This window comes from Protomyctophum parallelum (assembly GCF_964188405.1).
Source record: "Protomyctophum parallelum genome assembly, chromosome: 20".
NCBI classification, from domain to species: Eukaryota; Metazoa; Chordata; class Actinopteri; order Myctophiformes; family Myctophidae; genus Protomyctophum; species Protomyctophum parallelum.
Window position 1 is genome coordinate 15,268,188 of NC_139718.1, and position 144,179 is coordinate 15,412,366.

Below are 144,179 nucleotides of genomic sequence, written 5' to 3' on the forward strand. Positions count from 1 at the left end.
TGGCCATTTGAAAATAGCTGATCTACAAGCTCACAATATGTCACATTGCGACGCATTGTGAGCTTGTAGATCAGCTATATTCAAAAGCTTTTTATACATATGAAAACTTGGAAGTGTGACATTCTGCACAATGAGTGCTTTTACTTTTGGTACTTTAAGTACATTTTATTTTGATGCCAATACTTTTGTATTTCTATTTTGCAGTATTGATACTTTTACGTAATTAAGCAAAACATTTTAGTACTTTTTCCACCACTGAATTGAAACTAATGACGACATCGACAGAGAACACATTAAGGCTGTGTGTGTGAAATTGTGAATGAAGGCATAAAAAAGAAAAAGATTTCCGACCATGGCTAACTGCAGGAACGGTGAACTCCACGTTGGATGGAGTTAATGCAGAGAGGCTTGTTATCAAAGAACATTCCCCCATAAAGTCCAGTAGGAACGAACAGCTCTGCAGCCTCTACCAAACAGCGTTTCGCCGCCAAATGAATATCACCCCAAGTCCACACATATCTGCCTGTGTTGTTGAGATGATGGAAGTAACAGCATGCTGCCGTCCGCTGTAGGAGCCAAGTCTGGATGAGTGATGGGACGACGGCTATTAGCAAGAGTATCGCAGAGACAGAATTACAATCGGCGTGTTTCCTTTCCGAGTTGCTGTGGTCTCGTCGGTTAAGGAGAAGAATTTCTGAATGGAATGACTTTCGGGTCGTGTGAAGGTAACTGTAATGCAGCAGTTCTGGAAGCTTGTCCCTTCCTGCGTTTGACCCGGTGGGGAGGGGTTGGGTTTAGACTGGCGTTTAAATTATAAAATAAAAAATAAAGTTTCAATACGGCCACCATGGAGACATCCATAACAAGAGATGTCCAAGAACAACACTACATCTATTACGAATACTGTAGAAATATACAAAAAAAAATAGAAATAAGCTAAGATGGAAACCACACATTATAAAGGCAGGGATTTGGGTCTGTGAAGTCTGCTGGCTCTTCTGAAGATAAATGTTAGTTTGGCTATAATGCCTTCTGTCCAACTCTAGTCACTCAGGACTGGAAAACCAATTCAACTGGCCTTCTTTTCCCCCAACAATTATAAATCCACAATGCACTGCCTCATTCACCGGTCCAGCAGCCACTACAACCATTTAAGCTAAACGACCCCCGAACCCTCAAATTCTAAAGCTTTTTTAAATTATTATTCCTATTGATCAGTTCCAGTTTCCAAGAAGGCGATAATAAGCGATGATGATGATATAACGTTCACAGTCAAAACAACGCTCGTCTCTGGCAGAGTGGAGCCGTCGCTGTCCATCCGTCTGCCAGAGCACAACCTCAAGAGGCCATGTCCTTTCTCCGTCCGTCCGTTTGTCCATCCGTCATTCACATCCCACCCAGCATCTCCACACTCCACTGGCCATGGTAAAGGTCCAAACACAGACTAATGTAGACATGTAGTAAAAAGGAACAGAGGTCGCTTGCCCTTCTCCCTCATTTTGACTGTCACACAAGAGACGGGTGGGTAGGTACTAGGAGGTACAGTGCATTGTTTAATAGATCTCCTAAGATATGTCAACGAGAGATGGAGTAGGTGCTGGGTGTGTCGGTCCGTTCCACAGGGGTTTTTTCTTGGGGGGGAGGGGGGTTTGGGTACACCGGGCAGTTAGCGCGGTACCCTGCCGTTACCGTTGGCCAGGTTGAGCTTGGCTCTGGGGATGGTCATCCTCTCCCCGCAGGGAGGAGAGCTCATGTCTGGGGAAAAGTTAATGATGCCACAGTCGTTCTTCACGCTCTTGAACTTGTTCTCTTTGGACGGCTCCATGTAGACAACCGAGTTCTTGTTCACATGCTTCTTCAGGATCACCGTCTGATGGGGAAAAACAAACAAACACGCGTTTCAGACTCAAAGGCCTTTCATAACTGGACACTGGACAACCTATGGCTTCATTCATGTTTAGTTTGCGGTGTTGCGTAGTTAGGGAGTTGACTGCTCTTACAAAATACTTGACTGCCTAGTTGGGGAGTTGACTGTCCATAAGAAATACGTGACAAAGTAGCATTTTCACAGCCGCTTTGGTGTCATTTCATGGGGGAATGGTAAAACGTTCAGATTTTATGAGACCTCACACATTTTGATCCAGTTCAAAGAGCATTTGGAGGAACTGTACCGCCTACTTAACGACTACTTGAGGACCAGGCTACATTCTCACAGTGGCCATTTCGTTAATCCTCACTCGGGGTGAGGAAACCGCACCCCACCGGCACCGTGAGAAGTTGGTCAAGTAGAACTCATTCTGATTGTGTTTGTGTGTGATTAAACGGGACAGGGACACGGGAGACTCGTCGTGTGTTTGTTATATAATATTTTGGGTGGCATACGAACACAATCTCACCTTTTTGGGGGCGCTGTAGCAGGACATCTGCACCCACTTTTTCTTCTTGTTGATGAGCAGCGCGACGACCAGGAAGATGACGATGGCCAGGAGAAGACCGGCCAGGATCCAAGCCGCCGACTGATAGATGAGGGCCATTTCCGTCTGGCTCGGGTAGTTCTCACCCAAGCCTGGAGCGTCTACAGCAAAACAATCTCAACGTGTCAATATCACAGCAGGGAGGGTTCCCATCCCTCCCTCATAACAAGCCCCACATAAATTAAACACCCTCTCCCTATCCAATATTTCCATTACTCCACCCCTCCGCCCCCATCTGATCAATCTACTGTAGATGAAAAGCAGCAGTTTGTCTTTCCCTGTGTTTCTGGCAGGCGGCCCAGCACAAACGCGTCACACACAGAGAATAATTAAAGCCTGGGAATCCCCCCTATATAACCGGTATTGTTTAGGGCCACCGCCACATTAATCATCATTATTAATTTAGTTTAGCATGTGTGTCACTGCACTTTCAGCTCATTTATCAAACTGTCCACATATTAAGCCCCCCCCCACCAATGTAAACACGTTGGGTTCACGGCGGTTTTGGCACGGACAGTATGAAGCGTGACGCCAAGCAACGCGGATTACAGCGTTATATTACCACACTCAGTAGAGTAGAGGGAGGGGTACGCGGAGGAGGATTACAGCGTTATATTACCACACTCAGTAGAGTAGAGGGAGGGGTACGCGGAGGAGGATTACAGCGTTATATTACCACACTCAGTAGAGTAGAGGGAGGGGTACATTATATTACCACACTCAGTAGAGTAGAGGGAGGGGTACATTATATTACCACACTCAGTAGAGTAGAGGGAGGGGTACGCGGAGGAGGATTACAGCGTTATATTACCACACTCAGTAGAGTAGAGGGAGGGGTACATTATATTACCACACTCAGTAGAGTAGAGGGAGGGGTACATTATATTACCACACTCAGTAGAGTAGAGGGAGGGGTACGCGGAGGAGGATTACAGCGTTATATTACCACACTCAGTAGAGTAGAGGGAGGGGTACATTATATTACCACACTCAGTAGAGTAGAGGGAGGGGTACATTATATTACCACACTCAGTAGAGTAGAGGGAGGGGTACGCGGAGGAGGATTACAGCGTTATATTACCACACTCAGTAGAGTAGAGGGAGGGGTACGCGGAGGAGTGGGTCGAGTGAGGGAGTGTTTGCAGAGTCTATCGGTGTTCCCATTTTGACATCCCACTTAGAAATACTCAACATCCCTACTTTGCTATTCCCAGAAGAATATTCTCTGAATCCGGACGCAGGTCATTCCATTACAAAGCTCCATTTGACTGGAACAACCTTCCTCTTTCTCTCAGATCTGTGACCTCTCCTGACCGCTTCAGGACTTCCCTGTATTCACACCTCAAAACAACCTGTTCAACCTGTTCATTCTACTAACACTGCCCGTACTGCTGTTTACTTCTGACCCCTGTTTCAAGTCACTGTACTAGTCTCAGATTTTCTGGATTTTCTCACAACGTGGTGCGAAGCGTCACTTTTTTTTTGGCATTTTTGGGGGATGTTTTTTTTTAATATTTTTTAAATAATAAAATGTAGAGGGACCCATAAAATAAATTCCACAACCCACAAATGGGTCCCCCGACCCACTGTTTGGGAACCAGCATGCTGTAACAGGCTTCATCATGGCGGTTGTCATCACCTGTGGCAGCGATGACGGGCGGCACGGTGACGGTAGTGACCCACGCCACGCTCTCCACCGTGGTGACGGTGGTGACGCTGGTCTTCTTGGCCGCTTGAGTGGACACCATGATGGGGACCGACGTCGTCATTTCTGGACAACAAACAGAAACGTCACACGTCAGCCATACAGAACCATGTGATGAACTGTAAGCCGTACTACAGATGAAGTAGTGTCTTCCACTTCAAGTCCTTTTTTAACCCATTGAGACCTGAGACCAGATTCTACAAAAATCTCTTCTAAATCGTAACAGTTTTCTGAATCAGCGGATTCGACCGTTATCTCTGTATTGGATAGGAGAAATCATCCGTTATCAGCACCTTCGAATAGGGCCAATATGGCCATACTGGCATACTACTGGCTGAACGTGTCATTTCCAAATCTATTGTTGGCGCATGGAAACTAGGGGCTACTATTCACTGCCTATCGGGACGTAACTCGGACGGCACTGAGTCGGGTCTGGTTGCCGTCGCAACGCTCGGCACGGCAACTCGCTCGGCTGTGCCTCACGTGGCTCAAGGCCACCAGACACGGCATGCCTCCGTCATTGACATCAGTGACACAAAACACATTTTAGATTTTCTTCTGTTTACACACCATTATAATGTTCTTATTTTGATCATGACACCCAGTTACTGAACGGCAAGTAACTGGTTTTCTTCAGAGTAATGTTTGACACAGATTTTCTATGACGGCACATTATGAGTCATCTAGTTCTAGTGCTTCTCAAATGTATTAAATGGACCTGTAAGGTTTAGGGGTCTGAGCAGGAGAGCGCTGCTTTCTTTGTCAATGTAGTATGTACGCAGTGGAGGATATCGCTGACCAATGCGACCATCAGCAGTGATGTGGCAGTCATGTCCACAGAATAAGCAAAAAAATACTTCTTTAACTGACGTGTACCTCTTTGTAAAGGCAAAAAAAAGCTGTTTTCCACCAGGGTGAAAAAGAAATGAACAAAACAAAAGACCCCAGTTGCAACCGCTACAAATCAGGCTGAACAATGGCGGCCTATACGCCGAGGTTTTCCTCCTAAAGGAAAAGCTGACATGGGAGCTTTGCCTTTCCTGTGTCGCCCGCCCGCCGTTCAGAGAGAGAGAGAGAGCGCGCAGCGTGGCCAGGCCGATTCAGCCGGAGACAGGAAACACGTGTTGAATGTGCGGATGCACGAGGAATGTTTTCACTCTGTGTGTGTGTGTGTGTGTGTGTGTGTGTTTGTGTGTGTGTGTGTGTGTGTGTGGACTGTGTACATGTCACATGGAATGTTGCACTGAATGACGAGTGTTTGCCCATGTAGCGCCACTGTGGCTGGCTCTGGTGGGCCTTCACCCCCCCACACACACACACACACACACACACACACACAGTGGTGGGGAAAAGTACTCAAATGTTTTACTTAAGTAGAAGTATCAATACTGCAATGTACTGCGTACAGTACATTAAAGTACAAATGTATTGGTATCAAAATGTATTTAAAGTATAAAAAGTAGAAGGTAGTGCGGAATGTGCCATTTCAAGTTTGTATACAATGTATACAAATATTTTGAAAATATATCTACAAGCGCCCAATATGTCGCATAGTCGCATAGTGAGCTTGTAGATCTGCTATTTTCAAATGGCCGAAATGTACAGTATATAGGGCTGAAGTGTTTAATGTATGTTTTGTAATCTACGTAACTAGTAACTAAAGTTCTCAAATAAATGTAGTGGAGTGAAAGTACACTATTTGGATCTGAGATGTAGTGGAGTTTGGAAATACTGAAGTTAAGCGTGTGTAAGCGTGTGTGTGTGTACACACACACACACACACACATACACACGTACAGTTACTCATTCAGACCAATAACCCCAGAATATCATCCCCCCCCTCACACCCCCCTTTTTCTTCGCAACATTCAAATACAGTATTTTCCCCTCAACAGACTGTGCCTTGTTGAAAGTAGAGAAACGTCTTTTAAAGTTTCACTCCGTAAGGTTCACAACACAGGTTCACCACCACCGCGTCCCACGCCTCTCTCTTACATTAGATTTGACAATGTGGCTATTGTTTGACCAGCTGTCATAGCATTGTTGCATTGTTTGTTGATCACATTTTGAAGCAGTAATGATGGGTTTTTTTCTCGTAAAAGTCCTTACATTGTCACTTTAACACAATTGGATGCTAACGACGACAAGTATACTTGTCTTAAAACCATTTGTTTACATGAATGCCATGTTGGATACAGCACAAAATCCAAGCAGGGCAGCAGGTGCTCTGAGGCTTTGATTAGACAGCGGCCTGTTATAGAGCGGAGCGGTCATTATCAACAAATAACACACTGCTGAATTCAGCCATTGACACCAAGCCGTATAATAAACTGTATTAACATAACTCTTCTATGCAGATGGGTTAAAATAACATTTAATTCATTAAAATAGATGCCGGATTGAAGCTTTAATTTATAATAAATAAATAAATAAATATGGGGAGTTTTGCAACGCTTTCATCGTTCTTCATATTAGCATATGCAGCTGTTATATAAAACCACAAAGTTGGGGGGAGGGGGATTCGGGGGAAGCTACAGTTTGTAATGCATAATATGCATCTCTTAAATAAGTAAAAACACACACACACACAGAGCTAAGAGGAATGTGACAATGTATGCCTTATGGTGCTTTTTTTTGCAAAGGTGAAATTTCCAGTAAGGCGGCTTGCTTTAACCAAAACACACCCACCCACTGAATTCAATTACCAAAACACACAAACACACACAGTGGCGTGCACAGACATTTTGAGGGGCAGGTGCTCAAGTGAAAAAAGGCACCTTGTGTGGCATGTGGAACCACTGGCTGCCTTAATAGTGTGTGGGATTTATAGATTTTGGGGCATGAATAATAATAATTGCCAGCTTTTAATCCAGAATTGATCCATGTCACCATGGGCCACATACTGTACAGTGTACAAAACTAAACTTAAAATTAACAAACTGACCAAAATAAAAACTTTCAAAAGGGCATATTTGCTGTCCAGGTGCTCTAACACCACCTAATGTCTATCTGTGCACGTCCCTGCACACACACACACACACACACACTTACCAAGACAGTGTGGACAGCACTGGCCCTTGCGCAGAACGGGCACGCGGCAGCGTGCGGCGGGGCATCGCTGGGAGAAGCACTGCACGGTGCCGTTGTTGCAGGTGCAGCTGGTGCACGCGTTGGCACGCCACGAGTCTCCCGCCAGCAGCACGTCTCCGTCGCTCGTGATGCAGTACTCCTGTTGGCCTGCGGGGCTCACTGGCAGCAAGGGGTCCAGATGCTCCTCTGCTTCCATGACACAAACGCACACAACAATGCACTCAGCAAGGGGTGTAGAGCAGTGGCTTTGGACCCTTTTCATATCAAGGCCCATTATTTATTCTGCATTTGCACCACGGACCACCATTTGATGACATTTAGACTCTCAGAGCCAAAACTAAAGAATATTTTGCCATCGTTGGATAGGATTTTGTCCACAATTCCATGTTGTCTTGATGTTGGTACCATGTAAATTAAGTAATGCAGTGTTTAACAATAAATTAACTCTTGAGAGCGTAAAATTAAACCAAATGGACCCGTACGACTTGGTACATTTGGTTTCATTTCACGGTCTCGAGAGTTAAAGATCTAATAAGGGTACATTCAGTTACCAACTCCATCATTTAGCTGGGGACCACCTGGAAAGCCCTCAAGGACCACTGGTGGTCCCCGGACCACTGGTTGAAAACCACTGGTGTAGAGTAACTAAAGACGTACATTTACTCAAGTACTGTAGTTAAAGGAACTACAACATGCATTTTAAAACTGTTTTTAATATTTAATGTTGTTTATGTCCCTCAAATGTACTTCTAATGGTTTGAGCCTAAATCACCACTCCAATATAACCAGTCCATGTCATTTATGTCTGTCTGTTTTAGCTGCAGTAGACTACAATGTCCTGATGTGGTGGGGGCACTGTGTATGAATTTTTTCACATTTTGTCAATTGTCTAGTGTAATCCTCTGCGCCACGCTCCTTCTGCTAACCTGGGGAGAGCAATGGACTGACCTCATGTTACCTTCTATGTATGAGGAGTCCAAGCCGCTTCTTTTCACCTGACAGGGGGGGAGTTTCCCCGGTTGGACGTAGCGCGTGGAAGGAACACGTTATTCCAACCAGTTCCTTTCCCCTCCATCAGGCCAGGGGGAGGCAGTATAGAGACCAGGATTACCGCATGTTTTTTTGTGAGGGGACCTACCCTAGGGGACACGGGGAGAACATGTGAGGGGACCTACCCTAGGGGACACGGGAGAACATGTGAGGGGACCTACCCTAGGGGACACGGGGAGAACATGTGAGGGGACCTACCCTAGGGGACACGGGGAGAACATGTGAGGGGACCTACCCTAGGGGACACGGGGAGAACATGTGAGGGGACCTACCCTAGGGGACACGGGGAGAACATGTGAGGGGACCTACCCTAGGGGACACGGGGAGAACATGTGAGGGGACCTACCCTAGGGGACACGGGGAGAACATGTGAGGGGACCTGAACATGTGAGGGGACCTACCCTAGGGGACACGGGGAGAACATGTGAGGGGACCTACCCTAGGGGACACGGGGAGAACATGTGAGGGGACCTGAACATGTGAGGGGACCTACCCTAGGGGACACGGGGAGAACATGTGAGGGGACCTACCCTAGGGGACACGGGGAGAACATGTGAGGGGACCTACCCTAGGGGACACGGGGAGAACATGTGAGGGGACCTGAACATGTGAGGGGACCTACCCTAGGGGACACGGGGAGAACATGTGAGGGGACCTACCCTAGGGGACACGGGGAGAACATGTGAGGGGACCTACCCTAGGGGACACGGGGAGAACATGTGAGGGGACCTGAACATGTGAGGGGACCTACCCTAGGGGACACGGGGAGAACATGTGAGGGGACCTGAACATGTGAGGGGACCTACCCTAGGGGACACGGGGAGAACATGTGAGGGGACCTGAACATGTGAGGGGACCTACCCTAGGGGACACGGGAGAACATGTGAGGGGACCTGAACATGTGAGGGGACCTACCCTAGGGGACACGGGGAGAACATGTGAGGGGACCTACCCTAGGGGACACGGGGAGAACATGTGAGGGGACCTGAACATGTGAGGGGACCTACCCTAGGGGACACGGGGAGAACATGTGAGGGGACCTGAACATGTGAGGGGACCTACCCTAGGGGACATGGGGAGAACATGTGAGGGGACCTACCCTAGGGGACACGGGGAGAACATGTGAGGGGACCTACCCTAGGGGACACGGGGAGAACATGTGAGGGGACCTGAACATGTGAGGGGACCTACCCTAGGGGACATGGGGAGAACATGTGAGGGGACCTACCCTAGGGGACACGGGGAGAACATGTGAGGGGACCTACCCTAGGGGACACGGGGAGAACATGTGAGGGGACCTACCCTAGGGGACACGGGGAGAACATGTGAGGGGACCTACCCTAGGGGACACGGGGAGAACATGCAAACCCTTTCTGTGCTTTCCCTTTTGTCTGAGAGGAACAAACATGGCTTCCCCTCTTCCTCCCACGGTGTAACATCTTAATCCGCAGCGGTTATTGGTGCTTCAGGGCTGCGTTTCCCAGATAAGACGCTGTACTGTTACATTAAACACAAACAGAAGTTCCACGGTGGCTGGAACAGTTCTGATGGCTGTCGGCTTCAGACGTGAGCCTTATCGCTCCGTCTCATCATCAGACCCCCCCCCCCCCCCCCCCCCCCAGGGGCCTAAAGATCAGTGCCCTTCCGTGACCAAGCCTTGGCACGCATGCGCGTGCACACACACACACACACACATGACTGTACACATACATCATAGGGCCTGTCACCGAGATGTGTGTTATTCCCACATTCCTGGCGACCGAGCCCAGGCATATATCAAAGGCTGACCTCTGACAGTGTGTGTGTGTGTGTGTGTGTGTGTGTGTGATGGGGGAACTGCAATGATAAGGCAGGCTGACATTCCCAAGCAGCAGCTCTTGGGAGCAGTCATGCATTTCTGATTTGTGGGGCTCATGCTTGGGAGTCTTTTTTTGTTTGTTTCTTTGTTTGTTTAGTGCATTTCAGTGCACTTGCAGTGGTGGAAGAAGTACTACGTTTTTGAGGGGTGTTAGACCCTCCTATTTCCAGCTTTGAGGGTTTGCGTGAATAGTACACATTGTCCTAATACAAACATTGAATGCCATTGATAATGAATTGCCAACTTTGAGTGTTTGTGTAAACACAAACATTGAAAACAAATGTGAGGACGCAAATTGTGATTTGCCGGAATGAGATGATGTATGATAAGAGCGCCCCTTAAATCCCATAAATAAGCTTTAGTCTGGCCCCCCGTCAAACCTGTAAATAAATTCTATCACGTAAACGCCAAAATGTATGGCTGATAAGTGATCAGTACTGTATGTTTTGTATTAATCAAAATCTACAAACTAACTGGTAACTAAAGTTTTCAAATAATTGTAGTGGAGCAAAAGTACAATATTTGTAGTGCGGTATTAAAAAAAGTATTGGAAACACTCAAGTAAAGTACAAGTACCTAAAGATTTTACTAAATTGCAGTACTTAAGTAAATGTACTTGGTTACTTTCCACCACTGTGCACTTGTGAATCAAACCCCAGGCGTGGCCATAGATTTACGCATGACAACAAGACTCAGACTGCAATGAGGAGAAACTATTTGAGTTCTGACTTTGGTTCTAGAACTGGTTCCGTTCTAGATTCTTGGAACCATGGTGCTTTCACTGAACCGGCTGCCATTTTTTGGTTCCAGTTCTGAACCAACTTTAGGGTTCTGAACCAATTCATTTTCAGTGGAAACACTCTGAACTGGTTCAATATTAGGCGGGGAAAAAAAGGGGCGCTCCACATGTTCTGCTACAGAGAAGGATCCCTTATAGTACAGTATGTTGTGTGAACCCAACCGGTCTGGGCCGGTTGCTTTATGAGGCCAGACACAGTGTGTGTAACACGCAAAGACCCTGCAAAACCCACATGCTGATAAACGGGGGGTCCAAGGCAGGCATGTATACCTCACTACGCCCTGGCTACTCTGATGGCCATGCAGCCCAACCCCTGGCTGACACAACAGGACTTACTCATGGTGCTAAAACACAGTGTTTCTCAGGCTTTGCTTTCTTTTTTGAGGGGTGCCTATTGCCTAACCGCTCCAATGAACAGCTATGGGTGTCCCTATGTATGTATACCCCTATCTAGGTAGGCCTGTGTCTCTGTGTATGTTTGTAATAACGCTGGGTGACCTAAAGTGGCACTGTTGAGCAACGTGGACGTGTGTGTCTCTATGTCTCTTATGTATGTGCCTATGTTACGTACTGTATGTCTGTTTAGGCAGCACACACTGCACTGCAGTTCAGACTGGTCTGATTTTTAATTACAGGGACCCACAGTCTTACTTTAACTCCCCTCAGGGGCCCCCCCGGGGGTCCCCGGACACCACATTGAGAACCACAGCCCCCAAATGCTTTGGATAGGATCTGGACATCAACCGTGTCAAGTACAATTGTTAGATATTTGCAATTTACTTGAGTATTTCCAAGTTAATACTTTTTACTTCGACTCCACTACTACATCTCGGATCCAAATATTGTACTTTTACTCCACCGCCTGATGTGAAAACTTTAGTTACTAGTTACTTTGTAGATTTATTTCCCACCACTATCTATCTTTTATGAACCAAAAAGGAGTTTTTTGTTTTGTTTACCTGGGCAGACATGGCAACATGTGTCCTTGTTCCTGATGGGTGCGTGGCAGAGGGCAGGGGGACACACTTCAGTGTCGCACAGGACGCGGCCCCTCCGGCAGGTGCAGCGCGTACACTCGTCCAGGTTCCACGTCTCCCCCTCCACGTAGAGTTCCCCCCCGGGCGCCCGACAGACCACCAGGTCCATCCCCTCTGGTTGACCGCTGCCGGACTCATCTAGACAAGATGACCACAACAGAATAGCATTGTTTTTATTATAACCCATTTAGACCTGAGGCCGATTCTACAAAATGAGTAGTTATCACACTTTGAAGATTTTTCTAAAGAAATAATAATAATAATTATTTCCCGGTATTAATAGGTTAATAATAATAATCACAATAAATAATCACAATAATACATACGTACAGTTTATTTATAAGCACCTTTCAAGTCACCCTAATCTTGTAGATATTTTGTAAAAAAGAAAAAAAATATATATAGAGAGAGAGACATCTAGACTTTGGGCAGAGTGGTGAGTGGCCTACACATCATGGACCCAGTCACTCATCATCACACTCTCAGCAAAGTCCTTCTGAAAATAATACTGAATAGGTTCAAACCTCAAGCTGAACTGATCATAGCAGAACAGAACAGATATTCAACGTGAGGATTATCTGCAGCATCAACAACACCTTTACCACGTGTTCGTAGTCTTCAAGAAAGCCTATGGCATGCTGCGCTGTGGGCGACAATGAGGAAATATAACAGCAACCCAAACCTCGTCGGTGTCATTCAACATCTGTACAACAATGCTACCAGTGCAGTTCTCCACAACAGAGCTATCAGAGACTGGTTCAGGACAACAATTGGCGTGCGCCGAGGATGCCTTCTCTCACCCATGCTCTTTAACATTTTTCGGAAACGTATCATGACGGATGCCCTGGCAGACCATGAAGGAACGGTCAGTATAGGAGGCAGACCAATCACCAACCTCCGTTTTGCGGATGACATTGATGGGTTAGCTGGAGAAGAAAAGACTTGCCAGCCTAGTGGAAAGACTTGACATCACTTCCCGAGCCCATGGAATGGAAATCCATGCAGAAAAACCCAGAATGATGACCAACAACAACAGTGGCATGATCCGCTCAAACATCAAAGTCAATGGACAGGCACTGGAGTGTGTCTAGCTTCAAATACCTTGGAGCAATCATGTCCGATGATGGATCCAAACGGGAAGTCCTTTCCAGAATTGCTCAAACTGCTGCCCTGGCAAAACTCACGTCCATACGGAAAGACAAAAACATCTGTCTGACATCAAAGGTGAGACTACTGCGACCACTTGTCATGACTCATGTCTTGTCAATCCTTCTTTATGCTTGTGAAACTGTGACTCTTACAGCTGAGCTGCAGAAGAGAATACAGAGCATGGAGATGAGATGCTACAGAGGACTCATGGGTATCTCCTACACCCAACCATGTCACAAACGAGGAAGTACGGCAAAAGATCAGTCAAGCCAACGGCCCACATGATGACCTTCTTACCACTGTCATGAAGCGTAAACTGAATCCTCAGGCCTTGCAAAGACCATCCTGCAAGGCACCGTAAGGTGGCAGGAGAAGAGGGAAACAAAAGAAAAGATAGGAAGGTAACATCGGAGAATGGAGTCACTTGAAACTCAGTGAGGCAGTGAGAGCTGCCAAGGACAGAGAGGGATGGAGAGAGCTGGTCAACAGCCCCTCCGGGGTTATGGCATAGCTATGCTAGCTACCAGACTTTGGGCTGCTAAGTGCATTTTTATATAGGATAATGACATGCCCCCAAAAAGGGAAGCCAGGGTTAACGTGGATAATAAATGGTTTCCATAAGAAAAACAAAACACTGTAAAAAGAATAAACATATTAAAGTAAAGTGTGTGTATATCAAAATTCCTATCGTGGTCAGCTTTCGACCCCAAGCAATATTCACAGACACCGCAGAGACCATAATGGTTAAGTTTCGCAAGAGCAGTCGTACAGACAAACAACAAGCGACAGGACAGGAGGCTGTCTGTTGTTGGAGGGAAGTGTAAAAAAAGGCAGAGGGGTTACTGGAACAAGGATGCGTGACAAGCCTCCGTCCATTAAACATTAAGGCCTACAGGAGTTTAGAGGGGTGTCGGAGCACGCCGCGTTGGGACACCATCAACGCCGCTGAAAACACGCCTCTGTTGCTCTCTTACGCAGCAGAGCCGCTGTACGGCCATGACATCTGTAAACAATTACCCTGTTGTCCCACCCCCCCCCCCCCCGACTATTCAAACTGTAGTGTAGCTTCTGTGATGAAGCTGCAAGTTAGACATTCTTTCACTGCTAGATGTTTGAACGGCCAACTGAGTCACTCCTCCGTAAATACTCTGCGTTGAGTCAGAGAGGTGCGGACGAAAAAGGTGTGGGAGTGTGGATCAGTGCACAGCCGCTTTCGGAGAAACAGACCCTGTGTGTATGTGTGTGTGTGTGTGAATCCTGTTACAGCTGCAGTCTGTAATGTCACACCTGGGATTTGAACCTGGGTCTGCATTCTTTTTACTGTGTCCGAGACTGTGTCTGCTGCCGTCACTGATGTGTGTGTGGGTGGGTGCGTGTGAGTGTGTGCGCCTTGTCCCAGGTAAAGACATACCTTCACCAGTGGTGGAAAATAACATAGTAGATTTACTTAAGTACCGTACTTAAAATGTGGAGTTATTTGTACTTTACTTGACTACAGTATATCCAATTTCCAATACTTTGACTTATACTCCACTTCATCTCGGATCCAAATATTGTACTTTTTCCTTCCTTTGTAGATTTTGATTATTAATACAAAACTTACATTACCCACTTCAGCGCTACATACATTTCGGCAGTGTCGGTGCTTTCACTAGAGTAAAACACGCGAGTATAAGTACTTTTATCCCCCAACCCACTGACCTTCGCAGGTGGGGCAGCACTGGTAGTATAAGTACTTTTATCCCCCAACCCACTGACCTTCGCAGGTGGGGCAGCACTGGTCCGGCCTGACGACGGGGTGTGAGCAGCTGGGCGCCGGGCAGGATATGAGCACGCACATCTCGCGCCCGCCGTGGCAGTAGCAGTCGCGGCAGCCGTCGTGCCAGCTCTCGCCCTCCTCGTGGCGGCGGCCGTTGGCGGTGAGGCAGTAGCTGGGCGTCGGCGGGGCGGCCGGGACGACGGCGGTGCTGCTGGGGAGAGGGCCGCTGTCTGGAGACGACCGCCGAGGAGAGAGGACGCAGTCGTTAACCACAGGGGTTAAAGGAGCTACACCAGGCAATTTAATTTGGAAACTGTAGGGAGATACCCACGACATCACGAGTAGCACCAAATCAGTTGGCCTGTTGTGAGACAATTGTACATATGATGAATTGTAAATATGATGAGAAAGCCTGACTGTTCAAAATTGGGTATTTGTGGCCTACAAAGCCCTCAAACAGCCAGCTCCCCCCACGGCTATACCTTTCTGAAAAGGACCCCCTCTTTCGTTGGTATGTCGCCCCGCCACCTTACCCTTTAACATCACAAAAACCTATAACCTCAACCCCTAACCTCACGAAACAATATGCCTAACCCTAAACGTAACCCTAACCTCACTGACTGAAATCATGCCTAAACATAAACTCAAAACCGTGTCAACCTGGGCAAAACACCAGGAGAGGAGAGTCTCCCCTTTCTGAACTCCTCCGACGCCTATAGCAATATCATGATTGAGCTGATATTGACATCAGTGTGCGAATAAGAAAATAATTAAAAAAACACAATAAGTCAGTCCAGGAACCGTGAAAGTTGAATGTGGAAAGTTCATTTAGAACAGCCATTTACAATTTTCAGTAAAAAAAAAAGGGCCCAAAGTTGTTTGTCTTGAGTCCAATTTCATTATTAGCTCTAAACCGCAGTTTCTGCTAAAGAGGTTCTGGTGGTTCTGCTGTGTATGGGGAACATTCTCCAGACAGGAATATAAGATGCACTGACTTTATGCTCCAATAATGAATTTACGGCCCGGCTACAAACACATTACGTTTCATCGTTTCCCTCTGATTCTGGTCACCTGACCCCAGAACCCCATAAGCACTGTGTGTTTTGGGTGGAGGGATGCAGTGACTTTAAGAGGCCCATGCTGCCAATAAGTCGGCCCCAGCATGTGTTAAAAAGCAGCGTGTGCTTCTTTAAAGCCTGCAGGGATCCACGCAGTGGTGGAAAGTAACTAAGTAAGTACAAGCTTGTAGATCGGCTATTTTCAAAAGATTGTTATACATTTGAAAACTTGAAACAGGATAATCTACACAATGAGTGCTTTTGGTACTTTAAGTACATTTTGATGGTGGCCGATACTTTTGGACTTTTACTCGAGTACATTTTGAATTCCAGACTATTACTTCTAACAAGAGTAGTTCTATAATTGCAATATACTTTTACTTAAAGTAAAACCCTTGAGTACTTTTTTTCCACTACTGTATATACATATACACACGTACACTATGCAGTATGTGGAACAAAAGCACGGCGCTGTCAGTGAACCTCGGTGTTTATGTACAGCCCTCTCTTTCATTTTCACATCTATACACCAAAAGGAAAGGCATGCTTCCAAAGGCCGTAAATGTTTTAACAGTCCACTGGGTATCTGATCCAACAGTGTCACAATCAGGTAAACATGGCTACTTTGGAGTAGGTATACGTATTGTAGTCTACGACTCTACGGTTTGTGCGTGCATGCGTGCGTGCGTGCGTGCGTGCCCATCTGCCCACAGAGACTAAAATAGCCAGTTGTGTGCTGTCCATGTGTGAAAACACAAAGTGTCCCTTTAAGCCTAAAAATATTTATAGTTACGATAAAAACCGGAAAAATAAACAGTTCAAATAGAATGTGGCAGAGTATATAAATATGCCTACTTTCTCGCAAAATACTTCAGCCGCTATTTGGGAAATCTAATTATGAGTCGCGCACACAAAACAGTGCCAGGATGGCGCTACATAAAAAAACAAGAATGAAAACAAAGACTGCGCTCATGAAGGGTCTCTCTTCGCCGCAGAGCAGCGAAAGGTCAGATCCGCCGCAAAGTGGCAGAACGTCAACTCTGCTAACGCTTCGCAGACACACAGCTCCTCATATTATGCCCTTAGTGTACATGAACACACACACACACACACACACACACATGCTACTTTAGCCTGTATAGCTGTCATGGGACCTAGCTGGATGGTGAATAAAGTCTGATTTACCTGTATACTTAATTGAGCGACAGTCGAGAATCGGGGGAATAATTCTCTTGAATGTATTTTATTCTCTCCTTGCTCTCTTTTGCACTCTCTTCCTTTCTTTAATGTTTTTTTATCATTATTCTACTGTTGCTATTATCTTGTCTGAAGGAAGCCAAAGCAAAATAACGTATACTCTTATGTACCTGGGGGCGCAATGGCGCATATGTTGGTCCGACCGTCCGACGTACTAACAGTCTGACGTGCAGCAGACCAGCACATGCGTGGCTGGTTAAGGCTGGTTAAGACTCACCCGTCCCAACATGCGTTGCCGGTTAAGACACACGCGTGGCCGGTTAAAACCCACCCGTGGCTTCCCGGTGAGGTTAGGGTTAGGGTTTGGGGTAGGATGTCGGACTAGTGCCTGTCGGACTGTTGGTACGTCGGACCCAACACATGCACCCATGTACCTGTACACAAGATAAACAATAAAGCACGACCTTGAACCTTGAGACCAGGTTACTGTACCTTTGCACATGCACACGGAGCAGCCCTTCCGGTTCTGCCGGTAGCCGCTGTCACAGTGCTTGTCGCAGGTGAAGGGTGGACACTTGACGCAGCGGCACATCTCACAGCCGTGTTTGTTCCTCCTGTGGGACGGGGGCAGAAAATATCCTCGTGTTACAGCATGTGAAACATACACGCCGTAGCAAATCGTTTGTTTCGTTTGTTTTGGTAATGTGGCCCTATCTTGCGTCAGAGACACTAAATCCGTAATTTGGGGATTTAGTGTTGCGTAAGAGGTGTTACCTCGTAGCCTAACACTTGCTGTCTTGTACCCCAGCCTAAATACCCGAAACTAATACATTATGCATAGGTGTGGTTTGGATGTTACAATAATGAAACCACATTTAACCAATCACCGTGCCACATGACATTGCCTTTAAGAGAGGACGCAATCCATTATCCATTACCCCAGTGATATCGTGCCTTACACTATGGCCCATGGAAGAGCCACACGTGTCACTGCCTTGGAATAAATGTATTAAATAAATTTGATACAGAGTGTCTATCATCCACGATTCCACTCTGCCACCACTTGGCTGTGTGCCAAAAAGACGAAATCAACACCGCGAGGCACGTCCACAGTACGGACGGCGAACCGGTCCAAGGTTAGAGATTGCGTACGTCGGGTCAAATGACCCGGAGGTTCCATCGCCGGGCAGCGCGCAGCACTGGAGAACCAGATGGTCAGAGTGGTACAATCAACATCTGGTCCTGCTTTCCTCTCCTCCGCTATATTAGCTTGCCTTTGAAGGAGGCCAAATAGCAGGCCAACACGTGAACTCCCTGTGGTGCAGTGCACATCATACCAACCCAGAGACTCTGGAGGGAGCAATCTAGAGCCAATTCAGATGCTTCCAATCCATCTCACCCCCAGTCTTATCCCGTCCTTTATGTTGTTTCCTAGAGCCTTTGGCTGACGATGTGAAGTGCACCCAAGAGTCAGGGCCTGAAGAGGCCCAAAGCAGGCAGGTTTGACTTGGAGGACTGTATGGAGTGCAAGAGCAGCCCTGTTGCTGATTAAGTACAAGGTATGAGCTCATGGTTGATTTGTAAATACAGTGATCTGTGAACACAGCATCTGCTGGGACAAAGAGGGGCTGGTTGAGGTTCGTTCAAATGGGGAGCAGACCTGAGGATGAGTGAGTGCGTCACTACGAGGACAAGCCTGTTAAGAAGAGCCTAGACGCAATGACTGCAAAATGAAACTCTAACTCCACCGGGGAGTTTGGTGACTCTCTGCTTCTCTCTCTGTGCATGACACACACACACACACACACACACACAGAGAAAGAGAGAGGGGGGGGAAAGAAGAATGAATTACAGAATCTACAGAGGCTGCAAATAGTACTGGGTATCCGGTTGGATCCAAAAAAGTGTCTCATAAAACATGGATGAGCAGTGTGCGATAAATCCAGATGGCAGAATCATGGCCAGTATAAGAACCTCTGTCTTTCTCATACTGCCTCCTCTTACTCCTCCGCCCAGGGTTAAGGGTTAAGTGATGGGGGTGACACCTATTTCTATTTATCAGTCATTCAGAATTATAGCTGAAATAATTACTCTATTAACCCATTAAAACTTGAGGCTTTAAAAATATATATATATTGTGTTAAAAAATGTGCACAAATTGTCACAATATTTCAAAAATAGCAGCTCTAGAAGCTCATAGTGAGCTTGTATATCTGCTATTTTTGAATACCCAAAGTATAAAGGTAAGGTGGTTATACACAGATGTTTTCCTAGTTTTAATGGGTTAATCCAGGGGTTCCCAAACTGGGGTGCGTCCCCCACAAGGGGTGCACGCACTTGAGGGGGTTCGTGACATGAAAAGGGTAATGGCGGTGTTATGGTGTTATTTAACACAAACAGCAAAATCCGGTGAAACACAGTTTCATGTAGCTCTACAACAGAGGCACAGCCATGACAGAAATGGTTGGAAACCATTACATTTATTTTTAATATAAAATCAGACCCGTCTGAAGTGAGTGGTGCTGTACTGTACTTGTGCTGTACATACTGTACAAGCCCTCATCCCTGGCCTGTGTGTGTGTGTGTGTGTGTGTGTGTGTGTGTGTGTGTGTGTGTGTGTGTGTGTGTGTGTGTGTTAGACTGTGCAGCAACAGTGACTTGGTGGTGAACAAATGCTATAACGCTATTTTCGTGCTCGGACAGACCCAGCCACCCATGCAGCCAGGGACCCAGGGACACACATAGCTGTCTATAGGAGTGGTTGCACCACTCAAAAATATATCATTTTTGGCCAAACACAACAAGACTGGGCGTTGGGGGGTGCGTTAGCTAGGTCAGGAGGTAACAGGGGATGCAAGGCCGAAACGTTTGGGAACCGCTTAATCCAATATACTGCTGGTGCTTACGTTATGTGTCTGTGCTTTCTGTTTCACATGACTTGTAATATTGACATAAATAACTGGTACGACAATGCAGCAAATATGTTAGGAGTTCGAGTTCGCATCACTTACAAGCCCATAAAACAAATTAATACATTATTAATAGTGGGCGCTAGCCGTGCTCGACTCGCACACACTTAAACTGGTTGACGTCAACAATGGCTGTGCACAGGCAGCTGATTGTTTTGTTTTGTTTTTCACGCAGAGCCGATCTTGTTAAAAGTCCACATAAAGATGGCAGGTGGTTAGTTTGGGCATCTGTAGCCAAATTAAATCAAACGTTGAAATCACTCTGATAGCCCACACAGGCACTTTAAAAAAACTAAATTATAATAAAGTACGCCAACATTCAGGATTCTCTGAAAACAATCGTAGAGAAACTAACCAGGTATCTGATATCTGATCTGTTTTTTTGTTTATGTTTTCTTTCTTTCACTTCAGTTGAGTTAAATTGAGATTATGCAAGCTCATTATACAAAGAACTGAAAAATATGCGGTGTTGTTTCTGTACTACATTGTATTCTCCAGCATCTTGAGACGGTAGACCTGTGTAATGTGATTGATTTGCTGAAATGGAGTATGGAGTGGTGCAAAACATACTACAGTAGTAACTAAAGTTTTCAAATAATTGTAGTGGATTGTAGTACAATATTTGCCTCTGAGCATTCGGTATTAGAAGATGTCTGTCTGTCTGTCTGTCTGTCTGTCTGTCTGTCTGTCTGTCTCTTGCATCTTGAGGTAATTTGGGGTGTAGCACCTTATGAGGAATGTCTTTGATCAAGTAATCAGAGGGTGTGGCTTGTTACACCTGTGTGCAATTTGATAGTTAACTCACTGCTGTCCACAATTCCAAGCTCTGAGGAAGTCCTTTGGCCATGAAATGCATATATTATACTACCGTAGTCAAATATTGTTTAGTTTGAGTGATGCCTTTTCTCACTGTTGGAATTTAATTGTCATAAAACACTTTCCGTGAATAATCCATCCTCAAGAACTACAGCTGCTGATGATCTCCAAACTTGTGTGATTTTCTGGAGATGTGGTTCAGTTTAGAGATTTCATGAGCAGCAGCGATATTACGTCTGCAAGAGACCTGTTGGAGTCTCTGAGGAGAATAATTCTACTGACAATTTTCCCAAATGTGGATAATCCTTGATCCTTAAATCCTTGATGCAAGTGGGTTTCTCTGACCCGATCAAAGACTTTCCTGCACAGAAGTCAAGAAGAAAACGGCAATAAAAAATAAGTAAAAAAGGTAGGCCATTAAGCTGTTTTCCATCTGTCAGTGTCTGCGCTATGCTGTGTGTACTAATTTGGTTTGGGATTGATCTATTGCTGTTCTATCGAGGCCCAAAGCCTGGGTGGCAATGACTCATGTTCACTACATCAAGGTTTTGTTTATGGAATTGAAAGCTGATGTGATACTATGTATTTTGTGTTGTGGCTGCTGTAGAAAGTGACAAGATGATCGCTGCATTGAGTCATTAGTGTGTGTGTGAGTGTGTTTCTGAGTGTATTCCCCAAGGTCAGACTAAATACTCTCTCACTCCCCCGCTCTCTCTCTCTCTCTCTCTCTCTCTCTCTCTCTCTCTCTCTCTCAATTGAAGGCTAGTGTTTCTTTTTACAATGTTGTGTAAGCTGTTGCGGCTAGAGGTTTTGATCTCTGACATAACATCCTGTGTGTGCTGGACATCCAGTGCTCTTCTTTGTAGTCCGGTTGGTGATGACATGTTGTCTCTGACTGACACAGTTCACCACAGCAGTGGTTCTCATGTCTTTGGCTCAGGCCACCCCTGCAAATAACCCTTTTCATGCATCACAACGTGACTCGTTGTGAGCTTGTAGACTTGGTGTACTGTACGTAGGTTGAAAAAGATGTGTACGCGGTTGGCCAATCAGCGGCAGTAACATCCTAGTTACTGCCTCTGATTGGCCAACCACGTACATGCTGGATGTTTTTAATGGTGTTGTGTTGTGGGTCTATTTAAAACTCCTGTTATGGCCCGATCTTAGCTTTGGTTAATTTCAAAATAAGAAGAGGACATGACTTGTTTCCTCTTTAAAACTGTGTTTCTAAAATGTCTGAGCCAGGATACAGCAATCTGCAGCTAGCCAATCGTGGTGCGGGAAGCGGGGCGTGAGGAAGAGAGAAGGGAAGCCAAAACTTCAAAAATTGATTAAAAATATGCACACATTTCCGGTCTCCTGTTGCTACTCTATGCATCTTTGAAACATCTCATCAACACTCAAGCGAATCTGCAGGTCCCCGTGACCAGACAGTGGTACAGCTATATCCTATGGAGAGTGGATTAACTTTTAAGGGACCCTAGGGTACCGCCGTCCAAAATACAGAAACGGTAACCGAGGGTCCCGAAAGGGGCTAGGACTGCCCCCTGGACTGGCCCCTGGACTGGTCCCTGGAATGGCGTCACGTATAGTCACAGATTAATAGACATTATTTCAGCCCTTCAGGTGTTTACTTTATATACACTGTTGCCACGCTCTGTGCTACTGTATATATACATACTTAGCAGGGCTTCTCAAAGTGGGTGACATAGAATGGCCCTCTAAGCCAGTGGTTCTCAACCTGTGGGTTGGGACCCCCAGGGGGCTTCCACCCCCAACTATTATCTACAAGCTTGTAGATCAGCTATTTTGTGCGGAACCGAGTCAAACTAAATGTAATGCCTCAACTCCTACAAGTGCTTGTCAGGGTGGGCAGGGGCCTGGGGGGGCCACAGTTCAAGTTCAGTTCATGATTATTTTGGGGGGTTGCTCTAAGCCCATACCCCGTGTCCAGTCCCAACAGGCCCGGGACATGGGTCAAGCAAACACAGGCACTCGGCATCGGCACTGAAACAGCAACGAGGGCCATTGAGAGCTCAGAGCACTGATACTATAGAGCACGGTTGGCCAGCACCACCTTAGTGTAACAAACACAGAGACAGGGGGGGGGAGGCCCCTGGCGACCTGGGACCGGGGCTTTTGTTTAAAGGTGGCATGTGGAATGCCAAGCAGTGCTCTGCGTGGGGGTGGGCTCACTGGGCTGGGGTGCAGTGCAGTGCTCTGCATGGGGGTGGGGTGGGGTGCAGTGCTCTGCATGGGGGTGGGGTGCAGTGCAGTGCTCTGCATGGGGGTGGGCTGGGGTGCAGTGCTCTGCATGGGGGGGTGCGATCGGGGAGGCACTGGGGGCAGTGGTGGGAAGTAACTCGGTGCATTTAATTAAGTACTGTACTGTACTAAGTGCAATTTTGAGGTATTTTTACGTTGCTTGAGTATTTCCAATTTTCTGTATACTTTTACTCCTACGCCACTACATCTCGGATCCAAATATTGTACTTTTGCTACACTACATTTATTTGAAAACTTTAGTTACTTTGTAGATTTAGATTATTATTACAAAACGTATAGTAACCACTTCAGCGCTATATACATCTTTGCCATTTGAAAATGGCACAAGCTCACAATGCGTCGCATTCGCGATGCATTGTGAGCTTGATGTCAAGCTTGATTCATTTTGAATTCCGGACTCCTACTTAGTTAACAGACCGGGGGAGGGGGAGGGCACCGGGCTCAGGCCGGGCGGGCCCTGGGACTGCTGGCTCGGCACAAATTCTGGCGTGCCGATCCGGCACGGCCAGGAGAATGCCGTGCGCGTCCTGTGACTCCTGTCAGGTCGGATGATGGTGATTTAGAGTCATTGAGGAGGGGAAACGCGCTAAGTCCCACATTGTCTTCCGCTCTGGCCACTCGACTGTGCCAAATGTCAATATAAACAGCACCTCCCGTGCCCCCTGACCCATTCCGCTGGTTGCCCCTCGCGCCGGCCTCTCTCCCCTCCAACGCTCTTAACGCCAGACAGCGAGGAGTGTGCTTTAACCCTGTGTAAGTCTTTCTGCATACATACTGTAGTGCATGTGACATACCGCGGTGGTTCTCCACCTTTTTAAGGCCGTGACCCCCTCCCGCTTACTTACTTTTGATGCGGTAATGGGTCTTAAATAGTCACTTCAGTGTCAAACCTGCTGCCGAGCCAATCAAGCGTAGCCGTGCGAAAATAAACCGGATACAGTAAGCGCCGGTTACACACCGACGTCTGTAAACCTGGGACTACAGTTATACGCACAGAGACTACTGGAGGGCTGACCCGTGACTTTGGTTTTGGATGTGTGTACAGTACAGTACAGTACTACAGTGGCGAGAGGAGTCTCGTGCTAGAGGACAGGCTTGCATTGTGCAGCGGGTTGAAGGATTTCACGAAAATTTTTCGTCGACTACCTTTCTTTTCACTGACAAAAACTAAATAAAAACTAAGCCATTATGACTAAAACTAAGACTAAGACAAATAAAAACTAGACTAAAATGTTAAGGAAGGGAGCCTGGAGCCTGGGGGGCATACCATTTCCCGGGTTTCTGATCTGGTCGGGTGCGGAAAGAACTTACGTCATGTCACTGGTTTGTAGTCATCAGGCCGGAACCACCAAAACGGAACCAGTAGTACCAAAAAATAATTACTGGTACGTACATCATAATTTAGGGCCTACCCATTAAAACCCTTGAAAATAAAACCCCCGTAGTTTAACTTGTAGGAATAGTTTGTTTGGTATATCCATCTTCTACATATTCCAACCCGTAGCGACTGGCGACTAAACGAGTAGTTATACTCGATTCGGCATTTAAATGGGGATTTGGGGAACCAAAACAAAGCGCCAACTGGAACCAACATGCTTATTTCTATTTGTATATGCGTATAGGCGGAAAGTCTGGTGACGCGAGGTTAAGGAGGGACTAGTGGAGGTTTTTGTACTTTACTTGAGTATTTCCAATTAGCAGTACTTTTACTTCCACTCCACTACATTTGTTTGAAAAATGTAGTTAATAGTTACTTAGTAGATTTGGATTATTATTACAAAACATACAGTAACAACTAAAAATAGTCGATCTACAAGCTCACAATGCGTTGCACCGCGACGTATTGTAGATCTGCTATTTTCAAAAGATTATTTGAAAACTTGAAATGAGACATTCTGCACAATGAGTACTTTAAGTACATTTCGATGTCAACCCCCCCCCCCCCCCCCCCCCCCCTGGTATCCTGTGCAGACATATCAGGCTCTATCTCCAGACCCGCGGCTCCGGCGGAGGGAGAGGGAGAGAGAGAGAGCGAGCATGGTTGAGATACCAGGAAGAATCCCGACCGTATCCGAGCGGCTTTCATAAAGGCCGCTTTTGTTGCAGATGTGCTGCTCTGTGATCGCTGTTTTGAGACGGAAAGATGATTTATGAAAATGAAAGTGGTGCCGGCCGGGGGGAGGGGGGGGGGGGGGTGCGCAGAGCACTTCCAGATGTTTGATTAATTTAAATGGGATTAGGAGGAGGAGAGGAGGTGCAGGAGGTGCTTAGGGGGGGCCGCGGCGGACCGCACACACACAGACATGCATCTGAAAACATGCACGTGTACACCACACACAGACACACACACACACACACACACACGGAGAGATTAGGAGCCTTGATTGGCCACCAAGGCAGATCCTTTGATCTGTGCTGTCAAGTCATTGTCATAACAGCCTTCTATTTCCTCGCTGTCACTCACTGCCCCTCCCCCCCAGCAGCCAATCACCTGCAGTCATTATCTCCAAACATCATTACCTCCAGCGTTTGACTGGAGGGGAGATATGAGACAGCACGGCGTCCATGATGCTACTGCAATAAGTATGACAAGTATAAGTCCTTCTTTAAAGGTGAATCCTATTGTTATTTCGCTTTGTTAGTGTTACTTATATTATTAATAGATGCATAAAGTGGGTGGCAAAGTGAGTGACAAAGTGAGTTTAATGTCGTTTAATGCAATCAGATAGGACTTTTCTGTTTTGATGTATGGGCTGTCAAGGACAGAAAGTAGTTTTTTTGCCACTCAGTATAACTTATACAGTTATACTTATACAGTGATGATGATGTCACGCGCATACCCTCTATTTGTGACCACAGGTCGCATTTACTATGAAAACGTGCGTCACCCCACGCCTCCATATATGGTCATGCTTCTTGTGACATCACGTGGCAACATCATGGATCTCCATGTATGGGCATACTGTATATGTAATCGCGACGTAGATGACCAGGGGCCCGGTGGCATATATGGGAATGTCAATTTGGCCATATCACGCCTCCATATATGGTCATGGCTCGTAACATCACGTCTCCATATATGGTCACGCCTTGTGACATCACGTGACATCATGGAGACCCTTAGATCTTGTGCATTTTTTGGTCAAAGACACTGACCTCATCTAACCCTGGATAAGCATACATGGAGAAGACTGGATCATCACCTATCTGCATATATGGAGCCGGCCAGCAACTCTACATCTGACCTCAATCATCATCATCATTTCCAGTTCCTGCTTACTGATGCATGTGTCCCTAGCGATCAGGGAACGACAGTTTTCTACCTCTGGCCTGCTTTGAGGCAAAGATATAACCTCATTTTCAGCTCTGTAGCAGTGGCCGCCAAACTGTATTCTTCTGGATCGGACTAGTGAAGAAACACGGGGAAGGTTGCCGTATATTAGATTAGTCGATGGGTGGCTCTTCCAAGAGAGATTTTGCGCTGTCATTAGAAGGCGGGTGTAAGTGCCATCCAACCGTTTCTCTAAGTGTCCATGTCTCGGAGCCATAGAGTAGAATTGGCTCGACGGTCGTCCTAACATTCTTTACTTTGAACATCTTAGTTAAGCTGGGATGACCATCTTATGCATGTCATTGCAGGCTGACCAGGCCATACCCTTCCTAGTTTGAAAGTCCTTTTGGGAAGAAGATATATGAACCCAAATACTTGTAGTCATCAACCTATTTCAGAGGAGTGATTTTATAATGTGGTTATTGTTGGACTTGCATTATATTTATGTACCTCAAACTCTTATATTTCCATATATGGAGCTGACCTGTTCTGACATTCCATATGTTGATCTAACCTCATCAAACCCTGTACACTCAAGACACACTCCATATATGGCCAGTACAGAATTAATTCCATATGTTGATCTGACCCCCCCCCCCATGCCAAAGCGCCAGTGCTCGCCCAGCAGTCTGCCGTCTGCCGTCACCCAGGCGAATACGTGTACGCGACATCGCCCTTCTTCTCGTCCTCAGGGAGTCTTACTGGTAATAACTGTCATTGATTTTATAACGTCCAACCTCTGCTGCCTGCTGGACAGCTCTGCCATACGTAGTTTTGTAAATGAAGACATAACGCCTCCAGTAAAATCGACAGTCACTTTCTGTTTTCACAAGCTTCATGGCAACCACGACTGCTGCAGTTTCCTCCCATTTGTCGGCGTGGAATACCAGGTGACAGCCTGGCGGAAGCCGCCTTTGATCAGGGCTAAAAGCTCGTTTGACTGATGACACCGTGGGATCGGGGAGACCCCGCTAGGTCAGTGGTTTCCGAAACGTTTCAGCCCGTGACCCAAAACCAGGAATTCGATTTTCGCCCCGGGACCCAAACTCGTGAAAATAGCCGATCTACAAGTTCTATCTAAAATCATTTTAAAAACCAAATGTAGTAAACATTAACAATGACCCATACGACCGGTAACAATGTGTCCGCGACCCACAAATAGGTCCCCGACCCACCGCTTGGTGGGGGGGGGTTACACATTACACAACACACTCACACATATCCGTAGGGGCAGGTCTTGGTGCAGGTCAGGGGTCGGCACTTGGGCGCCGCGGGGACGCTGCACTCGCACACCTCGCAGCCAAGGTCGTCCCTCTCGTATCCCGCGGGGCACTCCAGGGAGCAGTATCTTCCCAGGTCGGGGCAGGAGTCGTCTGAAAAAAATAAAAGAGTTGAGCGAGGGGTCAGTCTGTAGACGACGCGGGCACCACGGCCATCCATCAACAACGACGCATGAGTCACCGGAGCTGCCTGTTGCTCTCTATTGGAAACATTCCTATGACGGAATGGCTTGCGAGAAAAGGCCGTAGCCGCGGATAACAAACGAGCTGTGATAAATAGGGGTGGGGGGGGGCTATAGCTGTGTGCAGGCTCCTGTCGCAACCGACTTGCCACAGTGGCTTCTTCTTCTACGACACTGTTTCCCAAACTGTGGGTCGGGATCCATGTGTGGGTCGCCGACACATTGTTATGGGTCCCCTTATTTTTTAGTTTTCCTAAATTTGGTTTTTAATTATTATTTCAAATTAATTCCCCAAAAAGCAAAGATTTTCATGAATTAAGGACTATTTTTCTTTTTTCAATTCAATTCAATTTCATGAAAATTTGCGGTGCGAAGCAGCGCGTTGTGACCTTGTAGATCTGCTATTTTCACTAGTTTGGGTCCCGGTCAAAACGTCTCTTTTGAGTGACAGGCTAAAAAGGTTAGGAACCATTCACTGTTCTACGGCCCCGAACGGACATTGTGGTTGTACGACAACCGGGGCAATGCGGAGCTGCAAGAAACGGCATGCCAGAGAGGACATTCATCACGTCAAAGAATGCTACACGACTCGTGCTTTTCTGCATGTTTTGTTCTGTGAAAAACGAACTACTTCAGCCCCTGCCTGGCCTGTATACTTTGCCGTGCGATAAATATGCGGAAATGGCTGATGTACAGGATTACGTCGTCACAGGTTCAACGATGACGCAAGCTTGTAGATCTGCTATTTTGCAGAGTTAGCTGAATTGTTGTGATATATTATTTCTGAAAGGTTTTCGCCTAACATGCTCAAGTAGAGAAGCCAGGTTGTGACATTTTAGATTTTAGTGTTGGCTATTCAAAAATAGCAGATCTACAAGCTTGTACATCTGCTGTTTTTGTGTGTGAGAACTACTGATTTAGAAAGCATTTTGTAGAATTGGCATCAGGTCTTAAATGAGTAGGTCACCCCACACATTTTCTATCAATTACACACAACCATGAAGCCTCAAATTGATTGTATTGATGGAGATTCAATAAGAGACTCAACAGAGAGTCTTTGAGACTCTGCCGGTCATCAAATTACTGGCTTAGGAATGCGACAAAAACAGAAAAAAAACATCGTCATGAATTCAAGGTTTCGAAGGGTCTGTACTTTATAGAGAAGAAGTAATTTTTGGGGTGAAAAGAGTGCTGAGATTTAGTTTTTGTTTGTTTGTTTCTTCCTGAAAGGTGAAAGCCTTTGAGTCAAAAGGCCCAATCGAAAATACACATTTTTTGTGACACCATAACCCTAACCCCTCCCCTATTATCATACAACAAAAGCTGTGGGTGCGGCTTCAGTTCAGGTGGATCACCACCCACCAGGAAAACTAGGTATACTTAATGAACTGGTGGGTGTGGCCACATAAAAACATCATTTTAACACTTTCCACTTCTAGTTCCACCTCCTAGTTATTATAATCATAGTAGGCTACTTGATGATCATGATTTAGGGGAGGGGGGGGGGAAATCACGGCACTCCATCGTTAAGAGGTTAACCCTTTGTGTGGCACGTGTTCCACTCACTGTTGAGGCAGTGGCAGAGCAGACAGCCGTTGTTGTCTCGGTGGAAGCCGTAGGGACAGTCCTTCCCTGACAGGGTGCAGTTCTCCAGAGGAGGACACAGCAGAGGACTCACTGTCTCATAGGACGGCTCTGGAGACGGAGGACAGACAGGGAGACAGCCATACATTCAGTGGTGTAAAGTAATTTACTCAAGTAATGTAACCCCCCCCCCCCTTAGTGAAAATAGCTGATCTACAAGCACACAACATGTCAGATTTGCCAAGCGTTGTGAGCTTGTAGATTGGCTATTTTCACAATTGAATAGGGCTGAATTTGTTTCGTTTCGTGGACAGGAGCTGCGGCAGACAATCAGAGCACTTTCTGAAGGAGCTGAAAGAGGCAGCCAGTCGATCTGGATTAAACGGAAGGACATGATGGACTGGACTAACGTATCCGCATATCATCTCTGTTGGGTGGAAACCATTATGTTTAAAATCAAATCCAAAAAGCTCAAAACTTTTGATACTTTTGTGTGCTGTTTCTGCCTGACGGCAACGATATGTTTTATACTTTTTGAGTGGGTCTTTGGAAACGTCTGACTCCAAATCTGTAGTCATTCTGTACATCATAGATAAATCATAGATGACTGATGTCACAGACGATCCAAATTGGAGCCATGCCGTTCCTATGTGGGTTTTTGAGCGATGCCAACCGCTCCAACGACTGGCCGCGTGTGTCTCTGTGTCTATGTCTTGTCTGTTTGGGATACGAACAGCTGCAATACCGCTGTGTGACCTAAAGTGGCACTGTTGAGCAGCCTAAAGGGCCTCTCACACTGACCACTATAACAATAAAAGTATAACTAACAATATCACTGTACCGTACAGTACAGTCAGTACAGTAACTATAACAACAAAAGTATATAGCTGCACCGCACACTTCACACAGGTGTGATTTATTTGGAATAAAATGGAAAAACAATGGCGTAATTGTTAAAAAACTTGTGGTTTCTGATACAAATTATATGTAAATCCTGGCCCCCACTAGGGCTTTGTAATAGGCAACACACACCACATCTATTGTAGCCGTGCCAGCCATAATGGTTACCTATTCACACTGCTCTTATTTGAGCGTAAACTGTGATTACAGATAAATGTGGGGCAATTACAGCGGGGTGGTTCCCACCGCTGTTCCAGGGATTATCCCCTCCTGTCTCAGCGTCTCCCATTGTCTCCCGTTAATGAGCTGGATCTACGTAAAGAGCACGTTGTGGAAATAGCGGCGAGAGATAACAGGGCGTCCCTTGTGGACTGAAGTCAGACATTTGGCCTTGCCTGGTCGCGTCTGAAGTGGGCCTTCTCTGTGGAACAACGGCGTTGTTTGAGTGTGGCTTGAATTGACACGCGCGTGCCTCCGACACACACACACACACACACACTTACACACACACAACCTTTCCTTGGTCAACATCTCATGCCACGTTCTGGGGGGGGGGGGGGGGGTGGAAGCCCAATGAGCTGTAACTAATTAGACCCGCCCCCCCCCCCCCCAAAAAGCGATCCAGTCCAATTAAGCGGCCTCTCGTGCTAAAGGCGCAGCGCAGCCTCGCGCCCAGGTGGGTCTAGTTTTGGCGGGCAAGGGTAATAAAAGGAACACAAAGAACCCCGCGGCTCCGAGAATGCTCTGTGGCCTCCCCTTTAATGAGCCCGTGGCTTCCAACGCTGATGTATAGGGGCCCTCTCTCTCTCTCTGTCTCTCTGTGTCTCTCTCTCTCTGTGCACGGTGGTATGCAAGTTGATGCATAGTAGGGCTGTCACGATTACACATTTAAGTTTTAAGTTGACCATTATCACACATAACTGCCATTATACCATTTAACAGTGTTTTTGACGTCGAATAATGTAACATTATGCATAGAAATGTTTTAGGCTTCGTAATAAAGACGTGCACAGGGCAGATATGACAAATAACTGAAATATACAAAAAAAGTAAAAATTGTACTACTTCTGCTTTTCGGCGATTTGACGATTATGTAATAATTGTGACAACCCTAATGCATAGCTAAGTGTAACAGGGCTTTTTAATTTAAATGACTCCCATGTAACTCGGTGTACAAAATGAACCAAAATGGACCCATCCGCGTCCATTTGCTTCCGTTTGTACACTAAGAGTTAAAGACCTGTGAGGGTCCATTTGGAACCCCCTCAAGGAACCATGACAGTCCCACTGTCTTAGATCTTTAATTATTTTCATTACACACCGCTATCGGATCGGTACTCGGTATCGACCGATGCAAAAGTTCTGGGTATCTGAATCGATATCGGGAAGAAAGTCATGGTATCGCTCAGAGGTGCTCCGATCGAATCGATTCGATTTTCACTCCAAATTACTCGATCGGTGATCTGCAAATTTACCCGATTTGGAGATATCAATCTTTTATAACATTTAAGTGGTATAAAAGTCAATCAGATATACAGTATAATATTGTTTTGCGACAGGCCTAAACATTCTCTCCTTCCTCCCCACACACACACACAGGAACAGTTTTGACGTGGGTTTTGACATATAATAATTAATAATGGAAATATTCAAATTGTCCCCTTACGCACACAACATCGGTATCGGCCGATCGTGAGGAAAAACAATGGGTGTTCGGGATCGCTATCGCTACATCTCTTAAGTATATACCTTCGCAGAAGGGGCAGCACTCCCCGGGGATCTTGACGGGGTTCTGGCAGCTCTGCTTGCAGGCCATGGCGGTGCAGTGGGGCTCGCCGTCCACACACTGGCAGAAGGTGCAGTCATCCTCCTTCCACTGCTCCTCGTGGCCGCGCAGCTTGTTGTCCACCCAGCAGCTGGCCTCCGTGCTGTCCATGGACAGCAGCTCCACGTCTGGGGAGGGAGGGAGAGAGGGAGGGACAGACATTTAACATTCGGCTTGTTGTCCACCCAGCAGCTTGTTGTCCACCCAGCAGCTTGTTGTCCACCCAGCTATCTGTGCACAGCACGCCCCATAAGCAACCAGGTCTATGAAAATGAGCCCAAAAGAAGCGCCTAGACCAGTGGTTTGCAACCGGGAGTCTTGAAACCCTCGGCTGTAATCGTCAGCTGAATCGGCTGTATTCATCAGCCTAGCTTCCTATTCCCCATTCACAGCTCTGCTGGTCATTACGTCACACTTTCTTACTCCAGTCAGAGCTCACGCTCTTAACAGAGAGGCTCCTTCAAACGGCGTTGCATTCACTAGATCTCTGCTCGTCTTGCTGCCTGCTTTGCACCCATCCGCTGCTGCTTACAGCTGCCTCCTCCACCCCAGTCTCCACACACACAACTGGTGTTGGGGACAGGGTTAGGATGCTATCAATCATTGCACTGTGAAATCTTAAAACAAAAATGAATAATAACTTGAGGATGGAGTTATCGTCTGCTGGCAAGACATTTGACATGCATAAATGCCATGAGGAAATGTTTAAATGATGTTCGGTAGAACCTCAGGTTGTATAGCTCGCAGGGCATGATATAAATCCAAATCGATCTGTCGTCTTTGTCTGTTGTTCCTCTGCTCTGCGAGCGAGAAACCAGAAGGTTCCATTCACTTTAGCTCGTAAACGCGAATAAAAACATACTCTGCCATAAGTCTCTATAATTCTAAGCTGGATATGATGTGAATGTTAGGGACAGAGGAGAGCATAGTAATATAAATCATCTAACATTTAATCTAACATAAACTCTCTCTCAAAATATAATGGAGCGATCTCTGTACCCTAAAAGATATAAGATGAGAGCTTTATTTGTCACTGTATGAGACATACAACAAAACGTTGTTTAGTGCATCCATACAAACAAACAAACAAACAGTAGTATCAACAAAGAGGAAAGATGGAGCATAAACTGTTAGTCCGTCATACGTCATATTCATCTGACTCTACAATCTGCACACATGCCTTTCATTCTCATCAGGGCCATGTTTATAGTTTGCCCTGATTTAACATGTCAAGCATTTTATTGAAGCCTGTACATGATGTACGTCAATGTTTTGTCATAATAATGAAAATCTACAAACTAGTAACTAATGTTTTCAAATAAATGTAGTGAAGTGAAAGTACAATATTTGCCTCTGAGATGTAGTGGGGTAGATACTAAGTACATGTACTTAGTTACTTTACACCACTTATCCCATGTCTGCCCTGTGAATGGAGTTAACAGGAGAGGGAGAGAGACCAGGATAGGAGGACGGGGCAGCCCAGGAGCGACCCAGCATGCTTTGGAAACTGGCCCGCCACCAATAAGCACTAAAGCAAGAACATTCTGGATTTTAGATGACTAATCTCCAGTAACGAGTAGGGAGGAGGTCTTCATGCGATAACGTACAGCGAAGCATATATATATATATATAGAGGGCTTTAAGTTATGAAAGATGCAGGACACAGCTGTGTCCTTCAGATAAAGGATTTGATTATTGGGAGCAGAGCGAGGGAGATGACATCTCTCTCAGCGGCCAGTGAGGTCTGGGAGGGAGGGGAGTTGTTACGTCCCATGTCCAGTGAGGTCTGGGAGGGAGGGGAGTTGTTACGTCCCGTGTCCAGTGAGGTCTGGGAGGGAGGGGAGTTGTTGTGTCCGTCCAGTGTCCAGTGAGGTCTGGGAGGGAGGGGAGTTGTTACGTCCATCCCGTGTCCAGTGAGGTCTGGGAGGGAGGGGAGTTGTTGTGTCCGTCCCGTGTCCAGTGCGTCACGCCGATCTAGTTTCGGTCGACCCTTGCGGGTCAGAGTTTAACGTCATAAATTTTACTCAAAGGAAAGGCGAGCCCATTTACGAACATTACACGTGTGTATATAAGGAGAGTTGGCAGTCATTCGTTTTGAAGTCCCGAGTGGGGAAACTGAATGGCTAAGACAGTTTAAGAGAGCCAGTCTGGGGAGCCATTCTGCTCCATTTGAGGTGATGGACGATGCCCTGTGTGTCCGATTTCGGGGACCCTGTTTTCACGTCATGATAACCATAAACAACTTTAATTTGTTACACTGTTTACTGGTAACAGAGGCAGGAGTCTGCAAATGAGGCAATGCGATGAGGGGGAGCTGGAAGGTGAACCGTGTGTGTGTGTGTGTGTGTGTGTGTGTGTGTGTGTGTGTGTGTGTGTGTGTGTGTGTGTGTGTGTGTGTGTGTGTGTGTGTGTGTGTGTGTGTGAGCGTGCGTGCGTGCGTGCATGAGTGCGTGTGTGTGTATGTGCATGTGCACGCTTGTTTGAATGTGTCAGCAAAATAAGAGTTCTGTATAGTAATCTCCCAGAAGACCAAGGAGTGCTGGTTGGCTTATCTGATGTCAGAACAGCCTGGGCAGCTGAGGTTATGATCCATCTGGCTGTGATTACTTAGACTGGATGAGCCTTCTTATCTTTCTCTCTCTCTCTCTCTCTCTCTCTCTCTCTCTCTCTCTCTCTCTCTCTCTCTGGACTGCATAGTTTCTCCAAAGCGCTTTACAATGTATTCACCCACTCACACACTGATGGTGCACCAACCTGCTCATCGGTAGCAGTTAGGGGTTCAGTGTCTTGCTCAAGGACACTTCGACACGTAGCCAGGAGGAGGATCGAACCTGGAACCGTCGGATTCCAAGACGGCCACTCTACCTCTTGATCCACTGTCGTCTGTCTCTCTTGCTCTCCCTGTCAGTCGGTCTGTACTGTACAAGTCTGTCTGTCTGTCTCTCTCTCTCTCTCTCTCTCTCTCTCTCTGTGTACGCTGCCGTGGCCTATTCCCAAAAGGATGAGGTTCCGTCTGTCTACCCCATCTCCTTAATCAAGTCTGAATCCTGTTCGACCCTATCCCATCCCCACCTTTTTTAGCTGAGGGTATTATCACTGATGGAATCATCGTTAGAGTTACGCAGCTTCCCATAGGAAGAACATCAAAAACATTCCCTTCTAAACTCCTGGCCATTCCAGGTGTATACCTCCAACACTGACCTACAGTAACCTCCCACAGTATAGATACAGTATACATGTACCATTCAAAGGAGCTTTATTGGCGTGAGAAAACGTACGTTTACATTGTGCAACACTATGTATTTACAAAACAATATTGGATATAAATAGGAATTAAATAAAGGTGTAAACAGAGCTGTTACATTAACACTTTGGGTAATACTATCTTGTGAAACTATAAAAAATATTGCATTTTCTGTCAGAGATTAGTTATACATCCATATAGGAGATTTTAGCTTTATACTTTTGAAAGTTGACAGCAGTATTTCAATGTTTTTGCATTTCTCTCTCTCTCTCTCTCTCTCTCTCTCTCTCTCTCTCTTTCCTTGCCCAGTTTTCTCATGTGTCGATCAATTATAGTATTGATTCAATCAACACTATAACGTCATCATGGTTCATTTAGTGTAGGAATGGAAGCCAACTGACCCATGTTCCTTCCGTGCACTCTCAGAGTTACAGAACCATGAGCGTCCATTTGGCCCCCTTGTGGTCCCCGCACCTGGCATTGAGAAACGGTGAATTATAAGCCACGCAGGCAGGCTGGAGCTGACTACCACCAAAGCCTTTACCTTTGGCAGACTGTAATGTGTTCGCCACATGCAGCCCCTTTTTTCCTTTTCCTTTTACAATCTCAACTGCAGTGCAGGTATCGGACGTGTGTGTGTGTGTGTGTGTGTGTGTGTGTGTGTGTGTGTGTGTGTGTGTGTGTGTGTGTGTGTGTATGTGTGTGTGTTCGTTCGTGAGGGGCTCATGCACAAGAGTGTTCCCCCTCATGCAGGCTCTGAAAGAGACCCTTTTATGTTCTCAGAAGTTTTCCCCAGTGGAAATGCATCGCTGGCTGCTTTCTTTACTATGTCTACTCTCCTGAATGCCCGGCATGTTAATGACCACAGAATCCAGCTGGATCTACGCGGAAGCTATTAAAGTCAGGGCCATCGGAGGTTAGTGTCAGGACCCTGAGGGAGTGGGGGGGTACTGTCCATTTTACCACCTGGTTAACATGGGTCTGTACCATGTCATCCAACCCCTTTGCACCGTAATGGCACTTCTGTGCAAAGGGCTCCTGCATTGCAGTAGCAATGGGCTTACATTTAAGCCCTTAAGGCTTAAGACCTGAGGCCGATTCTACAAATGTCTTCTAAATCATTTTACTGAAAAACCTATGTTGCTGTATGAGTGGTGCTCAAAACCTTTTCATGTCAAGGACCCCAAAATGATATGTATTTGGCCACGGACCCCCATCTCAAAATATGTTGTGCCAGGGACCCCCCAGAAGCAGAGATTTGAGTTAAAAATGTTTGCTTTAAAATATATATTCAAAGCTGCGCCAATTTTCACGATTGTTGAATATCCAACCTATATAGCCAAAATCTAAAATGATTGACACAGATGCTTTCCCGGTTTTCATGCGTTAATAGCTGTCATGTTTTCTCAAACCCTGCACATCTTAAAACAAAAATGAAGAATAACTTGAGGATGGAGTTGTCGTCTGCTGGCAAAATATTTGAAATGCATAAATAGCATAAGCAAACGGTAAGTTTGGTAGAACAGGTTGTTCTACCAAACAGCAGGGCATCCAAATCCATCGGCCATCTTTATCTGTTGTTTCTGTGCTCTGTGAGCGAGAAACCAGAAGGTTCCATTCACTTTAGCTAAAAAACACAAATTTAAAAGCATACTCTGCCAATGTAAGCAAAGTGTCTATAATGTGATAGCTGGATGTGATATGAATATGTTCACCTCGCATTCTGATACAACTACAGCACAGATGTCTTAAGTGGCAAATTAGTTTGTTTTTGACCTGCATGTCGGCCTGGCGGACACGAAGACATGAGAGAAAGGGAGGATGAAATGACGTTATGAACTGAGTTTTGTAACTTTAGAAATTATCTTTTGAGTGGGTTACACCAGTGGTTCCTAAAAGGACCCCCAAATTGACAGTAATGAGCCCGCAGACCCCCTTTTGAAAAGATATGCCAGGGACCCCCATAAGAGAAGGTTTTTACGGCTCTAGGCTAGTGATTCTCAACCTGTTAAATTTCAAGGACCCCCCAGTTTGACATGCATTAGTCTACGGACTCCAATTTAATGGCATTTTTATCTCTGGGACTCCCAATTTATATTGTAAAATCAAAGTGAATTTTACTCAGAGCATACAAATGGAACTTGTACACTCAAGTTCCATTTGAGTGTACAAGTTAGTTGATGTTAGTTTTCATTGTACACTCTCAGTCAGTACACTCTCAGTACTCTGAGTTACAGACCCATAACGGTCCATTTGGTAAGGGTTCCTAACTATCATTTAGCTGGGGACCCCCTGGAACTCCCTCAAGTACCCCTGGGGGTCCCCGGACCCCACTTTTGGAACCACTGGGTTACACAACTTTAGCATGTTCTTTTAATTTGGAAACATTGGCCATTCTGTTTCCCGTATTGAATAGCCTACTTGTCAAACATAATTTTAGTAGCTCTGAATCAGAATGCCGTCTTGTTTCCGCCTCATAAAATTGTCTCTTTGCTAATCACGGTTTGCTGAGCATAACGGGATTGAAATTGGAAACTTTGCAGAAAGGGACTCAATATCGCCAGCACTGATCTCCCGCTCAGGACCCAAAACCCCAATGTGGACCACCTGCACTGGCACAAGTATACTGTAGCGTTCAAGTGTCGAGTTTCTCTCATTGACTGAGGTTCCAAATTGTAACATGGCTGACTCCAGAAGGACGTACGTCACTCTCCATGAAAAGATTCATGCAAACAGTCCTCTTGCATCTTATGAGAGTAGGTGTAGGTCTTAATGGCAGCGTGGAGATCTGATGACTGTTAAAGCTGAAGATCTACTGGTTGGTGTCCTTAATCAGTTACATTCTATATTAGCTTTATATTCACTTTGTAAATATGTTAACGCTGTTTTTAATTGCTCGATTTTAATTGTGAAGAAATGTAAAGAAATCACCTGTTAACCCCATTCAACAATTTGGAAATACATGTTTATGCTACAGATACAGTATATGATTCATTGTCGATGTTGGCCTTTACACATTTGTCTTAAAGAGAGTTTTGATTTACATAAATTACATTTTACGCGAGGCGTTGAGTGCTTGCAGATCAGCTATTACAATATCTATGTGCGGAACCAAGTCAAACTGAATATAATGCCTCAACTCCTACAATTCCAAGTACTTATCAGGGTGTGGGGGGGGGGGGGGTCCCTCCCCAAGTGCTTATCAGGGGTAAATTGTAAGGTTCTGAACCAATTAATTTTCAGTGGAACTGGTTTCAGTCTGAACTGGTTCAACATTAAGCGGGGGAAAATAACAGAACCGGTTCAACCCTGGTGGAAAAGGTGCCTGCAGAGAGACAGAAACAGAGAATGAGCGTAACGTTACCGATGCAGACAGGACAGCACTCCCCCTCCGGGATGTAGAAGTTCTCGCAGTCCAGTTCGGCGCACTCTGCCTTGGAGCAGAAGGAGATGCCCCCCCGACACTGGCACAGCCAGCAGGGGTCCATGCGGTACACCTCACCCTCGGAGAACTCCTTCCCGTTGTGGACGCACTTGGGAGAGACTGTGTGGGTGGGAGAGGGATAGAGCAGTGAGACTGGGAGAGACTGTGTGGGTGGGAGAGGGATAGAGCAGTGAGACTGGGAGAGACTGTGTGGGTGGGAGAGGGATAGAGCAGTGAGACTGGGAGAGACTGTGTGGGTGGGAGAGGGAGAGAGCAGTGAGACTGGGAGAGACTGTGTGGGTGGGAGAGGGATAGAGCAGTGAGACTGGGAGAGACTGTGTGGGTGGGAGAGGGAGAGAGCAGTGAGACTGGGAGAGACTGTGTGGGTGGGAGAGGGAGAGAGCAGTGAGACTGGGAGAGACTGTGTGGGTGTTAGAGGGAGAGAGCAGTGAGACTGGGAGAGACTGTGTGGGTGGGAGAGGGAGAGAGCAGTGAGACTGGGAGAGACTGTGTGGGTGGGAGAGGGAGAGAGCAGTGAGACTGGGAGAGACTGTGTGGGTGGGAGAGGGAGAGAGCAGTGAGACTGGGAGAGACTGTGTGGGTGGGAGAGGGAGAGACCAGTGAGACTGGGAGAGACTGTGTGGGTGGGAGAGGGATAGAGCAGTGAGACTGGGAGAGACTGTGTCGGTAGTGGTTTCGGATGTTATCAGATGATTTAATCTCCGTCATTAGCCCTTATCAAGACCATGCAATGGAGCAATAAGTAAACATAAAGCAAAGTTGTTGTATAGCGCAGTTTCACTATGTTTTTGCTTTGCGTTTTCCTATAGTATGTGGAAATGTCCATAATTATTGCCTCCATTGCATGGTCGGGTGGGAGAGGGACAGGAGAGGGAGAGGGCAGTGAGCCATCACTTGATGCCATCAAGCAAGAGGCCAGACGCCGTATCGTTGCAGCAAAGCTCGTAGTGGCTTCGTATGTGGCTGATTCTACAAATGCCTTCTGAATCAGTATAGTTCTCAAACGTCTTTGTGCCAAGGAGTAACACAAAAAAAAAACAATGAAAAATAAGATGCTATTAATATAACATTTAAGGAATGAGAGGAAGATAAAGGGCCCATGAGGAATTCCTTTGGCGGGGTATGTGGGTGTTGGTGGGAGGGGGTATATAGCTTAATGTCTGGATTTATATAATGCGCAATAAGGCATTGCCATATATGGGTATATGGGGTTAAACAACGCTCTCAGTCCTGATGAATGAAGGCACTGTTCTCTGTCAGGTGTCCATCACATTTGGTAGGGATTAACAGTACCCCCCCCCGCGCCAATCCTAACCACTAACCACCACATGATATGAGCAACAAAAACACGCCAGAGTTTTCATTAAATAATTATCTGGAGTGCCCAGACCCGTATACGCATCTGGGAATTCATCAACAGCCCATTCGTTATCTGTTCTTGATATAGACTGAGTGGGTTTATTTTTTATTTGTTATCAGAGTGTGCTACAGTAGTGCTGAGGTAGATGCTGAGCGTTGAGAGGGCTTAACCCTTTAAAACCGGGAGAGCAGTATGTGTCATTTCAGATTTTAACCACTTTTAACCATTATTTTATACTTTTGGCTATTCAAAAATAGCAGATCTACAAGCTCACTTTGTGCTATGAGCTTGTCGATCTGCAAAAACAAAAACAAAAACTCTAATCTCTTTTTGTTTTTCGGGGGGTCCCTGGAACACAACATTTTGAGATGTTGGTCAGCAAAATACGTTCTGGGGATCCTTGACATGAAATCGTTTGCAAACCACTCGTACTGTATAGCGACATAAGGTTTTTTCAGACGACTGTTTTAGAAGTAATTTTGTTCAATCGGCCTCATAGGTCTTAATGGCATAACCCATTTTGGGCGGGAACCCCTTTTGGTGCAGACCTACAAGTTCCTACAAGTGCAGACCTACAAGTTCATAGCGCGCCACTCAGTGGCGCGCTATGAACTTGTAGGTCTGCTATTTTTGAAAAATCGTGAAAATGTGCCTGAAATCTTTGAATATACTGTATGTTCTTTTAACTCAAATCTTTGCTACTGAGAGGGTCCCTGGAACTACACATTTTCAGATGGGGGTCGGCGGCCAATGTCATATATATTTGGGGTTCCTTGACATGAATATGTTTGAGAACAACTGACATTTTTTCAGAAAATACATTTTTTAAATTTCGATGTCAGGCCTAAATGGCTTAAGCCTCGTGGGGGGAATGGAATCCATCAGACAATGGAAGCCAGCTCCCTGAGGTGGAATTTCACAGGGATCTGTCAAGCCTTGAAGAGGCGGCGGGGTCTTAGCAAGCACAGAGCAAAAGAAAAACAGCGGTGGGTCTGCGGCCGCGGCCGGGACAGGATCCGTGCCCGCTGGGCGGATCACCCGCCGCACGGCAGGATTCTTTGCTCTTTTTCAGTGGTGGAAAGAAAGTAGTCAAATGCTTTACTTGAGTGAAAGTATATCAATACTGCAACATAGAAAAGGGAAAAGTCTGGGATTCAAAATGTATTTGAGTAAAAGTATTGGTATCAAGTACTCTTTATGCAGAATGGCTCTTTTGAGCTTGTAAAATGGCCGAAATGTATTTGTGGCTGAACTGGTTAATGCACGTTTTGTAATAATAATCAAAAGCTACAAAGTCACTAGTAACTTAAGTTTTCAAATAAATGTAATGGAGTATTGGAAATTGGAAATACTCAAGTAAACTACAAATACCTCCCTGTCAATCATGTACTACGAACCGAAGCTGAGCTTACAGTGGCCGCTGCCTTGGGGGGGAAACTGGAGGCTTGCTTGCGTGTCGTTCGGTCGGTCAGTCCAAAGAGAAAAGTACCGGAAAACCCTGGGCTTTCTGTCTGCAAAATGCAAGACGCTCCTGAACAATGGCTTCTATATGGATTGTTGCAGAACAATAACAGGCCCGTAGTGGTGGCTTTAACAGGCAGTAGACCCTCTGATCACTGTAGACCAAGGGGGGGGGGCGTGTGTGTGTGTGTGTGTGTGTGTGTGTGTGTGTGTGTGTGTGTGTGTGTGTGTGTGTGTGTGTGTGTGTGTGTGTGTGTGTGTGTGTGTGTGTGTGTGTGTGTGTGTGTGTGTGTACACATATCTTTGTGTACTGTAGACATGTGTGCAATGTGTCTCTGCGAGCGTGAGAAATAACAGAGAGACTGGCAGAGAGCAGAGGACGACTGACGGAGAGAATAAAACCTTTGTTCTTTTTCCAGAGGAGTTCTGTGATTTCAGTGACCTGAGAATTCATCTGAACTTTGAGTTACTTGTTTGATTACAGCGTGCCATCGACACTCACAGAGAGAGTAGTATACTGCGAGGATACTCGCACTGGTGGAAAGTATGGTACATTTACTTAGTTTTGAGGATTTTGTACTTGAGTATTGTTCAATGTATCGCGACACATTGTGAGCTTGTAGATTTGTTTGCTTGTGGACATTTGAAAACTTCTGCATAATGAGTACTTTTGTACTTTTACGAGTATTTCTACATTGTAGTATTGATACTTTTACTGAAGTAAAACATTTTAGTACTTTATCCACCACTGATAACAGCGTGTCATCGACGCGCCGGAGAGAGTAGGATACACCACGATGACCCGCATCGTATCCTTTTAATCAGACAGCCGGACCCAGCTGGGAGATAACGCCATTGGTATCATCGCCGTTGGGTGGAAACCTTGCATGTCCAAAAGTGTTACTTTTCAGTAAATGGACAAAAGAACCTGTGTGTTCCAATCTCCACTGTAGTTACATTTTAAAAAACATGAATGTAAAAATGTCCCATACGGTTGTGTGGGCCGTTCATAATCATATGAACACTTTGGACACCCATAATCGCTGGCTAATCGGAGGGGAGAATAAGAGTTATTGCACGATTTAAACGTTTTTTTCAAGGCAACCACACTAGTTACAAAAAGTTGAAACGCAGAGATACAAGGTTTTTAGGACTACATAGCGGTCTCTATAGCGGAGAGCATCTGTACGCCATACCTCCTCGCTGCTCGCACCGCTGACCCCCGCGCCTTCCTGCAACTACCGCCGCACTGTAACACAAAGCATGTGGTGCCAACCGAGTTGAAAGTAAAGCGGGGAGGGGAGATTTAACTTCTTTTTTTTTCTCTTCTCCTTCTCTTATTCGCTCTCACTTTCTTCCTGTTCCATTCTCTTTCTCTGTTCCCCTCTGTGTCGCTGCCATCCAGCCAGCCTAGCGTGCGGCGGCATAGCCAAGCAGAGAAAATGCAATAAGCAGTTTAGGCCAGTTTTAGGCTGAAATCAAAAGGGCACGGCAGCCTTTTTCTAACGCTCGCGCAAGAAACAATAGGAAGTCACGTGACGGGACGCTCACATGTGATTTCCTGCTGTGTTTGCCGATGGTAATTCCTAAAACAAACTTTGCGGCAACAGCCTCTGAATTCCGTGCATGCTTTGGTGATGCTCGCTCCTTCTCCAAAGCGGGGCGAGACTTGGGCTGTGAATCCGGTTGGGGTCGTAAAAAAGCCCTGACCTTAAGAAGGGTTCAGTCTTGCTTCAGTCTCATTGGTGCAGCTTGTGGTCAACTAGGCCGGCAATGAGAACCGCAGCAGAAAACGAGGGTTCCACGTGGGAAAGCTTTCTTGTAGGAGAGTAGAGGTGGGATTTAGCATATTCAACACGTCACTGTTAACCACTTAAACGTCTCGTGACATATTTTTTTGTTTACCTCAAACCTGAACTTTAAAGATTCAGTTGAATTAGCCTCAAAAGGTGCTCTGATATGCCGGTGGACGGTGATGTCACCGCCCTCTCTCCTCTGTGTATGTCCAAAACCATTCGTTTTCAGGAAATGGGAATTAAACTGTATTCTTGTGACTATAATTTACTCACAAGCTCTTCTTAATACTTTTGCAAGTGCTTCTGGCGTAATGTTCGTCTGATAAGCTTTATTATTGATATCAAACCGGATCGCTGATTTATTTTTGGTTGGTTTTGCTTGGCCTTTCCTTCTTCAGCGATCCTAGACAGTATTGTGCAACTGTGCTCCCTTTATACAGGCTGACTAAAAAGCTGAGTTCTCCATGGTTTGGATAAAACGTGCGATGTTCGGAAGTCTTTGCTGATTATCCGGTGGTCTAGATGGAAACATTGGCACTTTCTAGAGCAAGGATGGCTTTATTTTAGCTCTCTAGCATTGACGCCATTTATTTAGCATCTAAGATGGCCGCCCAAACAGGATGTGACATTACAAACAGCAGGGGGCAGCAGATGGGTTAAATGGGGGTACGTAGGCTAATCCATGTCAAACTGGGGGTCCTTTAAATTAAACGGTTTGAGAATCACTACTAGAGCCGTAGAAATCTTCTCTTATGGGGGTCCCTGGCATATCTTTTCAAAAGGGAGTCCGCAGGCTATTTAGTGTCAATTTGGGGGTCCTTGACATGAAAAAGTTTGGGAACCACTGCTATCTGATTCTGAGCTCATTTCCTCAGTGAGATGGGTGACGACGGCGAGCCTGAACGCTGTCCACGCAGGACACAACGCAGACTTTGCCCAACTGTGGCGCTGATAAACCGTAGACGGCAGTAACCATCTGTAATATCAGATGACGATGTGAGGTCGGCCCGAGGAGCGGCGCCGCGGCCAACGCTCTGCCCCCCAGCAGACCCAGGCATGCACCTAGCGATCCGCTCTGCTGTTGTTGTAAAACAGCACTCTCGTGGAAACGCCGCGGCGGACACCAAAACACACACAGGGCAGGCCTGTTGTCATTGTACACACACACACACACACACACAGCGCAGTGAGCACACTCCGACCGCGGGCCAAGAGGATCTGTGGAATGGAATCGATGGATTCCGTCGCATCACATTCAGAGGAGTGGTGTCTTGATAGTGGAATTCACTCATTATTTTGTCAACCACATGCGTTCCGATTCTGGGGGCAAGCATTCCGCTACTTACGGCAAAGAGATTTCAAGTTGTGGGGTAGAGGGGCCTAGTCCAGACCTCCTGGGGTACTCCAGTCAACAAAGTATGTAGGGTTTAACCTGAAGTGGTCGAGTTATTGTATTATAAGACGTATTTTTGACAGTTCATATGCTTTTATTTGAGATCGGCGCAGAGGGGGACAAATCCATGGGCCGGGACAGAAGAGAGACGTGCGAGACCAATCCACAAGGAGCACCAAACTCTCTGAGCAACCAGGCACGCCAGAATTCACTAACTCAACACATGTGGCGGCCTTTGGGAGATACTGGGGGGGGGGGTTGATGCCACGTCTTCACCCCGCTGGGGGGGGGGGGGTCTACAGGGGTTGATGCCACGTCTTCACCCCGCTGTCCCCGTCCGCGTGGGGGCCTTCTTCGGATGCGGGGCGGGGGGGGGGGGGGGGGTGCGCGCAGTCATGCAGGCATGATGGATGGTAGGGGCAGCAACAAAAGGCATCAAGCCCCGGAGCCCAAAGAGCAGCAGACACTTGTTATCAAAACACTGATCCTCTGGCCCCTACGGCTGCCATTCAGCCTCCGTCGGCCTGCCTGACTCGATTACCCTCCCCACCGGCAGACATGGAGCACATAAAAAGCATTCCCATCGATGAACTGTTGAACCTGGTCCCTGTGGACGTGTGACCAGACGGGGAACCCTTTGACACTGCACTTCTGTTTGAGCAAATTCACAGCCTAAGCACTTTTCTGGTCACTGGGCTCGTTAAGTCCCATTAATTCCGGGACACGGCGTTCATTTATGGACATGGAGGGCCCAGAATGGGAATTTGTTCTGTTGGTCAAACAGCGAATATTTTAGCTGGGAGCGCAGAGTAAACAGGCCACAACGCCGCAGGTCCCCCCCCCCCCCCCCCCCATGCCTCCTGCATGGCCCCCGGGTTAAGGGCGTGGGCAGTGGGCGTGGGTTTTTCCTCTCCTCCCGAGCTATAGTAGGCCTGGCCGTGTCCATCCAACAGCTGCTCTCTCCTCCTCCCCCTCTCCCTATGATGCAGTGGTTTTCAACCTTTTTCATGTCAAGGCCCATTATTTATTCGCCTTTTTTTTTCTATAATTTTATCCCATGATTTTGTAACCCTTTTTTTTCTCCATCCAGTGTCAATTATCTAATGTAATCTTGTGCTTTACACTCCCTCCGCCAACCTGGCGAGAGCCACGGACTGACCATGCTTCCTTCAGTGCATGAGCGTCAAAGCCACTTCTTTTCACCTGACAGGGGGGAGTTTCACTTGTTGGACGTAGCGAGTGGAAGGAACACGTTAGAGGTAGGCAGTTTAGAGACCAAGATTACTACATGTTTTTTCTGACCCTAGGAGACACGGGGAGAATATGCAAACTCCACACAGAAAGACCCTTTTTCCAACCACTGGGCACTGATGACGCGGAATATATTCAACATTTGAGCCACGGACCATAAGTTGATGATATTTAGCCTCTCAGACCCCAAACTTTGAATATATTGTTATCGTTGGATACGATTTTGTCCACAATTCCATGCTGTATTGATGTGGTACCATAGGAGAGAGAACATGCAAATTCTTGTAAATTAAGTAATGCAGATGTTTAACAAAAATGTAACTCTTGGTAGTGTAAAAAGGTCAATTTGGTTACCAACTCTCCATGGGGACCACCTGGAACCCCGTCAAGGACCACTGACGGTCCACGGACCACTGGTTGAAAACCACTGCTATAATGCCCCTCCCTCCTTCTCCCTCCTCTGTCCTCACGAGGTGAGAACACGCACTCAACACGGCCGACCAAACAATCTGTATTATGTGACCCATTACGGCTAATATCCCCTCGGGCAATCTAATTTGCCGACACGCCCCTCAGGAAGAAGCAGAAAGTCTTTGAACTGTGCTCCTGAACAGTGGAAGGCTCAGACAGATCAACAGCCCGACGGTAATCAGGTCTCCTCTGCCTTTTCATCTTCAGATGTTTTGGTCACAGGGAGGAAATCGCTCGCCCTGATGAAAGTAATGGCCCGCTGGAAGCCGATGAATACCGCACGCGCGCGGCGCTTCCGTCTCTCGGCAGGGAGTGTGTATACCGACTCTGTGTGCATGCATTGTATGTACTAGACCTGTGCCCGTTGGCCACCGGCCTACTTGGGAACGATGCGGGAAGTCGGGAACCTAGTATGCAATACCTGCTGTCTTAGCACCCGTTTAAACCGTCTGTCTGTGTCTTGCCTGCATGGCAATCAAGAGAGGCTGGGAATTCTACAGGTGCAGGGACTTAAGCTCATTAAAGGTCCACTGGCAAAGCCTGACCAGAGCCTTTTGTGGCGGTTCTGGACAACCGTGTATCTGACAAACACCAGGCCAGCTACTGCACTCCATGTGGTGGTGTGGAACACATGTGTCAAATTTCAACGGTTCTCGAGTTACGTGGATTACAGACGTACACACGTACGTACAGTACATGCACACACACACACAGACAGACAGACACACACACACACACACACACGTGGTGCATTTATTGTAAGATATAGCGTGCTGGGCAGCACAGCGCAGGTACCTTTCTGGCACTCGAAGACGTCGCAGCAGTCCCCCGGCTGGCCGCTGGCTGGGACGAGGGGGACGGCGCGCTGTCCGCTGGGGCACTGGGGCTGGTGGCAGCCGCGCGGGTCACAGGTGCACTGGGGGGGCAGCGAGGGGCAGCAGCCGGCGGGGGGCGTGTAACTCTTGGTCAGGACGGAGCCCTCGGGGCAGGAGGGCACTACCAGAGCAGGGCACGTCACCCCGGCACACCTCAGCTCCTCTGAAAACACACAACCATATGAGGATCAGACTTCTGCATCCATATGCAAACCAAACAGGACAGCGGCAGTATAGGGCCGACCTTAAACACAACACACACACACACACACACACACACACACACACTCGACGTCACATGCAATAACAAGCCTCTGTGAGGCACACTGTAACACCACCTTCAAGCAACGTCAGGTCTCCAACAGTACCAACACTGTTCCCTGAGCGACCAGGGGAAAGGGGGTTTACTCTCTCTCTGTGTGTGTGTGTGTGTGTGTGTGTGTGTGTCTGTGTGTGTAAGGTCCCCCTCCGTCGTAGTGTTAGCTGAGTAGCTTTGGAACAGTGCTACTCATGTTGCAAACATAAGAGCTGAGTTCACACACAGTCATCCACACTCTCTGTCCACAGCCTTTAGACCCCCCCCCCTCCCCTCCCCAGCCCCCTTAGGCCTGTGACAGCTTTACAGCATCGTGTCAAGAGACACGCCAACGCGCTCTCCCTCCGGTCCAGAGGCCTCTGATCCCACCCGGCCGGCATCCAATCCAATCGGCTCACACTTTATTCTCTGTGGTGCCGTTTGTGGTCAACAGGCGAGAGAATAAGCGCAACCCGAACCGCAGCACTGCAGTAAACAAAGGTTCCACGTGGAAACCTTCCCCCTTAGGAGATTATAGAGAGGTGGGATTTATCGTGATCACTACTAGTACGTCAGTGTGTTAACCACTTAGCCCAACACTTCATCGTGCATACTTTGTTGTTGTGCGATGAATGTGTCATGCAGCCAAAATAGGCAATTTACAAGCCCCACAATCCACCATTATCGAGCTGCTATTTTCCCTTTCGTTTTTCATCTTTCAAACATGTGAATGAACAAGTATGACCAAAACACTTGAAAGTGGGGAATACAGGCCAACCTTCAACCAAGGCTTTCCTCTCTCCCCTTCACTTCAACACACCAGGAAGTGTTTGTCTATTTGTTTGCCAGAGCCCGGATAATAGCTGCGATACCCCTCGTTAGAGGGAAAACAGGGAATTGCTGGGGATCAGGGGTTGTGTGTGCGTGCGTGTGTGTGTGCGCGCGTGAAAGAGCAGGGGGTAGGGGTATATTTTGGAGCCTGTTCAGGAAAAGTGAAGCAGACTCTGTACCTACATTGTGCAAGAAGAACAGTAGCTACCTTTCTGAGCTAGGATTACCCAAAGCTGAGAGCCGTGTTTATTTTGGTTCCGTGTGTCACTGTAATGTATACAGCGCTTGGGCAGAGGGAAGCGGGATCGTGGAGAGAGCAGACTTGCGTCCTGTCCCATAATTGTCTCGCGTCTGAGTCGTTTTGCAGATCCCCTGCTGAAAGCACGGGCTGATACACAAACACGCAGTCGGTCGGCTTTGAAAGATGAGAGGAAGGCTAGGAGTAAAAGGGGTAGAATTAACCCGTCGCATGCATGATGATGGATGAGGCCGCGGCAGAATCTGGTAATTGCAGCGCTAGTTTGGGTCGTCGCCGGGCCACTTACAAGAGGAAGTGCCGCAAAAGCTCATAAATAACTAATTGCCTCATTATGAGCAGCAAAAAAAATGAAAACGCACGATGAGCTTTATGATGATTTACTTGAGGGGAATGCTTGGGAATCTTTGCGTGCATTTGGTTTTTGCGGAGAGGGAAAATAAATGGTCCGGGGCCGTGTTGTTGCGTAACACACAGCGCTTGGGGTTTCGGTGGCTCGTCCAGAAGCTGAGTTTTGTTGATGGTCTTCCCAGACTGGCGCTCGGCTCTCCTCCTGCGCAACACGACTCTCTCAGAGGATGTGCCTCATCCCTGACATTAGAAGACCTGTAAAAGGATCCCTCTGGATTTCACCACTATATGGGGGGGAGGGAGGAGGGGGGACTGATTTACTGGCGTTTAGTCCTTGGGCAAAGGTGTAGTCTGCGATGATCTTTAGGAAACGCTTTGACTCCAGGTGACTTTTTTAATCATGATGTTATCCTCTCCCATTCCACAGGTGGAAATGATGATAGTCTAGACTAGTCTCATCCACTGTACATATAATGGCCACTGAAATGGCCTGAGTTTCCATTCCATGCTGTGACTCTGCAAGCTCTACGGTATGACGGGGTGTCTGTCTGTCTGTCTGTCTGTCTGTCTAATCTCGCAAACCGCTGGCCCCCAGTTGTGCCAAACTTTGTACTGTATGCCCACTTTCATGTTTTACATATTTAAAATATTTTTGAGCGGTGCTAATCCATGACTTTGTGTGTATGGGTGTCTGTTAGTCGGTAGTGTGTATGGGTGTCTGTTAGTCGGTAGCAGCACGGTTACTGTGGTTACCGTCCGTCATGTGGGTAAAAGGCACCACTCAATTCGCATGGGTGTGATTTTTGATTGTATAATGGACGTCAATGGGTTTGTGATCTTACTGAGACCTTGCCCAATAAATAAATCCCTGATGTCACATTTGGTTCCATTTGTACAGAGATCTGTAAAGGTCCATTTGATTCCTAACTATGGGGACCCCCTGGAAACCTCAAGGAGTCCCACTGTTATGCGAGTTGTGTTACTAGGGTTAAAAAAAACGTAGGCAACCCATCAACTCTCTATGAGCTATTATCATGTTGGTCCAGCCCAATGACTCCGCTCAAGTGTCCTTTTGATGTCTACCTGACCCCGAAGAGACGGGGGAGATTGGAGCGGCGTGACCTTTGAGCAGCACTCCTGCTTTTAAAAGGGGTAAAATGTCTGGCAGATGCAATTGTGGATGAAGGAAATGGTGGATTTCTCCTGCCCTAGATAAATAGAGCGAGAGTGTGAGGTATCTGTACTGTACTGTTTGCTCAGGCGACCTGGAACACTAAGAGCCGCCACAAAGCTTTCATTGATAAACTTTGTTGCTGAATAGTGTCATAGAAAATGGGGAAGGGGGGGGTACCCTGAATTAAGGCACCATGCAAGCCTTTTAACGGTTTTTTGGCCTAAATCCTATGCGGGAGTAAGATAAACTTCAGTTGGAAGGGGCTGATTGGAGAATGTTTTACTTGCAATAAAGTCGGACCCACAGGGACCCGACGCCGCTGCTCAGTTGAAAACCCGGTTTTGCATATGAAAACCTTAGGCTGTTGCGAACCGTAGAAAATGGCCTGGGACAATCTTGCACAATGTTTCGGCACTGAATAACACTTGTGTTTTTGTATGTACCCGGGAGAAGGCTGATTAGTCTCCTTGATTATTCACGTATGATAATAGCGCCGGGGTTGGAGTGCAACTGCGAAAAGCAGCTGGCAGACACGCCATTGTCATTCAAATGAATGGAGCCGTATAGCCGTCCGTGGACTCACTCCAGTCCTTGGAGGTCCAATTAATATAATTTTTCAAGCACGGACACCCATCTACACAACGGTCGGACCAAAAGGGGACGGGGGGGAAAAGTCAGCCCGCGTGGACGGATTCCATCCCGTTGCCGTTTGTGTTTCGATCTCCGAGCCATAAATGTCTGTAATTAGTGAGTCAGCGGGCCCACAGGAGCAATCACACACTATCACAATGGTGGCCATTCTCCAGCGCACACAAACACACAAACACACACAAAGACCTGATTTGACATGCTTGATAAATTCTCACTCACCAGATTAGTCCGACGCGTTCTCTTGCCGAGATGGCGTGAAACCTAACACCTAGCAACCCCTGACCTCATTGTACAACTTACACATCTACTACACACATACACATTGTACTACTTAACATCTACTACACACATACACATTGTACTACTTAACATCTACTACACACATACACATTGTACTACTTAACATCTACTACACACGTACACATTGTACAACTTACATCTACTACACACATACACATTGTACTACTTAACATCTACTACACACATACACATTGTACATCTACTACACACATACACATTGTACTACTTAACATCTACTACACACATACACATTGTACTACACATTGTACAACTTACACTAGTACACAGTACACACATACTCATTGTACAACTTACATCTACTACACACATACATATTGTACTACACATTGTACAACTTACAACTACTACACACATACACATAGACTACAGTAGGGATCCGGAACTGGAGGGACCGGATCCAACATTGAGGAACCGGCATCGGCATTTTGCAACCGTTCCACAACGTTTTATTTCAAGGACCACCATAACTCTGTGTTAAATTAAGAGGGAATCGTCGAGGAACCAGAATCGTTAAAATCTTCCCAACCCTAGCCCACACACACACACACACACACACACACCTGAAGGCGGCCCTACTGTAATAGGTGGGATGCGGAAATTGCTTCATTACCACAGAATGGGCTCTTGTGTAAACAATGCATATTTCTGGCAACTCGGCAGCTCATTGAGGGAAAGAAAAACACCGTCTTTGTAAATGTGTCTTTTCTTCCCTCCGAGGCAGCGGGGCACAAGGAAGGCAGTCTTTCTGCCCAACCAGAGCGGCTCGGCCAGGCAGAGGAGGCTGTGTTGACAGCCATGAGTTTACTCATGGAAAAAAAAAACGTACAATGTGAGTTCTGTTCACCGAATGACTTTGGAAACCAGTCAGCGGAGAACAAAGCTGTCTCAGTCCAGCTGCCCTCTGCGGGTTTTCTGGTCCGTCCTCAGGTTGTATAAAGTTGCTCCGCAAAGGGGACACATCAGGGCCCGTCTCTCTCTCACGTAAAGCTGTGGGGGCCTGGCCCTCTGCCCACCAGCAGTTACAGCTGAGAACGTCCGCATTATTCCCCTATGTGTACCCGGCCCGCGCATGCATGCGAGTGTGACTGTATATACTGTAGAGTGTGCTGTGCGAGATGGAGGGAGAGAGAGAGAGCAAGGCTATAGAGCTGCTCTCGGAGAGCGCCGAGGCCAGAAGGCGCAGACGGGGGGGGTCACAGGGGAGAAGTACACTCAGTAGGAACTTCACACTGTGGTTAGAATGGCCAGGCAGCCAGGCAGCAGCCAGCCAGCGTCCGTCCGTCCACCCCCCGTCCCCACCCCCTGCAAACGCCTTGCTCTCTCTCGCACCGTGGCTAAATATTTGCAGACGAGAAAACGTGATCTCTGTGTCCCAGGCAGCGCTCGCTGCTGCCGCCGCTGCAGCAGCTGTGAGAATGCGGGGTGAGCGAGTTACTTGAGCACGCGTGCCTGTATGTATGCATTCACGTGAACATACGTCCATGTGTCTGCAGTACAGTACAGTACTGTATGTGTGCATTTATTGCGCGCGTGCATGTATGTACACGAGTGCATGCAGGCACAGCATCACATGTGTGCTGTCCCTGGAAACACACCCATTTCCTCTACTGTCAGATGTCCAATGAGATTGGGCCAGTGGAAAGTGAGGGCTGATCTTGCAGATGAGGCTGAAAGGCCTCTCCAACAACAGTATTCTGACACCGCTCCCATTGTCTGTAGGGTCTGTAGATCTGGCACAGAACACATGGGAAAACTGGTCTGCTCCCATATATATATATATATATATATATATACACTAGAATTTCTGCCGCGCACTATGGGAAGAAGGAAATTGCGGGAGTTGACTCCACATGTAGTAACGGATGGGTTATTAGTTATTATTATGTGTCCTTATTAGTGTAGTGTAGTGTAGTCAACACGTCAATCCACCATTAATAACAAATAGCAAAATACGTGTGGAGTTGCCATCAACTGAGGGACAGCCAGTGGACAGAAGAGATAGGTATCTGTCTGAACAGGGTCATTAAGTTGTTTGTTGTTGTCTCTGTGTGCGCAGTGAGTTGTCTCTGTGTGCACAATGTTGACTTTTGTTTTGTTGTATGTACGCTTTGGCAATGTAGAACATATTTATCATGCCAATAACGCCTTTTGAAATTGAGAGAGAGAGAGAGAGAGAGACGCACTGCGAAAATAGCTGCTCTTCAGATGAACTCAGATCATGTCATACTTGAGAACCATCACTCAAACCTTCCTGCTGGTTAAGGTACGAAAAACAAGTCTCCAGGAGACCTGGGCTGCAGGCAGCTGCTTAAGAGATTATGGGATAGGCGATGGAGTTATGTAAGCATGCTGGCACACGGCAAAGGTTTCCTTTCAGGCATAAGAAAAGGGGACAAGAAAAAGATGATGATAGGAACAGTGGGCCTGGCGACCAAGTAATAGTGGTTACGGCTGCGGTGATCAGGGTTGGTCAGGGGCCGTGTTTAGAGGCTGGGAGTGATCAGGGTTGGTCAGGGGCCGCGTTTAGAGGATGGGAGTGATCAGGATTGGTCAGGGGCCGCGTTTAGAGGCTGGGCTGCGATGATCAGCGTTGGTCAGGGGCCGCGTTCAGAGGCTGGGAGTGCGTTTGAGGCTGCTTTCAACTTGGTCTGCTAGAGTCTAAGGCACAGGTTTATCGAATGGAGCTATGCAGGATGAACTCACCTTGCAGGGCCTGAGGCTTCGTTATGGAGTGGACATGTATGTCTTGGCCTCTCCTTGCATGCCGGTCGGCTGGCTGGCCGGTCGGCTGCCTGCCTGCCTGGCTAGCCAGCTGGCGGACTGGCTGGCAGGCTGGCTGGCTGGCAGGCTGGCTGGCTGGCTGGCTGGCAGGCTGACTGGCTGGCAGGCTGGCTGGCTGGCTGGCTTGCCGGCCTGGTGGTTAGTGGCTGACCGAGAGCTGTTAGTGAGCTGACAGGGATCCCAACATGCCTCACGGGGAATCTCTTTGTCCAAACTGCCACACAAGCTCTGTTTTGTTTCCTCTTTGAAATCGCTGCCGCCTCACCAAACACACACACACACACACACACACTGGGAAAAGGGCAGATTCGCCAGGGCGCAACGGGGCCACAGCTTCCGCAGGCGACGTGCAAACACCCAGCACTGAGACATCTCGCACCCCATGCCAGCCAGTGGTGGTCTGGCTCCCCCCAGTAAATAGCCCTGCCACAAAGAAGCTGCAGCCAAGCAGAACCAACAGTCTATTCACAGGGGCCGGGGGGTTGTGGGGGAGGGTGGGGCAGTTTGGGGGGGTGACAGATGCAGCCAGGCAAGGCCGGAGGTGGCACAGGTGGGCCAACTGCTCTGTGGCAGGCCCACTGTTCTGCATCATGGCGGGCACGGTTCCCGTGTCTGACCAAACCCTCGTGAACTTCCTCATCCTTGTAATGGGCTTCTTTAAACGTTCTCCACTTAAGTACTTCTAGTACTTCAGTATTAACCTCTTGAGGAGCTTGGCTGAGCTTTAAACCTGCAACGCTTTGGACAGTTAACCTGACGGGGGCATAATAATGCTGTGGCTCCATTTTGGATTTCAGGTGAAATCAGTCACAGGTGATGGCGCATTCTATAACTTATGACGCCAAGGGTTCAGAACAATCCGATCCGCCCCATGTTCTTCCGGGTGCAGTACTTAGTTTAGACAGTTTTTGGTTTAGACTAGTCATTGGTTAGACCAGTCATTAGTCCTACATTTACAATCTATCTCAAACCCTCACCCTAACCCTAACCTCCCACGAGGCAGCACACCTAAACCTAACCGTAACCCATGTCTAACCAATGCTATGTCTAACCAAAGTATGCCTCCCGTTCTTCCATTATAATAAAATAGAATTAATATATTTAAAAGAATATATATACTATGTGAAATAAAATGCACGAAGGTGCTTCCTAATTGGCCTACTGGCAGCGGACACAAGAAACTTGCCATCGGTCCAGCGGTTTGCAAGATTATCCCTGGACAAGCAAACACACACCCTCTTATAAATGACTCGCCATAAAAAAGCACAGTAATGGCCTGAAAAGGAGCTTGAGACATTCTGTTCACGGCTGACTGTCAGGATGTAGAAGACATTTTTAGAATCTGATCTCAGGTCAAAATGGGAGACTGAGACTATTTTGAGGCATGGCACGAGAGACATGAATCAACTTCATGGGCAACTCCCCCAAAAGCAGAGGAAATATGTAAATCACAACAGTGAGAAGCTACCAAATGCTTCCCCAACTCAGCCCAAGAAGCTGCCTTTTCAAAATGTCTGGCAATACTCCAATACGTATCTTATGCCTTATGAAACACCATCCTATGTAATACAAGATGACCATATTACTGTCATATCATAGCTCCTTCTGACATGGCGTTTAAAGCCTGGTGATCACAGCCTCGGAAGCATACGGAAGGTCATTTGCAGGTGATCAAACACCAGTGGCGCCGTCGGGGGGTAAAAAGTGCGGGGAGATTATGTGTGTGTGTGTGTGGGGGGGGGGGGGGGGGGCGTACGTCATGACTCACATTGTTGTGTATTAGCCCGTTTGACCCCTTGATCGAGTTGAGACTAAGAGAAACTGCAGTTACTACACGTATGCATGCCAATACACGACGACTATTGCGCAGCAAGATTGAAACGGTGCTAGACCATAGCATGCACCAGCGCCGGTCGGAAGGAAAAGAAAAAAAGACAAATAGTGAGGGGACATTCAGACCCAAATGACACCGCTGATGAGGCTCAAGCTGACAACAAAATCAAATCAACAGAACCAAGCCAAAACAGAGAGGGGGGGGGGGGGGAGGGAGCTGAGTGTACCAGTGCGTGAGTCAGAGAGAGAGAGTGTGGTGTTTTGACAGAGAGAGTCCCAAGCCAAACAAACCACTACCATGTGTGTGTTTACAAGCCCGGAGTGCATACAGGGGATGCTATGTTCAAATCAATGGCTAGAGGAGGGTTGTCGGAGTGGTGCTACAAGCTCTGCCTTAATTTCTTGCCGCGTGTGAAGAGGCAGCATGATCAGTGTCTCTCTCACGCTGAGGGGGAGTCAGGGGTTGCAGTATACGTAGGCACACCGCATGTATGCACGTACGCACACGCTCTAGGCCATCCATCACACGCCGAAGGAGCATTCTTCTGACGCAGCAAGTGGTTTAATAACCACTTGTTTCCATGGGACAGGGATGGGCGGATGCTCGTTTTGCTCACCGCCACTGCAGCGTCCAAAATGACCCCGCCACTAAGCTAATAAGATCCTAACCACACAGTCCCCGCAGTCTGGTCATAGAGGAAGGACCGACTGATAATAGACAATGGGAGATTTCTGCCCAGACTTCTAGATAAACAAGATAATTATCACGCGCGTTCACGCACGCACGCAGGCACATGCGCAAGCAGATGCAGACAAGACACATGGGCTCATGTGTTGGCACATGAGTGGTGGCACACAAATGCACATGTATACACATCAGGGTTCAAGCAGGGATCTGTGCTTTGGCTTTTGATACCCCCCCCCACCACCCCCGCCATATGCGTTATCCCTGCTTCAGGTCAGACTGAATTCAATACGTGCACAACCCGTGCACTTCCTTTTGGGAAAAGCAGACTCGGATATGTTTGATATTTATGTTTGATAATATCCCAATTCAACAATTTAATTAAAACTTTGTTAACCCCAAACTGCACCAATGATTCGCCATGCAACTCCTTGCAACCAAAGGGTACAGGCTTTAGTTTAGACATACTTTGGTCCGACTGTCCGATTAGACTGACAACCTACCTCAAACCCTATAACCTAACCCTAACCGCAATCACGGGAGCAGTGCATGTTCGACCACATGTCGGACCGTTGTTTCCGCATGTCGGTCCCTTGGTGTGTCTAATCCGCGTGTGCATCTCGCAACGAAACGGTTGTGAGTAGTTTCATGAAACCATTATCCCCAATGGCAGTTGCATTGAGTTGCATTGAGGTGCAGTACTTTGGGCCTAAGCATGCACGTGTGCATGAGTGTGTTGTGCGCGTGTGCGTGTACCCACACTGTGCGTTAGTGGCCTCTTCCTTAATGAGAGGCCATCAGAGAGGGCGGGGGTGTGAGAACGCATAAGCTGCAGAAAAATGTTGTTTACGGTTTTCAGCACTGTGCGTTTATATGTCATCCTCCTCTGGACTCCGGCTTGGGAACGGTAGGAGTTACGGAACATACCAGATTCACAGTATATGTATCATGACTGACGGTCTTCAGCCAAACACTATAATGTACCAGGAACATGCTTCCTAGGGGGATTTTCCCAGAGCAAACAGCTGAGTGCAAACATCCCGACTCGGAGCCAAGAACTAACTGTAAATGCTCTGTAACTCTATGTTGTTGTGCTTTGCAGAGCTCATAATCTCAGACATTTCTTTTCCATGGCATTTTGCCAGCCACAGTCAGCTACTGCACTGTCTATCCAAAGCACCGCACTTCGACTGAAATGTCGCCAAATCACGTAGAGGGAGAACCTTTTTTTTTTGGGTCACATGGCCTGGAATGGGCTCGTGTCGAGCTGAACAAATTTCCTCCAGAACTTCAGCAACGTGCCGTGAGTGAGTCCAGATTAGTTTTTCTGGCATGGGGAGGCTTGTTGAGTAATAAAGCAGATGAAACTTACCAAACGTGCGCACACACACGCGCACACACTCACACTTAATACACACACTACTATACTTTTGAGGTTGACAGCAATTTTTACACAAACGGACTCAAAAGCAAGCTCACGTCTCGCTGCACTGCATTGCGAGCTTGTCGATTGCCAATTCTTGTTGTGCGATACCGAAACTAAGAACAAATCTGGCCTAAATCTAACTCTTAACCATAACCGCAACCTAAACCTAACCTCTAAATGCCTAATCCTACGAATCTATCCTCATTTTAAGCCTAATTCCCCAAATCTCTTTTAACCAACCATTTTATCTTGTGAGGAGGACCAGGAAAATTGGCCTCCTATAGAATGTGTATTTCTCAAATTCTACTATACTTGTGGGGACATTTGGCCCCCACACAGGTTTAGTAACACAAGTATGCGCACTCTGTACACACACAGAGACACATGGACACAACGTTTACAGAGAGTTTACTTAATGGCACTATCCTCAAATATGATCTTATTCTGTAAATGTCAGTCTGGGAGCAACCTCCACTTCAGGACATGTCCATCTCTCAAACACCTCGCACTCAACAGAGTGGAACAAATTCCCCCACAACAACAACAACACCACCAACATTCTTCCCTTTAGAAGTGTCAATCAATGAGACGGCTAAGGGAGATGGGGTAAACACACATTCTTGTATTCCACTTTCTCTGAAGCCCCCGCATTTAAAAGGACGCCTCGAGCCGAAACGCTGCGGTGCCAGACCGCCTCGCAAGTTGTCTTATCTTCTCTGGTGTCACTCGTGGGTTTTGCTCACTGCTAACCTCTTGGCAGAGGGCGACCATTCGTCTGTCTGACAGGCTATACAGTTAGCATTCGTCTGTCTGACAGGCTATACAGTTACGAATTAGACACGCAGCACTTTGTGTTTTTAGGACCCCCAGCTCTTCATGTCTCCATCCACAGTACAAGCAAATCTGTCTCTTTTAATGGACACGCTCTCCCTTCTGCTGCTCTATCCGTCTCTTCACACTTTCTCACTTTCAGTCTCCCTCTCTCTCTCTCTCTCTCTCTCTCTCTCTCTCTCTCTCTCTGTACACCGTTCTCACTTCCGGAATCATCAATCTTACGCTTTCCCTCTTTTTCCCACTCATTCTTTCCATCAGCTTCGCCTCACTGTCTCTCTCTTTCTCTCTCCCATTCACTCCAACCCTGCTCTGGATGCTGGCAACTTGGCATAGGAAGTGCAGTGGACCACACTACAGTACGTGCCAGGCCCCTATGGCCCTGTGACTTTTCACAGGTAGTGCCGACTCTCAGCATGACTCCAGCTGCAAATGACTCATCGGCGTGTAAATATTCAGGCACGACGGTGCATAAGCTCAAGTATGCACTGTCTGGGTAAATCAGATTAATATCATGCTGTGTTCTACTCAAGGTGATTTGTATCGGGCGCAAAAGCCTATGAGCCACAGCAGTTAGAAGTAGTATACTTTATGTCAATGTTTATATTCCACATGGAACCCAAATGGAAAGATAAAATGCTGTTATGTAAATGCCATACAGCGAGGGTGAATCTATTTCAGATGCTGATATCAATCTCCCGTATCTCAAAACGTAGCTAAATGGCTTTGCCAAGCATTTGGCGGTTGCCACAGTCAATTGTATAGTTGCGAAGAGGGGGTCATTTGAAGGTTATACCTGCGGCCTCCTGGCACTGGCTGCGGTTGATGTAGGAGAAGTGATGGTGACAGCTCTGGGACTCGCACACGCAGCCCGACGCTGTTAGGTTACATCCAGAGAACATGCACGCCGGGTTGGACGGCCCCACAAACTTCTCCCTGTGCCTCTCCCGGTGCTCGTGTCTCCGACCCTCTGGAAGTCAGATGCAGGCACGCACACACGCACGCACACACACACACACACACGCGCACACACGCACACACACACACACGCCACAGTGATCGGTGAGTCACAGACAATGGCACCACAGAAGAGTGAGTGTGGCGGCACTAGACAAACCCTGAACATGTGTCATCATCACTATGATTTGTACTTCGCATTAGTCACCTAAAGAGCCACATCTGCTGTGGATTAACTACTCTCAATGGATGGCATTCTTCCCCTTCTGTCTAACTGGAAGTCTGTGCCTGGTGTTGTGTGTGTGTGTGTGTGTGTGTGTGTGTGTGTGTGTGTGCGTAGTAGTACCCTTCAAACACTCCCAACGTCCGTTGGCCATCTAAACAACGTTGGCCAGGACATCGATATGACGTCTATCGGTGGGGGCTGACGTGTAATTTCTGTTGATGTCAGTAATTTGACAGACTTCGTTTAAAATGATAAATTGCCATCTCTGGAGTTTTTAAGAGATTGCACAATTTCAAAACATATCGTTTCACACAATAACGGTATTGTATCTGTATATATTGCATCACGGGGAGGAGGGGATGGGTCCGAAAGTGGTCACTATTGAATTGATGATAATGTCCATCGGTCTCTCAGTCGCAACGGCGGTTTACATATTGTTTGATCGGTACATTGTTGCGCGCATTTGTGCGTGCGTGTGTGTGTGTGTGTGTGTGTGTGTGTGTGTGTGTGTGTGTGTACTTGGGGGAGCACCCACCTGGTTTACTGGCCTTCAGGCAGGTCTCTTGGTCTGGATAGGTGAAGGAGCCCAGGCAGGAATGCCGCGCGTCACACACACACTGACCCCCGGCTCTGTCGCAACCTGTCATCAAGGGACAGCGTTCGTCCTCCAAGCCCGCTTCCGGAAAGTCAGGGAGCGCTGTTGGAGGGAACGAGGAATGACAATATTATGGACACAACATCTTTTCGGATGGGCATCTGTGGCCAAATTACGTATCAATTCGGGGCGCCCTTGACATGAGAACAGTTTGAGAACAACAACCACTGCTTTAGGGAGCGCTGTGTGCTAAAGGGAGACCACATAACGCTTGGCTTCTGTTGCAACACATCCCACACGGAGGGATCATCATTACTGAAATGACCTAGAGCAGAGCTGCTGGCCTGCCTCCGTGTCGTGCAGCGCTGCCTCGGCCAGTTGAGTCCATTTGTTTGCTTTTGTCCCACAGTGTGGGGGCCCTCCCAGGGTGTCCATCTGCTCCAGTGCAGAGCTCCTCTCCTCTGCTCAAGGTCAATTGCGCCATACCTCACTTACACCAATGCATTACAACCCTCGTTCTGGCCTGTTGAGCTTTTAAACATGAGAGCTTATGGTGGGAGAGAGTGGGTAAGGGGGAACCCCCCTCACCCTCCCCCTCCACCCGCCCATACCAAATGAGTTAAATAACCAGCACATCCCGGGGAGCGGAGGATTAAAAAAGAAAACCTCCCCGTCCCCCAGTATCAGCGGCCACGGTCTCTTTCACTTTGTGTACATGCACAAACGAGCACACACATAAACACATACTATATGTATATACAAAGAGTTCAGACACCATTCCCCACTGACTCTGATTTAGGACCCTGGCACGGTGGTCAGGTTCATTGCCCGTCTGCTGGCAGCAGGCCAAGACACAGTAACACCAAATAACCCCCCCATACACCCCCACCCAACCAAGCACTTATAGCTGTTGGACCTCTTTCTGTCCACGCAGGTTTGGAACTGCTGTTGCTTGCCCTTGAGACCCTAGACCAGGGGTGGGCAACTTTGACGATGGAGAGGGCCACTATATTTCCACACTCAACTCCAGTGGGCCACATTGCATATTACTGTCGTAGCAAAAAATTGCCGATCTACAAGCTCAAAACGCGTCACACTGAAACGTGTTTTGAGCTTGTAGATCAGCTATTTTTTGCTATATTTGAGTTGAAATCCTGAATAATTATTTGCCATCTTTTCATTAAATCCTAAAAAGGAACCTTTTATTTTATTTCAAATGCCTGTAGTTATGTTAACTTTATGAACTAAATACAAATACATTGGACATAAAAAGTAATTAGCTGACATCAATAATATATCAGTATTCTGATATTAACTTGCGGGCCGCATTAAGTGATGGTGGGGGCCGCATGTGGCCCCCGGGCCGCCAGTTACTGTGTGTATGCCCCCTAGACCCTGGTTCTGATCAAGGTTCTGATTTTGCCCTTTAACCCATTAAGACCTGAGGCCGATTCTAAAAATGTCTTTAAATCTTTTCTAAAAATAAAACGTATGTTGCCATCAGTGGTTCTCAACATTTTCATGTCAAGGACCCCCAAAATGATATGTATTTGGCCGCCGACCGCCATCTCAAAATATTTAGTTCCAGGGAGCTCCCAGAAGCAAATATTTGAGTTAAAACAATATTAAAAGATTGACACACATTTTCTTTAAAAAAAATAGCAGATCTACAAGCTGACACACTATAAGCTTGTATAGCTGCTTTCTTTTAATAGCCAAAGAAGAACCAATGTGCTATACCGTATAGCACATTGGTTGATGCTTTCCGGGAGTTTTTCGTTGCCACTGTCAGTGTCGCCACATGCTTGCCCACTGGGGGACATTGGGTCTCTGCTCTATACGTAATGTGTATCGAGACATCCTTGTTGTGATTTGGCACTATAATAGAATAGAATTGAATAATTCAATGATAGACAAACAACATTGCACAGAAAGACTCATAGCATTATCCTGCTACTAAAATAAATCAATTCAAGTAGTGTCTGACTAAGTGAGCGACGACGGTTCCGCAGAATCAGAATCCCTTTCAACAACCGTGAGCTAGCTTGGAGAAACAACAATGGAACGAGTCAAAATGATGGCGTAGGAAAGGAATGCCACAGCTTTCCTTTTAAGTACTGTAAATAGTAATAAAAGTCACATGCTTTGATTCCTAATAATCCAAAACAGATATCATGTTTTGGAAGAAACTTGATGTTTGTTTTCTGTTCAGGAGGTACTAGCTTAAACCAGAGTGACTGCGAAAGCTGCCATCTTATGCAGAACAGCAAACAGTTATTTTATTCTTGCAATGCTCGGTTCAAGGTTGTGTGCAACTTGACTTATGCCCTGCCTATTTCATAAGACTGTGTCACATCACGTCACAAAAACTGCAGATGTTCACAATTTCTTTCATTTTAGATTTGTTTTTATTGTTTTCCAGTGTTCGCCTATAATAACATAGACCCAAAATAGGGAAGCCAGGTAACTAGATTTCAAGGGCTCAAGGGCAGCTTGGCAAAGTTGGTGGGCAATGTAGATAATAGTACCAGCAACCTTTCATTCACCAGTTTACAGCTACTGTAGAATACAACCTCCTGTCTGTGCCAGGGATTGAACCAGCAACCGTTTAGTCACTAGCGGCCTTCTTACATTGAGGCCAACCTGGCTGCCACCCCAGCAGACACAGTGGGTGAGAGGGTGATGGTCCCTATGGCATAAGACAGCCCAGCTCAGGGAAGTGAATAGGAAAGCGAAGGAAGAGTGGGTGACAATAATATCTTTGCCATTGAAATGTTGTCTAGAGTCTGTGTCTGTCTTAGGCTCCCCAGACACACTAGCACTAGACAGTCAGAACACAAGAGCCTTTTCAACCCCACCCCCATCCTCCCACTCCACCTAGGCAAAACGTTCTCCATGATTTCCCTTTCACCTTAAAATGATCCTCACCTCAACATTTTTTCCACACCGAGGCCTTCCTGTGCCTGCCTGGGAGAGTATTTTCATTGAGAAGGTGGTGGTTGTCTGTGTGGGGTGCTAAATCTGGCATGCAGGAGAAGGAGGGGGGTGCAGACATAATAAATGAATGATTATGGTTGGGGGGTGGGGGTAGTCTGTTATTATTAGCTAATGATTACTTTGAACTTAGAGAGAAAGAAACCACCATTATCCTTTTGTGTCAGCTGGGTCTAGTATGGCTCGACCCTGATCTGATCTAGGCCAGGTTCGGTGTGGTGTGGTCTGGCCAGGTCAGATATGGTCTGGACTGGCTCCAGTTGTTTCTGGCCTGGCGAGGCTCTCGTTCTGGGCTCTGCGGGCATGTCTCGGGGGACCCCCTCACTCAGCCACGGAGACTGCTTGTCTTGGCATCCAGTGCCAGGATGAGAAAGCTGACCTCCGAAGGCCCCCCTGGCTGATAGCGAGCTAAAAAGGAAGTCTTTGAAACATTAGATAATGCTGTAGGAAGGAGGACGGAGGCGTAAAGTGGACAGCGCGTCCGGTCCCTTTAGGACAGACAGTCAGTCAGGTGGTATGTTAAGTGGCCCTAGAGCGGGGCGAGTGTGTGGGAGGGTGTCGGAGGACGGGACCGAGAACGCAGCGAAGAACGTCAAAATGAAGCGTCTTGCTACTATAGCTCGGCGGAGTGGAAAGATAGCTGGCTGGGTGTGATTATGGTGAGGGAGGCCCAGGATGCAACGCAGCACTAGCTGATGTTTATAGTCGCACAAGGAGATTAATAAATAACTCTCCCTTGATAGCAGGAACCGACGGTGACAACAAGACACTTGAGAGAGGCAGCAGCGTCCGCCTGCCGCATGACACTTTCACTTTCACTTCAACCATGTTAGGGAATTCCTGTTTCCTATAGTTTTCTTTTGCTATTCCAAATCCACGACTTCTCCACAAATACATGTCATCACATCACAATGTTCTCCCTTTCACTGAAAGTACCAAGCGCCTCCTGGTTCACAATGCTTGTTATGTCTCCAAACCTGACACCTACTCTATGCCATATATTGACCAATGACCAGTGACCACCCAGAAAAAGAGAAAGTAAAGGCTTTGAGCAGAAAAGCAGGGATCAGAGAGCGGAAGCATTTATTTTAGCCCCTACTCCCTGATTGCGAGCCTAATCACTTTAAGACGTTGGCCCCCGGTTCGAGGAGGGGAATCGTGGATGATCAGCCTCCAAGTTAGCCAGCGGCCTGACGATTGTGGCCCCTGCAAACACACTGGGAGGTGTTGACTTACCCCCACCGAGACCCTTGGGAGGAGAGTGTGCGTGTGTCGGTGTATCTGTGTATGTCTGTGTGGGTGGCTGGGGGGGTAGCAGCATGCTCCAACATCTCGGAGCCATGAGACCATGGGCATGACACAATCGGAAGAACCATTAGCTCTCCTGCCCTATTCCAAAGATGTTAACATGCAGAAAGGCTCCCGCAGCATGGAGGAGATGGTGGTGTGTTCTGTCTTCCAGACCTCATGCAACAAAACCTGTATATAATTTGTAAATGAGGCCCAATCAGCAGTAGCATCTCCTGGGATGCCCGGGGGCCAGAAACTCATGCCCCAAAAAGCTGCGAGCCCCCTAACCCGGACCGCCCCATAGAAGCCAGGGACAGACGGAGGGCAGGGTCAAGGGGGACTGGACGCCCTGTAGGGCTGCTTTCTCTCTCCTCTGGTCCTGTCAGTCCCTTTAAATCACTCTGGAGCTGTCTGGAGACAGTACAGGTGGAGGGGGGGGGGGTCCTTATAAACAAACTACTCATCTCAAAGGGGGAGGTCACTTGCTCCTTCAACTCATTCAGAGACTTAAACAATAGAAATCTCGTACGTCACTTTAACACAGAGGCACACATTTTTTTTAAGCTCAAACACACACACCCCCCCCCCTCCCCCCTCCCCTCATATGGACTACGTTGGAAAATCTTGAAGAAACCTACTTCTGTTTAGAGTGGGATAGGGACTAGCACTGGAGAGACTTTTGCAATGTTTCAGCCAAGCCCTGGGGAGGGGACCCACACAGAACTATAGCCCATTGATTGTGTAATCAATTGCTCCATGCCAAGGGATGGCTTATTTATTTCAGAATCAAATTAAGACTGCATAATGTGTGTGTGTGTGGGAGGGGGGGCACAATTGAACCATTCAGTGTCGGTGGAGGACACAATGTGCAGCACAGTCCCAAGACTTTCAAAAATCACACAAATGAAAATGATCATTTGGTCGATTCAGTGTCTTTTTTTTCCTTTTTTTTAGATGTCTAGTCGAATTATAGAAAAGCGAATTAAAACTTTACGAGAGCTGACGTGCAGACCGTGGTGCCAAGTTGCCAACGGCTGTGTTGCCAAAATTATTGCTATGCTTGTTATAGCTGTACAAGAGTGAGCCTAGTGAGCAGTTGAACATGAGTAGTGGTGGAAAGTACATTTACTTAAGTACTGTACTATACGGTACAATTTGTAGGTACTCAGTATTTCCACTTACTTCTAACTGCATCTCAGAGGAAAATATTGTTTACGCTGCACCACAATTATTAAAAAACTTCAGTTACTATAGTTACTTCAACCCTGATGTTCTGATGATGAAGTCTAGTGGGCAGTTGAACATGAGTCCTCTCTCTCTCTCCCTTTAGACTAGAGAGCTGCTGCATGCATGGGCAGCTGCTCTGTGCACAAGTGGGCAGCACAGCAGTGACAACACTGCATGGCTATGGCTACTATACGCAACTGAATCATGAGGACACTTTAAGCCAGGGATGATGCCCTCAAGACACCAGGACATAAATAATTGCATCGTGTGATTTAATTAATATGTGTTTAACTGTCAACAACTGTGTCATAGCAATTAGGCTATTTTATGTCCAATGCAGACTAGTAGCGCATATCCCATGCATCCGATTCACTGGTATCACAGTATCACTGCATATTTAATAGGACAATCACTGTCCTCAAACGTTTACATTTCAAGGTGTCCCCTTAAATTTCTGACAGTACGCCGTCAGAGTTCAAGAGTAAGTACGGGTCAATTTATTTTAAAAGGAACTGCAGGGTGCCTGTGGAATCCACTTTGAGAATGAAACACTGTGTTCTTCCAGGTCTACTAGGAGAAGATCACGCACCTTTACACACGCCGACCTCGGGGACGACCGCGGCTCCGGTCCTGTTGACGGTGGCGCACGTCAGTCCCAGGGCGCAGTAGCCCAGCTCCCAGCCCTGGCCGCCGCACGGCTCCCATTCCAGCCGCGCGCACAGCAGCCCGCAGCATCCGCACGGGTCCCTGGCCTCGCTGCGGCCACCGTCGCAGACATGCGGCGCTGCTGCTGCTGCTGCCGCTGCTTTGACGGGACACGTCCTGAGATCACATGGCGTGCATTCGTGCGCCTCCAGCGACCGCGCCAGAAACAAGACGTTCAACAGTAACGATGCGACCGAACATTTGTTGAACATATTTTTAAAATGCGTGGATGAGTCTTCTTTTGCCCCCTCCTGTCAAATTATAAGCCACATAAAACTCCGCGCTGTGTCTGTTCTGTTTGACTTTTTAGGCAGACTCCAAACTTACCAACAACAACCCAAAAGAAAAAAGCCAAATATTCTCTCTTCGAAAACCTGATCAAAGTTGTGTGTGGACCTGCGTAGCCTACTGCCTTTGCCTGATCTACAGCAGGCACAGGCTCCACACCACCACCACCAGCACCACCACAGCAAAGTGTGCTGATGCGAAATCACGAGCAGTCAACGTTATGGGAGGCAATATCCAAAGGTTCTTCAGTGCCGAGAGCAGGTAGACAAGACAGACGCACTTCCAAAGTCTAACCTCGATCTTGTCAGAGAAAGTGTGTAGTAGTAGTTGTAGTAGTAAAGTAGTACATCCCAGACGAGTAGTTTTCGGCTCGGTGTGGTGGAGGAGAGAGAGCGGAGGATCCACGTTAGACAGTCAAGCAGCGACACACACGGGGAAAAGCAATGTGAGTCCTAAATTGACATGCATGCATATAGAAATTAGCGGTAGCCCTCCTCCTTGACGGACACACGCACCGACCAGTCACAAGTTGAGAATGGAGGGAGGATTTGAACAGGGATAATATATCGGCAAGCCTCCTTTTTTCCCGTTGCGCAATGAAACAAATGCAACTTTTTATCATCATCTGAAACTAGTCTAAAACAATTATGTGACATAAATTTCGTCATTATTGCGTTTTTTTTTTTTTTTATGGGGGGGGGGGGGGGGGGGGGGTTCAATTATCTTGACAGTAGCCATGACGCAAATGTTACACAAAATCTGCTCTTTAATACAGTGCATGTGCAGAATTGTTTGATTGATTGATTTAATATGTATTAACAGTTTGCAGAAAAAAGCACAGGAAAGTACCTAGGCCTACAGTTCAATACAAAGTCTGCAGTGTTAAGAGGATTTAAACCCAAGAAAACACACTTGTTTCCATTGGGGTCCTTCACACTCAATTGATCAAAAGAAACATTCACTCACTCTGAAATAATTAAGGTCAAGCAGAGGATGATCATTGATAATTTCATATAGGCCTTAATGGACTTTGCTATCAAGCGAATGTACAGCATCCTTTCAACAGCCTCCAGATTGGCCGCATGCAGCCCTTTGTTGTTCAAACAATACAATCACTATATGTCTGTCAAAGCGTTGTAATACACTATCATGTGGCATTTCAACTCTTATCAGTGCTATATATCAGCCAACAGAGGTGTGTGTGTGTGTGTGTGTGTGTGTGTGTGTGTGTGTGTGTGTGTGTGTGTGTGTGTGTGTGTGATTTCTGTATAGTTGCATTGTGTATGGAGGTAAAAGGTTACAATACTGTGCGTGCGTGTGCTGAAGGATGAATGTGACAAACATGTAACATTATGTATTATGTAAGGGTTAGCTCTGGTCCATATAGCTCTAATGTGTTTCATTTACTGTCAACTCCTGGAACTCGCATGAATGCAGACCAGCCTCTCGTCTTTAGCGTAAATAAAAAGAACGTTTTAGCTAATCACAAAAACAAAGGCGGGTTGTGTCATTAGAAAGCCTACTTTCCTTAGTGGACGCACCCCACCACACGTATAAACAACCCGCCTTTGTTTTGGTGAGTAGCAAAAACTTTCTTTTTATTTACGCTAAAGACGAGAGGCTGGTCTGCCTGTAGTTGACAGTAACATAGCTCTAAATGAAACACATTAGAGCTATGGACCAGAGCTAATATAGGGTTAAATCTTGCTCTCGGACTGGGACACTTCGACTCATTGCTGAGAGCTGGAATCGTATCCGGGACCTCTGGAGTCCTATAGGCACCATTCAGCCCATGGCCGCCCCATATGTGCCTGCAGCAGTCCTTCAGTGCCACGAACACACACAGTGTGGGAACATGAAGTTTAAACAATACTTCTTCTTCAATGCAACACAATAACATCAGTCTTGAGTGTGTCCAGTGGGGAAAGTAACTCACTAAACTCTAATCACATTCATGTTGGCCTGGGCTGGGACACACTACTAATGTCCTGCACTGCGGCGGACCGTATATTATGAACGGCATAACCAGGACGAGATGGCGATTAAAAGGTCTGGTGGTGATCAAGAAGTATCGGGGATTATACTTTCCGTGACACGTTTCCTCCTGTGTCAACAACCACATGTCACATGGAAGGACTTTAATCGACAAAGCCATCTTCCCACAAAACAGCACCTCCTTCATGTGCAACATCTGCCTCGGAGCCCTGGTTCCCTCCAACACAAACACAGCATCCAGGAAACCGGCCTCGCAAGCGCGCATAATCAGGCCTCGCGAAAACACAAGCCCTGCTCTTGTCTCCCTCTGCGCCCTCCATCCTCAGGGCCCCCTCCTAGCCCCAACCCCTACCCCGCCATCTCCCCTCAGAGCTCCAGTCACAATGAGCTGACGACCCACTGACCGAGTGACCGCTGGCTGGGCATCCGCTGCTCTCAGACGACTGTCCGGACTGACCGGCACCTTTTGGACAGTTTTGATACTCCTCCTGGGGCCTCCACGCTGGCTCATTTGACTGGCCTTTCAACCACGGCCAACTCGCTGTGGTCAGAAGCCTCTCATGCTCCTATCAAGGACCAGAAGGTTTGCTTTGGCAGGCCAGAGGGACACAGGGTTTTATACACCGTCGCATGACAGAGTGGCGCCGCGAAAACGGCCAATCTACAAGCTCACAATGTGTCGTGATGCGACGTGTTGTGAGCTTGTATTTGCCATTTCACACCACACGACAAAGTATAAGCATGATGTGAACACCCTCTACTCCCTGTTCGTCTCTATCTAGTGCACGTAACAGAGGTCACTGCATGCTAATCTAGAACAACTGAGAAAAACACTGAAGACCAGCTTGCGATGAGGAGAATGTAGGGGATTTTCCAAGAGGAAATCACTTAGGTTCGTATTTGTCAGATGCAGCCAAATTGGAGTTCAACCCTCGTTAATCCCACGAAAACCATATTCCCTCCCTGCCTCACATGTTGAATACAGCGTTGCTTTTGGAAAGCCGCCCTGTTGATAAGTCAGAGCGCCACGTGAAACTTTACAGTGTGTTTTATATTTTGTTGTTGTTGTTCACATCAACGTGGGTTCGAAAACAAAAATGTTGGTGGGGTTGTTGTGTTCCTCGGGCAGCCGGAGCAATGTGCTATGATGTGTTTGTGACCTTTACTGTGTGTGTGTGTGTGTGTGTGTGTGTGTGTGTGTGTGTGTGTGTGTGTGTGTGTGTGTGTGTGTGTGTGTGTGTGTGTGTGTGTGTGTGTGTGTGTGTGTGTGTGTGTGTGTGTGTGTGTGTGTGTGTGTGTGTGTGCGCGCGTGCATGCGTGCGCGTGCGCAATACATGGTGTGTGTGGTGTTGTTTGCATGTGTCCATGGGTTCCAGAACAGGGGAAAAAGGGTGCGGCACTGTCAAAACGTATTCAGGCCTTGAATAGCTGGTGTGTGTGTGTGGTGCTCTGAGTCAGAGGGCTTTGGACCAAATGCAACATTTCACTCCACCAGAGTGTTCTCCTACAACACTGAGGTCACTATGATGACCCCACGGTGACCTCTGGGCCTATTTTGGACAAGTCTCCAGGTGGTCTCATCACCTCCAGTACAAACAAAGAGGAACGTCTGCAGTGCTAACTGCTCCCAACAATCTGCTCTTTTATTGAGACTCTCAACTGTGTGTGTGTGTGTGTGTGTGTGTGTGTGTGTGTGTGTGTGTGTGTGGGGTCCTTATCAGAGAGTGGGAGGTCTATCTGTCTGTCTCTGGCACTTCAGGTTCTGTTGTTACAATTGTCTCCAGTGTGACAACTGGTGGATTTACACCCCTCTGCTGTTGAGGTGGGGTGTGTGTTGCGAGGTGGATGAGATGAGTGTACATGACAGGTTATAGGAGAACAGTACAACACCCCAGCTGACGCACAGACCGATCGAGGACCCTCAGGGGGCTACATATCTTTCTGTGCGTTGAGTGTGTAGTCTGGCATATGTGTGTGTCTGCGTGTGTACGTCATTATGTGTGTTGTGTGTGTAGTCATGACATAAGCGTGCATGTGTCCGACGGCTCGTGCATTACTAACCCTACCCGCACGCGGAAGCCACGGGTTAGTCTTAACCGGCCATGGGTTAGTCTTAACCGGCCATGGGTTAGTCTTAACCGGCCACGGGTTAGTCTTAACCGGCCACAGGTTAGTCTTAACCGGCCATGGGTAAGTCTTAACCGGCCATGGGTTAGTCTTAACCGGCCACGGGTTAGTCTTAACCGGCCATGGGTTAGTCTTAACCGGCCACGGGTTAGTCTTAACCGGCCATGGGTTAGTCTTAACCGGCCATGGGTTAGTCTTAACCGGCCACGGGTTAGTCTTAACCGGCCATGGGTTAGTCTTAACCGGCCATGGGTTAGTCTTAACCGGCCATGGGTTGGTCTTAACCCAGCGGCCATGGGTTAGTCTTAACCCAGCGGCCATGGGTTAGTCTTAACCGGCCATGGGTTAGTCTTAACCCGGCGTCCATGAGTTAGTCTTAACCGGCCATGGGTTAGTCTTAACCGGCCACGGGTTAGTCTTAACCCGGCGTCCATGAGTTAGTCTTAACCGGCCATGGGTTAGTCTTAACTGGCCATGGGTTAGTCTTAACCGGCCATGGGTTAGTCTTAACCGGCCATGGGTTAGTGTGTGCGTGTGCGTGTGTGCGTGTGCGTGTGCGTGTGTGTGTGCGTGTGTGTGTGTGTGTGTGTGTGTGTGTGTGTGCGCGTGCGTGCGTGTGCGTGTGTGTGCCCGTGCGTGCGCATGGAGTGTGTAGACATCAGGGTGTGTGTGTGGTGGAACAGAGTAGTGTACTATACTTGTTGAGTGCCCATTAGAGTGGACAGCGTGCGACACAAACACACACCTGATTACGAGTCCCCGTGCAGGATGTGGCTGAAGCTCTGTCACCCTAGTAAGGACCTACAGTAACTAAGGATCTACAGTATAAGGACCGGCACATGGGCTGTCCGTGGCCCTAGCTTAGCTTATCTCTCCTCACAGGGTGTCAGCCTGAGCCAGGCTTTGCAAAGGTCCAGGCCAAGGGGGGGGGGGGGGCGCGGACACATGACGGCAACGCACAGTGACAGTTGAAAGAGTTCTCCAGCCATTCACATGTCCACTGAATATGGAGCTGCTTGGCCCGCCGGAGCGAAATAACACACTGAACTGACGATGAATGGCTCCGCTCTAAACAGAGAGAGAGAGAGAGAGGCTACGTGAGGTCATCTGTTTCTTATCCACTCTTTGGGCTAAGATGAGTGACCCCAGTGGCACTCATGTGGCCTATAGTCGCTTCTTTTGGGCTTGTTATCATAGACCTGGTTGCTTATTTATCTCGCTAAATCTGGCAACACTGCCACTGAAGTGAAAAAGAGGCACGAGTGCACAACAAAACAACCTCTTCTCGGTTGTTGTTGGGTTTTTTTTTTATGGCAGAGAATGTGCCAGAAATAATGATGAACCCAGCAACAACTCTCTCTTGACACAGACATCTGTACGGCACATTGAGGTAATAAAGATTATGACTTTCCTTTTCCACATAATTACCATCCTAGAGGGAGTGTGAGAGCTTTCATTTCTCACTGTGCGACCCTTCATTTGTTTGGACCACTGTGGTGAGCGCTGCGGAAACATTCGGAGGCTTCCAATAGTACAAATCAATCATCCTGGAGCATAACAGTACAGGGTCTGGGACACTGCAGATGTCTTTGTATACCACTGCCAATGTTTATCTCGCGCATCTAATTAGATATCTCTTTGTCATCTCTTTTATTTGTTATTTTTACCTATATTACTCTGTTTTCCATTCGTGTAGACTGTATTTCTGTGAGGTCTGGTTCACATATGCAGTAACCAAGGTTAAAAGGCTGTATCGTCACAGCAGAGACTATAATGATGGGTTTTTGCCGCCGTGCGGGCTCCTGAAGCCTTCTCCTCTCACTGTCTCGCCGGCCAGCCTCCCCTGAGACATCGATGGACACCGACCGCAGCAGCAGAAGATGATGCGGCGTGGATGATGGCGATACAATACTCAGAGTGCTGGCATGTCCCCTGCAGCAGAATAGTGGTCCTCCTGACTCCCAGTGAGTGACTCACAGCGAAAGGGTTCATTGGGTTCAGCAGCCGCGGTGGCACATTGAAGGCTACTCTGGGAAGTGGTCTCCCAGCAAATTGACTGTTTTCTCTGAAGTAATGGTCAGGGGCCGTGAATCTGAGCGCACTCCGCCACGGCGGTGCACCGTGGTGTATTGACATGTGAATCATTGAAGCATATGAGGTCATATTGGATTGTGTTCTTGCAATGGAGGCAGACATGGAAGAATGGTCATTCTGAACAAAGTGCCGTATATGAAACTAAAGAACTCAGCACTAAACTACCCGATGGGCATGTCATCTAGAGGAGAAAATGTTCCAAAAGTTTTTTTGAGAATATCAGATCTGCAAGCGCACATCGCGTTGTGAGGCAATGCTCTGTGAGGCAATGCTCTGTGACCTTCTAGATAGGCTATTTTGGAGTAGTCAAAGTATAAAACTTGTTGCTTTTCTGTGAAACATTATAGGCCTTCAGTATGTTGCCAGGCGGCCTGTATTGTTATGTCAACCAAATCAAATCATTCTCGCTCCTTAATCGATGTCCTAACCCATGTTAACAGCAGGCCCACGTCAGTCATGACATCCCATACTGCTTGGCTACAGTTGGATTTGATCTAAGCCAAGGGTGGAGTGGTAATGACTGGTCCCAGAGCTTTACACCCTGGGCATAACAGAACCCCCAAATTCTCTGTTTTGCAAAGCTCACATCAACACAATCTGGGTCCTGGTTGGCATCCTAATTTACAGTCGTGGAAAAAAGTACTGACATTTCTTACTTAAGTAAATGTACTGTATGTACAAATACTCTGTTACAACTTACCTACAAGTAGAAGTCCGGAATTCAAAATGTACTTAAAGTACCAAAAGTAGAGTGGCTAAGTGGCTACTACTCATTATGCATAACATGATGTCCCATTTCACAAGTTTTCATATATAATTAAATATCTTTTGAAGGCCTACACTTCTTTTTAGTTTTAGTTTTTTTTAATAATATTATTTTTTTAATAACTAAAGTTGGTTGAAGTTCATCTCACTTCATGAAACACCATATGGGAGAGCGCCATCCTCTGGCCTGAACACAGAAGTACAACATAAACTCACAGACAAATTCTAATTGGCTGGGTCTTTCCTTCATGTCTTGACAGGTATTCCCTCACCTGATATTACACTTCACCGCCAATGACGTGACCATTCCATGGTGAACACACGTAGTTAAGCGGCTAAGTCCAGCATACTTTTAGATTTTGTACGGTATTTCACAATGACAGGTCTCTATCTATCTCTACAGTACTTCGCTGACTTCGACTACAGATAGCACTCACTCGTGTGTGTTCAACGCCCTTTAGCATCCAGTTAGCATGGGTGCATGTGTTTAGGCTAAACCTAACCTCACAGGAAGCCAAGGGTTAGTTTTTACCTGCCACGCTTGTCGGGAGCCATGGGTTATAGGTAAAGCTAGCGTGCGTTGAACGGCCTTTAGCCTACAGCTAGCCTAGCTGAACTACTTTCGTATCGCACCGCAATTTCCGACGGAGGCGTTCCCCTTGCACCCAAACAACACGCTCTCACGGCCGTCTTGAGTGACAGGCAGCGAAGCTGACACGCATCACTGTTTAGAGACCACTCGAGGCGATGGTTATATTTATACATGCAAACGCTGCTGCCTTAAATGTATTATCGGCAGCCCTTAAAAAAGTTAAAGTCCGGAATTTCAAATGTACTTACACAAGCATTGGCATCAAAATGTAGGCCTACTTAAAGTAACAAAAGTAGAAAGTATAGGCCTACTCAAATATGCAGAATGTTTCCCTTTCCCAAGTTTTCAACTCAAATAAATAAAATGTTTTAAAATCTTTTGACAATAGCAGATCTACAAGATTAACTATTTTCAAATGACTGAAATATAGGGCTAAAGTGGGTATAATGTTTTGTAATTCTAATCAAACCACTAACCACTAACTAAAGTGGTAGTATGACCACTAACCAGTAACTAAAGTTTTCAAATAATTGTCGTGGAGTAAATGTATAATATTTGCCCATGAGATGTAGTGGAGTAGAAGTAAAAGTATAGAAAATTGGAAATACTCTGCAGTAAAGTACTCAAAAGTGTAGTTCAGTAAATGTAATTAGTTACTTTACACCACTGCTTATAACGAGCAGATTTGGCAACACTGCTCTGGGCCTCTCAATTCCCCCGTCCCCCCGCCCCATCCTCCACTGGGAGATCCTGTGACCTTGAGGAAGGGGAACGGGCCACTGGGCTTGTTTGACATTTAGAAGTGGCTCACTCGCTCGCCCCTGTCATGCTCCGACAGAACGTTAAGTGGACTTCTCAGAAGTTTTAATCTCGCAAATCTGTGTGTTGATGGCGAATTCCACAGTGGATTGGGAAACTTAAAAGGGCCCTTTTGTGTTTGCCATTCCCACCACAACACCTGCCCGGGCCAGGCCCGTAATCTTTCCCATCACACACAGGATCACACAGCGACCATTGAATTAACGGTGTAAACTTACAGTAGAAGAGTAGAGGTAGAGGGCTTGGCCGTTAACCTAGATTTTTTAGTCATAAACTCTAAAGTAAAGTGGGCGTGGGTGGGAGACATTTATGATGGAGTGTACGCGTGTGTGTCTGTGTTTGTGTGAGCACACGCGTGTGAGAGTTAGAATGTGTGTGTGTGTTTGTGTGTTTCTGAGTGAGCTGTTTCGGTGCAGACATCCATCTGGTAATGGAATGTGGTCTAGGGTGTCAGACAGAATAACTGTCTCCTTGTTAGTTAGGTAAGCACTCTAAAAACATATCATAAAATATCATTGAACCACTGTAAGTCACCATGACATGTGGGACGGACGGTCCGTCTAGACAGACAGACAGACACCTAGCTAGACCTTGATTGATCCCCATAGGGAGTGTCAGGTGTGATTTGCAAATAAACATTTGAAAATTACATGAAATTTATCAAAGCATAATAATAATAATAATAATAATAATAATAATAATAAAGAAATAAAGTATTCCTTCTTGGTGGTCCCGAAACCCTCCTTTCTTTCTTCTTCTTCATTGTCTTGAGTTGACATCGTTGCAGTGTCTGTCTCCACTCCAGATGGTGGACTCTGCTTTCTGGGTCTCTTCCTGGCTACTGAGCCACCTGGGAGAAAAAGAGAGAGAGAGGGAGAGGTTGGAGGAGATGTTGGCAAACATCTGTGGGCCCTACAGAGTATACAGACCTTCTTCATTTTCATCACTGTAGAGTCATCTGTTTCATGTTCTCATGTTGCGATGCCTCGTCTATCTCATACCGAGAGAATTTGTCTTTAGGGGCTTTTATGCAACAGATGTGCTTATAGAATGTATAATGAGTAGATTCATATCTGGCACGGCACCAGAAAGATGGTCATTGATCACAATAGAATGAATAGATCATCAGTCAGTCATATTATTAACAATTATTGTACTGTACATAATGTATCGGATTGTTTTATCTGCCGGAACTCAATCATCGCAACTTAGTTGATCCAATAACAAAGGTTTTGTTATTGTAACAGAACATGTCTGGCAGCTAGTGGGGGAATACTTTTTCCGTCCCACATAATTTTATAATTTCCCAAGGATGGAACAATCATGTTAACAGCATTGTACTGGGGCACAAAAATCTACCATAACCTTAGTACATGAGTGCGGTTAAGACAATTAATAAATAGAGACTTTCTTTTGGAAGTGGTAACCATAATTGTTTTTTAAGTACTTAAAGGGCTGAGGCCACAAACTGATGTGTGACTCATAAATGACCTGTGAAGGAACATTGTATTTTCGGTTTTCGCTCCATTTCAACTCTCTTCATGACTGGATCCTGTTAAATCATGCCTCTCCTGTGTGTGTTCTAGACTAGAAAAGAGAAAAATTAGTTTGCACGGGACCCAAACTTGTGAAAACAGCAGAGCTTGTGGATCTGCTATTTTCACTACTAACGTTTACCCACTGTTTTCGAGGTTGATACCTCTTTGCGTGTGTGCTAGAGTTCACACCTCCGCCTGTGATTGCGTGTTTCCAGGAACTAAATACATTTACTTCTACGTATCTATGTACTTAAGTACAATTTTGAGGTATTTGTACTTTACTTGAGAGTATCTCAGATTTTCAGTACTTTTACTTCTACTCCGAAGTACTTTCAGGGCCAAATATTGTACTTTTACTCCCCTACAATTATTTGACAACTTTAAGTTATATTATAGTTACTTTGTAGGTTTTCATTATTAGCCTATTACAAAACTTACACTAACCACTTCAGCCACATTTCGGCCATTTGAAAAAAGAAAACACAATGCACTGCAATGGGACACGTTGTGAGCTTGTAGATCTGCTATTTTCAAATGATGTTTATGCATTTGAAATGTTTAAACAGAACATTCTGCATAGTGAGCTAGTACTTTCTTTATTTGGTACTTTAACTACATTTTAATGCCAATACTTTTGTACTTTACTCAAGTACATTTTGAATTCTAGACTTTCTACATTGCTGTATATTGATACTTTTATATTGGTACCTTTTCCCACCACTGGTATGTATCTGTGGGCAGGGTGGGGGCAGGGGGGGGATCTCCCCGTGCAGGCCAGGTAGAGGTCCAGATTTACTGGCAGACCTCCACCTGGTATAGTGGAATGTCACAGCCTGTGTTTCAGCTGTAAATCCTGACATAATTACAGTGCCACACACAAACTCAAAACATCGAGGTGAAATAACCACCTTTGCCAGAGCAAAAATGATCACTGTTTAATGTTATGTCTGGGATCCAGATTTACTCTCGTGTGTGTGTGTGTGTGTGTGTGTGTGTGTGTGTGTGTGTGTGTGTGTGTGTGTGTGTGTGTCTTTGCGAGGGCAGGGAAGGAGGGATGGAGGAAGCGGTGCGGTGCGGTGCGGGGGACGACGACAAAAAAGAATGTGAGAAATGTGCACGTCCTCTGACCTCCAGGAGGGTGAAGGGCAGCGTGTTGACATCCTAACCGTGGACGGCTTGTGCATGCATGCAGCCATGCAGCAACGGACGGCTTGGACTAGAGAATATATTATGCAATATGCCTACAGACAGCGAGTAGGCCTACAGGTCAAACAAGGAGGCCAGCTTTATTTTATATAGCCTATCTAACTCTGAAACACAAGTCGGGAATGTTTATGTTTGCCGAACGAGTTGAATAATATATTATAGAGGTAAGGGGAGATGGGGGGCAGAGATGACATCTTTTCCATAAACAGTATTTCTTTATACAGTGCTGCCCCCCAGTGGTAGAACACGGACAGTGGTCACAGTGCATTGCACTCCACTGTTAAACCCCAGCCATGCAGAAAACAGGTGTGATGGAGCCAGACGGACAAAGAAAGACCATTTTGTCCACTTGTTGTGCTTGTTTTTATTTCGGTCTGCATATCCCTGTCTGTCCATATCCACCCCCCCCCCCCATGACAAAAGTGGGCATTGTGGGCAGGAAGCCGGGGACTCACACTTTTATTGGCCGATCGAGTCACGTATAGCCTACTCTTCCTGTTTTTCTCCCACAGCCAACCGCCGACAAACAATGATAGGAAAGGGTTCTGCTCGCTGTCTAGACGGTGGGCTGTCTGTCGGCCGTGTCTGTTCTGATTCATGTCAACAGGTCCTTCCTCTTATTGCAGATCACCAGTCATGACTCACAACACAACCAGAGAGGCCAGGCCAGCCCCCGGTCAATGGGGATAGGCTTTGATTGATATCATGCCAACATTTAAGTAAAGCCAACATCTATGGAGGAGTGGTTCTCAATCTTTAAGGACCCCCCCAATGAACTCCGATACCCTCAAAAATACAACCAAAATTACACTAAAACTCTCTTTCTCTCTCTCTCCTCCTAGTCCGAAGATGGTGAGCTCATTAAGAACCAGATGAAGATCCACACTGGGGTGCACAACGACAAGGTCCAAGGATGACCTGTCAGGTAATTGATTGTGATTTTCAACTTTTGGATTGATTGATTAAATACTTTATTTACAGTTTGCAAATAGTACAGTAGTACGATTATACAGTGGTGTTAACAGGATAACGTAAACCATCCCTCAAGGCTTGTTTCCATTGTGGACCTGTGTATTCAATTCATAGAGGGTTCCCCAAGTAATTGTCCTCAAGGGCCATATTTTGACTAGGGTACCAGGCTGGGGTCACGCAATTCTTTTTTTTTTTTTTCATTAATTAATTAAGCTTAGATAGATGTAGAACAGTGGTTCTCAACCAGTGGTCCGGGGACCACCAGTGGTCCTTGAGGGGGTTCCAGGTGGTCCCTGCAGGCTGCAGCTAAATGATGGAGAGTTGGTAACCAAATGGACCCTTATAGATCCTTAACTCTTGAGTGTAAAATTAATTCATTTTCAGGGCAAGACCCCATTTGAAAAGATATGGCAGGGCTCTAGCAGTGATTCTCATCATTTTAATTTGAAGGATGCCCAGTTTGACATGCATAGGCTACTGAACCCCATATAATGCCATTTATATCTGGGACCTCAATTTATTATAACTTTTATTTTATTTATATCGTAAAATCATTGTCAACCTAACTCTGAGAGAGTACACATGGAACCAAATTATGGACCTGTTATGGTCCATTTGGTTCCATTTGTACACTCTCCATTCTCTGCATTCTGGGTTGAACAAGATCAGTGGAGCTCCCTCTGTGTCCCCTCTGCTCAATTTCTGTTTGATATGAATTATGCCAGGGGTTCCCAAACTTTTTTGGCCCAGGGAAGAATTCTTTCCAGGTACATCCTCGCAACACCGATAAGCATATTTGCAAACTTACATTTAGAAGCCATTGGAACTATTTGTATTAAAACTTTTCAATCAAAGTCACAACTCATTTTCACAACATTTAAGATGCTATCTTAGAATAGATGTAGACCTATTTGACAGTGCAGAAACATAATTGCCTTCCTTGATGCATCAATTAAGCGTCAACGACCATCAGCTAGTCAGTCATAGACACTCAGGCCTAGGCTACTTGTCTCTGGATCTTTTGCAAAACGCACATTTCTTTGTGCGTTTGGGCCTTTCAGCCACACGCAAACGGCATTTTCGGCCACTCAAACAGAGGTTTTTGGAAACGGATAAATAAGTGAAGATTTTCGAAAATATCCGTTTCAATGGAGCTGTGTAGTCATGCGAAACGGAGCTTTTGAGAAACGATGATGTCACCGCTTATTGGCGCATATCATTTTTACTATAATTAGGTGAGAAATGCAGCTTGTGCCTGCATAGAAACTACACAGATATCTATCCATTATTGTTCATGTTTATATATCACTGTTAACAACTTTTAAACTTTTAAAACTGTAAAAACGTTGCAGCAGCCTACACCAACAAGTCTATGCGTCGTGTGTGCATAGCCGCATGTGAAACTATATCTTGCTGTATTTTGCTCTCCATTTCATGGTCATGGTCATGGCAAGGAGAGAGAGAGAGATAGAGGGTGCAGAGAGAGAGAGAGGTGTGAATGGAATCGCATCGTGCGTGCGCATATATGGCACATCTCTCTCATGTTTAGGTAATTAATCAACCTTATATGGAGAGAAAAGTCGAGTCGGGATCTGGAGATTTACGCACAGTGTGACATGCTGACAGACAATGAAAGAAACATATAGGCCTACTTCCACTCACAATTTAGGTGGCTTTTAAAATGCGGTACTTATTCCTTCATTAAAAAATATGATTGGCACCTCATAAGTGTAAATATAAAATCAAATATAATATAGCCTACAATTGAAACCTGCTACTGCAGTGATTTTACCCTGTGTTCAATGCGTTTCTGCGTTTGTGTGTGGACATAGATATCTCTGTCGTATGGCCAGGGATTCTTTCTAAAACGGAGGACGAAAATATCCGTTTTGCAAAGGATCCAGAGTAGTGTGGCCTGGGCCTCAGCCTCTGCAGGGCTCTAACTGAAAGTGACTGCATGGAATCTGTTTCATTGCTATCCAAAGGCCCTTGAATGATGGAATATGATTAAGGATTACTGTGATTATGGTAAACTCACATATCACACATAGCATAATTCACTATTTCGCTATGCGGACTCCACTTTGGGAACCACTGCATTACGCTCCTGACCCCATTTCAGACCAGATTTGCATTTGCAATACTTTGCACTCCACAATGAGCTTAATGGTCAGCTCAGGTATACCACCACAACTAGAGACAAAATTGTACTTTTTTCTCCACTGCAATTATTTACTATAGTTACTTTGAAGTTTTAGATTATTATTACAAAACATACATCAACCACTTAAGCCCTACATTTCACTTGAAAAAATGTTATACTCATGGTACTGTATAAGTAAAATTATATTCGGATGCCAATTATTTTGCTGTGTTACTCAAGTAACATTTTTAATACAAGACTTTTCTAAATTGAAGTAGGCTATTACTTTTAGCTATAGGCCATTACTTTTAGCTTAAAAAAATGATTTATTCAAAAACTGTCTATTAAACAGTTGCAAAGTTGAAACCTGGGATGAGGCTTGTCATGCTGACTGCAGAGGCGTCTCTCTGCCAACAGAGGGCAGAATGACACAGCTGTGAGTGACATGTTTGTGGCGGTCTCCTCAGGCCATGCATGAACCTTTGATAGAAACAAACAAACATTAAATCAGAACTGTGTGTGTGTGTGTGTGTGTGTGTGTGTGTGTGTGTGTGTGTGTGTGTGTGTGTGTGTGTGTGTGTGTGTGTGTGTGTGTGTGTGTGTGTGTGTGTGTGTGTGTGTGTGTGTGTGTGTGTGTGTGTGTGTGTGTGTGTGTGTGTGTGTGTGTGTGTGTGTGTGTGTGTGTGTGTGTGTGGCACACAGGAATTAGGGTTAAGGTGCCTCGTGAAACATGGGGAGATATCATAGCAATTTATGAGACATATTATGTCAATGACAGGACAAAGACACTTTACAGGTCAAAATAACAACCTGCATATTGAACGACAGTGTCCCAATGGTCAGGAGGTGCACACACATCCCAGGCTAATTAAACGGGTGCTCAAACAAAATAAAGAATAAGTCTGCACACCGTTTTGAAAACAAAAAAAACACAACGTTTCGGCCTCTGTGGCCTTCGTCAGGTATATTCTAGGTAATATACCTGACGAAGGCCACAGAGGCTGAAACGTTGTGTTTTTTCCCCGCCTTGGTAAATAAAGTTTTTGGGGAGCTTTCAAAACGGTGTGCAGACAGGTCATTACACACTTTATTCTTTCTTTTCCAATAACAAAGTCATCCTTGCATATCCTTTTATGGAGGTCTGGAGTTTCAGTTCAAAGTCATCAATATCCATGAATGTCAGTCCTGAGCAATTAATGCTTAATTACAGCTTAGGTTTGGCATGATATTTTACATCACTGAACCCAGTACTGTATTTAATTTTTATGATTCTCCTAAATTAATGCACTATTTTATAAAAATAGCACCTCTACAAGAGCTTGTAGATCTGATATTTTGGGGAGAAACATGTACTACTGCCTATAAGGACACTATAGGTTGAAAGTGGTTAAGTCTGTCTGTGGGTTTGATACACACAATAGTTAACTAATGACCCATTTCCTGAAAAGAAACCGTTTTGCACAATGCAAGGTTTTGGACCTGACGTGATGAGGCAACGTGCTGTACTCCCAGTGATGGTGCATTGGAAGTCAACATGCTGTGACAAACCACATGTGGCGTGTAATGGAGTCAGCGCAGGTGTGCCATGACATTTTGTAATTTGCCGTTGACAAACGTTTTGTTTTTCACAAAAAGTCCACCCCGTAATCAAACTTTCCTTTTTCCCTGTTCAACAAGGTAACGAGCCAAGTCTGGTTGAGGTTTTTAAGTTTGCAGCTGCGCCACTTGTAGCATCACAAAAGACTGGTGTGACTGTAAAAGAAAAAAAGCAGTCACCTCATTTAACGTATTGTGAAATGTTGCATCACAGTACAGTAAGTGTGCCTCGACATCCACGACACTAGAGAGCATGCTAAAGTTTCCCATTCATCATAAAAGGCATCTTTTAACATTAACGCTTTGATCTGCACGTCCCTCCCGCGCCCAGTGATGATGACTGACGTGTGATGTCTGTTATACCGTGCACCATACTACTATACACTATACAGTACATGGCACTGACACTGACTCACCTCTTACTTTATTTGACATTTGACAGGGAACTTGTAATAACCCAGTGCAGGCTGCACGGTCGGAGACTGTGTAGGAGACAGACTGGAGACGGAGAGGGAGAGGGAGAGGGAGATGGTGGTGGTGGTGAGAGGGGAGAGGGGGTGTGCAGTAGTAACGGGCAGACTTTCTGGAGCCGGCTCCCACATGCCCTCTTTTCTACCTGTCAGTGCTGCCCAGACCAGGGGTGGGGGGGCACAGGGATACTTTATGGGGGGAAGGTGGTGTGGCTGGGGGGGGCGGGGGGGTGTAGTAAAAACTGGCGAAAAAGGCAGAGAGCGAAAACCGAGAGAGAGAGAGAGAGAGAGAGAGAGAGAGACCACAAAGCCTTGCCTCAGGGCGTCATTTCTCTGTCTGAGGCCTTAGCGTGGCGGAGCGTCCAACCTAACAACACAGTGTCCTACAACACAGCTGAAGACATTCGCTGGCAGACGGCGCGCACATCTGGATTTGTCATAATGAGACGCAGGCGAGCGCTGCACAGACCTGCCAGTGTCTGTCTCTGCTCACTGCAGGAGAGAGGGGGGGGGGGGGGGGAGAGAGAGAGAGAGAGAGAGAGAGAGAGAGAGAGAGAGATAGGGGGGGGAGAGAGAGAGGGAGAGGGAGAGGGGGGAGAGAGAGGGGAGGGAGATAGAGAGAGAGAGAGGAGGAGGGAGAAAGAGGGAGAGAGCACAATATGCTGATAGGCAACCAATGTCAGTGTGCACAAATGGAGCCAAATGGAATCGTCTATTTGGTTCTATTTGTGCACTCTCTGAGTTAAATTAACAGCCAGGATTTTTGTATTGTGATTGTATTTATTGCTACCATATTTTGCATGCATGCATGCACTTGAAGAAAGCCGCTCGTGCAGATAATGTGTATATAAAACACACACACACACACACACACACACACACACACACACACACACACACACACACACACACACACACACACACACACACACACACACACACCGGCAGATATAGGGAGGCTTGGATGTGTTACTATCTGTCTCTCAAAGGGAACGTGGATTACTGTGCTCCTAATCCTATACTACTGCCTATAGGAGAGCCAGCCGTAGGGCTGGGCATCTATCATTACACGGTCCTGTTACACATTAACTGTACCCAAAATACTCCAGTCACATGCACACACGCACACATACGCAGTTACGCACGGGCGTGCACACACACACACACACACACACACACACACACACACACACACACACACACACACACACACACACACACACACACACACACACACACACACACACACACACACACACAGCCATACAGTGGTGGAAAGTACATTTGCTAAAGTACTGTACTTAAGTACAATTTTGAGGTCATTTTACTTTACTGTAAAGTAAAGTATTTCTAATTTTCTGTATTTTTACTTCTACTCCACTACATCTCAGAGATAAATATTGTACTTTTTACTCCACTACAATTTATTTGAAAACTTTAATTGGGCTACTAGTTACTTTGTAGATTTGGATTATTATTATTACAAAACATACATTAACCACTTCATCCCTATACATTTCGACTATTTTCAAAAGACTTGAAATGGGACCTTCCACATGATGAGTTCCCAACTTTTACTTGTAACAGAATATACTTCTACATTGCAGTATTGATACTTTTACTTAAGTAAACGTTTTCACTGCACGCACGCACACGCGCGCACACACACGGACACACACACACACGGACACACAGCTGTGCGACTCGCTCCGTGTGCAGTGCAACAAATCTTTCACTTTTCATCCTCCTTGCAGTTTGCACAATACATACAGAGAAGCAGAGAGACTCGGGTTTCACATTCAGGTTGGACCTCTCCATTGCTCCCCTGGGGCTGTAGCAGTGTTGCCATGTCCGCTTGTTATAAGCCATCTTTGCCTAGTTTTTCTGTATAGCCACTTGTAAATATTTGTAGTTGCGTGTGGTGTTTTTATTTTTTTTAGTTGCTTATTTGGGCTTGTTTCCTAATGTTGTTTAAACCAGTGATTCTCACACATGCACTGACATTTTCATGTCAAGGACCCCCACATTTATGTATTGTTTTGTCCAACTAAAAATATTTTGTGCCAGTGACCCCCATACCAGATTTGTGTCGTTAAAATGTTTAAAAAATATATTACACATTTGTCACTTTTTCCAATAGTTGTCTTGTTAGCCGAAAATAGCCGAACTACAAGCTCACAAACAACGTGTCGCGACTAGCATGGCGATGCGTTGTGAGCTTGTAGATCGGCTATTTTCAAATATCGGGTGCATTGGGAGCACCTGGCCAGTGTTCCCAAGGTGCACTATAAATGGCTGGGCGTTGGCCACGGTCTCTCTCTCTCTCTCTTCCTGATGGCAGCAACACTAGATAGTTTGTCTTTGGTTTGCACCATTCAACACCCCCACACTACACTCACCACACAACCACTCACCTACACTACTGATTTCACTGATTAACACACCCCATATCATGTTGAAGCTTTAAGTTGTTTATATTGTAAATAAATATTGTTTTGTGCACTTTTAAACCGCCGTGTGTCTTCCTCCTTTTGTTATGGCGTAGGAGCCGGATCATAACACCTAGTAGTCGCTTCTTTTTGTCTTGTTTTTATAGATCTGGTTGCTTGTAGCTTTCACACAATATGGCAACACTGGGCTGTGAGAGGAGAGGAGAGGGAGCAGTTGTGGAAAAAGTGCTATTTTGGTATTGTTTTTACTTAAGTAAAAGTATCAATGCTTGCAATGTACAAACACTTTGTTGCGCGTTAAAGTCCAGAATTCTTTAGTACAAATCGGGGCGGTGGTGGCTCAGGGGTAGAGTGGCTGGATGGTAACCGCAAGGTTGCCAGTTCGAACCCGGGCTCCCCCAGAGTTAGCGTCGAAGTGTGCTTGAGCAAGACTCTGAACCCCTAATTGCTCCTGATGTGCTGGTTGGTACCTTGCATGGTTTCCGTCGCCATCGGTGTATGAATGTATGTGTGAATGGGTGAATGTAATGCACAATCTATGTAAAGCGCCTTGGATAAATGCACCATGGTTACTGTATGTTTTGTAATTATCAAAATGTACAAATTAACTACGTTTTAAAATAATTGTAGTGGAGTAAAAGTATAATATTTGTGCACTGAGATGTAGTGCAGTAGAACATTGTTACTGAAAATTGTAAATACTCTGGTAAAGTAAAAATAGCTCAAAATTGTACTTAAGTACAGTAGCCTACTTGTGTGTGGAGAGGGGGAAGGAGTGTTGTGGAGAGGAGAGGGGGAAGGGAGGAGAGAGAGAGAGAGAGAGAGAGTGAGGAGTTGGGGAGGGGGTTACAGAAAAAAAAGGGAAAAGAGATGATGGAAGGAAGGCCCACAAAAACAGTCTGTTTCCTCGTGTGTCAGCTAGGGGCCTGCAGCCTAACCTTATACTGCACCTGTTGTGGAGGCTCTCGCTGGCTGGGGGTGGGGGGAGGGGGGTTGACCGAGGGGTACAGGAATGGGAAGGGGAGAGGGGGGCCCTGGTGTGTGTGGCACCTGTACCGTGGCCCGGACCCAGCTGGGACACGGTCGGCCCGTCACGGACACACTGCCTGCTGCAACACACACACACACACACACACACACACACACACACTGTCAGTATCGCACTCGCTGTGCACCCGATGACCCTGCTGCCCGGACGCTAACCCCAACTGTGGTTGTATGTACAAGACATATTCCAATACTTTTACTTTACTTACTACTCCACTCTCAGATCCAAATATTTTACTCCACTGCATTTATTTGAAAATATTTAGATTTTTATTACAAACCAATGTGAGCTTACAGATCTGCTATTTTCAAAAGATACATGCATACATTTGGAAACTTGAAATGGGACATTCTGCACAATGAGTACTTTTTTTGGTACTTTTGGTAATTGGTACTTTGGTACACTGTGTGTGTGTGTGTGTGTGTGTGTGTGTGTGTGTGTGTGTGTGTGTGTGTGTGTGTGTGGGGCTATGCGGCATCGCCGGCATGCCCGCCCCCCCACCTGCCCATGCAGTCAGATGAGAGTGTAGCTAGGTAATTGGGTAAGTGTGTAATGACGTTGGTCATGGGTATCAGCGGGGTCCAGCCGGGGTGAACGTGACCCCGGCTAAACCAGGGCCCGCTGGGACGGCTCTGGATCTGCTTTATGATGTGGGAAGGGGGAACGCTAATGCGCAGAGTCGCGGCGGTTAGGGATCGTGTTCGGCTTATTTCAGCTCGAGCTGCAGGGATGGCTTTGCAAATGAATTGCTTAGATTGTATCTACTGTATAGCATTTAGTGGGTTCCTGCCAAGGACTACTCAGGAGGAAGAGTAGTTCTTTTTAGTTTTACACAATAGTCTCCAGACGTTGTGGTACTTAACGCATTGCCCACACAGTTGTTTACATATTCTTTAACCGCGGTCTATAGTATACTTAGGGCTCCATTTTCGTCACCGCTAAACCCCTTATCCTAAACTTCTTTGCCTTTTTTTTTTACTATTTTGCAAAACATTTTTGAATAGTTAAAATGGCCAGCCTACAAGCTCACAATGTGTCAATGTAGATTGGCTAGTTGAACTAGTCAAAAATGTTTTTCAAAATAGTAAAAAAAGGCAAAGAAGTTTAGGGATAAGGGGTTTAGCGGTGACGAAAATGGAGCCCTAGGTCCCCTCAATTTTTTTTTTTTTCCTATTCCGAATCTCTTCACCTAAAGTAGACAATCTTCAAGCTCACAAACTACACGTTGTGAGCTGCTACTTTTTCTGAATGTTCACCCCAGAATAGGGAGGCTAAGGAGGCATGTGGCTAAACAACCCTAAAGATGACACACGCGAAAGACAGACGATGCGGCTCCGTAAGTTCTCACTTGCGCACAGAAAGCTCATCTTTTTTTCTTTACGGCCCGTCCCCAACTCCCAATTGTCTGCGTGCAATTGTACAAAGCCCTCGTGCAGAAATGTGATCTTTTAAGTTTCCGTCGAGAATAGCCCGTCCTCGCCAGTGTTCCCCGGGGGATTTAGCCGTCTCATTTATATCTCGCTGGCTTTTCTTTTCCCGCCGCAGTGCTACCGCGCGGTGCGCTCTGCACTGTCACCTCAGACGAGGGAGATGAGCGATCTCCTCTTCGGCTGCATTCGTACATTGTGGCCATTGATGACATGTTTTCAACGTGCTGTCTTCGGGGGGGCATTATACTCATCCCCTGAGGAGATGGGATTTCTTGTCTCTCGGTCCCCTCCTCCGCTCTGATTGGTCCCCTCCTCCGCTCTGATTGCCATGTCAGAGGACTCGTGTGAGCACACCATCATGAGGAGCAATAAGCGTAACGCGGAGCTTATCCTCCATTACCATAGCTAGGAACAGGAAATGAGCTAAGCAGTGCTTGCGGGGCTGTTCCAGGATACAGATTCTCCAAGGATTCAACACTAGAGTGATTAGGGCGACTTTTTATACCAACAAACCAAAACACAATTATCCAGTTCCCAAAGGGGGACACTGCAGCGTTCTGATAATAGCTTGCAGTTGGGTTTGATAGGCCCCAGGTCCGTTTGGTTGGGCACATTTCCGTCTGTATAATAGCCTACGGTGCATTTCTCCAGTTTCCAGACACTTGAGTTGAGTTGATATGCATTTGTCAAGTGTTTGAGTTAGTCAGTTGTCCAAAGTTGAAAAGGATAACTTCAGCCCTGATTTCTGGTTAGACATCTGTTACTTTACAACCATCACCGTCTCGTATTGCCAGTTGTCCGCCTACCGATACATCTGGGGACTTCTAAAATGCATGATTGCTAGAACAGCGCAGAGAAGGGGCACTAACAAACCTAGCCCCATGCTTTTAAAACCAATTACCTCCCCGTTACAACATGAAGAAGTATTACCCTAAAGACTTTGGATTGGTTCTGCAGTCCAGTGCAGTTTTTTGTTTATTCTCTAATTGCTTCCACCAAGTTTTAGCAACAAAGCAAGACTGTCCTCGGTGTCGAGGAAAGCGTTTAGAGACTGACTTTCTTTTAGTGTAGTTGCAACCAAACACCTGGGCAGTGGTAGCCGTTGATCTGCATCTGCAGGCAGGACAGACATACAGAAAAGTCCTCCGTTATAAGCACTTAAACCCTATTTCTAACCAAAATAGACCATCTACAGACTCAGCTATTTTCACCATTTTTAGAAACATTTCGAAACGTTTGAAATTGCTAAATTATGTGTGAACTTATAACGATGGCATGCCTAAAATAGGGACATCAGCAACAGGCTGTGAGTGGTTGTAGGGTAACTCTGAGGGCGTACAAATGGAACCCCTTTTGGTTGTGTGCAGGGAACACTCATTATTTTACAGTGCAGGCTGCCCATGCAAGCCCTGCCTGCCATGCACAGCACAACATATAAACACGTCTTCATGCTGTGTGCGCAATCTGACAGGGCTGTCATGGGACATTACCACTTACTACAGCCACCCCCCCTCCTCCTCCTCGATCGCCCTCTTTTCTCTCTCAACTCCCTCGCTCCTCTATTCTGTTTTTCCCTCCGGTCACCTCCCCTTTGCTTTTAACTCCAAATATCTATCTGCCGTGTCCTCCTTCCAGTTAATGCCTTCTCTTTCAGACGCTCCTCCATATCTCAGTTTAACTCTCTCTCCCTCCCTTGTCTCTTTCAAATCTCTGCTTCTATGTGTCTCTCCATCGCACCCCCCCTGCCCTCTCGTCCTCCTCCTCCTCTGAGATTTGACCAAGTCTGTAGTTGTTGTCAGACAAGGCGGGCTCTGTCTGAGGGTTGTGTGTGTGTGTGTGTGTCTGTGTGTGTGCGTGTGTGTGTGCGTGCGTGTGTGCGTGAGTGAGTGTGTGCGTGCGGAGACCTGGGGGCAGTCCTTTCCTTTGTCCTCCCAACCATCTCCCAGAGATGGATGTGTCTCCAGGGGATTGGCCCCAGAAGAAAAGCACCTCCAACTCGCTCATATTAAATTCTGCTGAGCAAATACAATCTGCCAATGTGTTCCCTCCCTCCCTCTCCCCTCTCTCCCCCCCTCCCCTCTCTCTCTCTCTCACTCGCTCACTTGCTCGCTCACTCTTTGTCAAGAGGGCTAATTTAGTGTGTGTGTGTGTGTGTGTGTGTGTGTGTGTGTGTGTGTGTGTGTGTGTGTGTGTGTTTCCAGCTGAGTCTATAGATGTGTGCATATGTCAGTAGATAGTTTGTAATGTGTATAGGGGGATGAGAGTGTTTTGATGTTCAAAAAGTATTACAATAAATACAAAATAAAATTTGACACTTGAGACTTCACAATGTCCCAGGTTGATTGGCTTGTTTTCTCAATGTTGCTCGCACGCACTCTCGCACGCACGCACGCACGCACGCACGCATACACGCACGCACGCACGCACACACGCACGCATGCACACGCGAATACACACGCGAATACACACGTGTCACACACAGCCATGGGCACAGTTTTGGAAAAGCTGATGGAAAGCATGCATCATGCGGTGGTCGAAAAGCAGCATATGTCGTGGCTGGGATGTCTTTAAAAGAAAGACGCTTGGGCTCCTCTTGTTGACACGTTGGGGATGTCACGCTATGTCCCGGCAGCATGTCTGTCCGTCTGTCTGTCCACACATTGGGGATGTCACGCTATGTCCCGGCAGCATGTCTGTCCGTCTGTCCGTCCACACGTTGGGGATGTCACGCTATGTCCCGGCAGCATGTCTGTTTGTCCTTTGGCCCCACACTGTCCTGTTGTCTGTTATGGAGTCATTAAAATGTGTTGTGGCCTGGCCCTCATTTAGCCATGTTCCTTCGTAGCAGAATAACACAAAGTGTGGATGCACCCCCTCCCCTCTCCTCTCCTCCTCCCCCAGGCTTAAGGCTCAGCAGCAGCACCTGTGGATCCCCCCCGTCCAAAAGCTCTCCCCTCCCCCTGCCCTTTTGGCCCAATGCCCAAATGCACTGACTCACTCCCACTTGTTTGCGTGAGAGGGAGTGCCTTTCTGTCTGCAGCCAGCTTGTTTCCGTGTGTGTGACTTGTGTGTGTGTGTGTGTGTGTGTGTGTGTGTGTGTGTGTGTGTGTGTGTGTGTGTGCACGCATGCGAGAATTTGTCTGTATTGTTGTCACATGTGTGTTTTAAGTAGCCTATAATTGCTTGCACTTATAAGTATACGGATGTATGCATACCCATGCAATGTATACTGTAAGAGTTTGATCATTAAATTGCAGGCAATGTGTAATGTATATTGGTTTATATGCCGGTATGGCGTCGATGCACACTGACAAGTCAGATTACAAGCTTGTATAAGCACGATACCAGCGTGCAACTATATGGATAAATCAGGCTTAAAGATATAGTGCCGTGATTTCCCCCCACTCTAAAACAGTGTTTCTTCACTAGTCCGATCCAGAAGAACACAGTTTGCTTGCCACTGCTACATGTCATGAGGTTATATCTTCCCCTCTTCTCTGGAATCCTGCCTCAAAGCAGACCAGAGGTAGAAAACTGTCGTTCCCTGATGTCATCGCTAGGGACACATGCACCAGTAAGCAGGAACTGGGGATGGCAATGAAGGACCCGGAAGAATGACGTGGCATTGTGAAATCCATGATCTCGACTGCGGTCGAAAAATGATGATGATGATTATACTAGGAGGAAGATTATTATTATTTTTCAAAAAAGTGTACAGAAAGTGTTAGAATTATGTTTTTTATGTGGCCACACCCACCAGTTCATTAAGTATACTTGGTTTTCACTTTAGCACCACCCACCTGAACTTAAGCCTCACCCACAGCTGTTGTTGTATTATAATGGGGGAGGGGTTAGGGTTATGATGTTACTAAAGTGGTGTGTTTCCGATTGGGCCTTTTGACTCGAAGGCTTTCAGCTTTCAGGAAGAAACCAAAAATACACATGGAATACTATAACCACACCTGGGGGTTCTATTAGATTAGGTACAGTGTGGGTAAGGAGTTGTAATAGATCACATTATTGATTGGGAGGGAATTGTTAACTGTTGAGCTTGGGAAGGGCACAAAGTTAATGTTATTTGGCAAGTGGTCTGTGGAGCATTCCCCGGGGGGGGGGGGGGTCTGTGTATTCCTGGGACTCACATGAATATGTCTATGTGGCTTAGACACGCACGCATGAACGCACACACGACGATGCTGCTGTTCATTTTATCACATTCGGTGCAGTAGGCTATTGTAACATTGTCCTTGGCTTTGACTACTTCAGAGTTCAGACAGGACATGGCCATCTGTAACCAGTGCCACACGTCTGTCTGCCATGCACCCCCCACCACAATGCCTGTGCTGTTTCACCCGCGTTTGGTTTGAAGTGATATCGAGTGACGTTCGAACATTGCAAAGTTTTATCGGGAGGAAGCGAGAGTGAATCCACGTTACTTATCAGTATGGCTAAAGCCAGGCTAGAGGCTTGGGGACTGAAGGTGTGTTCAAACCTGAAGATATAAGCATGTTTCCAGTTGCTTCAGTCGTTTCACTTTGGTCGTGCAAGTCAGCGTTGGTTAAACAAAATAAAAAGTCCCTTCGTGCACGCTCACTCGTTTCCATGAGCTTCCCCCTCCCTCAAGTGGTGGATTATATTATCGATATATTATGATATAAAAAGTACACAGTAATTAAACTTTGGGAGTGTATTAAACCAAATGGACCCGTTCATTCCATTTTGTGGTGTCGAAACACGTTTAGGCTGCAATGAAAGTGATCAGCATGTCCAGTCCACTGAGTGCAGCAGAAGAAATAGGGGCGTGACAGTGTGTCGGCAGGTTGGCAGTCGTAACGCTGCAGGGCCAGGCGCCAAATTGTATAGGCCACTGTTTGTTGCATGACAGTGGGGTAACACCGAGAACGGTGGCCTCTGATGCAGATGATGCTGGGGGGGAGGGAAGGGGGGGGGGGGGTGGAGGTTTCGCGTTTTCCCATGAGATTTTAATTTTAATTCACGAATACATTATTTTTTAATTTATAATCTTCTTAATGGAAAAAAGTGCTTCGAAAAGTGAGAGCGATTGGTGCAGGCAGATAGTGAGGAGCAATGACAGTGTCTCAGACAGTCTTTCAGACATTCATTCAGACATTGTGATCAAGTGAATTTGAGTTAGATGGTATAACTCCGTAGACACATACAAAACAGAAAAAGTGAAAAAAATCACGGCACTCCATCTTTAAATAATGGTACAGCCTCTTGCAGCACAACTAATCTCTCCTCCAGTCCCCACCGTATACAGTATACTTCTCCCATCCTCCTCTCATCCTCGCCGGCTACTACTGCTACACTGCTTCGGACATGTATTTGTCGTCACATGCACTGCACTGTTCACCCTGATGTGATTTTTACATGGGGAGGGGAGCTTTAATAGCCTTGCACCTGCTCTGTCGTAAATGGCACTATGAAACAGCTGGCAATGTAAAAAGTTTATTTCCACATCCCCATGACCAAGGCTTGCCAGCCCCCAGCCTCCCCCCCCCCCCCCCCCCCCTTATAGCTTTTCTGTTTTTTTGTCACTTCTCTGCCCCTGATTGGAACCGGCCCTCCCTGCTGCTGAGCGTGGTGCAGTCCACAGGCAGACAGCCGCTCGCTCTCTGCCATCCCTTCTTCACAGCACCCGCAGCTGTATGGCACTGCCCCAAGCACATGGCTTTAATAGAGGTTCCTCACCCACAATGTGTTTTTTTCTGTTTGTCTCTTTCTGTTTAAACACACACACACACACACACACACACACACACACACCTGTGCAGCCCACCGTCCGCATCGAGACGTTTTCTGCGCAAAGAAACATGAACTTTACGACTGTCTTGTCATGAAGACGTGATGGATTCCCAGCGTGCATGCGTGCGCTCCTCGCGGCATGTGGCATTGATTGCAGTATTCTGTTCACTGCTGTCAGCCAAGCGGTCCCAAGGTTAGGCCGTAATGTATCACTCATGGCCTCCAGCTCATCTACTGTTTCCACGGCACATCTTCCCCTCCGGCCAGAGGAATTCTGTATGGTTTTCATTAGCAGAAACACTGCCAAGGAGCAATCATTCTCCAGAGCCCGACTTATACTTGGTTACGAGCGGGTTACGAACGATAGATTGGATATTTTCGCCACACAACCAGTATATAAATCGTTCTCTAAGGTCTCCTTTTTCTATTGACTGGCGAACTATAGGCCGACTTCATCTGTTGCCATGGAGCCTGATGGAGGATCGCTGTATTGCGTACAGAAAGACGAGAGTTGCACCAGAAGGAGAGGCAGGCGTGCAACACCAGAGTCCAGGGAAGAGGTGCAGCATAAGAAGTCGGCGGGAGAGAATTATTCTATGGATCTGACGCGTGTTCCTCTCGCCTTTGTCCTTCCATTTGCACATTTGATCTTACATCTTCTGCACTGCGATTCATGAATATGCAGCTTGACAAGCTGTTTAGAGAGGAGCTCGCAGCTTTATAGAGATGAAGACTTCAGATCTTGGAGGGCCTTGATGTTGGGAAAACGACGCATTGCATCAGATAAGATGATAGACTCGATGAAATGAGAGAAAGTGGTGGGTTGGGATAGGTTGGCGGGGGGGCGTGCGTGTGCGCGTGAGCGCGTTCTGGTGCTTCACAAGCTGTGTAATCTTCAGAGCTCCGACCGTGACCATGAGTAGCTCTGCTAATCCCCAATCATGTGACCACGGAGTCATTTGAGAGAAACATGAATGAGCGAAGACCAGTAATTAAACCCACAGATCTCCTCAAATCAAACGGGGGCCTGGAAGAGATGGCTTCGATTGAGTCACGCTGGTCGCTTTAATATGTTAAGGCCCGAGGCCCATTCTACGAGATGTCTTCTATCTACATCAGTCCATAACAGTTTACTGAAAAACCTATGTTGCTTAAACATTTCCATGTCAAAGATCCCCCCTCCAGGGACCCCCAGAAGCAAAGATTTTAGTTAAATGTCGCTTTAAAATAAAGTCTAAAATAGCAGATCTACAAAGCTCATATAGCACAAAGTGATGCGCGATTAACTTGTATATCTATTGACAAAAATCTAAAATGCCACAGATGCTTTCCTGGTCTTAACGGGTTAATCAAACTCCCTAATTAGTCACCGCGGGGGCAATCTGAGACAAAATACCCCGAGACCGGTTTTGTTCTTCCCCCAAAAAATGACTCCCGCAAAGATCCATCTTCATCTGGCTACAATAATTGCATATTGTTGTAGATTGTGTCTGACATGAGCAACAATTACACAGTGTGTTTGGTTCTCTGGCGGAGGGGGAGAGTGTTCGCACAAAATCTCAACAGGCGCTGCCAAACTCTGTCAGCTGGCTGGGTTCCAGTGAGAAACTCTGTGGAGCCAGACACGCACGCACGCACGCACGCACGCACGCACGCACGCACGCACGCACGCACGCACACATAACCCCCACTATATTGTATCACCTGGGTCCTGGGCCGTGGCCAGTGGAAGCCCCCCACTGGGACAAGGGATTAGGGGTTTTGAAAGAGCCCCCCCCCCCATGGCCAAAAGCCTCTTAATGGGACTGTGAATACTATAGCTGGCACAATGGCCCTCAGCGGTGTGTATGAATGTGTGTGTGCATACACATGTGAATGTGTGCTTATGTTTGTGTGTGTGTGTGTGTGTGTGTGTGTGTCACTGTTACTGTATAGTCTGACACTCCTGCATTGTCTCTGGCCAACACAGATCGCCTTACCTCAGAATTTGTCGGGTGGACAACCTCATATGTTCAAAATTGATAATTTTGTTTTCAGGATTACATTTGAAAGCATCAAAAGTAGCACATCTACAAGCTCAAAGGAAAAAGCTTTCGAGCTAGTAGATCGGCTACTTTTGATGCTTTTGTGTGACGCTGCGGATATAGGGCATAAAATGTATGCAAAAACCAAAAGCACGAAAAGTTAAAGTATATGGAGATAAGAGGTGTCTGTACGACAACAACGAATTGATATACTCCTGACAGTTCCTATAGAATCCCCCCGTGGCATTTTAAGTCTGGCCGGAACGCCGACTCAAGACAAATGACCCAACTCAAGCGCTTGGCACACTGCGAGACATCGTATACAGTGTTGCACTAAAGTGTCTCCTAGCATGACAACACAGGGGGGGTACCTGTTACACAGGGAAGTCATGTTTCACGCCCGCTGCAGCGATGCGGATAACATCCAGTGTTTTCGATAGCGGGGCGCAGATAATCCCCCCCCCCCGTTTCTGCGGCATGCATTGTCCATTAATCAACTCAACACATGTGTGCCCCTCCATTCAACAGCTGGTTTTGACGAATCACAAGTCTAGGCACCCCCTCCTCCCCCCATATCTTCATTCCCCTGAACCCCTCAAGAGCCTTTGTGACCTCGCTCCCCCCTGTGATGGGGGGGGGGGGGGGGGGGGGGGGGCACGTGATGAACGCCTTCATAAAGCCCGGAGAAAACCTTGTCCCGCGTCATTATCCCCAGTTAGGTCTTTCTTCCAGTGTGGCCGAGGCTTGTGTGCAACAAGAGGTCTGACCACTGGTGTCCCATTGTGGTGAACACTGGTGTCCCATTTAGGGATATTCATGTGACTGAGCTGCACCGCAAAGGGTACGGGGACATATGCACACGCACACACACACACACACACACACACCCACACACACGCACACACGCGCGAGCGTGTGCACACACACACACACACACACACACACACGCGTAAACACAGCTGACATGCATGCATGCACGCGCACACACACACACACACACACACACACACACACACACACACACACACACACACACACACACACACACACACACACACTATCTCTCTCTCTCTATCACACACACCACATGATTAGATGAAGAGCAACCATTGTTGGCTATCACAGGGACTCCACACACACACACACACACACACACACACACACCCTCCTGCATCGAACCACCACAGAGTGGCTGTTTTAATATTCTGTGGGTTGCACACTTCCACATGTTCACTGTAACGACCACACAATCGTTCTGTGTTCGTGCAGAGTGACTGCAGCTTCTGTGTTCGTGTGTGTGTATGTGCGCTCTTCCAACACAACAGAAATCACTGGTGTTGTGCCACCGCCGTGCTATCTGTGGACGTGATCTGGAGACTGCATGCACCACCGCACAGCACAGACTGCACACTTTCTCGGAAGTCTTGAGGAAGAACAGTTACTCGAAACTTTTACTTCATTAGACCCGAGGCCGATTCTACGAATGCCTTCTAAAAAGGGCACGGTGGGACACACACCGCACTTTTATTCTACCTATGAGGGTGGTTTCTGTCCGTGCATTTCAATGGGAATGGAGCGGTTTGCTGCCATTTGTGTATTTCTGCAAAAAAAGAAGAAAAAAGAAAAGCTCCATTTCCATTGAATCCGCCCTCATATAGACACAAAAGTGCAGTGTGACCGTGCCCCAAATCAGTATAGTTCTCAAGCGTTGTTGTGCCAAAGAGGTGAGGAAGAAATGATATGATTGCTTGTATCTAACCGTCATATTTTACCATCAGTTATAATACTAATATAATACATTGTGCTATTGGTGGCTGTGAGGGCCTTGGATGTCTCCACTGGGCCTAGTGGCTGTTGTTTGTGTTATAGCCTATCTTGTTATAGTTGACTTTGTCCTTGGAGCAGCTACAGTATAATGTACAGTATACAGGATTTATGCCCTGTGCTCTTGGCAGAACTACCTTACCACTACCTGAGTGATATTGTACTTCTCCCCATGATATCATGTTAACATAAAGCATACATCACATCACCACCTGAGAATATTGTATTGACTCCTCCTATATATTGCCTCATCGATTGTTGATTGATCCAGAATTCCACAGACAGTTGACCCACCCCCACCTGAACATGTTTAGTGATAGGGAGACCACAGACAGTTGACCCACCCCACCTGAACATGTTTGGTACCAGGGAGACCACAGACAGTTGAGTTGACCCACCCCCACCTGAACATGTTTGGTACCAGGGAGACCACAGACAGTTGACCCACCCCCACCTGAACATGTTTGGTACCAGGGAGACCACAGACAGTTGACCCACCCCCACCTGAACATGTTTAGTGATAGGGAGACCACAGACAGTTGACCCACCCCACCTGAACATGTTTAGTGATAGGGAGACCACAGACAGTTGACCCACCCCACCTGAACATGTTTTGCACCAGGTAGACCAGGGAGACCACCAGAAGAGAATATTTGTTTCAAGCCCGCAGCACTGTACAAATTGACTCTGCTATTTTTGAGAACTATACTGTTCTATAATCCGTTGTTCTAAATCTTTCTGTTTGTTTGTTTTGTTTTGTTTTTTAAACCTGTTACCATTATAGCCTAAATCTAAAATGACACAGATGCTTTCCCGGTTTTAACGGGATGGTGTGTCATCGCGTTGTGTTGAAATGTTTGAAATGTTCCCCTACACTACAGGATGACATGCCCAAAATAGATTGAGAGTAGTAGTAGTAATAAAATCCTGTAATGGGACTCTTACACCATATTTGGAGGGCGACGGGACAATGGTGGTGTAATTCGACTGTTTTCATCCAGCCCCCATTGTATTGGGCCTGTCTTTTTTTAATCTCTTCTTGTTATTATTGGATCACAGAGTACAGAAAACATACACATGTACTACACATGCATGACACACACACACGCGCACGCACACGCACACAGGCATGCACACGCACACACACAGTTGGGAACTAACGGATGTAATGGAGTTATGTAATTAAATTATCATAATTACAAAGAAAAACATGGTAATTAAATTAGTTAGTAATCAAAATTATTTGATTAAAAAAGGGTTACGGTCAAATCTCTTTTGACAGTAAAAAGCAACAAAATAGTCAACTCAAAAGAATGTTTCCATGCTCTAGGCAGAGCTAGGCCATACATGGACAACTGTCGACCCAGGGTCTACATCCCCACCTTCACTTAATGTGGCCCGAGTAAAAGAAATGCTTAAAAAATACATATATTCAAAGATTTGCGCAGCTTTTCACGATTTTTCAAAAATAGCTGCTCTACAAGCTGTCCCTATAGGCTTTGGAACGACCTTCCTCTTAACATTAGATCCACCCATGCAGTCCTTCAAGGTTTTTAAGTCCTTGCTTTAGACCCACTTTTTTTGGCTTTTAATCACAGCCGAGCTTAATTTTAACTTCATCACATCCTGATTGTTTGTTGTTTGTTTCTTGGCCTGTACAGCACTGTGCTGTATAAATAAAGTTTGATCTGATTTGATATGTGTGCAATTTAGTTTTTTGTCATGCCAGTTCCCTGAACTGTGTTTGTGTGAGGTAGGTTTGGTGGAAATGTGGTTAGACCCACTAGGCAATTTTAGGTAGGATTTGGTGTAAAAATAAAAGAAGCACCGACCAACTTACCAAGTACAGAGCCATCCCCGGTCAACTAAGTATTACTTTACCAAGTACAGAGCCATCCCCGGTCAACTAAGTATTACTTTTTTTTTTTTTTTAAGATATTTTTTTGCGGCTTACGCCTTTTTATTGATTTTTTAAGGGACAGAAAGTAGTCTGACAGGAAACGGGAGAGAGATGGGGGGATGACATGCGGTAAAGGCCGTGTCGGGTCCGGGAGTCGAACCCGCGGCACACCGTGACTGGATCACCAGTCCGGTGCCCAGACCGTTACGCTACGGCCTGGGCCAACTAAGTATTACTTTACCAAGTACAGAGACATCCCCGGTCAACTATACTTTACCAAGTACACGGGGTACTTAGTCCTGGCATGAGGGGTTGTACTAGGACATTTGTATTACTTTGATGAAGTAATGAAAATGATTATATTAGGCCTACTGCAATTTTAGGAGGGTAAATTGGTAAAGGACACACACACACACACACACACACACACACACACACACACACACACTTGGCATCCTCTGCTTTCTGGCTTCTATCCTAAACTCGGGTTTGACGAGCACTCATTGAGCTGTCAAGCGATGGCATGCGATGACAGTGGCAGGCCATTAGCCCTCTGAGCTAGAGGGGACGGGGTCACGTCCCTGACCCCCCCACGGCTGAGGTCTGAGGGGAACCAGGGAAGGGGGGTCAGGAGGTCACATCGGGGCGGAGACGTTTGACCAGCCCCCTTCTCTCCGTTCTGTGGGGACCGGGTCACAAGGCAAACATGTTCTACTATGATTTATGAGCTGACGGACTTTACGCGTGACACCAAGAACTCCGTTCTTAATCTTAAGCCTCGTCTATACTACTAGTTGTGTGCCGGTGTCGCGCTCAATAAACAGCAGATCTACAAGTTCACAACGCGTCATGAATGTGAGCTTGTATATCTGCTATTTACTGCATGCAACACCAGCATGCGACCAAGTATAAATGAGGCCTTAGCAGGGCTGTTGACACTGTTTATTATACATAACTCATAATACGTAATCCCAAGATGATGTATATCACAGCTTTGGGAGAGTTTTAACAACTTCAACTGAACTGTACCGTTTGTGACCTTCTCCTTTAGGACAAGCTACCCATGAAATGCAGTTACATTTGAAATAGGAATAGGAGCAAATATATCAAGTATCAAAACAAATATCAAATATACACAACGTGTGTAATAGAGACAGAGTCCCTCAGTCTCTTGTGCAAATACAGACGTATCAGATCGCAGCAGATATCGTATGTTTACTATATATACGGGAATAGTCACACAGCATATACAGGAACTGATTTTCTTTGGCCTTATTGCCTTATCTGTTGCATTGTAAGTAATAATATATACCTGCACAAGGTCGTACTAATGTGCCTCATGTTACAACGGAAAATATAGTTCATGCACAATAGAATTTGATATTACCACCACCAGGCTTCTACTGTACAATAAGTGTCTACATGGAGTCTCGTGTTATACTTCCTTGTTGTGTATTACAGATCATTTTGATCATCTGCCATGTCATATGATCATCTGCCATGTCATACTGTATGCCGATCACATTTTTCATCGAAGCTCCGGCAGGCAGCTGCCTTTTCTTCGTGGCAGCATGTGAGTGAGTCGAGAGACTCACAGCTGTGCGACTTGTGTGTAAAACCACAGACACTCAAGGGACCTGCACCTGTGACTGAGCGAGAGTATATACCCCACCCTCACCCCCCAGCCGCCACACCTCGGCCCGACCTTGAGAACCACATCCCTGCACCAGACGCACACGCCCAAAATCCCGTACGTACGCGACACTGCACCCACCGCGCTCAACGTCCCATTGTCTGCTTCCACTGTATAGTGTGGTTTTGTATAGGCGTCTCGTGGGGGCTGCAGAGAAAAGTAAAATGTAACATTTTCAAGAAGAAAAAGCTGAGCTGCAGGAAAAAGTATGCCTGTTATTAACATTAGACAAAGGATCACTCATGCATGCTACACGGATGCAAGGATTCACAGAACCTCAACCGACACTGTTCGCGTTTACGCGGTTGACAATCTATATATGCATGTCACCGCTGTTCCTGTTTTTCCGGCGAGGTGCAGGGAGGGGGGGGCACGTACATGTCACAACACCACCTCATTCCCTGCGAAAACAAGCGCGCGCCACACTGTTCACTTCCCCTCTCTTGCACCGTGAACCCCCCTCCGCTGGCATCCTGTGTCAGTGATAAGAAATCCCTTGATACCCCTCTACAGCCCCCCCCCCCCCTCCCCAGCCCCTCGAAACAAAAGAGCCACGGGAAAGAGGTCAGGCTCTTTAGTCGCCCTCGCCACTCTCCAGCCTGCCAAGAAACGATAGCCCCTCTCCATATGTTTCAGGTTGAGGCTAACTCAAAACAAATTTCCTGATCGCGCGGTCCAATCACATGCAATTATAGGAACCGTAGAACTCAATGATGGATGGACCAGGGGGTCTCTGCTGGGTTTTTTTTGGCTGAAAGGGATGAGGACATACCTGAACACTGTCAAATCCACTTGATCCAATCATCATTCACGAGTCCTCCACACTGACCCCACCAGAGCTGTTAATTACTGTGTTATTGTTTGTTGTGGCTGTATACACTCGACCATGCTATATATGTGCTCTCTGCGCCCTTCAGGGTGCCTTCCGAGCCGAAAAGCAGCTGTCTCGTCTCAGAGAGGCCACGTTCAAGCATTGTCCGTCACAGTTATTAGGCTGTTATATTCTACTTTATGGGTTGTAGAGTTACAAAGAGGCTCATTAACCTTCCCCTTGGAGAGAAAGAGTCACAAGTGGCCGCGCAGCCCTAATGTGGGCCAAGGTCAGCCAGAGTCTGCCTGTCATTCTCTTATAGCCTGACCCTGAGGCCAGACCCTTGGAGGAGCTCTGGCAGCAGGACAGGACCCGTGGTTAAGGGAAAAACATGAGGGTAAGCCTCTGTCAAGGAACCTTGTGGTATGTCCTGCAGGGTGATTGGGGGGGTTCTGGTGACAGTGTGTGTGTGGGTCACGTGCAAAATCAGGTATTACGACGCCACCAAGATACATTTTTGTTGACAAAATCAACTGTAGATTTGGTTGACTAAAACTAAGTATTTTCAGATTACAAAAATACGACTAAAACTAAATTAATATCGATTAATATTTGCTGTAAAATGAACACTGGTGGCTTGGTGGCAGTGGTGTGGTGAGGTGTTTGGGTGGTGATAGTGGGGGTGGGGGGTTCTACGTATAGTGATAGTGGTGGTGAGGGGGATTGGGGGTTCTATAGTGATGTTCTGAGCATAGTGTGGGGTTGGTCTGGTGGGTGGGGGGTATTCTTATTACTTCTGGTGATAGTGGCGGAGGGGGTTGCACTTTGGAGAAAGCGATCTGCCCTCTAGTCAAACAACAGCCTGTTGAACATTAATCCGACTTCGTGCAAAAGCAAACACCCCGGGCCCAGGCTCTGTTGTCTGCATGTGTTTGTCCGCCGCCCCAGTCCCATGCACGACTGTGACTGCATCGGGCTGTAAATCACGGGGGTTGAACCAAAGGCTGATTAATAAAAGCCAGAGCAAGTGGAGGGCAACACAAAACAGCTGTTTTTCCTGGTTTCCTAAGCGATCGCTTATGAATCCTGACGAGCTGGTTTCTTTTTCTGGGGCGGGTATAAAAACAGTTACTGTATGTTCTCCAATGCAGACCTTTGCCAAGCACGCTCTCTCTCTCTCTCTCTCTATCTATCCAATCGAAATAAGACAGATGTTGGATCTTGAGGAGTTTGAACATTGGCAGAACAGCGTGGTAAAAGAGCCAAACAGGGGTTTGAATGTCCAATCTTCCCCTCCTATATTGTGACTGCATTCTGCACTACCTCTTTACTCCCCCTTACCCCCCCCCCCCCCCCTCTCTCTCTCTCTCTCTCAGACACTGTTTATTTTTGTTTTAAAGCAGTACAGTATTACTTTTGACTTGTGAAAAGGTTGGTAACTTTGCCAAAGTCTGGATGAATCGCAGACAAAAGAGACGGGATGAGATGAAAGGCCAAATTGCATTGGAGAGATCCCCCTTTGGAACTTCAAAAAGAGATGGTTTCTCCCAGCAGTCAGCAGGGCTCCGGGGGGACGGAGTGGAGATTTCCTGGCAGAGAAGGCTGGACATGCGGGCACTACACACTCCACTGACATCAAAGACACCAGACAGTCAGGAGCACCACTGTACACACGTCTGTCTGTCATGTGTCTCGCCATCTGCCCCTGGTCTGTCTGTCTGTCTGTCTGCCCCACACCATATCTCAGACTGTCTCTCTCTTCAGCCTGATTTAATGTATTATGAATATAATGTAAACATGCTGTAAATGTGAAATGGTGTCTTATAAACCCATGAGGGTTGGGCACTCTGTGTGGCCTAGGCGGGTAAATTAACCACTTTCAACTTAATGGCTTCCTTATTTTTTCCAAACCTTTCTAAAACAAAGAAAATAGCACATCTAAGCTCACAATGCCTTGCAACCCATTGTGACTGAGCTTGAACAATGGGCATTTTCACCATTTGTCATACAACAAATTATATTGGGCATAAGTGGTTAAGAGCATTGTTCTCTCATCTCTCCACTCTTTCAAGCATGCCTGATTGCCTGCACAAAATGGAATTGGCCAGCTGAACAAACAATTACAGTATATTGCCTTTATTTGGAAATGTATGTTTCTATTGTATGATCTTAGAAAGAAAGTCAAGAGGGGTTAAAGTATTATGTAACATAGGCTCAATCACAGGACCGACGACAGCCAAGGTTTCAGGTCAAATGTTATGTTTCATTTCCATATGACCATGCAATGTAACATCATGGTAGATCGCCACAAAGAGAACAACATAAAACAGATAAAAGCCAGATACCCAACCTGTCATGACTGTCTCTCGCCCTGAATGTGTGTGTGGGAGATGACTCATTCGTCCTGTGTGCATCGATTAGCTCGATGCACGACAGGTGTGCAGTCACACCTTGCTCTGAGTTCAATTATTTTTGACTCACTGAGAAGTATTTGGCTGAACTCGAGACAAACTTTCACGCGAGAGCAAACTGAGGAGGGCTCTGGCAGAGGTCTGAATGGATTCTTTTTTATGATCAGTACTTTATTTTAGATTTATTTTTACAAACACAGAAAACTGAAAACAGAAAATACAAACACAAGCAACAACAACAGAATACGTATTCATGGATATGAGTATGAACACAGAAACATAATAAAAACACATTTATGATATTTACTCACCACCTCCCATGTCAATCAAAGTCTCCATCTATAAGCTATGTGATGTGTGAGTCTGGGTCAAATCCAGTGTGAAACTCTATCAGCGTGGAGGCTTTATAATCAATCATAGCCCATTTACTGTAATCGTGGGTGAATCGAGCTTGATTTCTGATAACCTTGATTTACTGTGTATTTCCAGGACGTAGTGAACATGTCAATCCAAGCACACAGCAGACTCACAGGCTTAAATTAGTTGCAGCATTTCATTTTACAGCCGTTCCATCCCCTCAGTCTGTGATTGCTGGTACAGTGTACTATGAACCACTATACACTTGTTGAACGGAGTCCCCCAGGAGTCTATACTAGACCCTCTGCTTTTTACCTCTCACTTAAATCTCTGCCAAAAAATAGCTGATATACTAGCTGACAATGCATCATGTTGCGACATGTTGTAACATCTTGTGAACTTATAGATCTGCCATTTTCACCGAATGTTAACCCCAGAACAGGTGTGCTATGGAGATTGATGCACGCACGCACGCACGCACGCACGCACGCACGCACACACAAGCCGACAAATTATGTCCAATATGTTGCACAATGCAGGCTTAAAGTGGAACAATCAACTGTGAGTGAGACACAACAGTAGTGTGTCAGTGTCGACCACATAATTGCAACATCTTGTACAGTATTGGATGACATTCCCCCTTCTACACCCTCACATATTGCTGTGTGACTAGTCTATCCAACAAAAGCAAAAGGTGCCTAAAAATAATCGTAACAAAAAAATCAACAGAGACAAAACCTTGCTCATAGTTTCATTCCTGTACTGTTTTTGTTTGAACCAATAATAGGAAAAGTAAAGCATCTTCTTATAGCTGTGTTTGATGTGGCTGGAGAACAATTGTGACACGACTGGGGAAATAATCAGACTGTCAGACTGTTTGACGCTAATCAAAGCCAAATGTCAGTTCCACTTGTTCATTGTCACAGGCAGAGTTCTCTTTCACATGCTTGTGGACAGTTACACACACCACTAACCCACAACCACAACCTCTTTGTTGCAGTCAGTTCTTTAATTAATAAAAAAGCGTTTCAGATGTCACTGTAATTGTGTTGCATCACAGCTGCCTTTATTCCAGGGACTCACAGAGTGAAAAAGAACAGGAGAGGGAGAGAGAGAGAGAGAGAGAGAGAGAGAGAGAGAGAGAGCCACAGGAAGGAAGGGGAGCTCTCCGGGCCAACCACACAACAACGGGCCATCAAACCCTGTGCACTCACCTCTAAACCACCAAAATCAAAGAAATCTAATCTAACAAAGGAAACTGTTATAGACTACCGGTCCCAGCTTCCTCCAAAAAAAACTACGTTTCAAAGGAAACGCAAAGTAACAACTTGAGGCAAAGTAACAACTTGAGGCAAAGTAATTAATCAAAACACAGTAGTGCACTCTACCTCGATCTCTCTTTCTTTCTTTCTCTCCCCCTCTCTCTTCACGTTAAGAGCTCACAGCAGAACTGTGGGGTCTCTGTAGAGTGCGATCTTGACCTGCTCTATGATGTGTCTTAATTGGCTCCTGAGAGAACTTGTTGTGATTCGGCACTATATAAATTGTGCCGTAAAATGAAACCAAATGGACCCATAAAGAGTTAAACATTTGCATTACTTAATTTACAAGAAGTCTACACAATTAGATAATGTATAAAGAATTGTTACTTTTGCCTGTTACCATCCTATGGATGGTACCACATCAATACAGCATGGAACATATAATCTTCTAACTGTACCTGTCTGTAATCCACGTAACTCGAGAACCGTTTTCCCCACCTACTAAATTCACGATTGTCCAGAACCGCCCCAAAAAGGCCTCTGCCCGTGCTCTGGACCGGGCCCCTGCCCAGGGTCCATATATGGAGCTGGCCTGTTCTGACAACTCTCCATATTTGGGCATGCCTGACACAGAACTCCATTATGCTGGCCTGTTCTGACATCCCAACACTCCATATTTGGGCATGGCTGACACAGAAGTTAGAACTCCATATATAGGACAAAAGGGACACAGACATAATATCTGGGTGGGGCATGCATTTCCAACTTGCATCATTCCAAGTAGGCCAGTGCCAGGCACCACCGTAGAGGCCCCACAGGCACCTCTCTATAGTCTAACTATAAATGCACCAAGTCTCTACGTTTGTACGTCTGTAATCCACGTAACTAATAAAGGGACAGAGAGACACATACAGAAATCTGACATCATTGTGGTCTGCCCTAGTGGTGCCCTAGATTCCTGAGCAGGCTTCAAGCTAAATCCTATAGTCACGCCCCCTCCCCCCTCTAGCCTGGCTAATATCCCCCCTCCACACACACCACTATAAAAAGGTCTATTTTCCCTTCATCTTTATCCTTTTTAGTGTAATAGTATTAGTTTACTATAATTAGATTAATACACGATAATCAACACTATCAAAGCAAACCGCATAAACAATAAGTTTGCCTCTTCTACAAAAATAAAACTTACAAGTTACAAGCTTGGCTGCATTCTGTCGCACGTGTCAAGCTGTCATTCTCTTGTAGCCTATTATTTATTTCTCAATCTCACCACGGAGTAACCTCGCGTCTCGGAGGACGGTCAAGACGGTCAGTGTCAGTAGACCAATCACAGGCAAGCGGGGCGTTACCATGCCTCAGCCATGCCTATGCTCATTGCTCGGACACAAACGGAATTCACGCGCTGCAAACAAACAGACACGAGCTCCCTATGTTTGGTAGTAAAAAGAGTAAATTAAACAACGTATTAGGAAAATTTACATGGAAGTTAAGTGGAGTAGTCTGGGTTGTTAGGAAGTGAAAACAGCGTAGTCACAAGTAGTTTGAAAGAGAAGTTAATTAATATTCATAACAATCTGCTTGGATGTTTTGTTTTTATTATACAGGTGAGTTAGCTACCTATGCTAAGCATTAAGGTGCGAGTGCGACCGTGTGTGTGTGTGCGCACGCGTGTGTGAGGGAGGGAGCGTGAAATGAACAAACAAATGAGCTTGAAGTGCTGTGCTGTGCATGGGTCCTATTATACATTTATACAATATTATTCAATATTCAATATTCAATAAAAAACTACAGACACAATGTTTAGTTTGGGGTGTCACAGCAGCCACCAAATCCTTGGAATGAAACTTCATTCTTAACCGTGTCACAACCTGAATTGCCCACATCTAGATTTCTCTCTCAATTTATTTCAAGGCATAGGCCTACACTAGTCCAGGCTTGTCCAAAGTCCCCACAGCTTTCTTCCTAAAAATTTAATTATTTATCCAATATAAAACTAACATTACGTATACTATATACCTGTACGTACGCCTATGTATACTAGCTGTGTATGTTGTGACAGGATATCAGGCTAGCTATACTGTATAGCAGTGGTTCCCAAAGTGGGGTCCGGGGACCCCCAGGGGTAGGCCTACTTGAGGGAGTTCCAGGGGGGTACCTAGTTCAATTAGAGATAGTTAGGAACCAAATGGACCCATACAGGTCCATTTGGTTCCATTTGTACACTCAGAGTTAAATTAACAGTGGTTTTACAATATAAATTTGGGTACCAGAGATAGAAATGCCATTAAATCGGGGGTCCGTAGCATAACACGTGTGAAACTGGGGTGAAATTAATATGTTTCGGAATCACTGCTAGAGCCGTAAAAATCCTCCCTTATTGGGGCCACTGGCATATGTTTTCAAATGGGGGGTCCGTGGGCTACAAAAATTCAATTTGGGGGTCCTTGACATGAAAAGGTTTGGGAACCACTGCTGTATAGTACTGTATACTACTAGGCTGTGTATGTTTGTCTGTTGCTAGTGAGTTGTGACATGGTACATTGTACAGTATGTGGCTCTTTCTTTCTTTCTTTCTTTCTTTCTTTCTTTCTTTCTTTCTACCTTACTACTCAAAGATTATGGTGTCTCTCTCAACCTGCTCCACAGGTACATGTCCATGAGCCACCAAGGTGATGTCCCAGGCCCCCAAGTTCAGCTTCTTCTCAGCCCTGAGTCCATTCTCCTGTGACATGCTGTGAATGGTGGCCCCTAGTGCCTTCCCTAAATCCCTGACCACTGCACTACATCGCAATACTATGTGCGGCAGTGGCTCAGGGGTAGAGTGACTGGATGGGAACCATGAGCTTCCCAGTTCGATCCCGGGCTCCCCCAGAGTTAGTGTCGAATGTCCTTGAGCCAGACTCCTAATTGCTCCCGATGTGCAGGTTGGTCCCTTGCATGGTTTCCCCCGGCATCATTGTGTGAATGTGTGTGTGAATGTAATGCGCAATCTATGTGAATCTATATCTATATCTCAAGGCTGAGTGAGAAGATGGCAGCCAGGAGAATGAGGCTGGTCGGTGCCATTGATACTTGGAGGAATGTACTGGCCAGCTAGCCAGATGTATGGAGGATGGAGATGGCAGTTTGACCCTGGCATCACTTACACAACTGATGAAGTCAAGTAGAAGGCGGCTCAAGGTAGGAACATTTTTTTTTTTTTTTACTTTGCTGCTGCTTGTGTTGTATGCTGTGTATAGAGCGTCACAGTCCTGCCCCCTACCAGGGCCCAGGAAATTATTCCCCGTTCATTTTCCTCATAGACATTTAAAAAAGTATTTATTTAAAGACCTTTTAAGCCTCCTACAAAGCCAACTCGAGTTGTGAGAAATTAAGACAACAAATAAAACATTTCGGGCCGAACAAATAATTAGAAAGAAGAAGAAATCGGCAGGTTACAACATGTTTTTTTATTTATTTTCTTCTTTGTAATTATTTGTTCGGCCAAAAATGTTGTGTTTGTTGTCATGATTTGTCACAACTCGAGTTGGCTTTGTCCGCGGCGTAAACGTCTTTAAATAAATACTTTTTGAAAAGCCTATGGAGAAAATGAACGGGGAATTCACTTCTGGCTCTCACGTCGTCATGAAAGGGGGCGGGACTGCGACGCTCTATACTAGTGTGATTCAAGCTGTTGTGCTATTACTGTCATTTTGGGACCCAATGTCTGGGTGGCAATGAAGCATGTTCAGTAACAGTTTCTGGCTCTGGAATTGAATGCTGAAGTGAATCTACAGTTTGTATGTATGTTGTGTTGTATGTGCCGTTGAAGGTGTGAGTTGTAACCATTACATAGAGGTATAAAAGCATAGAGAGAGGACCGGAGCTACAGCCCCGCCCCCCAAGCTATTCATTTGAAGTTGCTCAGTGGCGTTTTGAAGCACCCGGAAGACTGCCGGAATTACCATTATAACTCAATGGCACAAGCGAGCGGAAGAGCAGAGGTCCGGGGCTTACGCACATGATGTAATGAACCTCCATGAAAGTGCTGCAGTTCCACTTTTCGCCAGTAGGTAGTGGCAGCTTCAACGTTGGATAGCCTTACTGGGGGCTTGGTTGTAACATGGAACAGTATTATGTGTATCTTGATCACTCAATAATCCTATTTGCTTTACTTTTGGATCGAGCTAGAGGTTTTGTGCTTTATAACAGCCATTAATTCCAAATGTTCATTTGATTGAAGACTGATAAACAGTAGGTTATGTGTGTTGTGGTTGCTGAGGTTCATTGCGATTTGTTGTGACAGGGTGGCTGTATTGGTTAAATTATGACTGCCATGGTGGCAAAGGATGTCTCTATGTAGGCCTTGTCTCTATGTAGACCTTAAAGGGACACTTCACCCTTTTTGCAAAAAAATATATGTTAATGACGTTTAGAAGCTTTAGATCACTTTCCTGGGGGTCTTTATGTGTGTAATATGTGGTTTTAGATATTTTAGATTGTAGCAGTGAGCCTGTTGTCTCTGATGTCATGGACACTGGGCTCACTTCCTTCCTGGACTACATGTTGTCTCAGTAAGACAGCTCTCCCCCTATCCACAAGGAGGAGCAGTGCACCAAAGAATTATGGGAATTGTAGTCCAGGAAGGTAGTGAGACCAGTGTCCATGACATCAGAGACAACAGGCTCACTGCTACAATCTAAAATATCTAAAACCACATATTACACACATAAATACCCCCAAGAAAGTGATCTAAAGCTTCTAAACGTCATTAACATATATCTTTTTGCAAAAAGGGTGAAGTGTCCCTTTAATTGTCTCTATAGTAGTACTTTTCTTTCTTTCTTTTTCTTTCTTTCTTTCTTTCTTTCTTTCTTTCTTTCTTTCTTTCGTTCTCTCTCTCTCTCTCTCTCTCTCTCTCTCTCTCCTCTCTCTCTCTCTCTCTCTCTCTCTCTCTCTCTCTCCTCTCTCCTCTCTGCTCTCTCTCTCTCTCTCTCTCTCTCTCTCTCTCTATCTCTCTCTCTCTCTCTCTCTCTCTCTCTCATAACTAGTCTAAATCAATTTCAACAAACTATAATGTAAAATATAATAGTAAAATATTAAATTAAGTAAATGCAATTGTTCAACTTGGGTTGGCTCCCACAGTGTCAATTTTCTCTCCACCAGTTCTGGGTGCCTGACGCAGTGCCCTGCCAGCCTCATCATTCTCTCTCACCTTGTCTGTGACCCGTAGTAGGCCCGCCCTGTAGAGCATTAGTCCTGCAACAAACAGTCAAAAAGTGCTTTAGTTTTCGAGATACCCCTCCCGGAGTTAGGACCAAACACAACATAGTTTTTCCTCATCTCTAAGGCCTCCCATACATTAAATGGATTCTTGTATAAAAATATTTTACTGCAAAAGTGGTGAAATTGTTATTTAAAGTTATACACCTCAAACTAAAAAATAAAGCCTGTCCGTCTGGTGGTTGAGGCACTTAAAGGCATGTAGATTCACAATGGAAGCTCGGAGAGGTTCAAAACTTGGCATACTTGAAGCCAGAACATACCTCTACATTCTAGAAAAGACTGAATGTCAATATCTGAATGTCAATATGAGATATAGTCATTTGAACACATACTTACAGTAGGCGGAATTGTACATCTATGTAGATGTCTTCTCTACTTTGTAGTGACTCTGGAATGGATTGTCATAGCAACACATATGATGGCTTGTAGGAAAGGTGAGGTTCTACTGAATCCAGCAATACCAATTGTGTAAATGTAGCTTGCATAATCGTGGAGTTATGGCACAAAACATATATGGTGTCCCAAACGGGGGGAAATAAAACTAATGAAATCTACAGTATCACATTAGTTTTATTTTTACTTCACTTATCAAGGGTGGGAAAACATAAACAAATCACTTGAGTAGAAGTCCCTAAAATGTATGAAATGTCTCAAACTTGAGAAATGAGAAATTGTGAACAAATAGATGCCGCTTCAATAGAGAAATATGCAAGCCTAGATTGGAACTACTAACTATTATTATGTTGCAGCACATGACCTGGATGTTCCCTCATCAAGCTCAAATCTCAATATTATCCTCATAAATATAAATAATCAAGTTATTCATTTCTGTTATTTGAGTTATTTGGTTACAGTCAATTTATACTACAGTATTTGGCTCCACCTATGTGCATCTTATGTGATCTTATAATGTGAAGTGTATCGGAAATCGGGGCCGATCATGACATTTTTAAATGATCAGATCAGGAGCACAAAAATGTGATTGGGACATCCCTAGTATCAATATGATATCCATATCATGATATTAGACTGTATATTGTCCGTGATTTGGGATATTGTACTATTGTGATATTGGAGGAGTTGCATAAAAATATAATTTTCAGATGGGGAAAAATCGGTATCGGCAGATACTCAAAATTAAAATGATCTTACTAAATGTTGCTCAACAGAGAGATGATGATGTTCATAAAACCGTGGCTCTATATACAGACAATATGCTGCAGTAATGAGCAAGTTGCAAATGTTGAGTGAGAGCATGCCTGCACCAGTCTCATCAAGAAGACTGAATAGGGTTGATACAACATTGTTTAACATACAAAGAGATTGTTTCATTTGTGTGAAGGCCAGTACAAGACCAGAACATCTGACAGCCATTATGGCTGGTACTGGTATGTGTACCAGAGACTTATGGTCCTTCATGCAGCATCAGAAAGGTTGATGAAGTTGTACATCATCTGCTCCTCTCGTACCCAGATCTCTTTGTGTATGATGACAAATATACAATAATACTGGTAATATGCCGAGGCGGCAGTGCCTCAGGGATAGAGTGGCCAATAGAGCGGCTGGATGGAGAACCGTGAGGTTCGCAAGACAAATTTCAGTGTGAACTAACAATATACCGTTAGTACTATATCATACCATATTCTCAGTTCGATCCAGGGCTCCCCCAGAGTTAGACTCTGAACCCCTAATTGATCCCGATGTGCAGGTCGGTGCCTTGTATGGTTTCCTCTGCCATCGGTGTGTGACTGAATGTGTGAATGTAATGCACAATCTATGTAAAGTGCTTTGGATAAAAGCTCTATATACTGTAAATGCACCAATTTCCATTTACGGTATATAAACTCCTTGACTGTTATGATGACATACTGAAGACACTGACTCTGAGTTAGAAGATGATATTGTCTAAATACAAACCCTGGAAACATACAGCATTATAATTTGTAGAACATGGAAAGTCTGATGTTGCATGCTCTAAAAGTGTGCCCATGGGAAATGGGCACAATGAGAGAAGATGCAAATATCCAAGAAAATCCAGAACTACTACATAGACCTGCAGATATATCGATGAAGAAAACCATGGACCAGTGTCTTCAGTATGTCATAACTCTTATTTATTGAAAGTGATGACTTGTCATCACTTTCATTTATTTAAAGAAAGATGTTAACTATTTCAGTGAGATTAATAAAAGCTTTGACATAGATACTGGTCTGCTGTTCTAATTCTTTGTTTTATAGCTGCTATATTTCGTTTAGATATTTAGTGTTTTAGGTAGCATTTATGATATTTGTCATCATATGCAAAGAGATCTGGGTACGAGAGCAGCCGATGTACAACTTCATCAATCTTTCTGATGCTGCATGTGAAGGCCCTGTCTCTGGTACTCTGACCAGTGACCATGTGAAGGCCCTGTCTCTGGTACTCTGACCAGTGACCATGTGAAGGCCCTGTCTCTGGTACTCTGACCAGTGACCATGTGAAGGCCCTGTCTCTGGTACTCTGACCAGTGACCATGTGAAGGCCCTGTCTCTGGTACTCTGACCAGTGACCATGTGAAGGCCCTGTCTCTGGTACTCTGACCAGTAGTCCTGGTTTTGTCTATGAACTGATTGCAACAAGACCGCGAGGACTTTTTTGTGCTATCCCTTTTGGACTGATTGTATGACTGTACTCTGTTGCTGTTTTTACATTTATGTCTAATAAACTATTAAATCCATCAATCAATCAATCAATTGTGCTGGCCTTCCCACAAATGAAACAATATATTTGTATGTTAAACAGTGTTGTATCCTATTCAACAATGTTGTACCCTATTCAGTCTTCTTGACGAGACGGCATGCTCTCACTCTGGTCTTACTGGAGTAGTTTTCTCAACATGATACAGTATATGATGAGGAGAGGAGAGTATATTGAATTTGGGTTTGCCAGGGTTTTATGAACATCATCTCTCTGTTGAACAACAGTTAGTGTTGAAGGTCTTCTGCCGTGGGCTTTATACATTATGGGTCTTGTTTCGTGCCTTTTTCCAACTGTTTAGCAAAGATGATACAAAGATTTGGATCCAATATTCCATTTTGGTAAAAGTTTAAAGATACACTTCAGAATTTGTACAGTATCTATGTTGTGCATTGCGCGCACTATTTTTAGGCTATAGTATATGTGCAGTAACCATATTACAAGTGATACTAATTAAGTCTATTTTCCATTCTGGTGAAACAGTGTCAGGGCAGGGTTCTGCTATTGTCAGTGTAGACTACTAGACAGGCAGTAGGCTCTGTTACACTAAAGATAACTAAATGCTAGGTCACTCTCCACTCCAGTCAGCTAAATAGCTACTTGATTTGACAAGGTTCATCTCATCTTTTCACATTCCAAAATATGTGAAATGATTTTACCTGTCATTTTATGAAGAAAGCCACATACTGTAGGCAATAAGATGCAGGTGGAGCCAAATACTGTAGTGTAGTATAACTTGACTGTAACCAAATAACTCAAATAACAGAAATGAATAACTTGATTATTTATATTTATGAGGATAATATTGAGATTTGAGCTTGATGAGGGAACATCCAGGTCATGTGCTGCAACATAATAATAGTTAGTAGTTCCAATCTAGGCTTGCATATTTCTCTATTGAAGCGGCATCTATTTGTTCACAATTTCTCATTTCTCAAGTTTGAGACATTTCATACATTTTAGGGACTTCTACTCAAGTGATTTGTTTATGTTTTCCAACCCTTGATAAGTGAAGTAAAAATAAAACTAATGTGATACTGTAGATTTCATTAGTTTTATTTCCCCCCGTTTGGGACACCATATATGTTTTGTGCCATAACTCCACGATTATGCAAGCTACATTTACACAATTGGTATTGCTGGATTCAGTAGAACCTCACCTTTCCTACAAGCCATCATATGTGTTGCTATGACAATCCATTCCAGAGTCACTACAAAGTAGAGAAGACATCTACATAGATGTACAATTCCGCCTACTGTAAGTATGTGTTCAAATGACTATATCTCATATTGACATTCAGATATTGACATTCAGTCTTTTCTAGAATGTAGAGGTATGTTCTGGCTTCAAGTATGCCAAGTTTTGAACCTCTCAGAGCTTCCATTGTGAATCTACATGCCTTTAAGTGCCTCAACCACCAGACGGACAGGCTTTATTTTTAGTTTGAGGTGTATAACTTTAAATAACAATTTCACCACTTTTGCAGTAAAATATTTTTATACAAGAATCCATTTCATGTATGGGAGGCCTTAGAGATGAGGAAAAACTATGTTGTGTTTGGTCCTAACTCCGGGAGGGGTATGCCGACTTCTGGGGGCCATTGTCGCAGTACTACATGGGTTTTTAACCGGTGCTGTTGCAGGTGGTCCCTTGCCATGCGTTCAGAAAATCATGTTTTTTACTCTTTTGTTTTTTGTTTGTAAAAAAAAGCCACTCTGTTGCATAGCTTTTAAAGATTATGTTGAAGTTTTGAAGATATTACAATGTTTGTTTAGAGCACTTTATAGCCAGCCAAGTCTATGGACTTTAATGTTTGTTTATGGCACTAAATGACGATGTGAGACGTCATGTGGCTGATATAAATACAGTGGGTGCCCCTCACTTCACATGAGTGTGATTTTGAGAGGTCTTGCCCACTTGGAGGGTCCTTGGCCTAATACTTAAATAGTTGATGCATTCAAATGTGCCTGTCAGACCACGTAAAACAAATATGATCTCCTGGTGATATAGCTCTCTGCACTTGGTGTTTTCATTTTGGTTTGTGCACTTTTTAGATTCTCAGAAATCAGCGTCACAGTTCAAACTATAAACCGCTGACATTCCGAAGCATATTGCCTCATGTTTTCACACCTCTTCTTCATAAGGTATGAAAACAAGAAGCAGTCAGTCAATCTGACTCATACTGTAATGCTCAAATTGTCTGATTGTTCAATCATAAATGTGGTGTTATTGCTTATACTCAGTTCTCAGTACTTCAGTTATTGTGGGGCGGCGGCGGCTCAGGGGTAGAGTGCCTGGATGGTAACCGTAAGGTTGCCAGTTCAAACCCGGGCTCCCCCAGAGTTACTGTCGAAGTGTCCTTGAGCAAGACACTGAACCCCTAATTGCTCCCGATGTGCTAGTTGGTGCCTTGCATGGTTTCCGCTGCCATCAGTGTATGAATGGGTGAATGTAATGCACAATCTCTGTAAAGCGCCTTGGATAAAGGCGCTATATAAATGCACCATTTACCATTTATTGCAGTTTCTCAGTTGCAACAACTGAGAAATCTATGGCACTTTCAACTTTTTTTCATTGTCTTCACATTTCTATACTTTATCGCTGTTTATATTGTGTTCAGCAGTTTATGTTGCACACATATTGTAGGCCTATAATGAACCAGAAACCTGTTGACAGATTTAACTGAAACACTTCAACGTGTACAACCATTACGCCTGGAGGATACAAAGATACAAAGTAGGATTAGTTATAGATCTTGTTAAAAAAAATGATTTGTGACTGTTATATTCTTCCCAAGTGGGCCTAAACACAGATTCCTATCCATCATTGTGCCGTAGTTATCTGCAGTTGCAAAATGGCAAATCTTTGTTTTTCCCGACAGCAAATTGAACATTAAAATGATCAAAATAGGTTCCCATATTATTGCACAATTTTAAAAGGCTTCTCCGGTTCAATGAAAAGAGACACATCGCTGCTACTGTAATTCAGCAGTCTGAACGCAGGATAAATGTGGGCACTTATTCCAACATTACTGGCTTTTGTCGTAGTTGAGAAAGGGTAAACAAACTGGAGACAGTACATGTTGCGAGGGGATCATACCATGTATGGTGCAATGGTTCTCATGGGTGAACAGACCATCACAGGCGGGTTGGGCTCTGGGTGAAGACCAGTGCTGGACATTAACTACAGTACATGTGCTCAAGTGCTCTACTTAACCCATTTTGACCTGAGATCAGTTTTCTGAAAAAGCTTTCTATGTCAGTCGTTCTTCGATTTTATAAAAATAGCAGACCTACAAGCTCGTAGCGCGCCACTAGGTGGCCCGCTATGAGCTTGTAGATCTGATATTTTTCAATAGCTAAAGCACAATGTAATGCTAACACCAAAAGGGGTTCCCGCCCAGAATGGGTTTTAAATAGGCTACAATGTTGAGGTTTCTACTTTACTATATTTCCAATTGTCAGTAGGCTACTTATACTTCTACTCCACAACATCTCAGAGAGGCAAATATTGTACTTTTACTCCACTACAATTATTTGAAAATCCAGCATCAGGGTCTGTAGCTCTGCAGTGATGCTGGTTTGTGTTGCCAGTATAGTCGGTGGTGGAAAAAGTACATTTTTACTTAAGTAAACGTATCAATACTGCAATAATAGAAATGAAACATCTAGTGCAGTCTCCCCTCCACTCCTCCTCCTCCAGTCACAGTGCACCAGCACCTCTTCATAATGAATACATATTACACAAACAACAGAATTGTTCTTTTTATTATTAATATTTATTATAAAAAAAAGAAAACACAGAAAATCACGGAACCCGAGGCTCAGACTGGCCTGACTACTTAGCGTGCATTTTGGGGCCTACCTCTACCTGAAATCGTCGGGACGGGTACGGTCGGGCCCCGGGCAGAGATTGAGAACTCTACGATTTGTTGTGTATTAGCTTGTCTGAAACCTTAATCAAGTTGAGAGAGCAACTTAAACGCCGTTGCGGATATGTTTGTTTTAAAGTGATGTTATGTTCCCCTCTGTCAGGTGAAAAGAAGCAGCTTGGACTCCTCATGCATAGAAGGAGGCATGAGGTCAGTCCGCTGCCCCCCCAGGTTGGCAGAGGAAGTGTAGCCCCCAGGATTACATTAGATAATTGGCACTGGGTGAAAAGAAACTGGGTTAAAAAATCGTGGGATAAAAATGTAAGTTTAAAAAAAAAAGTGATGTTATGTCAAGCTTCGCTGTCGATGGGCTATTTTATCGCACGAGGGGGGGTGGGTTCGTTAGGCCACGGACCCCCATTTGATTATCTCTGTGAACGCAATCTACACGGTGCAATAACTCTGTACAAATAGAACCCATAGTTCAGAGTTAAAACTCTGAACTACGATTTCAATTCCACAGCCAATGGGGCGCTGAAACCTTGCCCAAATTTAGAGTCATACATGATAGATATGTCATAGATAACTGACGTCATCGGCTGGCCACGTTTAAGTCTGCCAACATGGAGGTGGAGCCTGCAACATGCAACATTTTTGTATAGGTGTAATTGAGGCCTTAGATACACGTACACTTTTCTGTTTACTGTCACAACTCAATTAATCACAAGAGGGAAGCTGTCTTTAGACATTTTAATAATAGGATAAAACTGCTAAGTAGAGTAAACATTAGCCTAATAGCACATAGAGGGAGACGGACATCAATTATTCTGACGCATACTTGACATCAATACTATTGACATCTTTGATTAATTAAACATTTTCAGAAGTGGCAAAACTTGCGTAGTGTTTCCTTACTGTTAGCTATAATGATAGACCATCTGTTTTTATATTTAGCAAACAGACGTTACGCAAACAGTTGTCGGTCTGATAGGTCTGCTGTGCTTTGCTGCTGGACCCCGCAATGTTGTTCCTGCTTGCAATGCCAAGGATAACATGGACTGTAATACAGCACAGATTATCCAACCTGGTTTGAAAATGGATTGCTAACCAAATGGTTGAGAAACTGCACAATAACACCCTCTGAAGTGGATCGTTTAAATGACATAAACGGTTTGATCGCTTTCAAATCATATCCTTGGCAAAACAAATAGTTTATTTATTTATTTTTTGAAACTGTTTGAGAAAGCTTTCACTTATTGTAGGTGTCAGGATCAAGATAGGGATGCCAGGGTTAATGTGGTTAAGAGAGTGGGTTTTGTGTTAACACATAGAGGACACATTTCTTCCAGATATTTCTTTGCTCAACAATCATTTACTGTTCAGGCCGCCTTAACAGCTGGATTCATCATACCAGTGACGGTAGATAGAACCTTTAGTTACTTGCACAGGAGAGAAGGGTGCATGTGTGTGTCTTGCTCATATGGTAACATAAAAAATATAACACATAAATCAAACAGTAACCAAACATAATCCAAGGACAAACACATATATTCCTCCCCAAAGCATTCCCATAGCAACAATAACAGAATGACTGAGGCATGCTGGGAAGTCCCTCCCCTGTACAATGAATGCGCAGCTCAGAACACTACGATATGATTCTTGTACGCCTTCAAGTTATTGATCATTGCCAGCCATTGTTTTCACCTTGGGACTGAGTCATTGTGGCAAAAATGTTTGTGTTTTTTAGCTTTATATTTGGGCATTCTAGCACGACAAACGGTAAACTGCAGTGATGTAAATAGGTTTTCAATGTAATGGGACCAGGGTGGTATTTTAGATGGGTCCCAGGCACTTTTTATGATTCCCACTTCAATGACATTAGGAGTCATATTTTGTAAAAAAAACAAAAAAACAACTCCCATCATCTTTAATGATTATATTATGGTAATATTCATTTAGAAAATGTACCTGTATCTGAAAGAAATAAACACAATTCTAAATCTGACAACTTTACATTTGCAAATAATTATGCAAACAACAGTGCAAATTATATGCACCATTATAACACCAAAATAAATAAATAAAGTAAAATAACTTAAACTAGAAAAAGTGCCCTTCCGGGCACAGGTCTCCACCAGGTTATCCACAGATCCGTGCAGTTAGAGGTAAAAACACTTTTCGGCCAGTTATAGCGCCACCTTGAGGCTGAGTTGAAATTGTTCATGTGGCATTTCGTCCTCGGCCTAGTGGGAATGTGGGTGCACAATTTCACGGAAATCACGCGATGTGCTCATGATTTGCAGCATTTTGTTTGAAACTGAGCACTCCTGTGAACTTTGGAAGCCAATCTTAACCAATCAGGATGGAGTCTGATAAATCTGAAAGACCCGTTTCGTTGAATGGCTCTAGAGAGACTGTGTACCAATTTGCGTGATGTTTGGACAAAATCTGTAGGTGTACTGTGCAAAAACTTGTTTTGCACAAAGCGGCCTCCTGGTGGCGCTATAACAGGCCGTTCTGGAAAGTTTGGGGCAGAGGTTCATCGTTGGCATCCAGGGAGTGTGTGTGCAAAATATGGCATCGACCGGGTTAACGGTGGCCGAGATTAGCTGTTCACGGACACACGGACACACGGACGGACGGACGGACGGACACACGGACGGACGGAGTGCAAAACATACTCTCCCCACATGCCTTCGGCCTGGTGGAGACAATAAGCAAATTAAATACACTCAGTGAGCTAAAAAAAGTGTATGCCTGAATCGTGCATTTATGCACAGCTCAATTAAAGTATCTCATTTGTCATTAGATTGTAGGCCTACCAGTGCAAATATGCAATGGCCGTTTAGCCAAAATGCGCAAATCTACAAGGCAAGCTCGGAAAAACACTTTTCAGCATGTGGGAACCGCCACGGGGGTCCGCGGTATAGTATAGTACTATACCGCGGTAGTCCGCGCCGTTGTGTTTACACTGTTTACTGTTGTCCATTGACTTCCAGTATGAAATTGGTTCTAAAAAGATAAGTATGAAACATTTCGAATGGGGGTGTAGATGTGAAAAAAAGTAAGTAAATAAATAAGTAAATAAATAGGTTTGTTTGTCCACCGCAGGTTTATTGGATTGGGCTAAAACCTTTACATTACGTTGTCCATCCACACATTCATCTTCAATCTCTTGTCCACAGTCGGGTCGCGGGGCAAGAGTTCAAGCCTTCTGTTTCCCAGGCTCACATCCCTTGTTCTGTTAAAACGGGCAAGCTTATGCCTTCCGGCCACCTCTGTCCCCGCATCTGTCCTCGCATCAACCCGGATGGGCCACATAGGCATTTCATGTTTAAAGTGCACAACTGATGAGCTGTCACTTATGGACAATGAGGCCTTTCTGTCAATTTCTGGCAAGATATCAGGGTCTTTTTGTATATTTTGACAGGATATCTATCTGAGGGGCGATAGAGAGAACTCATATCTGAATACAGGCCTGTCCACCACTTGAACTCTGCTTGACCGCTAAGCGAACTTGGCATATGCTAAATAGCACAAGAACTTGGCCTGTCCAGTGCTCACATTTGGCAGACAGATACAGAGATTTGTGTATTTAAAGATAGTTCCGGCAACCGCCGATCCAACCGGCGGTCCAACCTCATCACTCCCTTTCGGTCCTTGGCGACACACACCAAGTTTGAGGTTGATCGGTCAGACGGTTATCGATATATATGCAGTGGACACACACACACACATACACACAAACACACACACACACACACACACACACACACACACACACACACACACACACACACACACACACACACACACACACACACACACACACACTTCTAGATGCTATAGCCTCCTACAGAGCCACACTGCCTTCTCAAAATTTGCACCTAAATTATTGTACGATAGAAATCAAGCACGCTATGCAATTCCTCTCTCAAGACATATCCCGTTTTCTTTTTTGGCTGACAAGCACCAAACCCAGTCAATAATGAACAACAAAAGGGAGGGGTGCGGCCATACTTTCCCCCCCAAAGTAACACATAACATAAAATGGTTAGATGAACATAAATCAATCGCAATAAACACATAAATTCCCCCCAACATATTCCCATGGCAAATAATAACACAATAACAATTTACAATTTACGGGTTGCCTGCCGGCCTGTTTTAGGATTGATTTAAGCTTTTCCTGATTACATTTAAGGGACTCCACGGTCTGGCCCCTGATTACATTTCTGAGTTGTAAAGCCCTTGTGTGTGCTGTGCACAGCCTCAGGACATATAGGAACCAGCTTGTTCTACTACGGTCGAGTGATAAAGGTTCACCGTGGGTGGGTGTAGGTATAGGGTCACCCCTACAAAGCCAGTAACAATGTTTTTGGACACATCAACTTATTTGTTTATCCCAAAGGTCAAATTAGCCTTCGTGATTTTGGGGGTTTAAACAATTATCTTAAGAACAATTGGTGTAATATCACTGATTTGCTGATATCTCATTTGGCCGACCAAATGCAGTGATGGAAATTGGTTTTCAAAAGTAATGGGTCTTTTAGATGGGTCCCAGGGACATTTTATGAGTCCCACTTCACGAGTCATAGTCATTTAATCTTCATGTATGATATTAACACAATTCCAAATCTGACAACTTTATATTCAGTCATAATATGGTTTTTACACTCAGACTCAGATATGTTACCCATTCAAGGTCTGCTCATGTCACATGGATTCTTGTTACAGTACAGTACTGAATACAGTATTGCGTCCCAGGACTCCCGGGAGGGGGACACGATTGCGTCCTTTATCAATCTATTGCGTCTAGGGACGCAAAATGTAGCCTATTTGCAACACTGCAGTGCAAATGTACAAAAGTCTTTTGAAAATAGCAGATCTACAACAAGCTCACGATGTGTCGCATCGTGCCGCATTGTGCCCTTGTAGATCGTCTATTTTCATATATATATATAGTTGCTGAAGTGGTTAATGTATGTTTTGTAATAATAATCCAAATCTAGAAAGTAACTTAGTAACTAAAGTTTTCAAATAATGTAATTGTAGTAGAGTAAATGTACAATATTTGCCTCTGAGATGTAATTGAGTATTGCAAATTGGAAGTACTGCAGTGAAGTAAAAGTACCTCAAAATTGTACATTACTTGAGCAAATGTACTTAGTTACTTTTCACCACTGGTGTCAAGGCTCCTCAACTCTGGAACGACCTGCCTGAACAGCTCTGGCTTGATACTGTATGCACATCAGTCACTTATTAAGACATAATTATGGAAAGGCCATAGGTCGTCATTTTATTATATTATTATGCCTTAACTTCTTTGTTTGTTTTCCATGTCAGTATTGCCAACTCTGCCCTGCCCTGTGCGTCTTCCCCAAGGTTTCTTGCCCTATTGACCATATGCACACCGTGGACATCTGGCCAGCAAGGTGGTAACTAGCTGCAATTTCCCATTGACAGCCCATACATCCAAACAGAAAAGTCCTATCTCATTGTATTAAACAATGTTAAACTCACAAACATTGCAGCTGCATGAAAAGCATGAATTATCCTCTTTCTAAAGTGTTTGTTTCCACTATACGTTATGAGCTACTTCCTGTCAAGAAATTCCATGCAGGTGGTTGTTTTAAGTGTTTTTGGAAGCACTCGTTTTCAGTAAAGCAACCCCCTGCTGTCTCCTGCCTTATCCAATTTAAAACAGATGACCGTTGAGTAATATCCAAGGAGCACTTCCAAACCTCCTCATTTTTATGAAACAAACACTTTGCAGATAGAAAGAGGATAATTCAAGCTTTTCATACAGCTGCAATGTTGGTGAGTTTAACATGGTTTAATTAGTCAGACTTTTCTATTTGGATGTATAGGCTGTCAATGGCAAATTGCAGCTAGTTACCAGTACACCCTGCTGGAAAGATGGCCACAGTGTCAATTGAGAGTATTTGTACAGGATGCTAATGGCTATGGCTAAAGTCATGTGATTGCTAGCATAAATGATAGGTCAAGTGGTCAGGTGGTGATGGCTGTCTCACTGCTCTGGGAGTAACACATGTAATAACAGGTTAATAACTTAAAGGATATAAGTACCAGTAAGACACATTGACGGCAGACTGCTGGCCAATCACTGGTGCTTTGGCATGGGGAGTCAGATCAACATGGAATGAATTCTGTACTTTAAGGAGCATGTCTTGAGTGTACAGGGGTTGATGAGGTCAAATCAACATATTGAATGTCAGAATAGGCCAGCTCCATATATGGAAATCTAAGGGTGGTAGCGGGGTTTGATGAGGGCCCAGGTAGGGCCAGGCCTTAATTTTCGGGCCTGTTGAGAACTCTAGTTTTCACCGGCTGCTGGGAGCGGCTGCACTAATAACTTTGGGGCAGGCCCGTCTAGAGTTTGAATGGACTTATGGACAGGTACAGTAAGTCAAAAGGGAGACATCGAAGAAGAATGATGAATGGGGAAGAATCAACGTATGGAATGTCAGAACAGGTTCTGACATATATCCATATATGGAGATCTAAGTGTTTGAGGTTTGAGGTCAGATGAGTTGCTGGCCAATATTGATGACATCAGGGATCTCCATATATGGGCTTAACTGCGACGGTAGGTCGCATTTACTATATGCATCTCTGATGATGTCACGTGATGTCACGATGACCTGGGCACCATATATTGGGGATGATGTCACATGATGTCACGTGATGTCACGATGACCTAGGCGGCTTGCCTGGGGGGAGTGACGGGCGTTTGAATTAGGTGTCGTGACAGAGTGACGGGGATTGTGGGTTGTGTGACTTTGCAAAGTCAGGTGACCTCACCAAGACGGACAACTACCAGATTACATTTTATTAATTCTATCACACACACACACACACACACACACACACACACACACACACACACACACACACACACACACACACACACACACACACACACTACAAAATAGTTACACAACAACACACCAAATAAAACTTAAGTACATTTGGAACACATACACATCAGCCATCCACCTGCAGAAAATCACACGCTGTGTTTTTCAGGGTTTGAACAGCAGTTGTGGCTGTGATGTGGTGAGTGGTGAGTGAGTGTATGTGCGCGCGCGTGTGCGTGTGTGTGTGTGTGTGCGCGTGCGTGCGTGGAGTGGTGAGTGTGTGGGAATGCCCGGAGGCCTCTTCTTCCCCCTCCTGGGAACATGCAACACTGGAGCGCTCAGCGTATGGACGGAGCATTTACTGCCAGCAGCCATTACAGGATAATTACAGCATATACAGCGGCCTGTCTCAGGGGGGAGATCGTCCAAGGCCGCTGGAACTGCTAATCTAGGACACCCTGTTCGAGGATAAGTGAACGAGTGTCTTTTCTTTTTCTCTCTCGGGCCATTTTTTTCTTTCTGTGTGTGTGCGTGCGTGCGTGCGCGCGTGTGTGTAGTGTACACTACAGTCAGTCCATACAACAGTGAGTTAGTCTGTGCATTGGCACACACACACACACACACACACACACACACACACACACACACACACACACACACACACACACACACAACCCGTGGCACTATGAGCCAAGAAGAGCTATAATTTCGGGTAGCAGGCTTGGCCTGCCTCGCCTCAGGTAACAGCTAAAGCCCATAGATCTGATCCAGGCTCCTCTGACTGGAGAGGACGGCCAATTTGCTCTGAGCAAGGCGCGGGGTGCGGGGGTCACATGGGGGGGGGGTGGGGGGGGGGTTAGTGGAGGGAGGAGGGGGGGTGTTCTTGAGCCGGGGGAGCAGCTGGACTTGTCAACAGATTAATGCATCAACCTGAGTGGCAGGTCCAGGACTCCGCCTCCTCTCAGCTCCCTCGTAGCACACTTGGTGTTCTGTGAAAAGTCCTGTATCAACAAACAGCTGGAAACAGGCCCTTGCAGCTCTCTCTCTCTCTCTCTCTCTCTCTCTCTCTCTCTCTCTCCCCCCCTCCACATCATTCCTCCTGGATAGCCCTTGACAGCCCCCTCCCCACCCCCCAGTCCAAGGAGAGCCAGGTGGCAGTATTGTTGTGGTCGGTGCTTGGGTTTTTTTTTCCTTTTTTGGGGAGGGGGGGAGGGGTGGGGGACAGGGTGCGTATTTTTCCATTGGCACACTTTGCACGTCTCCACACTGCACGCAGCACGCCTATCGGAGCCATGCGTGACACCCCGGCCCCACTAATGCTGCCCAGATGAGGAGGGGAGAGGAGAGAGGAGTGGGGGGCAGAATGGGGAGAAGGGGAGGTGAAAAGAGCTCACGTGTGTGAAAAAGAAAGAGTGGAGAACCTTGTGGAGTTGCGGAGGAGCTTGGATGACTGCGCACAGCTAAAACCAACACCGCCATTTTTTATCTTCTGTGCAGGTGTGTTAGAAGAAGAGTGGGAAGAGAGACCCCAGCTTGAACCACTTAAACCCTCTTTTAATACTTAGTGAAACGGACAGTTGGCTCTGTGTACGTGGTCTGCGTGCTCTTCTGCACCAAATCGTGGCCAGAAATAGCAGATCTACAAGCTCACAGTAGAGCAGCTGTTTCTGGTCGACTGTTCCCTTCACATTAAAGGGGAGGAGGGGGTGGGGGGGGCTCTAGGGTTCACGTGGTTAAGCTGCGATGATGAGGAGGCAAACCGAGTTGGACGTTGGATGACTGCGCATAGCAAAATATACTACTGACTGCTCGGTCAGCGCTTTTTGCTGAGTAGGTGTGTGTGAGGAGAACAGAGGAAGAGAAACCCCCCTCCACTTCTTCCTCCTGACCCCCCCCCCCCTTTTTAAGCTGCGGTGAGGCAGGTGACCTAGTGCAGAGTCATCGCTCAGAGGCAGGTTTGTTTAAAGGTTCCACCCACAGTGGTCTGACTAGCAGGTCACTCTCTCCACCACCTCTCTTTGATGTGTCCGTCCGTCTTCAATGGGATGCACACAGCCCCATTGAACCGTGAAGTGCGTGCGTGCGTGCATGCGTGCGTACGTGCGTACATGCGTGCGTGCGTGCGTGCGTACGTGCGTGCGCACGTCAACTTCTTCCTTTGAAGATGTGTTTGCGTCCAGGCCAGTGACACCATGAAAGGAAGAGACAAATTTGTGCAAACGAGCTCTAATTATGGCCCTGTAATAAGGTGTGTTAGCAATCATCTGCTTACAACTGTAATACTCTCCCGTCCTGGCTAACCAGATCACCCACACAATAAATACTCTGTGTGCAATGACTGTCATGTGGGACAATGCCAAAGGTTAATTGATGATTGTCCATGCGTTAGATGGGAATGTATTCGCCTGTGTGCGTGTGTGTGCGAGCGTGTGTGCATGCGTGCACCCACGTACACACGCATATGTTTGCGTTCATGTTCATGTGCAACAGTCCCAAACAGCTGCATCGGTGTGTCATCCTGCCTTTTTGGCCTGGAGTGCTGTACAGAAGAAAAATAAACATCTCTCCTCCTACACCACAGAACCTTGAACTGACAGCACGCACGCACGCACGCACGCACGCACGCACGCACGCACGCACGCACGCAGAGAGAGAGAGAGAGAGAGAGAGAAAGAAGTGCTATTTATTATAAGAAATTACAATAGTAATGCGTGCAATTTGCAGATTGACAATTATCTGTTGTGGTTTCTAAACCCATGTATGACTTAGCAGAGTTGATGGAAGTGTGTTTATTGCACCTGGCGATGTTGTGCAATCTACAACAATGTCTGTCTGTCTGTCTGTCTGTCTGTCTGTCTGTCTGTCTGTCTGTCTGTCTGTCTGTGGTGTGTGCAATAATTCATGTCAGGGATGTAAGAAGTACTCGCATGATTTACTTAAGTAAAAGTATCAATACTGCAGCTAGCTGTGTGAAATATATATTGGCTGAATTTGTTAGTGTGTTTTGTAATGATATTACCAAAATCTACAAGGCAACTAGAATTAGTTTCCATATAATTGTAGTGGAGTGAACAATGTACAATATTTGCCTCTGATATGTGGTGGGGTAGAAGTAATTACTGAAGTAGCCCACCTCAACTTAAGTAGGCTATAGCCCACTTGAGGAAATGTACTTACTTAGTTACTTTGCACCACAGGTGTGCAGTAATGTCATGACTGACATGTATGTAGTTCTTAATGGACATTCTTAACTGACATGGTGTGATGGGAATTACTAACACAGCAACCCAAAGCAACAGTACTTTACCACTCACAAAAATGAGCATGAACAGTAACCCTGTAAAACTGTCTCAATGTACCATGCCTCTCTGTTTTGGTATCTGCCTCTCTTCTCCCTCTCTCTCTCTCTCTCATGCACACGCACACACGCACCCACGCACGCACGCACGCACGCACGCACGCACGCACGCACGCACGCACACACACACACACACGTCACGTGCATATAAACAGACACGGCAGCCTGCAGCCTACCGTTTCGCTGCTGCTGTGTGTGTGTGTGTGTGTGTGTGTGTGTGTGTGTGTGTGTGTGTGTGTGTGTGTGTGTGTGTGTGTGTGTGCGTGTGCGTGTGCGTGTGGATGTTGTTCTTTGTTCTGAGGGCCCTGACAGTGAGTAGAGGTCCCGGGAGACGCATGCTGAAAGTTGAAAGCTCAACTCGACTCTCTGAAGTGGCATGCTTTCATGTTGCACATTGTGTTGTAGCCTGAGGGGGGGGAGGTGGGTGGTGGTGCTGGTGGGCAACACTAGTCCAAGAGACAAACTTATTTCAAAAGCAGCTGGTGTCGATCACACCACCCTCTCTTGCAAAAGTTGTAACCGTTTGAAACTTCATTAAAACTCAATACTTTTTTTAAAAGATGGAAGAGGTTACTTTTAAAAGGGAGAAACAAATAAACAAAAAAACTGTAATTCTCGCTCAAAATGTGACGTTTGCCAGCAGCAAGTTGTGGCTCATACTCTCTCTATACCTTGTCAGAGTAACATCTTATTAAAATGTGTATTCATGCCCCGGGCGGCTTCCCTCATTGCTGAGGTCAGGAAGCATGTCAGGACATGAATCTATGTTCTCTGCACCATGCTGCACGATTTAATGACTCCTGTGTGTGTGCGAGAGAGAGAGAGTGTGTGAGTGCATGTGTACACGTGTGTGTGTGTGTGTGTGTGTCTGTAGTGTGACTGTGTGTATGTGCACACGTGCGCACGTGTGTGTGTGTGTGTACGTAGTGTACTGAGTCACGCGTTGTGGTTGCTCCCTCTGTCATTTTAAGGCCCGTTCATAATGACTTTCAATATTAGATGCTTATTATCTTAATTGTGCTCAGACGGTGTCAGGCTGTTCTCAGCCAAGCCTATAGAGCCAATAAAAGCTCACCGCAGCTGCAACAGGAAGGCCGTGGGGGGGGGGGGGGGGGGGGGGGAATAAACCTGAAGTACAGAGCAATTTGGGTATAGGCCCAAAATCCCCCGAAAATAAATGGCAGAAAGTTCAACCTCTCGAGTGTCACACTACAAAACTGCATGGTACAGCATGTCACAAGCACCCCCTGCACTCATCGGGGCCTTTAGATTGTTAAACTAAGCATACTGGACAATACAAATGCACATACGGTCAATTTTCTACACATGCGTATTGCAAAACTGCATGGCCATTGTCGAATTGTATTATTTGCAATGGTCCAATGGATTTCACAGGCTAGGTCTGTCCAGGTTCATATGAGAATGATTTGTACACGTGGACACTCATGTCCCTGCTGTGTCCTCGAATGACCCATTTGGCAATGTGTGTTATTGTCAAAGCTGTGTTCATGATCTTGGATTGGGTTTCTCCATCCCGTGCCAAGAGCAACAGCCTTTCCTGCACCCCCCCGACCCACCCCTGCCCCCCCACAGCCAGCCCCGTGCTTCACCGTCCACTCGTACCCGAGCCCCCCAACACTCTCACCCCCCACCTCCCCCCCGATCGACATGCATCACCCCGGTGGGTTCAGAGTGACAGATAAGACAATGCAAATCACTGTAGCTGGGCTGTGAGGGAGACTTCCGAAACGGAAGAGAGTGGTAATTCCACGCAAGTCTGTTAACGTTTTATTCTCTCTTCCTCAGCTTTGTTGGGAACGGAAGAAATAGTCTTGACGGTTGATTTTTTTGGGACTCGGCGCCGTTGTAAAATACAAGCGCAGATTCTGTACAGGCCCACAGCATGTTGTGCGGCAATGGTCGTGAATGTGGTGGCTTTTACCTAGTAATTTATTTTCCCCAAGTCGTATGATTAAGCTCAATTTAATGTAGTTCATGGGGCATATGGTGGGGAGGAAGAATCCTCCTCTATGAGATCAGTTCATGCTTGTAGCCTTGTACACAGCACTGCGTAGAAAATCTGAAGAACTTTATTTAATTTATGTCAATGAACACAGATGTGTCTGTTTGCTTATATTCACATTCATTCATGTACATTAGAGTCTGTACAGTAGTCGTTGCACAGGCCAGGGTCAGTCGTCGTATACACCGTCCCTGTGGCACTTTTGGGGTTAAGTCAGTGCCTTGCTCAGGGGCATTTTGGCAGAGTTGAGGTGCACTATAGCGGTGGTTCTCAACCTTTCATCATGGTTAAAAGATAATAACATAAGTTGACAATTCATGAGGAAGTATATTCATTTTGTATTGGATGATCTACGATGATAGGAGCGCCCCTCACGGATGCTGCCAGCATATTTCAAAATATAGGCGCCAGAGTGCCAGCAGATATGGCAGATTTTACTCTGAACGGTCTCCCCCCAAAAACCGGGAAGCATACTCTTCCATTCTTACCTCACGCTGGTCACGCTAAAGTCTCTAGAAGCGTTAATATTCCAAACGAGAGGCATGCTGAAGTCAGAAATGAAGACAGAACATTGTCCTTCTGGTCAAAACCAGTTACAAGCCATTCTTTTGGAGCAGTATAAACAAGGAAGTGAACAGCAGCGCGCATGTGCAAAACACTAAGGAGAGGCCAACAAAAAAAAGGAGAAAAGACGTGTAGCATATACACGTCCAAGGCCTCCTGCGGTTTGATTAGAAAAGAAGTGTATACACGTCCTTAGCAAGAAATGAGTTAAAAAGGTCCTAAAAATCATAAATTGTCACTTTACCCCCCCCCCCCCCCAAAATCATGTGAGGACCCCCCTGGGAGAACCACTGCACAATAGTACCATCCACAGGTTTGTTCCCATCCGGAATTCACCCTCCTGTTGGTGCCGACATCATAGCACTGACCTTTACTTATGGTCCACCTCAAGGTCGGCCTGCCACCTCAGCATATGCTTAGCTACCTGTTTGTTTGTTTGTTTATTTATTTATTTTCTCAATTCAGTCATCCTTTCCCCATGTGTATAGCCTATACTGCTTTGGGCCTGCTCCTGCATCGCCCTATGCCTGATAGCTGATAGCTTAGCATTGCTTGGATGATTCAGGGAACACCTTAACTCTTTTTTTTACCAGGTATACATACTGTATATATACGGACGTCGACGCTATAGGTGGTGTCATATCCCAGGTCTGTATGTATACGTACCCCTAAACGTATACTATAATATAATGGTGAAAAACTCCATATTTTAAAGTGAACGCGTATGGTGGCACTTGGGAACTGGGGTTTATGCTAACAGCTAGAGTTAAGAGTGGATATATCAATACCATGGATTACGGTATAATTGTATTCCATTTGTTGCAAAAACATATTCCTGGGTGAAATGAAAGTATACTGTAGTGGGGAGCTGCCTATAAGAATGTCAACAACTGGAGGCAATAAAAGGTTAAGATGTTGCACTATCGGGATGTGAAACCGCTAGTTCACTTTTTGTGGTTAGGTGTCGACATGTGGTGCTTGTATTTCATATATCATCTGGTGTAGGACCACGCACGCACACACACACGCGCGCACACACGCGCACACACACACACACACACACACACACACACACACACACACACACACACACACACACACACACACACACACACACACACACACACACACACACACACACACACACACACACACACACACACACACACAACTGAACACCCACACACACACACACTGTCACACACGCACACTAACACACAAATGCACATGCACACACAGTCACGCACACACCCACACGCGTGTGCACACACACACACACACACACACACACACACACACACACACACACACACACACACACACACACACACACACACACACACACACTCTTATAGTGCATCATGCATCGCCATTAATGTCCACTGGTCAAGCAACACAGGCAGCCTCTGTAGACCATCTTTAAACCACAGATCAAGACCTATTTTTGTCTGTTATTTATGTACTCACTGCTTTGCTTGTTTCGCTGCCTTTTTTATTGTTGTCTTATTATGCTATTATTGACTTAGTTTTGATCTTGATGTTGTTTTATGTTGTTTTTTGCTCTGTAATGCACTTATCTCATGAAAGGTGCATTATAAACAAAGTTTATCATTATTATTACGAGCACTCGCATCAGATTCTCCAGGAAGGGTGTGTGGGTATATATATATAGGCTACAGATCCCTTCACACCTGCTCATTAAAACCAGGCAAGGCGTGGAAGCGTTGCATTAAGAGACAGATGATGACACTAACAGTGTGAGGTTAAGGCATTCTGACCAGCAGCAGTCCAACCAGTGAAGCTTGGCACCCACCGGCTCTCTCCTCTTTATAGCCAGATTTATACTTAGACGTAGGACAGGGCATAAATTAGCACGGCACGTCCACTGTAACATTCATTAGAATGCCTTAATGAAAAACTAATGAGAATCTCATGACGGGGTCAGTGGTGGCGCCAGCGTTAGATAATGTCTTCTTTGATACTGTGATTATTTCCAGAGGTCTGGCTAACATTAACATTGTGCAAGTGTTCACTCTTGAATCATCCTCTGTGTGACTGATTGAATTAGAACACGCATAAAGCAAAGCGCAGCCTTATATTACTACTTTCTACTTTATTCTGAATTAAAGGGCCCAAAATGAATCTGACAACTTTCAAAAGATTAGTGTTGCTTTGAGAGGCTAACATTAAAGCTGCAATCCATATAAGTTTTATATGTCTTCTTTTAATGCAGAGAGGCAATTGCGACTGTAACGCCTCTGGTTCCAACTTAGCGTCAGCCAAGAGGGAATCAAGCCATTATTATTGGCCATGGGCCATGTTGGACGTATGAGCTTCAGCCAGTACTAGCCTACTTTCCGCCCAGTAGGGCCTGAATCACACCTTCAACAGATTGTATGCTTGTTGTATATTGACTGATGCAAGCTCGCAATGCATTTCCAATGGAAGTCAAATGGTTTGACACAACAATTTTGTTGTATGAGGGGGTGGGGGCCGGGGCAGTCGAAACACAGCCGAAAGCCATACAACACAAATGTTGTGTCAAACCATGTGACTTCCATTGGAAATGCATTGTGGCAAGATGTATCACACCCTTTGTATACATCTAGCATGCATCAATGTTGTATGCTAGATCGAAAGGTGTGAGTCGGGCCTAGGTGTCCTACCCAACAACAGTGGTGGAAAGTAACTTTACTTAAGTACTGTACTTAGGTAAACATTTTGAAGTATTTGTACTTTACTGGAGTAATTCCAATTTCCAAATACTTTTAATCTACATTCAGATTATTATTACAAAACGTACATTAACCACTTCAGCCCTGTATACATTTTGGCCATTCGAAAAGAGTCGATCTACAAGCTCACAATGCGCATTGTGAGCTTGTAGATCGGCTTTTTATACATTTACAAACTTGAAACATGACATTCTATACAATTATAGTATTTTACTTACTTACTTAGTTGTAGTACTTTTTACTTGTAACGTAGTATTTCTATATTGCAGAATTGATACTTTTACTTAATATCTATGGTCTAAATGGCTAAATGGAACATTTCTTTTAGATGAAACATATTAATTAAAATCACACCCATGTGAAGTGAGGGGCGCTCTTATCTTCATACATCATCTCATTCTGGCCAATCACAATTTGCGTCCTCACTTTTGTCTTTACACTACTTATTATTTTGTAGATATCTTTGGGGGCTTTTTTGCCTTTATTGACAGAAATACAGTAGCTTGACAGGAAATGGGGAGAGAGATGGGGGTTTCGGGACTCGAACCCACAACACACTGTCATGCTGGATTACCAGCCTAGGTGCCTGGACCGCTAAGCCGGCCGGCCCAGGCCTACACTTTCATTTACACAAACACTCAAAACTAGTCATACAGTATAGGTGGTGGTAGCAAAACCCTCAAAGCACCCCTCAAAATAAGGACTAGCTTTAAGCTTTAAGACGATTCTCTCTCTCTCTCTCTCTCTCTCTCGCTCTCTGGCTCGCCTCTGGTTGACAGTTGTCAAAAGAAAAGAAAAAATAACATTAATTTTATATAGATATATATATATATAGATTTCATTTGAAGAAATAGTAAATAGGTAGATCCTACAACACATAAATCAGTTTGGTATGCCGTAAAAACGACGGAACAATAAAATGACTGTAGAGCTGCATGGAATCTCACGGAATGACTCTTAATTTCTAATTTTGATCTAGGGCCTGAGATATGAGATATGCATGAGATATGGGTTGGATTTTCTAGAACGGTCGAAGAGACTCCGCCGTGTTTTATGAGCAGCACAATGTGGAGAGGCCCGTGCCAGATAACGGGCTCTTTATGTGGATGGTCTTTCTCCAGGCCTGGAGAGTGGAGACCTCGGGTCAGCCAGGAGATATTAGCAGTGGTGGAAAGGAACTGTATGTGCATCGGCTATTTTCAAAAGGTTTTTAATACATTTGAAAACTTGAAATGGGATATTCTGTACAACGAGTTCTTTTACTTCTGTACTTTTACTGAAGTACATTTTAAAATCTGGACTTTTACTTCCAACGGAGTGTTTCTATGTTGCAGTATTGATACTTTTACTTAAGTAAAAAAAGAAACGTGAGTACTTTTTCCCCCACTGCCAGATAGCAGGCTCTTTCTCCAGGCGTGCAGAGAGGAGACCTCGGGGCCAGCCAGGAGATATTAGATGACTGGATGGGGGTCTGGAGCCTGGAGTCTTTAACCCAGCTGTTCACACACAACCCTTTTTACACAACACGCTCAGCCCCAAGAGCGCTCGCAGTAAAATAAGGGTCAGGTGTGCAGGCAACAAGCTGGCACCGTGACCTGTGTGTGTGTGTGTGTGTGTGTGTGTGTGTGTGTGTGTGTGTGTGTGTGTGTGTGTGTGTGTGTGTGTGTGTGTGTGTGTGTGTGTGTGTGTGTGTGTGTGTGTGTGCGTGTGCGTACACTGTGTGTGTGTGTACACTGTGTGTGTGTGCGTGCATGCATTCGTGTGTGTGGAAGAGAGAGAGAGAGCGTTAGAATGAAAACAAATTGGACTTTTAGTATCAACTGTTTACACTGGAGAAGCACTAACTAAGCTGATATGTTCTTTGTTCAGTCCCTCTCACTGTGCAAACTGTCTGCGCAAACACTCCTCTAGACGTGTTGCAGAATGACACATATTAATGAGTGGTGAGTCATCGAGGCAGTCTGTTACTCCATTCTCCTGTTCCAACCAAGAGATGATGGCACACACACACCACACAGCACGCACACTCGCTCCCTCGCTCACAAACTATCCGAAAAAAAACGTGCATCAGTGGTGGAAAAATGCACTCGCGTGTTTTACTTAAGTAAAAGTATCAATGCTGCAATATGGAAATACTCTGTTACAAGTAAAAGTCCAGAATTCAAAGAGTACTTTACTTGAGTGAAAGTGCGAAAGTATTGGCATCAAAATGTGTTTAAAGTACCAAAAGTAGAAAGTACGCATTGTGTAAAATGTCCAATTTCATTTGTACAATTAATGTTTCTAATGTATTTCAAAATAGCAGATCTATACAAGTTCAAAATGCGTCGACGAATTGTGAGCTCGTAGATCGGCTATTTTCAAATGGCCGATAGGTATAGGGTTGAAGTGGTTAATGTATGTTTTGTAATAAGTAACAATAAAAATCTACAAAGTAACAAGTAGCTAAAGTTTAGTCAAAGTACAACATTTGCATCCACGATGTAGTGGAGTACAAGTAAAAAGTATTGGAGATTGGAAACACTCATACCTCAGTACAAATACCTCACAATTGTACTTAAGTAAATGCACTTAGCTACTCCACACCACTGCATATAGTTGCATAATGATCGAGGGCAGATCATATAGGTCTCCTCCTGGTTTAGAAATCCACTGGAGTTATGGTCCTCGCAGGCCCATGCTCTCTTCTGCCGGCCGCGCTGCCTCTCAGACGGCGGGATTAAACTGCGATAAAGGCATTAGTCAGATGAAAACGTGCTCTGTTTACCCACGGCGCTGGCTTTGTAGTGCCGAGAGAACGCCAATAAATCTGATGGAGGCGGTGTCCGCCACGAGGAAGCACGTCTGTGATGAGAGAGCCCAGACAGACAGCGGTGATAAGAGGACAAGTTATGAGCAGTCCTAATAACTGTGTGTTCCTCCTACACACACACGCACACGCACACACACACACACACACACACATGCATGCATGCACACGCACACACACACGGCTCATTGAGACAAGGATATTAGGAGAGAGAGAGAGGGCACGGCAGGATATCCTGACAAGACTGAGCAAAAAACCTATCTAGGCCAGCACTATAGCACTATATTCAATTTTCCTAGACTGCACCCCCTGACTTGCATCACCTGTCTGCCTGTGTGTACTGTGCACGCACGCACGCACACACGCACAGGCCAGGGAGGAGGGCTTGTACAGTACAGTATAGTACAGTACAGTACAGTACAGTACAGTACAGTACAGTACAGTACAGTACCACTCAGTTGAGACGGGTCTGATCTTCCTTTGTACGTATCTTTTGTTCACCTGTATCATTTTGTGGAGATTGATTGATTGATTGAAATAAAGCATTACACTTGTTTACAAGGGGGTCCACCTTGTTTAGATGTGTGTGCTTCCCTTTGGACACTATCAGGATACACCAAGAGCCTGCATGCATGTTAGTGGACGAAACGAATGCAGATAAACAGTGCACGGCTCCTTTAAGGAGCAGCGTGGCTGCATGGCAGGCCTCTGGGGGGGGGGGGGGGGGGGGGAGTCGGGGACTGGGGCTTTGTTTAAAAAACTCCACGCTCCAATCTGCCGCAAGATGCTGACATCAGCAGAAGCTATAGGGCTGGTGGGGGTCAGGTGGGGTCGAGGTTGCCATTCACCCCGCTGTGAAAATCAAAACAGCCTGCTATGAGCAGACACTGCAGGCTGAGGCGAGGGAGAGAGAGACGGAGTTTTCCCCGAGTTTTCCCAGCCTATTTTGTTGTAATGTTGCACTTGCAATATGACACGGCTCTGTTTACACGTTTCTTTATCCTAGTTAGTATTATATAGCTTGCATGCTATTATATAGCATGCAAGCTCACGAGGCTTTTTAAACACGGGGTCGGGACCCATTTGTGGGTCACTGACAGATTTGTATGGGTCCCTTTTATTTCTGGTTTTCCTACATTTTCAAAAAACATTTCCAAAAATGATTTAAAAATAATGATTTGTCTCACTTATTTCATGAAGAAATCAAAGAAGAGTCAAATAAATTCTAAATTAGAAAACAAATGTTTAGGTAGTGACACGTTGTGAGCTTGTAGATCTGCTATTTCGCTCATTTGGGTCCTGGGGAGACGTCACATTTCTCTTTTGGGTCACAGGTTAAAACCCACTCCCCAGATACTCCCTGAAGCTCCTCTCCAAACCCATCCATCGGCCCCACCTTCCGCTCCATGCTCACTTAAAAAAGTTTTTTTTTTTTTTGCTGCAGATTTTGCTGCCATTTGGAGGCCTGTGTCCGAAACCAACTGTAGCACAATGCGTCTTTTGATTACCAATGTGTGTCCCTTCCCTTACAGTCAGTGTAGAGACTAGAGATCCAGATTATACCGGTATCTCCAATGAACCCTTGCAATTTTACCATGGGCAAAAACGATATAGCAAAAACACGACCGCTCCACTCATGCTCCACTCTGCTCACGAAATGTATTTCAGCGCCTGGTGCAACTGGAGCACCAACTGTCTGTATCCTCTGATATGCTCCATAACAGACTATGATAATGAGACGTATGCCCTTCCACTTCAGCCGTCCGACATCAAAGGAGATGTCACCTAGTCTGGCTGTGACAGAGCTGTGCACCGAATACATAATGCATGCACATTCCACTGCCAAGTTCTGACTGATCCACTGGGCAGGACTGAGCTTTCTGTGAAACAGAAACAGACACAGATGCAGCCAGTATTGTTTTTGGCAGCAAATTTTGATTTTAGTTTTAGTCATAGTCTTTTGTCTTTTAGTCTTTAGTCTTAGTAACATTTTAGTCACCTGGAATGTTTTAGTGTTAGTCTAGTTTTAGTCGACTAAATATGAGATTTTAGTCGACTAAATCGACAGTTGATTTAGTCGACTAAAATGGATTTTGGCGGGCCAATAGCAGATCTACAAGATCACAGCGCAACACGTTGTGAGCTTCTAGATCTGCTATTTTCAGCATGTAACCAAGTGTAAAAAACGTATAGCTTACTGGATCTCTTGTCCACAGTTTTAGTCTAGTTTTATTTGTTGACGAAATTGTCAGTATATTTAGTCTTAGTTTTAGTCATCATAGCTTAGTTTTCATTTAGTTTCCATTTAGTTTTCGTCAGTGAAAAAAGGTAGTCGAGGAACATTTTTCGTCTTAGTATTAGTCGACGAAATCAACACTGGACGCAGCTCAGGGCCTGCATCTACTGTATGCATGAAGCAGGGTCAGCTCAGGGCCTGCATCTACTGTATGCATGAAGCAGGGTCCCATTTCTAAATGACAATACAGATGTGGAAATATTCTTAACCACTTAATATGTGTACTGTCACTTTAAAAGAGTAATTTTATTTACCCGGACAGCGTTGGTTGGCAGCTATCAATACTTTTAGACCAACATGTTTGTGCCAGCATGTGCCATGTTTGATCGCCTCTCGTCTTGAATAGTTAAAGCTGCTATAAGCAATAATATGTCAACATTTTAATTTAACAATGATAACAATAACAATGACTTTGATAAAGTGAGTGAAGGGCCACACATTGGACTATTGAATTGAAACTTGAAACACGATCATGCAGTAGTGCTGCTATGTTAAAACTGCACGGTTTTGATGGACATGACAGATATGGTCAACATTCTTTTAACAGCTGTACTGTATCTCTCACATTATCAAACATATAGTATCTATCTATCTATCTATCTATCTATCTATCTATCTATCTATCTATCTATCTATCTATCTATCTATCTATCTATCTATCTATCTATCTATCTATCTATCTATCGTATCATAGTTAAACCAGGGGCCACCTTGTGTGCCAGCTTAATGTGTCATGTGTTGATAAAGTATCTGCACATCTAAGGGTGAAGTTTGCATAGTGACTATATATTTCCATGGAATCAAAAGCAATATGAAAATCCTTTTAAGTGCAGGTGTGCAACAAACAAACATTAGTGGAAGGAGGAGCAGGGAAAGGAATAGTTAGAGAAGGCAAAGCACAGAGTTCATCATTTGGAGGATCTGCTCTCATCAGGAAGAAAATGACCGTCGGACGAAGAGACTTCACCAAAACACCAACTCAAATCAAATCATACCCTAATAAGCACTAGTGTCTTTTTAAAACACATACTGTAGGTATTTTTGACTGAGGAGTCATATTTTGACAGCATAAACTGCCAGTCATTGATTGATTAATAATTGAATTAGACAATGAAATGCAAAAAGTATACAGGGTACAGTCGAGCACAAATTGTCCAAAAGGATAGCACCGAAGAAAGACCTTGCGGTCTTGTTTCCATTCGGGTCCCATGCATGCATGCATGCATGCATTCATTCATTCATTCATTCATTCATTCATTTATTCATTCATAATTTGCACCCCCTCCATATCTAAGTATTGGACAGTATTAGGATGTTGATATTAATTTTGTATTCATCCTTAGGGCCCCAAATCACACCTTAGAAATGTGTCTATTTCAAACCCAAAGTGTTTTTTGACTGGGGAGTCATTTTGACAGCATCAACTGCCTGTCATAATTTAACCCCCCTCCCTATCTATGTATTGGACAGTATTAAGATGTTTATATTTTCTATTCATCTTTAGGGCCCCAAATCATACCCTAGAAACTTTGTATATGCAAATATCCTGGCCAATGGCATTGTAAGACTAAACAATAGGACCCAATGATGATGTTTAGGTGAAAATAGAGCAGGAAAACAAATTATTTAAACTCTTTTTTTTATAAAATATAAAACACAGGGGGGGTTGCAGGGTTAAGTGCCACGGCCTGCAGCCTGCAGGGCCCTTTGTGAGAGACTATTTTAAATATGTACGGCTGGTGCTTCCGTCGAAACCGTGTTCATAGATTTCCATGTAACACATTGAAAGACTCGGTGGGAGCCTGGGAGGAGACTCGAAAATAGCAGATCCAGTCGGGAAGCAGTGTTACGCGCACGAATGACATGCATGTACACTGTACACAGTGTACTGTACACACTGACCCGACCCCGGGCCTCGGGATCCATGAAATATTTATATATGTTGAATTTTTTTTAACGTTTGGACGTTTATATGCATGCTATCGGCCGGCCGAGCGATCCAGGTACCTAGGCTGGTAATCCAGCCTGACAGCGTGTTGCGGGTTCGAGTCCCGATCCCGACGACCTTTGCTGTGTGTCTCTCTCCCCCTTTCCTGTCAAGCTACTGTCAATCAATTAACAGTAGCTAAAAAGGCCAAAAGCCCCAAAAAAATAATTCATGAATTCCATATTATTCTACCTTGACCCCGACCTAGTAATAATAACAACACGTACGGTTCACGGTGATCTCATCCGTGTTGCAGAGACACGCAACGCAAACAACAGCCGCAGACGCACACATGCACGCATGCATAAACTTAGGTCATATTTTTGGTGTTAAACCTTTTTTTCCCCCATTTTATTTAGTTAAAGCCGTATTTTTTGGGGGGGCTTTTTGCCTTTTATTGATAGATTTACTAGGGATGCACCGAAAGGGAAATTCTTGGCCGAAACCGAATACCGAATATAGGAAACAGTTGGCCGAAAACCGAATACCGAATAGCCGAATACATCTTCGTTGTAAAGCTACCTGATTATGGCAAAAGACATGATTATGGCAAAACCTAACTTAAATAATAAACACTTATGGGTCCATTAAAAAACATCTAATTAATTGGAGGCTATGTGATTAATTAATCTCAATTAATCACATTTTAATCGCATATCAATAGGCCTATTTGACCTGAGCAGTGAGCTTTTTTTTCTACATAAGCATAGGCAATAAAACAAGTAGTAATAATAATAGTGATAATATTATTTATATAAAGCCTCTCTGAGTACTTAAAGACACTTTTCAAGGAGAACATGATAAAACAAATAAAAACAACTTTATTAGAGAAAAACTAAGACTATGGAATAAAATAAATTAAAGTGGAATGAGATAGCAATATTCCAGAGGTGGGTTTGAATTTATAGGTGGTGGCATGTCTCTGAGTTTTGGGGCTGTGGACAGTGAAACCCTGACCATTAAACATGGGCAGACGCAACGATACAGTATCATTCATTGTTAAAGCTCCAAATTATATTCCCATTCGTCTTTGTGTCTGCCCGTGTAAACGCAGCAGCGAGTGTGAGATGTTGGGGAACGGATGGAAAGTACATAGTGTTAAAACTAACGTTAGCTCCCATGCTAGCTATAGCTTCCCTCGTCAACATAACACCACCCGTCCACAGATCGGGTGGAAGGAAGAGCTGCTGATATCACGTTGCTTGTGCCCGTGGATGGGAAATCAGATTTAAAAGGCTATGGAAGCGTGGATGAAAGATGTATGCAATAAAGTTGTGTCGGATCTGCCTGTGCATTGAAGCATTCCGTGACTCCTGTTCGTGTGTTGTGTTGTGACTGCTGGCTGCTGCCTGCTGAGCTGATGCAAGAGCGTCATAAGCATGCGTACGCTGAAATTAGCAGATCTACAAGCTATCTACCCGTCGCAATGCACAGCGCGTTGGGCTTGTACATCTGTGTTTTTCCCGCAGTTTAGTTCGATTCACAACTTTAGGACCACTACTACTATTCGGTGATATTTTTCGGCTTATTTGAGCCGAAACCGAATAGGCCGAAAATAAATTTTTAGCCATTTTCGGCCGAATATTTTCGGTGGCCGAATTTTCGGTGCATCCCTAAGATTTACAGTAGCTTGGGCCTGTTCTGATTTGAATCATTGCAATAGAGCAGCGGGGTGTGCAGCATTTGTTTCCCAGGGGGACACAATGACTTTGATAAAGTGAGTGAAGGGCCACACATTGGACTATTTAACACTAGCATGACTGAAGTAAAATGTGACAGAAGTAGCATGTGCTTAAATTCATATTTAGAAAATGTTTCAGATGTCAAAAACATCTGAGATGATGGAATGATGATGGATGATGATGGTCATGTAAGGGGAACCTTCTGAAAGTGTTATAAACTTGAAACATGATTTTGATGAACATTTTTTAACAGCTGTACTGTATCTCTCAGAGTCATATTATCAAACATATAGTATCTATCTATCTATCTATCTATCTATCTATCTATCTATCTATCTATCTATCTATCTATCTATCTATCTATCTATCTATCTATCTATCTATCTATCTATCTATCTATCTATCTATCTATCGTATCATAGTTAAACTAGGGGCCACCTTGTGTGCCAGCTTAATGTGTCATGAGTTGATAAACAAATTATCGGCACAAGTTTGCATAGTGACTATACATTTCCATGGAATCAAAAACAATATGAAAATCCTTTTAAGTGCAGGTGTGCAACAAACAAACATTAGTGGAAGGAGGAGCAGGGAAAGGAATAGTTAGAGAAGGCAAAGCACAGAGTTCATCATTTGGAGGATCTGCTCTCAGGAAGAAAGTGACCGTCGGACGAAGAGACTTCATCAAAACACCAACTCAGAGATCTGAGACACTCTGCTGGCATCAAAAGGTGAGATCCCTTTGACCTTGTGTTCACTGTTCATTAGAATAGTTGTTGTTTTCAGAAGAACATTGAGAAGAGTTGTTGAAAATGTTTACTTGTGTCGTTATATTGGGTCAACTGTGCTCAAATCTGTCTTCTGTACCGGTTACAGGACACACACAGAGCCTGAAGATGAATGACACACTGGTGAATGGCACCAACTCCTCTGTCTCCTTCACTGGCCTTCCTCTGGCCCTACAGATTACTATCAGCTCTATCCAGCTCCTGGGTCTCCCCATCAACAGCTACGTTCTGTGGCTGATACTGAGTGGAGCTGGTGGGACGATCGCCTCCGAGTTCTTTTATCTCAACCTGATTGTATCTTTGATCCTCTCTCCCTTGACAGATGTATTTTACTTTGCATGGCTCTTCACATACAACTCAATTTTTATAATGGTTGCTCGTATTGCTTTTGTTTTGTTTTTCCTCTTCTCCATCCCATCGTTCCAGTGTTGTGTCTGTGTGGAGCGTTACATAGCGGTGGTTCACCCCGTGGTGTTTCTCAGGTACAAAGCTCTTCGGTACAGGGTGGCCTGTTGCTGTGCTGTCTG

The 144,179-nt window shown here is 45.5% G+C and overlaps 1 protein-coding gene across 2 annotated transcripts; it reads right to left on the reverse strand.

The window, feature by feature from the left end:
- Positions 1-1,648: 1,648 nt before the first annotated feature.
- Positions 1,649-67,732, reverse strand: LOC310878348 (cysteine-rich motor neuron 1 protein). Of its 2 annotated transcripts, XM_083792651.1 has the most exons (15): positions 66,959-67,730; positions 60,799-60,960; positions 59,877-60,050; positions 47,566-47,808; positions 38,958-39,137; positions 32,274-32,477; positions 29,607-29,735; positions 27,795-27,951; positions 17,669-17,790; positions 14,921-15,151; positions 11,936-12,151; positions 7,231-7,455; positions 4,114-4,245; positions 2,397-2,575; positions 1,649-1,870 (listed from the first exon to the last, which is right to left on the reverse strand). In XM_083792651.1, the coding sequence occupies exons 1-15, from the start codon at positions 67,284-67,286 to the stop codon at positions 1,667-1,669; spliced, it is 2,886 nt and encodes a 961-aa protein (XP_083648777.1). In that variant the 5' UTR covers positions 67,287-67,730; the 3' UTR covers positions 1,649-1,666. The 2 variants fall into 2 exon arrangements, with proteins under 2 accessions (XP_083648777.1, XP_083648778.1); XM_083792652.1 differs by lacking the exon at positions 38,958-39,137 and having other exon boundaries at positions 66,959-67,732.
- Positions 67,733-144,179: the final 76,447 nt, after the last annotated feature.

Bases quoted from the DNA above. Each gene is read 5' to 3' on its own strand.
- LOC310878348 (XM_083792651.1), bottom strand. From the start codon at position 67,286: ATGTTCAACAAATGTTCGGTCGCATCGTTACTGTTGAACGTCTTGTTT. The intron at 47,809-59,876 runs GTATAACCTTCA...GTGTGTTTTCAG, and splicing joins CCAGTGCCAGGAGGCCGCAG to AGGAGCTGAGGTGTGCCGGG. The intron at 27,952-29,606 runs GTGAGTGGAACA...TATTTTTTTCAG, and splicing joins GCTCTGCCACTGCCTCAACA to ACGACTCCTGCCCCGACCTG.